The sequence below is a fragment of the Myxocyprinus asiaticus genome, chromosome 9, assembly GCF_019703515.2.
Source record: "Myxocyprinus asiaticus isolate MX2 ecotype Aquarium Trade chromosome 9, UBuf_Myxa_2, whole genome shotgun sequence".
Taxonomy (NCBI): domain Eukaryota; kingdom Metazoa; phylum Chordata; class Actinopteri; order Cypriniformes; family Catostomidae; genus Myxocyprinus; species Myxocyprinus asiaticus.
This window is the reverse complement of record NC_059352.1, coordinates 38,776,567-38,910,717: the sequence shown is the minus strand read 5'-3', so window position 1 is coordinate 38,910,717 and position 134,151 is coordinate 38,776,567. Positions and strand designations below refer to the sequence as shown.

Genomic DNA, 134,151 nt, shown 5'->3' with positions numbered 1-134,151 from the left:
TACACATCTGCTCAATAAGATATTCCTCTATTATCATCATTCTTTTGTCTTTATTCTGCACATTAACACTTTTATACACTGATCTTTGCAGCAGTATCAGTGTCATCATAAATAACAATAACAGAGTGTAACTGGCACATGTTATGGCCACGTATAGCCACGTATAGCGTGTTTGCGCATTAGCGCCATGAATTCAAAATATAAATAACACAAATTAAACATTTTCTACTGAATGATACTGATGATTACTTTAAATCATCATCGAGTGGTTAAAAAAGCTTCCTTTACTGATCTAGTTTGAATTCTACTCATAGAATGAGGCATTAATAATTGATAACACATTTTATTGTCACATTAGTTAAGATTTTAAATATTAGCATCCTCATATTAAATGTACTTCTAAATGCCTCCCACAGCAGTGTGGCAAGTGTCTGAATGTTTGGGAACAGTAGACCATTGCTCAGCTGTTTAGAACTTCTTTTTACCTCTGAACGAAGAACAAATATACAACAGTTAGTTCTGGTCCTCGAATCTGATTGGACGAGATACGTTCCCTGAGTACTGATGGTCTCACACCATCAGCACTCAGACGCTTCACTGTGTGTATCACTCCGCTTGTGTTCGTGCCATTCTAAACTAAAGTGTAAGAGCAGTGCAGATGTGTTAAGAGCCATCTGTCTCTTTACATTTAATTTTGTGACATTACATATTTTAGCCAGCAGGTGGAGACAAAAGACCATTTTTATGTGTAATATGAGCCAGATGGTGACGTGAAGCAAGTCAGCATCACTCAGTATTTATATTCAACAGCGCTCTGTGATCGCTCATATTACTACTACACTACTAAAGCTAGGAAATAGCTATAAACGGCTTTAAACTAAAAACTTCAGCATTAAGGCTCATCACAGCTGAGAGACACAACAGAATGATTAATTACACAAACTCAAGGCGTTTACCTCTTACCGGACTTTCCACATAGGAGAAGACAAAATGGTGGAGGAGATTGCAGTTTCTATAGTGAAAGACTCTTGCATCGGCTACCGCGAAATGGGGGGAATGTTCGGGGGGAGGGGTTTAATGTGAATAATTGATTCTGTATTTTATGTTGTGTTTGTGTGTTTTATGATTGGAATCAATAAAAATTGTTAATAACAAAATAAGAACTTCTCTGGAAGTATATTGAGGCCTTTAAACTAGTGTTGGGTTCGAGTCCACCTTAGTCAAGTCTGAGTCAAGTCTGAGTCTTTAAACAATACTCAAGACTGAGTCAATAACAGGCCGAGTCTGAGTCGAGATATAATGCACTGATGTCTATTCAGTCTTTGTTAGTTGTTGTGTTTTTTCCAGTTTTTGTACCGTTTGCTTCTTGGATCATGTTTGTTTTGTTTTCCCAGTTCCTAGTCTTGCCTTGTTTCCAGTGTTTACCCTGTTTTTGTATTCTGTTAAATTTTAAGCTGCATCTAGATCCTGCTCTCATGACTTCATTCAAACGTTACAGTTACGGCCATGTCGTCACGGACATGATTTTCTAGTTAATTGCTGCTCATGTACCTAAATCCCTGTTGCATCCATGTGCGTCTCGCAGCAGCAGAAGATAAAAAAAATAAAATAATATTAATTGATATTTGCTTGAGCGGAAGCCGTGTTGGTCTGCAATCAGTCTGAAATCTTTAAATACCAGCAACAACTTCACTGAGCTCTTCTTTAACCACAAAAACATGGAGAATAATAATTTTGAGTCATATATTTAACAGAATTGTCCTTCAAAAGTGTCAGAGATGTAGGCTAAAAAAAGACGTGCATAAGTTACCCCGTGGTTTACAATAAAAAATAAAATAAACATTTAAAATAAAAACGTCATAACCAACTAAATTCATCTCGTAACATTAAGTTTGCTTCATACACAAACTCTGTCATCGAATATTAAATTTATTTTATAGTCTATAATTGAATTATAAACAATACATTTCACTGCCCAAATATCCTAATATTTTACTGTGCATGGTTGAATGTTGTGAATGGTGGACAAATGCTGTAAAAGAATGTATTTTAAGTAGCTCGTCAATGCTTTGAAAATAGTCAATAATAAATAGGTGCTGTTTAAGCACAGTTAATTCATCAAGCTATTATGGACCAGTTCAAGCTGACAACACTGCGTGGACCACAAGAGACCACAGAAGCCTACATGTGTAGATACATTATGCCTAAAAAGACTTAATATCCAATATTAATACTATTTTTATGTATTTTTATTTCGATATGTTATTTTAACTGTGAGAGACATGATGTGGGTGACTTAACTCAATGAAGTTCTTGATTTTAAGTTTTTAACCACAATGAAACCGTGATGTGAGCACCATCTTGGCCGTGTCATGTGAAACTGCCTTGTTTAGTTTCTATTACATTGGATATATACCTGTCTTTATGTTTTTGTTGTGCCAGCCACCTCGGTAGTTGATGTTATACAGTAGTCTCTGTAGTAACATTCAAGCATATTGGTTGACTGATGAGTGTGCCTGTTCATGTGTGTGAAACAATTCTGGCTAGGTCTATGACTTCAGGGGCTAATACAGCTGCATGCAGACAGAGATGTGTTCATTAATTTCTGTTTTGTTTTTTATTTTTTTATTTTTTTCATTGCATCACAAATTTTTGGGCTCGGCTGGACTTTGAAAAAAATCCTGAGTCCCAAAGGCTCGAGTCTGAGTCAAAACTCGAGTACCAAAGCTCTACTTTAAACACCCACTGGATGAGAAATATGTCACACCAGTTTTACAGTCAGTGATACAAAACACTACACTCCCATCAACTGTGTGACACACAAAGCTCTAATAATAACCCCTCTGGTCACCAAACACAGGTGGCTATCTAAACTGCAGTGGTTACAGGCAAAGCTTTTATCACAATAAAAAATAGACAATTAACAATAAAAGAAAAAAAAAGAAAAAGAAAAAGAAAACACAACACAAATACTGCAAAACATTTCGGTTACTCACGTAACCTTGGTTCCCTAAAAGGAGGAAATGAGACACTGCATCAGAAGCTGACACTATGGGAGAACCCAGCAGGATGCTGGACTTTGAACCCCTATACCATCACGGCAATTCAGTTGGCTGGTGAAGTTTAGCGCTCTGCCTATGCTGATGTCATAGTAAGCATATAAGCCAGAGCCCAGCTTCACACATCAGGATTTTCTGACTTAAAGGATGAAGAGCATATTTCTTGTCCCATGACAGTGAAAAATCAGTAGCTGTGGCATAGCTATGCAGCATCTTGTTCCCTCCTTTCAGGGAACCAAGGTTATGTGAGTAACTGAGATGTTTCCTGTCAAGAAGGTAACTTCGACACTGCATCAGAAGCTGATGCTATGGGTGCCATTTACCATATCGCTGTTGCACTTATGTGCAATACCTACGAGCCCTAAAGGGATAGTCAGAAGCATTGCTGTACCCACCCTTCATATTTAAGAAATAGGAAGGAAGTGGGAACAATTAAACCAAATGTTCGATGTCAAGATAGTGACACTAGCCATTCTGGGTAGTAGAGCAATGTCTCATCAAACATTCCAGGTGAAACTAGCATCTTAGCGGGAAGGAGGGAACATTGTGATCGCTTGGCCAAGGGCTTTGGCATAATGACACTAACCAACAGGGTAGTGAAACATTGGCTTTGGCACAATGACACAAGCAAACAGGTTAGTGAAAACATTGCACATATGCATTCCTTCACCCCAGTGCAAATAGAGAGACCATAGTTTTTATCTTACATCAACACCAATCAACTGGTCAGTGATCAACCTTCTTCCTTGGTAAAGATCTGGGAAGAAAGGGAAGATAGATGCAGGTTATAAAACCTGGTAAAGGTGTTAGGGGAAGCCCAACCTGCAGCCACACATATGTCTTCTAGAGACATGCCCTTTGCCCATGGCCAGGAGGAGGCCATACTCCTGGTAGAATGGGCTTTTATGGCCATGGGATATTGTATGCCTTGCGAGTCATATATGAGCAGCCTCTAAAGCATACAATGAGTTGTTCTGATACCCTGAATTGATTCGGTCAGTGTACATGCGTAATGCCTTCACTGGGCAGATCATGTTTAGTCTCTTAGCCTCATCTGACTCAAAGGGATTAGGAGAGAATGCTTGTAGGGGTAACAACCTGAGCATTAAAGGGGGTTGCCAGCATTTTGGGCATATAATCTTCCCTGGATTTAAGAATGGCCTATGGCAGGCCTGGGCCAAACTCTAAACAGGAGTTACTGACCAAAAAGGGCCTGAAGGTCCCCAGAACGTTTTACAGATGCCAAAACGAGTAGCAGCACAGCCTTTGGTGAGAGTATATGTAAGCTTACCACCTCTAGTGGCTCAAAATGGGGACCCGTATGCATATCTAATACCAGTGCTAAGTCCCAGACCGGGACAGTAGCGGGTGAGAAGGTCTCAGACGCCTCGCACCACGCAAGAATCTACTGACCAGAGGGTGTTTTCCTAGCCCTCAAATAGGTCATGGATACATACGGCAATGACATATACCTTGAGCATAGATGGAGTGTGTCCTGCATCCAAATGCTCTTGTACAAAAGAGAGTATCGTCTGCACAGGGCAATGCTTTGGGTCCTCACTCTGGGAGGAGCACCAGTTAGCAAAGTGTCTCCACATTAAGGCATACAGTCACCTCACTGAGGGGGCCCTGGTCTGCAGTATGGTGTTTAACACCAGTTGCGACAACCCTATTGTGTCAGATGAGCATCGTTCAGAGACCAGACATGCAGTCTCCATAGCTCTGGCCGAGGATGCCAGATCATGCCCTGAGCTTGTGAGAGAAGATCTGTCCTCAAAGGAATTTCCAATGGAGGAGCATCTAGCAGCTCTACCATCTCTAGGAACCAGTGGATGTTAGTCCATTTTAAAGCAACAAGGAACATTGCTTCCTTGTCTTACCATATCTTGCACAATATTTGATGTAGCAAGAGCAAGGGTATCTAAGCATTGCACATACAGACAGGATATATAACTAGTTGCAGAGGAGAATTCGGTTCAACCAGTTCAACACTGGGCATGACCTCCCTCCTCCTTGGCAATTTATGTATGCCATGACAGCTTTGTTGTCCGATCAGTATGTGGAACCCTAACACAACCTACTGCTCCTTTTGGCGATCAGAAAATAATGGGTGTCGAAGCCTTTCTGCTCTTCGCCTGTCGGAACGCTCTCCATCGCATCTTTGGTGAGGAGAATCTTTAACTCTGAGCGTTGAACTGGCATGTCCCGCACCAATATGGTAGAGGAGCGATCGCCGTTGAAGTGTTGTAGCCAGTTTTTTAACTGAAGCATGTATCCAGTCTGGATTGTGCTCAGTACCCTGCTAGAAATTTCCGGAAGATTCCGCCATCCATCCAAGTCAGGGGACACAGAGGTTGGTCTGTGACCAACTGTACATCCCTGTGTCCGATGGGCACGAGCGCTACTTTTTATGCTGGGGCTGAGCTAACGCTAAAGCAGCACTCATGGGGTCTGATTGTGTTCTGATTGTGTTCATTGTGAATGCATGAAGCTCAGGACGCTGTGCTCATGGCTTGCTTTAACTGAGAAAGTGGGAGCCGATCCCTCTCCCTCCCGCTTCGCTCCTTCTGTGTCTCCTGAGGGACAACACAGAGGGGCACAAGGAAGGGATTCAGAGTATGGAGGTTTTGTTGAGGATTTGTCGCCGGCTCAAGCCTTGTGCACCTCTAATGCTCAGTATATAGCGTCTTCTCCCATACAGCTCGCCCGTGATGACCTATGCCCTGAGATTGATGCACATGGTTCAATCTCGTTTGGTGGCGTTGACAAAGAGGGTGAGGCTATAACACTGGAGGCCTCAATGCTGAGACCTGGTCACGCTCAGTGAATGAGCAGGGTACCTGATTTTCCCCTCGAGCAGTGGAAAACAGACCTATGTTTTCTTCTGAAACTGAGTTGAATTATGTTCTTGGCTGGGCAGTTAGGAGGCTTCAGCTCAAATAGTCCAACCCTGTTGCGGCTAAGTGCTCTCGACTGGCAAAAGATTTGTACAGAGTCTGTGTGATCAGGCATTACATTGCCCAGGACCATTCTTTCCTGAGCTGTACAAACAGCTGGTCAAGACGTGGCGCTCGCCATACTCTGCGAGACCCTATGTTTCAGGTGCAGTGGCACATCCTTGGACCGCGCCAAGCTTAGGGGACATTCACATTTCCCCCAGTCAAACAGGCAGTGGTGGCACACTTATGCCCCTCCTTTTAAGCCGGTGCATCCATCTAAACCACGTAGACTCACATCCATGTTGTGTAAGGACTACACTTAGGCAGGTCAGGCTTGTGCAGCTCTGCACACCATGGCGGTGTTGCAGGCCTATCAGGCAGATCTGCTGAAAGACTTGGTTGAGAGTGGTCCAGACCCGAGTCCCTCCAAGAGCCGTGTCGTGCCACAGATTTACCGCTCCAGGCCACGAAGACCACTGTCCAGGCTATTGTCAGATCATTTGGTAGCCTGGTGTAGCCTGCTTGTCCACTGAGCAGGACCAGGTCTCAGCAACAATGGCCTCCAGCGATATACACTACCGGTCAAAAGTTTTGAAACAAATGACTGAAATGTTTCTCATGATCTTAAAAATCTTTTGATCTGAAGGTGTATGCTTAAATGTTTGAAATTATTTTTGTAGACAAAAATATAATTGTGCCACCATATTAATTTATTTCATTATAAAACTAAAATGTAATTAAAAAAGAAAAGTTTTTGAAATTGATGACATGGACCAAATAATAAAGAAAAGCTGCCAATAAGTGCCCAACATAGATGCGAACTCCTTCAATACTGTTTAAAAAGCATCCCAGGGTGATACCTCAAGAAGTTGGTTGAGAAAATGTCAAGAGTACATGTCTGCAAATTCTAGGCAAAGGGTGACTACTTTGAAGATGCTAAAATATTACACAGTTTTTATTTATTTTGGATTTTGTTTAGTCACAACATAATTCCCATAGTTCCATTTATGTTATTCCATAGTTTTGATGACTATTCTATTATTCTAAAATGTGGAAAAAAAAAAAAAAAAAAAAAGAAAAAAAAATTATAATAAAGAATGAGTGTTTCAAAACTTTTGACCGGTAGTGTAGCATTACCCTCTTCATTTGCACTGCCAAACTTGATCGAACCATGCGCATTAATCTCAGGGCGCAGGTCATCACAGGCGAGCTGTACAGGAGAAGGTGCTATATTCAGAGCATTGGAGGTGCGCAAGGCTTGAGTTGGCAACAAAGCTTCATGCGTTCACAATGAACATAATCAGACCCCACGAGCGCTGCTTGAGCATGAGCTCAGCCCAAGCATAAAAGACAGTGCTCGTGTCCATCGCGCATGGAGATGTAATGCTCACAAGGTGGAAAACACCTGTGAATATCAATAAAATGCAAAAAAAAAAAAAAAAAAATTCACAAATTTTAGTAATTTTTTTTCCGGTTACTTCATAAATGTATAATTTAACTTTTCTCTTCTCTTCTTTTCTGTAATTTTACTTTTGCTAAATTGTGATTTTGTTTGAATAAATTACTTAGCACAGGGCTAAGGGTTGGTGAACGGTCTGCTTACTGCATGGATGTTGAGGAGAAGTTTAAAAGGCTAGCCCAGGGGTTGGCAAACTAAGAGATACTCATGCATGTAAGGAGATAGAAACCAATTGTTTGTACTATATGATAGTTCTATTATAGTATTGTATAAAGTTATTATTTATTTTTTTATTAGGGTCTCTTATTATGGTTTGCAGGTCTTTGGAGGCATAGCGTAGGAGCTGAGGAGGGGCCCGGGAGAGATAACTAGGCTGGCACACGTTCAAGTACTGTATGTCTATCTATATTGATTTAGCATTTGTCATCCCACCATGGTCCTCTCAGCCAGAGGTGCCCCGAGTCCCCAGGTAGTCAGAGGCCCTGTGGCACTTGCCCCATTGGCCGGGTTCATAATCTATTGTTGACTGATAGTGTCATAAAAAGCAAAAGTGAGATGAAAAACAGATTATGTTTTTAAAATTAATGCTCTACCGAGTTTTAAATCAACAAAACCTACCTCCCTACCCTAACCTTTAAAGCCCTGAACCTAACCAATGATAGTGTCATAAAAAGCAAATGTGATGTAAAAAACGCAATTGCTAAAGCAGCCACATACTTTTGTGGCATTTCTGACACTTTAAACTCACATGTTGACTCAGGACTTGTACCCAAGCCCTTTGCATCACAAGTACACCACTCTATCAGTTGAACTACCACACAATTTAATTGCACTCGAAGAAGCTTGTAAATGTAGTTATGTAATGCAAACATTACAATGTATCGCCTAACTAGTCATGCACAGTAGTAAAAGTGTTTGGATGTCATAAGATAGCATTTTGTGAGAAACAGGATAAAAAAAAAAAAGATCTGCCCTTTTACTCATGATTTGTTTTAAACTGAATAAATGTTGCTGTTTTAGTGTCTCTAGTGTTTATTTCATCAAGAAACTGACACAATATGTAAAACCAGCCACGTAAAAATAATTTTGCAAAAATGTAAGTATAGTAACATTGTTCTATGAGACCAGGAGGTATGCATGCACGAACACATGCACGCACACGAGTATTATAGATATCTAAGTGAAGACATATCATAGACTTATAATTACTATAGGCTTATCCCTAACCTTAGCCCTAAAAAAACATTACAAGCTTTATTTTAATCCTGCAGATGTGAGTTTACTTGCCTTGTGTGCACGGCAGCTTCATCATTGAGTATTCAATCACTGTGATGGCTTGCATGGAAGGTCAGTAATCCTATCACCTACTGTCATTAGAGATAAAGAAAATGATTGGCTGGCAGTGTACTCAAATACAAACAATATTTATGGTCAATGACTTTGGTATTCAGAGGTGTATGAGTGTGTCTGTTTTATGCGCTCCATTATTTGAACTGTAATATGATTGAAATTTTATCACACAATGGTTCCTCTACCTTGTCTGCCTGCTTCAATAGAGAGAGAGAGAGAGAGAGAGAGAGAGAGAGAGAGAGAGAGAGAGAGAGAGAGAGAGAGAGAGAGGAACTGGACATGTGGTAACAGGCTTAGTTTTTTCACACTCATGAAGAGGTGACTGGACTCATCATGAAACCTAAATGTGTGACCATCTGTGCATTTGTTGCTGTACTGCAATCTCTCTATTGGTGTCTGAATTTCCATTCATAACAGGCAAAATATTGTAAAATAGCATTAAAATATAACTTTGCTTTGCACCATTCACCCCTCCCCCCAAAGTGATCATTGTATTTAAAATGCTGCTGTTGGTCTCTCATGTTTGACTTCATTTTGGAGACCTCTGTGCTACTTTAGATTCAGGCGGAGCATGTTCCAGTCTGCAGCCCAGTATAGTTTTTTTTTGGATGAGCATTCCCTCGGGCCAGTAGTAGTGAGAGAAGGCAACACAGCTTATATAATGTTTATGCTGCTTTTGCCAACAAAGATGATTTAGCAGGTCTACTGTATGTAAGCACTCCTCCATGTACTGCACTTCATGTGCCTGATCTAAGGTGCTCAAAAACATCTAATATACATCACATGTGCTGTAAAGAATACAAGCTGACTTTCTGTTTTTAAATATATTCTTGTTTGTTTGTTTTTGTTGAATGGATCAAGTGAAAAACATATTAAATTTTATGGTGTTATACTACTAAAAATGTGTCATGGAAGCTGATCTTGTAGAATTGTTTTTTTGTGATACAGCAGTATCCTTGTGGCCCTTTCTAATATGAGCACTTACCGTCTCATTCAATGAAGAGAGAAAATTGAATGTTGCCTGGCAACCAGAAAGACCCCATTCACTGCATGATTCTTAAAAAGTGGGTGCTGATGTAATCATCAAAGCTAAAAGCACTTATTTTTAAAGTGCTGTGCATAAAACAGCAGATTAGCTTTGCAGTTTAACAGGGATATTCAGCGATCTATTGTAGTTGTTTTATAACTGATTTGACAATGATGGGTAAAAAAAATCATGTTACAGACAACAGAAGTGCTGTAAAAACAAGACAGCAGGATTGCCCTGTTTCCTCACATTAGAAACCATGTGAAGGAATATCTGGAGGTTACGGATCAGTATGTAATCTGCTCTTTAGCCAGATAACTTCTTCAACAGGACATCCATAAATGCTCCCTACAATGGAGGGAGCAGGCAAATCTGTATTGTACTGAAAAGCAACCCTGGATGAGTAGAGCAGGTTAGAGTACTGAAATGCTGCAATGTTTTTGTTGCAAACTATTTTTATTTGTGTGTTGTTTTTTATTTTATTTTAAATACAATACGCCTGTGTCCTAATCATCACATGTCCTAGTGCTTACCCAGCCACTGAGGGAACATTCTGTCCTACAGCATCTTTAAACGATCCTAAACTACAAAGTGCCTTTAATCTAGATTTAAGAGAAAAGGGGAGGGAGATAGGTGAGGGAAGGAGGAAATGTTTCTAATGGTGTGATCTGGGCAGCAAGAGGGTCATCAGTGGGATTCGAAACAATACTGCCCCCTACTGTTTGAATCAAGCATTGGTTTAGATAGAAGTTTCCAAAGTATGAATGATTTGCGTTGTCAGAAATCCACAGCGATATATCCCTTACTGATAAGGCCCTGTTCAGTTTGTTATTCCTGCACTAGCAGACACAGAAAATATTTTTGAGGATTTCATCAGTACTTTTATAACTGATCCTATGCACCATTATGCTGTAAAGGTACCATTTGAAAAAGAGAACAAGTGTTTTTCTATGTAAACCACAGATTTACAGCTGCAGTTTTGGATGGATGCACAGCTGAGGTTAGAATGGAATTCGTTAAAAAAATATGCAACTAACAAAATCCCATTCAGACCCTGGAACGAAGACACTTCCAGAGTGACATCCAGTGGTGGATTTGTATTATAGTAAATAGGTACTCGGTCTTACTGTGCCTACAATATCTGGGTCATTTTACAAAACGGATGCCTCTTATGCCCCTAATTAATTTGTAAATATATATATTTATTTATATATATATATATATATATATATATATATATATATACATATATATACATATATATATATATATATATATATATACAATTATTATTATTATTATTTAAAAAAAAAATTTTTTAACAGTTGATGCCAGCCTTAAAGGATTAGTTCACCCAAAAATTAAAATTCATTCATTGTTTACTCACACCGTGTGTTGTTATAACCCTATATGACTTTCTTTCTTTTTCTTAACACAAAGGGAGAAATTATGAAAAAATGTTGTGTTCAGTGATGTCACAATGGCAGTTAATGGTGACTACCTCTTCAAGCTTCAAAAGAATGCAAAAAGTATTATTCAGAAGTCTAATAAAGTATTCCAGACTCTGATGATTTAGGGACAGATTTGTCAGATCTGTGGGACTCTTGCTTATGTCTATTCTTCATCTATGTGCCAGACACTGGCTAACTCAATGTAAAAATGTTCAAAGTGTATACTGGATGAAGTCCAGCGTGACAGATGTCGACAGTACCAGGGTACAATATTTCATATGTTTTTTGGTCAGGTCCTTCTCTCACATATTTGTCATCTATTTATTCTATGATTTCAGAAGTGTTAGAAACTAACTTTGACCCGTGCCCTCTAAAAGCCTTATGACGAGTTTTGCCCCACACAGTGACCTTTTTGACCTTCCCTAGCCTTTTAGCATGACATCTTATTTTAATTAATTTGAAGTAATCACAACCTCCCACTTAACAGTGGTTAAGATCCGTGAGAGTATTTTCGAAACTTGTGAGTACAAATGTTTTAAATTTGATTATAGACCCCACCCCCTTTTGTTTTTGTTAGAACTGTTGTCTTCTTAACTGATTGTTTTCTAATCCTGTGTGCTTATTCTTTTTCTCCCCCCTATTACTATTACTGTCTAGTGTAATACATTTGAACACATATGCTGAACATTTTGCAAAATAAACCATGGAGAAAAAAAAGTAAAACAAATGTGACCTACTGAGTGGAAGTGAACTGGAAAATCCCAAGGACAAGGTAATCTCTCTTCTTTTAAAGCAGAAGTGTGTAATTTCTGTTCCACTAGGGTCACCAAACAAAATCGCAAAACTAATGATTGAAAAGTGGCTATCTGTAGTAATATTAGCAATGCATTATTTTTCTTATAAACAACTTGTGGTTGGGTTGCCATATGTTAAATTTCTGTCATAAATGCTGTCAAAAAATGTAATATGAAAAATTGGCAGCAGAAGATCGAATGTTTTGTTCAAATTGGTGCATACTTTCTGAATATCCGAACTGCCCCTCCCAATGGCCGAAAGTTGTGATACATTGCGCAAGCGTAAAAACTTCATTTTTGGAATGGATGTGATGTGAAAGGCACAGCACGTCCGAATTTGGGCATAATTTGATTCGAATTTAGCTACATTAATAGGCCATACAAACCCGAAAACTAACCCTATTTGGGATTTGACATCAAATTCACAGCATGAACCTTCGCCACATGTTTGCGCTGGGTATGGAATTAGGCACATGGGGATAAATATCTGAATATGGGGGGCCGATTTCCGTGTGATCATGTTGCAGTTTTGCCCTCTTGACTCACACTCACTGATTCTATCAAGACATAAAAAGATTAAAATCTTCCGAGGCGAGGACAACTTTGCTGACTCAAAACAAAACTTAAGCTCCTCTGCTGAAAATTTGATACATATAGTTTAGTGACAAGCTATTTAAAATGTATGAATGTTTGTTAATAGATATATTTTGATACAAGATATGGAAGCCTGTGATTTATGCTGCCTGACTAACATAATTTATTAACAGAATGTGAGTGGGGATTGTTGACACATGAGTGTAATATAAGAACAATTACTCATTCAGATCTGAACATTTGCCTCTATCATATATATATATATATATATATATATATATATATATATATATATATATATATATATATATATATATATCACACACACACACACACACACACACACACACACACAATGTTGGTGCAGCTATCATTATGAGGACTCTCCATAGACATAATGATTTTTATACTGTACGAACTATAGATTCTACCCCTTAACCCTACCCCTAAACCTAACCCTCACAAAAAACGGATTCTGCATTTTTACATGTTCAAAAAAACATAATTTAGTATGTTTTTTAAGCGATTTGAATTATGGGGACACTAGAAATGTCCTCATAAACCACATTTATAGCATAATACCCTTGTAATTACCAGTTTGTAACCTAAAAAAAGTCCTGTAAACCACCTAAACCCACCCACACACACACACACACACACACACACTTATAACAGGCCCCCGATCACCACAGACATTGGGTGCTCCAAAATAGCCTATTCATTAATGGTCAACCAATACTGGCTTTTCAATGGCTTTTTCCTAAAATATTACATTGGTCCCCCAAGTCATTAACATACGGATGATGTAAATAAAAAAAATAAAAATGTGAATGAAGGAGCAAAACATAAATATCTTTCTTTTAGACAAAGTCTCCCTACTGATTAAGTAATTCATTAACTGTTCAAACCATTAAGAGATTGTTAAAATGGTTAATCAAATAATATTACAAATAATTATATCAGACACGTGTGGCATTAGTTTGCGACTTCAAACTATAGCCTTCCCAACCAACCCCACAACCTGTGTATATGCTAAAAATATACCAATATATGGGCTTTTCATATATATTACGGTAAGTAGCTTGCGATGACACAATACCATTTATTAAAAATGACATTTATTCTTTGCCTGATGGAAATGCATAAAATCTTGCAGAAATTGATTTAAAAAAAATGGCCTTTTCAAAACCAGTTTTATAGTCACCATCTTGCCGTGGTCATACTGTAGTCTTTCTGTGGAATTACTGCAGACTTTCAGCCATTTCTGCAAACAGATCACTCCAGCTCCAATAAATAAATAAACATGACACAGATTCAAAATGACCATTTATTTTTTTCTTCTTTTCTTTTTTGTAAAAGAACTTAAATACTGCTAGATTTGCCTTTTACTGAATTATTTTCCATAAAACATTTTTTTCTTTCAAACTTTTTATAAATAAAAATGATATGCATGCAATTTTGCATTTCCAACTTTAATTGTCAATTTTCACAAAAAAAGGAAAACAAATGTTCACATTTTAATTTTTTTAGCTGGAGCTCAGTTGAAGCTGCTTTGAAACTGGAGAGAGCAGAATGATGAGAGGATGAACAACGTTCCTGTTTTACAGAGAAGTTCCATTTGATTGTCTCAGGCAGCAAATTCAGAGATGAAGCTTCTGTTTAGTCATGTTCAAATGGGCATCCATTGCCAAATTCCTCATGTTCATTTATCCTCATTATATTATTAACAAATAAGCATGCTCATAGACAAATGCATACAGAATGTACTCGTTTGAACTTCTTGCGGTCCTTAGTTTTTCCGAGTTTCTTTAAAACAATTTTTTTTTTTTTTTTTTAATGCACAAACTAGCATAAATCAATAAGGCGAGAATATGCAGGCGAGGAAATCCACAGTTTGCCAGAGCCTTGGGCCTCTAAGTTTCAGGTCCATGTCTGAACTGCTTCCATATGCTTAGGATCTGCTTGTCCTACGCCAGTTCCTTTCACACTGAAAACATACGAGCAGAAGATTGACTCTTTAAAGGTTTAGTCTGTAGTCACTGTGTACCTGCTAAAATTGACTGGACAGCAGCTGCTTCAGTTGGAAGTGTGGTGCACAGGGTGCCAGTCACTCCTTAAGAATCAGAGCTAATGTGACCTGTTCATTTACATTTAGTGTTGAGAAAATGTTTCTTTAATTTTTTTATAGACTCCAAGCACCCTTGATAAAAAAAAAATGGATCTATCTAAATTACAGTGTATCAAAGTGCCATACTTTTGGCTCAAGGATCGGCTCTAAAATTATGAAAATTAATCATAAAAGGGGAATGCTTGCTAACTCTACTGAGGACTTGTTAACAGCAATAGATTTGTTCAGCATTCCTATTTTATGCATCTCTTTAAGCTGTCTTCCTAACTAGAAAATAATGCCTGATAACAAATGAGCCCATGGACTAGGATGCAGTGCTATCATGGATGTTAGCATCATGCTGAACTGCACAGATGACTGTCTACGCCTTTTGGCTGTGATATTGTGTGGCTGAATCTGGTGTCCTGCTGTTATGTGAAAATGATGTAGAAACTCCATGGTCTAACATCTAGTAGCTTTGGAAAACTCCATGATCATGTTATTTAAGATTCCATCTCTGTAACAAAAGACAGCTGGCAGTAGGTTTGTGTTACATCACTGAAATGTTCCAGTTTGTCAGCCACTGTACTCTTTCAGGAACTGCTTATGGGCAAAGTTCAGGCCATCAACCTATGGTCTCTCTGCTCAAGTTATGCACTAATGACTGAAGAAGCATGCAATAAGGTAACATGCTGGCAATAATGACATAACAAAGACTAACTGAGCTCTTCATTCAGTTTTCAGGGATCCTGTATATTCCTGTAGAAACTTTGCCATTGCTAGCTTCACTGAATTTTTGCTTTTTAGGGCAAACCAATCATTCCATTATATTTCAAAGTAAATGGTTGCTTGGTTTGGCTTAAAACCTGCCCTTTGCAACAGAATAGACAAACCAAAATTCAACAAGCATATTATCATGTGAAAGCATAACAACTGTCATGTTTCTGCTTCATTGCATGTTGAAAGGTCCCATTTTCCCCAGGCAATCACTTTGAGCCTTGTGTAAGCAGATGGCTTTGGTCAGATGACGAAGGTTCAGAAGGGGTTGACAGTTTTTGATGTGGAAGAGACCTTAATGAAAAAAAAAAAACATAATGGAAGATGTCTACATTTCTGGACAGAAGCCATCTTGGTTTGCTGGCTCTGTGGCTCAGGCTTGGAGGACAAAACGGGGCAAGGTTTCTCAAAGCCGGTGTCGTGAGTCTTGGCTGTAGCTGCCTGGGGAACTACGGTTGCGGTGGGGCTTGTAGGTGTCCTGGTAGGGGTCCTGATAGCCCTGCTGCTCTTCCATGTAGTGGTGGTCTCGACCACTGCCAACATGCTGTGAGCCAGAGGAGCCCCGGTTTCGTCCCTTGTGTGCTCGTTCGTTGTGGTAGTTCTCGTCTGATGTCATCAGGTTGCGGCGTTCGTTGGGGGTGGAGTGGTCTCCGGTGTGGTTGTCGTGCCGTGTTTTTTGCCCTTGCTGATTCTGATGTACAAGTACCAAATATAGTAAGAGCCATTTCAATGCTGAACGTTCTACCAATGTACATCAAGGGTAGATTTTCAAAATTTAATCTTAAATTTCTTGAAAAGCTATAACACTTACAAAAGCCAAAAATAAGACAGCACACTTAAGGCTGAAATGATCATCAAAAGGAACTTTGAAGTGAGTCTCTATGGACTGAATTCATTGTAAAAATTTGTGGAGAAGAAGAAAATGAATTAGAAGTTTCAATATAGTGCTTGCCTTTCTATTTGTGACAAGCAAAAACTAATTTCTGAAATAAAGTTCTTCAAAAATACTTTTGAGCTAAGACTTGGCAGAAAGTTACAGAGTGACATTAAATGCTGATAAGAAGGATGAGCTGATGTTTATGTGCATATCTGTGTGTGCTCATTCACCTGCAAACCGGAGATGGCAGACGTAGTGTAAGGGGCCAGGGCAGCAGGGCCAAGGTTTCTGCCCAACAAAGGGTTGAGTGGGGTGCTGCTGGAGGTGTGGGTGGCTTTCCAGTAGGCCTCAAGATACTCAGCCAGGTGCTCACATGCATCTTCCAACTGATTCTCATCCAAGATGATGTCAAACATCTCCTGTTAAAGCAACATACACACACACAGGTATGCCATGCACACACATTCAAAAGTGTTGACAAAGTATTAGACTATGTTAAAAACTGTGTAAAACGCAATAATAAAATCTCATATTAAATCATGGCCCTTGACCCAAATTCTATTATAAGAAATGTTCCAATCATTGAATTATTACTTATATGTAAAGCATGCCTGCCCAGTCCTAGATGCTACTACAGGCAATGTGCCCCTCCAAGCCTCTTAGCGAGAGTGGGTAGCATATAATGAGTAAGGAGCCGTTAAAACAAGACGCCTTTAACTTGACATGGCAGCTTAAAACCACTGCGTTCATGGTGTGAGATCCTGAAAATCAGCGAGATGCAACGCAAGGGACCAAGACGTCCATCTGATCCAACAATTAAAAAATAGTGCAGACAGAATGCAAGAACGCATCCTATGTCAACGGCAACTAAGTTTACTTCGGCTAGGACAGAATAACAAACTTTATTTCAAGAAGGCCTGTGATAGGCTTCAATGATATGGAAATATAACAAACAATATATTGAATTCTAAAGGCACTTTCTAAATGTATATTCAAAGCTTTACTTTTCTGCCACAATAATTTAAGGTCATTGAATTCATCTTCATTTGGGGGCTTTTCTTTATTTTATTAAATTTTTTATTCAATCGACAGTCCTAGTTTTAAAATAATTTATTGTGTATGTAAGAGATGACGCACCGGAGGACACTGTGCTAGTTTATCTGCTGCTACGAGTTGTACATTGAGGTGTTTACTTTGAGACTTTCCTCTGGACTTGATGAGCCTCTGGAGGACCTACAGAACAGATAAGTTGGTTATAGACAAAGAACAATAACAGGAAAGACATTATTTCTGTCAAATTCTCAACTTAACATACCTAACCATACAGTTTAATGGGTCTTTAAACAGTAAAATGATAAGAGAAGAGTGTATACTGGTACCTTTGGCGAGGACACTTTGACATGGACAATGATGGGTGCTAGTGAAGTCTTCAGCAGTTGAGCAGGATGGTTGATGGTGTCTGCATCCAGCACAACCAGCTGGAGTGAGCGAGCAAGTTCAAATATGCGCTCAATCTCGCTCTGTACCTCAGCTGCACATGTATACCACACACACAGAGTTAGAGATATTAGTTTACAGTTGAGATGGACACTAACAGAACATTTAAGAATGTGTTAATGACCCTTAGGAATAAGAATTTAAGAATGGGTTAATGATCTTTACAATAGTTAATGACCAATTGTCCATTTTGTTACATTTGATTGCTGTATGTCACATTATAGGAACATTTCAGGTTAAATATAACTTGCGCTTTATCAACAATCTCTGTGGTGTGCTGTTGAATACCACAGAAAATTAATTTTAAATCGTACCTCAGATTGTAAAAACATCGAAAAAATCTGTGTAATGCATTTAAAAGGGAAGCTTATGAGACGTGTACAGCACCGCCAATAAAAGTTCTATCATCTTTTTCCAATACAATGAAAATTAATGGTGACGGACTAACATTATGCCTAACATCTCCTTATGTGTTCTATGGAAGAAAGAAAGTAATTCAGGTTTGGAAAAACAGGAGAATGAGTAAATGATAACAGAATTTTCATTTTTGGGTGAAAGTTTAAGTTAAATTTTATTTAAAATGTTCCTTTATACTTCATCAGGTGTGGATTCAGCATTCCCTGTGTCTTACCAAGGCTGGATCTGGTATTTGAGCGCTCAATAATGGCTCTCTTGCTGGGATTGTTAAGTACTGATCTCTTTGCCAGAGAGATGTCTGCCGTCACACGTGTGATAGTTATCCTAAGGTGATAAATACATTTATCTATAGTTAGCTGCAGTAAAAATCTGTGATTGTAACATTCCTGCTTATAACATTTGCAATAGAGCCTTACTCCTTTTTGAGAGGTGCATAGGATCATGATGCATTAAAATGACAGTGATCACTTATAACTCCTACTTATTTCACTTACCTGCCATCAAACCGGTGTTTCAAGAAATCAAACAGAGCTTTCTGCATCATATCAGTTACCTGCACAAAAGATAGGAAATGTATTTGTTGTTCAGATTGACTGAAAGTTAATAAATGTGATTAACAGTGCATTTAAATCATTCAATATATTTTAATGTGAATACTTCAGGACATAGGGATTCAATTTTATTTTAGGAAAAAACTCCTGGCTCATCTAGTCATAAACTTACAGAGACACAATAAATCAAACCTCATTGTACTGTAAACACCAAGCAGCTATGTGAAAAATTGATATCCTCACAACAAAGCAAATCTGAATCAAGTTACACCTTATAAATTACTAACTAAATGGGCTTGCTTTCCTTAATCGCTTTCTTTGTCACATTTACATTGTCCTGTGTCGCCTCCTCCTCTTAGTCTTTTGCAAGCCTTCTTTCCCACTCTGATTTCCTCCCTCCATCACTGTTTCTGTTCTTCTCTCCCTTTTCTGTCTCTTTCTAATTTCAAACCATGCTCTACTTTCTAGCACTGACGTCTCCTGGACCCTGTAAGGTTGTTGCCGTGGTAACGGAACGGCTAAGAGAAGGAGTCTGTTTTTGTTTTCTCTGTGTGAAGAAATGAAGAGACTGGAATAGATATTATATTTTGCGTGTTATCAATAACCCAAAATGTGCACACCAAGATATGCAGCATATTATAAACAAAGAAAGCCAGCTTTATGGCCTTGACACAAGAATTTTCTTTTCATCATTATTTTATGATGAACTTGCTAATTCACCTATAAGAACTCTTCAGATTACCCTTTGTCAAAGCATGTTTTCTATTAATAACAGAGAAGGTTTAGGATGATACACCTCTGTGAGACAAGATTTTCACATCATTTGAGACAACTCAGAAGTCAGTATGTTTTCATGCACAATTATAAAGGAGCTTCAGCAGGTTTTTGTGTAGTCGAGCTACAGTCTTCATCTGTCAGTCCTAGTATTCCCGACATATTTGAAGAAAGGACGTCTCAACTCTGTCTTTTGGAGCACACGCACACAATGTGGAGGCCAATTGTGGTCTGATAAGCATATAAACGCTGGAAGAAGCCCAGCTACAATTGCATTTTCTTGGTCTGTCAGTCCAACTTCGCTACATATGGAATGGTACGATTTCAGTCAGACTGAAGTGTTTCAATTACATTAATTGTTTTGTTTTTTTTAATCCCCTTTTCTCCCAATTTGGAATGCCCAATTCCCACTACTTAGTAGGTCCTCATGGTGGCACGGTTACTCACCTCAATCCGGGTGGCGGAGGACAAGTCTCAGTTGCCTCCACTTCTGAGACCATCAATCCACGCATCTTATCACGTGGCTCGTTGTGCATGACACTATGGAGACTCTGCAGGTGGAGGCTCATGCTACACTCCGCGATCCACGCACAACTTACCACGCGCCCCATTGAGAGCGAGAACCACTAATCGTGACCACGAGGAGGTTACCCCATGTGACTCTACCCTCCCTAGCAACCGGGCCAATTTGGTTGCTTAGGAGACCTGGCTGGAGTCACACAGCACACCCTGGATTCAAACTCGCAACTCCAGGGGTGGTAGTCAGCGTCAATACTTGCTGAGCTACCCAGGCCCCAATTATTGTTTTAGTACAACTGAAATCAAACTTTTAAAGTACATGTAAGCATACTGAGTGATGAAAGGGCTGCGAAATGGTCATTTTAATTCCCTTAAAACTAGTGCCCAACCAATTTATTGGTCGGCCAATATTATCAGCCAATATTAGACTTTCACAGAAATATCGGTATCGGCGTATATGTTTTCCAATATGTGCAGAGATGAAAACGTTTTTTTCAGAACATATAATGCAGAAAACAATGCTTGGGGTGATTTAGAATTGGTGTCATAACGTAGTTTGTCCAGCAGAGTGCGCTCCGACTCCATTGTTTACAGAGCTGAGCTGACAGTGGTTCTGCAGACAGTGCGGTGTTAAGCGGTACGGAGTTAAGCAGTGTCTTCACGGTAAGTTGCTAACTAGTTTGTGAAATACATACTGGAAAGTTAATAAACAATGACCCCATCATTTTCCCCTTTCAGTATAACTAATCTAACATTAACCCTGTCCCTGACTACCATGTCACTCATGTTTATCACATCTGTTTGCTATGTAAGCCAGCTATAGTTTGTCAGTGCAGTCAGTAACGTAGCAGATTGAAAGGTATGCATCAGAGCATTTTTTTGCAGCTCAGCAGACAACGGTGCAGTGGTGGATTGTGTCTGCTGAGTGTTGATTTCATGCTACGTTGTTACCTAGTTGGTGAGATGCAATGCTGGAAAGTAAATAAACAACATCCATATTTTACTCTCCGTGACAACGAGCTTATAGCTAACTAGCTAACCACGTAGCTACTTTCATACCTTGTCAGCTGAGTGGAAGCTAATGTGTAAACATGTATTCACCAAACTGTTTTGTTTAGGATTCGCAGTTTGGTACCCCTTCAACCAAACAATTCCAGTCGTTGCATTTACAAAATGTAATATTTAAAAGTCTGGTTTTCCACCGTTGAAAGTTTCTCCTGAACTTGTATAGCAGCATATGGTGTAACACCACTGCTGCTGTTCATCTCTTGACTCAGCAAGTGTAAATGCTTCTTGTTTTTCAACCTGCCCCTAATTGACTGGCAGTATTAAAATAGTCAGCATTTGACTGATACTAAACAGTACTACTGATGCTTATTTAGCTATTTATTTAATTTTTATTTATTCTTTATTTAAATGGTTAGCAATTGACAGATACTAAACAGTACTACTGATGTTTATATAGCTATTTATTTTATTTTTTATTTATTCTTTATTTAAATGGTCAGCAATTGACTGATACTAAACAGTACTTATGTTTATTTAGCTATTTATTTTATTTGAATTTATTCTTTATTTAAATGGTCAGCCATTGTCTGATAATAAACATACAGAACTGATTTTTATTTAGCTATTTATTGTATTTTAGTTTATTCTTTATTTTCTCAGTGTTCATATCTAGAATTTGTTGACAATGTATAATAATAATGTCAAATATTCTTTGATAAAAATATCTGTTTAAGAAAGCAGCCTTCTGAGTAACTTTGCATAGTCATATCGGTGCAAAAACACATAGAATAAGGAGGAGGTGCACAATCCACATAGAAAATGTCTGTTTTCATTCCAGCTCAAAAATTAACTATATCGGCCACCATATCAGTAATCGGTGAATTTTCCCCCTCTAAAATCGGTATCGGTCTCAGAAATCATATATCGGTCGGGCTCTACTCAAAACTCACCTCATATCCTTTTAGGGATGGACCGACCAGCACCACAGGCCTCATGGAAGGCACAACATCATAGGGAGCCACATGTTCAGTCTGCGTATAAGATCATAGGTAAATAATAAAGCAGACACAGTCAGACACAAAGTTTTGAAACACAGTACATTTTTAGTTTTAGGTTTTAAGCATGACTGGTCTTCATATTAAAAGTAATACTTTCGCAGGAAGGTTAGGTGAGGATTCTTCCATCCTATAGACACACTTACCACTTTCTGCTTTTGTTTGCCTGTACAAAGAGAGAAAAAAGAAAGAAAGTCAGAATAAAGTATTAAGTTCTGCAAATGTGTGAAAGTCATTAAATCCATTCATGATTCACTGTCCCATGCTCACAAGAAGCTGCTTGTTCGATCTTTAGCCTTACGCAGGACAGTGTTGAAGTAAAATCATCCACTGATGAAATTCCTACGATTCCATTTTTTATTTACGATTCCGGGAAGATTCCTGTAACCCCGCCCCTCATCTCCTAACGCCCCACCCCCAACAGATCATAGGCTCACCTGATGACATCACATCCCCCAAACTGGAGGAGGAACTTCCACTGGACTTACTAAAGAGATGAGCACACAAACAGAGACAGAAATAGAACAATATTAGTCTTCCTGTCCAAACACGAGTAGACTACTTTCTAAAATCTCTACACTTATTCCCAGGCTCAGACGAAATCTGCGTGACCAGAGCTCCGCAGAAAGCTCAGCAGATTTCCAAAATGTACTACGTTTAATTCCATTCCACATAATTCCATGCAGAAATCAGAAATTTCCTCAAAATAAGTGCAGAATGCAGATCTGGGCCTGCTTATCACTATGTGCTATAATTATTAATTGCTAATGCACAAAACCTAGTCAGACCCACATGACTCTATGGCAATGTCCATGTATTGCGTGACCTAGAACTGCTGCATGTAGAACTTATATCGATAGTCACCTGGATTTGAGGGTCAGTCATCTAATTTCAAACTGTTAGCTGGTGTCATGTTACCTTGGTCTAATACCAAGTTTTCAACAAATCCAAAATAAAGCAATCTCAACACTTTTTTGTGGGTAGATTTCAAGTCTCAAGTATACTACCTTTTGGAGTCAAAGACACAACATGACCACACAGGAAATCGACATGTTGCTTACAAATGTCCATGTACCCTGAAATCAACCCCATTCTGCCTAATTACTGACAAGCGCCATCCCATATCAGATGGTTTGCATAAATTCAAATGCATTCACCTTTTCCTGTGGGACTACTGATAGTGTGTTGCACAGGAAACCTTTGAGACACGAGTTCTGGTCCCAGGAAAACCAAGAATTAATCACGTTCACATTGACAATGGTGAGCGTGATTCGTAGTTAGCATTTTCGCTTTAAAATTACAATTTTAATCCACTGATGGTTAGATTTAGGTTTGGGGTTTGGGTTAGGTCATACTGTATTACATTTTGTACAATTTAAAACAACTCGCTTTACAAATTTCACCCAGAAGCTGCAGCTTACACCTGCCCATATGTTCAAAAAAACTTCCAGCTTCGGCCACTAGGGGAAGTGGTTCAAATTTCGGTAAGCACAGACCAATTTCAGTAGCAGAACTTTCGACCTGCTGTTGCTGAATTCATAGTACGACCAGTCTGAAACAAAATACTAATCCAATACTGGTATTCTTAGTCTCTTATCCTAGATTTGTGAGGTTTATGCCATCAAATTTGAAACATTTTCATTTTGTTTGAAACACTTTGTAATTGTAAATAGCTAGTAAAAAGGATATCCTTGAGCACAATTTTGCTTGTTTTCAGAGTTATGTCCATGAAAAAATCTGTACTTATAACTTTTGGATGGACAGAAATTCTGAGCACAATGTCTACAAACATTTCCCATTTGTTTCTCCGGAGTTGTCTGAAAAACTGTTTACGGAGACTACTGCACCATTATTTGAATGGGCTACCACTTTGTTACACACTGATCTATTATTTTATCATTGATTCCATATTTTCCCAGCCCTAACCATCACCTGAAAAAAAAAGAAACCCTGATTTTTGTTGGTTGATTTAAACGTTTGTCAGATGTCCTTCCAGAGTAAGTCTGTGGTTCTTGGCCAGAATAAGCAGGAATATAGACTAGACTTTACATTGATAATCAAAAGTCTGGCTTATCTGTATTACTGTAACTTAGCCATGATGGTTATGAGCAACAATGAAAGTGAACTGTGACACATGTGTGATCTGGGGTCAAATTCACAGTCATAATCTGTTTGACAAACATAATGCTCATAATAACAAAGTGTCTCCATATACAGTACAGCATAAAAGTTTTAGGCTCTGAAAAATATTGCATAGTGAGGATATCTTCAAAATGATGCCATAAATAGTTTTCTTTTATCAATTAACGTCATACAAATTCCAGTAAACATAAAAAAAGCTAAATCAATATTTGGTGTGACCACCTTTGCCTAGAATTCGTCAAAGTTATTTTATCTATTTAGGGTGTCTCAGTTGCTTCTGTCTCTTCATGTAATCTCAGACTGACTCGATGTTCAATGGGGGGCTCTGTGGGGGCCATACCATCTGTTGCAAGTCTCCCTGTTTTCTATTCTATTTTATTCTATTTGCAAAAGTAATGTTTGTGAGTCTAACATTTACATTTCCAATTTATACATTTAAGTTGAAGATATAAATAATCATAGTAAGACAAATGTTTTTGTGAATCATCTTATGTGCCTAGGACTTTTGCACAGTAACAGAGCAACAGAGGGGAAACATTCAGACCTGATGTGAAATTTAAATGCAGATCCACCACACCCTACTTTCAGAATATGACAAGCAGTGCCATGCTCCCAGAATTAAAGAGGCAGAATACAATTTTCCTTTACATTTTCCAGGCCATTTCTGTTCTTGAAACCCACCATCCTTATTTAATGGTGATGTGTATGGATTGAAACATTTATAGGTAATTCTAAAACCGACTCCTGGAGAATAATAAAAAAATTAGACATGCAGTGATGATAATAGACTTAAAAATAACATACCTGAACTTTTTATAGATTTAACATTCTTAATATTCTCTACATTTTAGGATTTTGTTATTATAACTACAAGGTATTGTGTCTGCTTTACCTATTGTCTAGCAACTATACTGCATTTGGTTTTCTATAGATTTGAAATTGCACCAAATACTTTTTTATTATTCAGTCAAATAGACAGATTGTTTAGTGTCATGATCCTGACTCTTCTGTTTTGCTTTATACTTGTGTTGGCAGGATTGTGACAGTTTCCTCCGCCCATCTCTCAGGTTGTCCCATGTGCTTTTGTTTCTCTCTCTGCCTTGTGTTTCTCACAGGTGCTGCTCAGCAGCGCAATCAGCGTTGCCATGGCAGCGCTGATTCGTGCTGCTCGTGATTATCCTTTATCCTATCTCCCTTTCTTCTATTTATTCTCTGCTTTGTCTCGTCTTCCCTGCCAGATTGTTGTGTTTTGTTCCTGTGTATTCCAGTTACTCCCAGTCGGTTTGTTTCGTGTTGTTCCTGTGTATCCAGTTTCTCCCAGTCAGTTTGTTTTCAGTTTTAGTGTTATCTTGTTTTATTTTGTACTCCCTCCTGAGTGTTTTGTTTGTAGTTGTTTTGTTTATTTTGTAAGTTGTTTTCTTTTCTTTTTTCAATAAATCTCCATCATTGCCATTCCTGCATCTTGGGTACTTCTTCAAAAACCTGTGACAGAACAATCTGGCCAAGTGGGGACCCAGTGGAGGCATGATGGCATTTTATTGAATTTAGCTCCAGCCCTTAAGGAATCGGCCTCTCAGATCCTCGTCCGGTTGCCCGACCCCTGGGTCTGCTTTCAGCATAGTCGCCCTATTTATATTTTTGCTTTGGAGTTGGCCGAAGCGGCGGGCGGAATGTTGATGAGACCGTCCTTAAGTTGATTTTTGTGGCAGGTCTGGACAAGCCCATCCATCCAGAGGAGCTGAGTCTAATTTTTAATTTTTTCTTTTGGGATTTGGTGGACTATGTCTGCTGCAGGGGCGGAGCACCAAATCTCAAAATCCCTCTTGGTCAGAGTCTCGGGAGAGGCCCGCCGAGCCCACTATTGACCACCAGGAGGCGGCCAAGTCCATTGCAGCTTCTTCGGGCGCCTCTCAGGCTTCTCTATGCCGTCACCAGAGGAAGCCTGCTGCCGACCGCTAGGAGGCGGCAGCCGTTCCCGCTGCTGACCGGCAGGAGGAGGCGTCTGTTCTCGCTGCCAGCCGCAAGGAGGCGGCGCCCGTTTCCGCTGCAGTTCTCGTCACTGCTATTGCCAACGACCACGGAGGTCGTTTCTCTGTCACTGCCTGTGATCACGGCCACGGAGGCCGTTCCCTTGTCACTGCCTGTGCTCACGACCATGGAGGTCGTTCCCCTGTCACTGCCTGTGCCCACGGCCACGGAGGCCGTTCCCCTGTCACTGCCTGTGCTCACGACCAAGAAGGTCGTTCCCCTGTCACTGCCAGTGCCCACAGCCACTGAGGTTGTTTCTCTGTCACTGCCTGTGCTCACAGCCACGGTGGCTGTTCCCCTGTCACTGCCAGTGCTCACGGCCATGGAGGCCGTTCCCCTGTCACTGCCTGTGCTCACGATCATGGAGGTCACTCCTTTGTCACCGCCAGTGCCTACGGCCGCAGAGGCCATTTTCCTGTTGCCTCACCTCGCTCCTGTCCTGGAGCCGTCTGTCCTCACTCCTGTCCTGGAGCCGCCAGTCCAGTTCTCTGTGGCTGTTGATGAGTCCGTTCAGTTCCTTGAGCCTGTACAGGTCTCTGAGTCTATCCAGTTCCCTGAGACTGTCAATAAGCCTGTCCAGTTCCCTGTGGCTGTCGACAAGCACGTTCAGTTCCCTGAGCCCGTCCAGTTCCCAGTGGCTGTCAACGAGTCTGTCCAGTTCACTGAGGCAGTCGATAAGTCTGTCCAGTTCCCAGTGGCTGTCAACGAGTCTGTCCAGTTCACTGAGGCTGTCGATAAGCCTGTCCAGTTCCCTGTGTCTGTCGACGAGTCTGTCCAGTTCCCTGAGTCTGTCGATAAGCCTGTCCAGTTCTCTGAGGCAGTTGATGAGTCTGTCCAGTTCCCTGGGACTGTCGATAAGCCTGTCCAGTTCCCTGTGGCTGTCGATGAGTCTGTCCAGTTTGCTGAGACTATCGATAAGCCTGTCCAGTTCCCTGAGGCCACTGACAAACCTGTCCTGTTCCCTGTGGCCATCACTGAACCTGTTCAAGCCTCCGTGTCCAGTCAAGCCATCATGTCCAGTCAAGTCATCCCTTCAAATCAAGCAGCCAAGCCTAGTTAAGCTGCCAAACCAAGTCAAGCAGCCAAGTCTAATCAAATCATCAAGCCAAGTCAAGCCACCAAGCCAAGCCATTACACCAAGCCAAACCATCACACCAAATCAAGCCACCATGCCAAGTCAAACCACCACGCCAAGTCAAGTGATTGCACCAATTCAAACCGTCAAGCCGCCAAGCCAAGCCATTACACCAAGCCCAACCATCACACCAAATCAAGCCACCACGCCAAGTCAAACAGACACATCAAGTCATGCCATCAAGTCAAGTTGTCACTTCAAGTCAAGTTGTCTCTGTCACACCCAGTCAAGTCTTCTCACCAATTCAAACCAGTCAAACCATCACACCAAATAAAGCCAACACGCCAGGTCAAACTGCCATGCCAAGTCAAGTCATCTCACCAATTCAAGCTGTCAAGCCAAGTCAAGCCGCCAAGCCATTACACCAAGCCCAACCATCACACCAAATCAAGCCACCACACCAAGTCAAACAGACACGTCAAATCATGCCATCAAGTCAAGTCGTCATTTCAAGTCAAGTTGTTAAATCTTCTCACCAATTCAAACCATTACACCTAATCAAGCCGGTTCTAGCTTGTATGGCACCCTGTGCGAATGTATAAAAGTTGTTGACCGGGGGTGTGGTTGTATGGTGCCTTGGGTGAAACCTGCTTCAACACGCCCTCAAAGTTGTTGACTGGGGTGGGGGGGGGGGGTCTGTGTAGTTGCCTCGTGCCACCCCCTGCAAAATGCCGCACTGGGCAACTACACATGTCGCCCATGCCTAAATCTGCTACCGCTGCCAAACCCAGTCAAGCTAAGCCATTAAACAAAACAAAACCATCACTGTCATGATCCAGCCTCTTCGGTCTTGTTTTATTCTTGTGTTGGCAGGATTGTGACAGTTTCCTCTGCCCATCTCTCAGGTTGTCCCATGTGCTTCTGTTTCTCTCTCTGCCTCGGGTTTCTCACAGGTGCTGCTCAGCAGCGCAATCAGTGTTGCCATGGCAGCGTGATTAATGGCAGCACCTGTATCCTATCACCCTTTCCTCTATTTATTCTCTCCTTTGTCTCGTCTTCCCTGCTAGATCATTGTGTTTTGTTCCCAGTCAAGTCCTGTTGTTCCTGTGTATTCTAGTTACTCCCAGTCGGTTTGTTTTGTGTTGTTCCTGTGTATCCAGTTTCTCCCAGTCGTTTTGTTTTCAGTTTTATTGTTATCTTCTTTTATTTTGTACTCCCTCATGAGTGTTTTGTTTGTAGTTGTTTTGTTTTTTCAATAAATCTCCATCATTGCCATTCCTGCATCTTGGGTACTTCCTCAAAAACCCACGACAGATTATCACGCAAAAATGACTAAATGCAAAGCAAGAATGCAAAAAATATGATAGTGGTGCACATTTTGGGAATTTTCTCAGAGATGTCATTGCATGATTAATTTTTTTGTGGAAAATCAAATGCTCCATTAATTACATAAGAAGGATCTTTGTCTGCTTACCCTTGCACACGGCTTTTCTTCAGTTCCAGCTGTGCTCTGATGTTCTCCAGCTTCAGGGGGCTGGGGATAAAACCAATCTCACAGCCTTCCTTCACCAGCCTTCCAATCCACCAGTCATTATTAAATTTCTGCATGTGGAGCAGAGAAAGGACAAAAGAAATGAAAGCTTGGAAAAACTTTAGGCACCTTTGCTTTATCCCCTGTTAGGAATTGCCAAACTTGTGGCAAGAGTTTGTGATAGCAGCTTGAATTTTGATTTGAATTTTGGCTTAGGTTTTCTATATTAATCAGTGTAGTCATCAGTGCATCTTTCCACCAGGCCACAGTACCTCTTTGATGTGCAAGAAATCTTTTGCATCGAATGAGATGGCAGTTCCTGGCACAGGTACATCTTCATCCAGTGCACCACAATAACTCACATTTGTCTTCACGGCAAAGGCCACTGCTTTGGCCTAGAAGTCGATGTTTAGAGGAATTACATAGTTAGAAACTGAAGCAAAGTTAGGGAGACAAAGTTTTACACATGAGATTATTTATTTTATATTATTTTGATAATCTGTGACAAGCTTTTGCACAAGAGCCATTAGTTTTGATATGATGATAATAACATTGTTATAACAATGTTAAGTCTGTTTTATGGCTGTATACCCTAAGTCATGCCTTGCATACATGTGACCAGTGTCTATATGAGTATCCAACATGTTTCATAAAGACATTGCAAGTGACTAATGATTCATGCAGATGATTTTCAAATAAAATTTACAATAGCCATGCTATACTGCTATACATGCCCTGACCTTTGCCCTCTCCAGCTGCAGTGTAGCCTGCTGTTCTCGCTCCTGCCGGCCCTGACTGCCTCCCTCCGGCCTCTCCTCCTCCAACGACACATCTGAGTCAGATGGCCTGCTAGTGTAGGAATCAGCTGAACCCTGTGAATGGAAAACAGATACCACATTACTTACAGTACATACATGCAGTACATATTTGACTTTAGAGGGGGCATATCATGGAAAGCATGACATTACAACCAAGAGTACATTAACATATGACTGCCCTGGTTTACATATCAATGCCTATTCAATATTTTGTAAATTAACCCCCACACTAATGAACAAGTCTGTACGTTTACTTGTGCAGTTATTATAAAGCTATAGCGGGTTTTTGCATGGCTACAGTCATCATCTGTCTGTCCAAGTATACATGACACATTTGGAATCATATATTTCAAGGAAGGATGTCTGCTGATGAAGTGTTAAATACACGCCGCACGTCACCTCGGTTTTTCAGAACATGCAAAATGTCAAGGACATTTTGGTCCAATTATCGTATACATGCTGAACATGCTGGGAGGTTACCAAGAGTTTTTTGTTTTTTACACTTTTTAAAGCAAGAAAAAGGACAATAAATATCATAAAACAGTAAAAATAATCAATGCAACTTGTGCACTTTTTTCCCTAGTCTTCTGAAGCGATACAATCACTTTGTGCAACAAACATAACGAAATTTAAGTTGTTATTCACTCTTAAATCAAATCATATTAATAAAGCACTGAAATCAAATATGGTGGCTATATACAGTACTGTGCAAAAGTTTTAGGCACTTGTGAAAAATGTTGCATAGCGAGAATGTCTTCAAAAATAATGCCATAAATAGTTTTCATTTATCAATTAACATCATACAAAGTCCAGTAAACATAAAAAAGCTAAATAAATATTTGGTGTGGCCACCTTTGCCTTTAAAACAGCCACAATTCTCCTAGGTACACCTGGACACAGTTTTTCTTGGTTGTTGGCAGATAGGATGTACCAAGCTTCTTGGAGAATTCACCACAGTTCTTCTATCTATTTAGGCTGTCTCAGTTGCTTCTGTCTCTTCATGTAATCCCAGATTGACTCGATGTTCAGTGGGGGGCTCTGTGGGGGCAATGCCATCTCTTGCAGAGCGCCCTATTCTTCTATTCTAATCTTTTCTATTTGCAAAAGAAATGTTTGGGAGACTAAAATATATTTTTTCTATTGACACACTAAAGCTGAAGATATAAATAACCATCTTAAGACAAATGTTTTTGTGAAACACCTTAAGTGCCTAAAACTTTTGCACAGTACTGTATGTCAAATAACATCAAACCTCATTGATTCTCTTTGCATATCATGACCAAATGTACAACATGATGACAGGATGTTTGGTCGCAAGACGTGATAAGAACCAATGAGGTTTGATCATATCAATTCAGAAGACTTGGAATATAGAGCATGAGTTGTATTGATTACTTTTTCTGTGGTTTCATGGATATTTTAGCTTGACAAACTGGAGTCACTATTCCTTTATGTTATGGCAGATAAACCCTGTAATGATTGTCACAAATAAAATCTCCTTCTGTGCTCCATGAAAAAAAAAAAAAATCATACTGGTTAGGCCATATTAAGGTGAATAAATAATGTCAGAATTTTCATTTTTGTGTAAACTATTCCTTTTAAGTGTCTTTGGTGTGAACTATGCCAATATGTACAGGTTAGCCAATCATAACAGAGGTCACTTACATGTAGAAGTCTTAAAGGTACAACTGCAAAAACAGCCTGCTTAATTTTACGGGTCAAAGAGAGGGTGGTCCATGGTCATGTAAAACTAAATTATGATTATTTTGGATGCAAGAAACATTAATTATCACTATGAGTGGACTTCCCCAATTCTGAAATCAACTGAGAAAGGAGGTTACCATGAAACAGTCTTTCTCCTGCTCATTACAGTTATACAGTTTCTAAATGAAAATTGACCACACTTGCTCATAAAACAAGATCGGACCATTCTCTTGGACCATGTTCCATTTGTAATAGCTATGCACATTGGTCTGGTCAGCTGCATTTTCCTTATGTTTGCGATTCTCATGTTTGCCTATTCAGACCTTAGCAAACAGGTCAGCAAAAAAGACCACCTGTACCTCTATTACTAGATAGAGCTGTCAACCCGTAGAGATACATGCTCCTTAAGCAAACAGAAAAATACAACTGTGATACTTCAAGTAAGCTCCTTTTGGTCACAATCTACATTACAGTGTCCTTGTTAATAGTTTCCTGTGTAATAATGCACACATTAACTACGTAAAACTAGCTGATAAAAACATGTACTTAATCAAAAATTTTTTGTTAATCTTGTAAATCTTGTAATCGTGTTGGCTTCACAAAGCTAACATACTGTTATTCTACAGACTGGGGTTAGGGTTTTTTCAAAATCCCCAAACCTGTCTGTTTGTCTTTAACCTTCAAATTTCAATTTTTTAAAACTAGTTTAAACTTTCTCGACAAACTTTATCAATCTAGTTTCACTATATTTTTGATATTGCTGTAATTAAATTTGGGTAGTTTTTTATTTTTATTTTTTATCAACATCAATATTTTAGGTAAAAATGAAAGTAATAATGTATATTTTAGGTGCTGTGACTGGTCACCATGTCAGTTTTTCCACAAATTGAATCACCTTTTTGCCTTGGCTAGTTAATTTTAAATAGTCCTGCAGTGTGAAAAATCAATTGTGAAAAAATGTTTTGTCAAATAATATGTGCTTCATGTGGCAATTAACTGAATTAACTGGTTTCATTCAAGTCAAAAATGCAATTTTTATAGGTTAGATTAACTAGTTATTTAATCTGACTATATCAACCTGACAAATTAGGTTAGTCCGATGAACATAATTTATATAGGTTAGATTAACTAGAAATAGATGCTTGAACTAACAATTGCAGGTTACCACTTTTTTCAGCATTGTAAAACATCAGTGGTTGCATAGTTGTTCATAGAAACAATTATTTAGAACATTCACAGTTTAAAACAGTGTATCCAACACAGTAGGTATAAAAATTATTTGGACTGCAATTCTCATCTTGAGGCATCTGTCACAGTTTGAGACAAATATAAACACTGAATTTAAAATAGAGTAACAGACTATAAAACTTCACCCAAAAATCTGCTGCTGGACAGAAACCTGTTAAGTTTTAAAAAATAAACTATAAATAAATGTGTTTTGTTATGAGCTTCCAACCATTTTTTCTGCTATATATTCATTTCAAATGCTTGTATTCTCTTCAGTTTCTATTGTCCACAAATTGTGAGGAAAGTTCCTTTTACTTTTAATCTTCCTTTGACAACACACTACTCTGTTCTGTGTAATTTTTCTTATGTGTACAAATGCTGCCCCAAAGTTGCCCTGAACATCTCAGTGGATATTCTCTTAGCACTGCTATACAACCACAGATTCTACATAGCCTGACAGTATATCTAGATAATTGCCTTTAAGCATACATACCTTTACTGCTTTCTTCTCAGGACCATAAAAGACGTCACAATATACAATCTTAACATGTTCACCTGAAATCTCCATAAAGTCCTCAGATGGTTCCATAATTTTTATAAGAGACACACCTGATCCCTATCAGCTTTTAACCAATACCTAAAACCTATAACAGTGGCACTATTGTATTCACACTTTCCACCTCTAAGATAATAAAGAAGATCCCATCAGAAAGTACATAGTCCTCTAATTAATAAGAGATGCTGCCCAAAGCGAAGTGAAGCTAGGAAGCTGTATTCTCTTAATCCAATTTGGAAACAACATTAGCTCAAGTCAGTGAAAAGAATGATCGGGTCAATATCGCATTAAAGAGAGAGAAAAAGAGAAAGAGAGAAAGCGAAAAAGTATTGCAGTCTGCTAAAAAATCTCAGCATGCTGCCTATGGCGAAACACTTTTTTCCCTGAAGGCAGCCGCTCCACACAAGCTTACTTCAGCAGGGACCCAATTGAGGCCGGTGAGTCCAATCACAAAACGCCTGATTCGGGAAACATAAAATGCACAAGTTTGCTTATCTTCCGCTGCTGAATTGATGATTCTGAGCAAAAAACTAAAATTCAAATGAATGGCTTTCATCCTTGATTTTGAAAAGATAACACTCTTTTTGCTGAAGAGTGACTTTGGAGGGCTACATTCATGTATAATGTCATTGATGAGACAACAGTTGAAAATTAAGTTTAACAAAATGGAAAGGTGTTTCTCATCAACTAAATCAAGATGTTATTAAGCTTGCAAGTTTTACATCCACATTTCCACTGGGTTTGCAATACTAATGTAAAAAATAACATCAAGGAGCAAAATGTCTCTTGTTTTAAGAGTACATAGTGGAACTTGAAGAGTTCTTGAAGAGAGCACTCTGCTAAAATGTACTTCATAATGTATCCTTGGCAAACATTAAATGTGTCTCTATTTCAGTAATGAATAAATTATAAACTCTCACTAGTACTATTAAAGGAATAGCTCAACCAAAAATGAGAATTATCTCATAATTTGCTCACCCTTGTGCCATACCAGATATGTAGGACTTTCTTTCTTCTGCAGGACACAAACAAAGATTTTTAGAAAAAATATTTCTGCTCTGTAGGTCCATACAATGCAATTGAATGGGGTCCAAAACTCTGAAGCCCCAAAAAGCACATAAAGGCTTAAGACTCCAGTGGTTTATCCTATGTCTTCTGAAGCGATCCACATGGGTTTTTTGGTGAGAACAGATCAACATTTAACTTAATTTTCACTATAAATCTTGACATCTGCAGTCTCCTAGGCAATCATGATTTGAAGCTCGATTACACTTCCTAGCGCCATCTAGCGCTCTGTGCATGCATCTAGCACTAGGAAGTGTAACCAAGCTTGAAATCATGCGTGTCAAAAAGAATGCAATGGCAAGATTTGCAGAAAAAATGAGTTATGTTTTGGTCTATTCTCACCCAAAATAATTTGGATCACTCCAGACGACATGGATTAAACCACTGGAGTTGTATGGATTACTTTTATACTGCCTTTATGTGCTTTTAGAGCTTGAAAGTGTTGGACCCCATTTACTTGCATTGTATGGACCTCCAGAGCTAAAATATTCTTCTAAAAATCTTTGTTTCTGAAAATCTGGGATGGCATGAGGGTAAGTAATTGATGAGGGAATTTTTATGGACCCCCCCCCAGAAATAAATTTTTTAAGCAGATATTTATGTAGAATATGCATATATATATATATATATATAGAGAGAGAGAGAGAGAGAGAGAGAGAGAGAGAGACACACACACCGATCAACCACAATATTAAAACCACCTGCCTAATATTGTGTAGGTCCCTCTCTTACCACCAAAACAGTGCCAACCCGCATCTCAGAATGCTATTCTTCTCACCACAATTGTACAGAGTGATCATCTGAGTTACCGTAGACTTTGTTAGTTCGAACCAGTCTGGCTACTCTCTGTTGACCTCTCTCATCAACAAGGCATTTCACTGGATGTGTTTTTTGTTTTTGGCACCATTCTGAGTAAATTCTACAGACTGTTGTGTGTGAAAATACCAGGAGATCAGCAGTTACAGAAATACTGAAACCAGCCCATCTGGCACCAACAATCATCCATGCGATTATCTAATCAGCCAATCATGTGGCAGCAGTGCAGTGCATAAAATCATGCAGATAGGGGTCAGGAGCTTCAGTTAATGTTCACATCAACCATCAGAATTGGGAAAAAATGTGATCTCAGTGACCATCACTATTTGAAAAAAAGTCATTTTTGATCAAATCTAGAGAGACCCCATTTCTAGCAGCCATCACTCCAACACCTTATCTTTGAGTAATCATGCTAAATTGCTAATTTGGTACTAGAAAATCACTTGCCATTATATCAAACACTCCTGAAAGCTATTTGGTTTGTTAAATGAAGCTTAACATTGTCTTTGTGTTTGTTTTTGAGTTATCACAGTATGCAATAGACTGGCATGTCTTAAGGTCAATATTAGGTCAAAAATGGCAACAAAAAAAAAAGAAAAAAAAGAAACTGCTTTCTCTAGAAACTCGTCAATCAATCATTGTTTCGAGGAATGAAGGCTATACAATGCTTGAAATTGCCAAAAAACTGAAGGTTTCATAAACGGTGTACACTACCGTCTTCAAACTGCTTCTAACAAGGACAGAAAGAGATGTGGAAGGCCCAGATACAACTAAACAAGAGGATAAGTACACCAGAGTCTCTAGTTTGAGAAACAGACGCCTCACATGTCCTCAGTTTCATATACAACAGTAAAGAGAAGACTCAGGGGTGCATGCCTCATGGGAAGAATTGCAAAGAAAAAGCCACTTTTGAAACAGAAAAACAAAAAGAAAATGTTAGAGTGGGCAAAGAAACACAGACATTGGACAACAGATAATTGGAAAAGAGTGTAATGGATCTTAACCCCATTGAGCTTTTGTGGGACCAGATAGACTATTAGGTGCGTGAGAAGTGCAGGACAAGACAAGTGCTACAGGAAGTGTGGGGTGAAATGTCACCCAAGTATCTGGACAAACTGACAGCTAGAATGCCAAGGATCTGCAAAGCTGTCATTGCTGCACATGGAGGATTTTTTTATGAGAACTTCAAGCTTAGCATTTAGTTTAAGAAGTTCTGAAAAAAAAAATTCAAATTGTAATTTTTCACGTTATTAATGCCCTTACTATACACTGTGATCAGTTGAATGCCACTTTGGTGAATAAAAGTACCAATTTCTTTCCATAAGAGCAAAATCTGTACATTATTCCAAACTTCTTGCCGCCAGTGTGTGTGTACATATATATATATATATATATATATACGCGTCACGTGGAGGAGGAGGCAGGAAGCGCGTCATTGTTTACAAGAGAAACTTGCACGGAGCACAGACCAAGCACTGTTCACAAACCAAAACAGTCCAAAACAATTTCAAAACAATATAAAATAAAATACAATATAATTTCCAAATAATAATAAATAAAAAAAAAAAACAATGTAAACAATGACGCGCTTCCTGACTCCTCCTCCACGTGACGCATGACCTTACCAACGAGCTTACGTCATCCCTCTTATGAGCGCACGTCACAGAGATGTACGGAAGCAAACATTTGTAGTTAAAAAGTATATAAGTACTGTTTTGTTTCTCAAAATAATCAATCGTTTGGGTTCAGAAGAACTTTATTTGTCGACTGGAGTCGTGTGGATTATTTAAAATAATATGCAAAATATGCATTTTGGACCATCAGAAAATAGTACATTCACTTGCATTGTTTAGAGGAGGAGGCCTGAAATGAAATCCTAAAAGCCTTAAATTCTGTTTCGATGAAGAAAGAAACTCAGATACATCTTAGATGGCCTGAGGATGAGTAAATTATCAGCAAATTTTCATTTTTGGGTGAACTATTCCTTAAAGATGTTTATTTATATCTTCAGCTTTAGTGTGTCAATAGGAAAAATACATTTTAGACCTCAAAACATTTCTTTTGCAAATAGAAAACTGAACATCAAGTCATTCTGGGATTTACATGAAGAGACAGAAGCAATTGAGACAGCTTATAAAGATAGAAGAACTGTGGTGAATTCTCCAAGAAGCTTGGTACATCCTGTCTGCCAACAACCAAGAAAAACTGTGTCCAGGTGTACCTAGTAGAATTGGGGCTGTTTTAAAGGCAAAGGTGGCCACACTGAATAGTGATTTATCTTTTTTTTGTTTTACTGGACTTTGTATAATGTTAATTGATAAATGAAAACTATTTATGGCATTATTTTTGAAGACTAAGCAACAGTTTTCACAAGTGCCTAAAACTTTTGCACAGTACTGTATATATATATAGTAAAACTAAACAGAACACTTCTTGAATATAATTTTTTATCCATATTTTCAATTATTTCCCCCCAGTTATTAAAATATCTAGTGTTCTATAATAGCATTCTAGTTATAAAGTTTTGTGTTATTATATGTTCATTCTACATATGAGCACACAATTTCACACTGTTTATCCTGTCTGAATCAAAATAGTACAGATAAATGTCTAAATAGACTCCAAACATACGAAGCAGGAAAATATAAACACAGCTGATGAGAATTAGAGTACTGGTAGGTTATATAGGTCTCTAAAACATACACACACAATCCCTGATGGCTTTTCCAGACTCTTGGCTCAAATTCATTTAAAGCCATTCAAGTGGGGCACCTAAGCCATGTGATTCATTACATTCTACACATCATCGGCAAAAAAACGACTCTGTCCCTTTAAAGCCAGACAGTAAATGAAGCTTTACATTTCTACAGTCTATATTTTACTATATTAAACAATTTTAACCTTAAAGGGATGGCAGATATTCCCCACAGAGAACAGAATGCCACATCATGTTTTTGATTTAGCGTAATCCTTAACAAACTCCCATTGAAGAATGAATGAGGAACATCCTATATTTTCTCCAGTAATGTTCTTGAAATGTGCCGTATGGAATAGAAGTGATTGTTCATTGTCAAAGTGCTATTAAGAATACATACAGAAACAGAAACACACACAACCCTGATGAGCATCTCCCTATACTACACCCACGGAGATCGGTGGGCTGCATCTTAGAAAATCATGGAACACTGAGTCTCACAGGCCCTGTATGTGCAGCACAGCTGAGCCAGTGTTCTGTACACACACACACACACACACACTCACACACACACACATATAGCCAGTGGGAAAACACTATATATAGCCGTAGCCAATTCCAATCAAGAGAAAAATTACTCACCGCCTCCGAGTCTTCAAATCCATGCAGGTACAAATTGTCATACATGGAGGTTTGCTATTCCAAAGAGGTCCTCTTGAAGAATAGAGAGAGAAAAAAGAGAGGAGAAGGAGGTGGTGGAGATGGAGAGAGAGGGGGAGGAGGAGGGAGCCACCACCACCAAAAAATAATCGATGGGGGATGTCGATCCCCTTGCTCCACAGAGGAAGAACAAGTAGGAGAAAAAAGGGCGAGAGATGCCTCACAAAAGAGAGAATGGGGAGAGAGAGAGAGAGAGAGAGAGAGAGAAAGAGGGAAAGCAGGCCTGCAGGATGGAGTAGATCCCTCGTTCAGCCTACAGTTCTCTCACATCCTCAGGCAGAGAGAAGCTTCCCAACGGCTCACTGACGCGGACGTTTCATCATCTCTCAGCACACACACACTCACGGCACTGCTCCCCGCATCAGAGAGAGAGATAGAAAGAGAGAGAAAGAGAGGAAGAGAAAGAAAGAACCCTTCCTCAATCTCAGCCTGATGACACAGTTGACCAGCTACATGCTGGTTGGCCGAGAAGCCTTACAGTCAGAGCTGCTGCTGACGTGTGTTCTCCTTGACTGTGAGTGCTGATGTGAGAGAGACTCTCTCTACTTCTTTCATTCTCTCTCTCCCCCTCTGTTATTTAATTAGAATGTAGTCATTTTTTCTCCAGTATCTTTCCCTTTATTTGTTCTATGATCCTTCTTTCTTAATTTATTTTATAAAATCATTCTCCACACTTTTTCCATGTATGAATTCTATTTTTAATCTATCCAGTTAAAACCATGTGTTTTCTTGAGTACTCATACATTCTTAAATCTTACCTAAATTCTTAACTCTTACCTAAATTTTGTATGTGCATGAATAGGTTAAAAGTTTAAAAACAGTAAGAAATAAATGTATAATAACAAATTACATTTAGGTAATGGAGTAATAATAAATAAAGTAATTCTACCCTATCAAGTTTTATTTCCACGATGATGTATGATGACGTAGATCTGCTCTGTATAAGTGATGTACTTAATTTATTAAGTGATGTACTTAATTTATATATAAACACACGTCTCTGAGATATATGCCTCTGAGAAGTAGGTCTGATCCATTCCAGAAATATGCAATGTCTTTTTACCTGTCTCAGGATAAAACTGGTGGAGGTGGTGCTGCCGTCAGACCTCTTCAGTCGACTGCGCCGTGAATATGTTCCCCTGTTCACCTGTAGAGGGTGCAATGACAAAATATGAATGAATTGTTTCAGATATGTTTGGTCTCCACAACCATTTACAAGGGCCGTTTGAGATTATTAGTACATTTTACAAACAATGTTTAGAGAAAAAAAAGAAAACATATTTTTTGATATGTAATATTAGAAAATCGGTCAGAATAAGAATAAGGATCAGGTTCAGGATTAAGCTTAATGTCCAAGCACTTTTGAATTCCTTTTGAATTTGCTTGCTGAGTTGCTCTCATGGTAATAGAAGGCTAACAGTACATGCTTAATAAACACGATGCACATTTTGGCAGAAAGGAAACATGACATACTGAATACTGACGTGGAATGTTTGGCAAGTGCATGTTATATTTTATACAACAGTTCTGGTCCTTGAATCTGATTGGACGAGAGGCATTCCACGGGTGCTAATAAGTAGTCATATCAGCACTGGGACGCTTCACTGTTTGTATCACTCCGCTTGTGTTCGTGGCGTTCCAAACCAAAGTGTAAGAGCAGTGCAGTTGTGTAAGAAGTTGTGTAAGAGCAGCTAGATGTGGGAACTTCGATTCATCCCTGTGACATTAACGTTTTTAGCCAGCAGGTGGCAGCAAAATACCGTCTTTTTTGTGTTATGAGTGAGTTGAGATAAAGTTAAAGAATCCGCCGTCAGTCGGTAACCGAGTTTTATTGATGTCATCTCATTCCATGATCGCTCGGAGCGGATTACTACACTGAATAAACAACAACAACAATAATAATAATAATGATGATTTGAGAAAAATTTTGAAACTTGAGAATTACAGATCTATGCAATATGCATTTTTAATAGTAAACAATGCAAACTAAAGAGTTCTGCAGTTCGATTCTTACTAGTAAAAAATAAATTAATTAATTAAAAAAATACAGAGCTCTCTCATACATTTTTACTAGTAAATATTCAAATTACAGAGCTCTACAATTGTATTCTTACTAGTAAAAACTTGTATTCATTAGATGCAAAACAGAAGCAATTACACCCATTTCCCTTTCCAAATCCGGCCTGAGGTGGGTTACATATCAAAATAAAAAGCCATGTGTGCCATATTAATTGCATTCACATAGTGTCAAAATTTCGGTAATACTGAGATGACAGATTGGATATGCATTGTTATTGAAGGATAATATTTAATCACTATATTAATTAACCTCTGTATACTCTTGAAAAATATTTAAGAGCAATTAATACACACACAGAAACACTGGCTATAATAAAATGTAAGAAATAAAATATGATAATAAAACATATAATAATATGCTTTAATAAAAGTTATTTTAACATAACTGTTATGTGTTAGAAGTCAATACAGTAACTACAAGTTCAAAGACATTTTTTAACATCAGAAACTCATACGTATGGTTCATAGTAGCTTTGGTTGACTGAAAAAATAAAAATAAAATAAATAATAATAAGAAGCTGAGTTTATGGGACTGGCAAGGATTGATATCAGCCCGTGGAAGTCCCAATCACACCACCTGTGTCTTCATGTATATCTTTATCATTAAAAACAATATATAATTTTTTGCTTATTGCCCAGCTCTATCACATGGATATATATATATATATATATATATATATATATATATATATATATATATATATATATATGAAGCATGATATGCTGTCACGAGTTGCATTGTGGGATATGGAGCTGCCTGAAGCGTACATCAGAGTAGGCTCGCTCCCTCAGTCAAAATCGAAGGGTTGTATGGGGGAAAATAATGTTTATGGCTAAACAATCTAAAAAATAACTATTGTACAAAAAGGGGCTGTACAGGAGCCTTTGCTGTAAAAAAAAAAGAAGCAGCACATGCTTGCCTGTAAAGACTTTGCAATATATCACTTGAAAGATACTGACGTGGCAGAAGGTCTTGTGGTCTGATGAGACTAAAATTGTAAGTGTGGCGCAAAGCCAATGCTTTACAGCAGTCACATAACACCATCCCCACAGTAAAACACACTGGTGGTAGCATCATGTTATGGGGGTGCTTTTCAGCAGCAGGGACTGGCAATCTTTGAAGATTGGTGGTAAATGAATGCTGCAAAATACACAGATATTTTGGATAAGAACCTACTCCCCTCAGCCAGAAAGTGTAAAATTGGGAAGAACTTTGTGTTTCAGGACAACAATAACCCTAAGCACAAAGCCAGAGCAATACTGGAGTGGCTTAAAATGAAGAAAATTGATGTCCTTGAGTGGCCCAGTCAGTGTCCTGACCTCAACCCTATTGAACATCTGTGGAGAGACTTCAAAATTGCTGTCCATCACTGATCTCAAACTAACTTGGTACAGCTTGAGCAAATTTGCAAGGAGGAATGGGCAAATATTGCTCCAACACATTGTGCAAAGTTGATAAAGACTTATCCAAAAAGACTGACAGCTGTAATAGCTACAAAAGGTGGTTCAACCAAGTCTTAAAGTAGGGGGATGAATATTTATTAATTCTTGACATTTCGGTTATTGTTTTATTATTATTATTATTATTATTATTATTATTATTTAATGCTTAAATCTATTTATTTATTTGGGCTGCACTGTTGTTCAGTGATTTACAAATAAAAAAATATGTTGAATTCCTCAATCTCAGGTTGTACAAATAATTTGTGTGAAATAAAGGCTGGGGGCTGAATATTAGTTCAAGGCACTCAGCAGCCCATCAGAACACAGAAGCGCTGAAAGACAAGATGTTACAGACTGCACTCAATCACAGCACTCATTTTAACACAGAAGATGGCAGAAAATGTTTTTTCATTTTCCCTTCATTTAAATGGTACTGTGCCCACATGGAGCATTATTTTCAAAGAGAACTACTAGACATACTGATTTTTGAACTTGAATGGAAATGTAATCTTGCAGTTTTATCAATACATTTGCCTCTGTCAAAACAATGTTATCAGAAAACTAGTGATAACATTTTGGTGGGCTCTTTTGGTATACTTTGTTGTAGCTTTATTATAGCTAAAAATATTGTGGTAATGTATGAGAACTTTGAAAATAATTGTATTTATTTAACTGCAGGTTTTCCATCTTTAGAACTCTATTTAATTACGTGAGTACGTAGAGTACGTAGGAAAATGTGTACTTAGTGAGTCTCTCACACCTGACAGAAACCTTGAACACCAAAGAAATGAAAGACAAAACTTGTGTCCATTTTGTCCATTTTACCATCATCAGACTCAATCTATCTCTCTTCTACCACAATTCACTACAAAATCTGACCACATACAAAGCTGAAATGTGCACAAACATATTTGTTACAGCACTGTAAGATTAAATAATTATAAAAGCTGTATTTTTGAAATTGTAAGATTGTGCTTTGCTGTCAAATGTTATACATTTTGCTGTATGTCTTTTATTACACTTTTATCCCATTACAGGTGGCAGACTTGACAGCACAGAGAATGTCTGCTGCTCTTCGGAGCCTTCAGTATAAGAGAACAGGGCTCTATTTCAAAGACTATTCTGGTAACTTATTTTATTTATGTGTACAGTGATAAAAGCTTAAACCACTGAAACAAATAAGCATTAATAGTGAAAATTAGGAAGTGGGAGAATATACTGTGTGTGTGTGTACAATATATATCATATTTGTAGTGTATTGTACTTTATTGTACTGTTTTACTGAAAACTCAGAAAAATGGGATGGCTTTATTCATTATATAGACTCAGTATTAACATTGCATTTTTATGCATTCTACAGTGTAATGAGGCATGGGAGAACCACACAATTAAGTGGTGAACAACATTTCCACATCAAGATCACTCTCCAGTGTGGTCAATGACAATGTTGCAGTTTTCCTGGAGGAGCAGAAGGTTATGGGTAACTTGGGAGACTTTATCAATTAATTAATTATCCTCTTTGGCCTGCTTTATGCACTCAATATAGAAGATAACTAGGACTTATGTACTACATATTATTTAATTATTTGTTTATTTATTTTTGGTTGCAGTCATTTCTGTTATGATTACACTGTAATTTCTTTGGTAAATATTTGTTAGATACGTGTTTTCAATTAAATGTACTGTATGGAGCAATTTAATGGCCCTAACAGTTATTAAGCTGCTCGTATGAGCCGTCTTGAATATTTGCAACATGTTTGTTTTCCCTGACAAGTGTTTGTCCTATTTCTGTAATCTAAGGCGAATTATTGTCTCTAAAAATTATTCTGTTGTGTGTCAATATAGTGTATGTTAAAGAGAGATTTTGTGTTTCATGGATTGCATTTTTTTCCGTTGGGACAGTGAGAAATAAACAATTTGATATAAATAATACACATTTTATATGCTTAGGTAAAAAAAAAAAAAAAATTTTCTAAATTGAGCCAATGTTAAAAGACTGTTGCCGCAATTGAGAATATTAAATGTACATTGTACAATGTACAAATGTTTCATTGAACCACCTGAAAACGTTTGATTTGGCGAAACAATTTTGAGTTGGAGAGGTCTAAAATTTGTAAAAGTGTACCACATTACAGCTGAGAAATACAGTTAAATTAACAGCTTCAGAAATAGCTTATTATTCTTCAGTGCTTGGGAGTAGACACAGGAAATCACACACTCAGTCACTCACTCTCTCTCTCTCTCACACACACACACACACACTGTAATCACAGCCATGCTGATCAGGGTCGGAGCTAGGGGTTGGCCCACAATCGCCTTTTTTTTCCTTAGGCAAAATAATGTTTCTTAGAGATCTCCTTGGTTAATTCTTAAAAAAAAAAAAAACGTATTTCAACAAGGCCACACAATATTTTTTTTAAAGTTAACGATTTAGTTTTTTTTTTTGGAACACGAAAAGGGTAGTCTGAAATCATTGTAAATAGTAAAATTAAGTCATATTTGAACATTTTTCCACATTTTTGAAGACATTTTCTGGAGCATGTCCACAAAAATTCTCATTACCGCAACACACAAAAAAGTAGCTGATTAGTTTGAAAATAATTACAATTGATTTGAACTATACATGCCAACCTTTATTAGATGCTATAAACAAATAATTATTACTCACCACATTTGAATAATAAAAAAAAAAACTATTTATCTCATTACCGAAACACACCTACCAATTTCACACCTTGTTTTTTGTGTTTTTCAGATGAACCCAAACAGTTTTAAAAAAGGTTTATGTGTAATTATTGGTATAAGGATAAAGGATCATAATTGCCATTTAATAACTGTTAAAGTTTCTTGGCTGTGTAAATCTATAACGTATTGTTATGTGTTTCGGTAATGATAAAAAAGTTGCGGTAATGAGAATTCCATTCACACTTTAGTTAAATTCTGTTAAAAAAAGTATAAGATCCTTCGGTCCACCCTCAAGCACCTAAATCATTATTTATGCACATTAGTGGCTACTAATACACTCCCTGGACAAAAAAGTCACCTTTTGGATTTAAATAAGCAGCTATTTGAGAGCCTATGATTGGATCATTATTGCAGTGATTAATAAGTTTCAGCTGGCAGCAATTCTTTTAACCCTAACTGATGCAGTGTGTAGCTTCTCATTTCTGAAACAACCATGTCGGAACACGTTTCCCATGGTCATGGAAAAGATGTTACTGTGTTTCAGAAGGGGCAAATAATTGGCCTGCATCAAGCAAAGAAACAACTAAGGAGAATGCTGAAATTACTGGAACTGGATTAAGAAATGTCCAATGCATTATTAAAACCTGGAAGGATAGTGGTGAACCGTCAGCTTTGCGGAAGAAATGTAGTTGGAAAAAAATCTTGAATGATCATGATCGGAGATCACTAAAATGCTTGAAGTCACATAGTAAAAAAATAGTAGAACTCACAGCTATATTTAATAGTGAAAGAGCATTTCCACATGCACAATGTGACAAGACTGGGTTGGGACCTTAAAGGATTGGGACTAAACAGCTGTGTGGCCACAAGAAAGCCACTTGTTAGTGAGGCTAATCGGAAAAAATGACATCAATTTGCTAGGGAGCATAAAGATTGGACTGTGGAGCAACAGAAAAAGGTCATGTGGTCTGATGAGTCCAGGTTTACCCTATTCCAAAGCGATCAGCACATAAGAAGGGAAGCGCATGAAGCGATGCACCCGTCATGCATAGTGCCCACTGTACAAGCCTCTGGAGGCAGTGTTATGATCTGGGGTTGCTTCAATTGGTCAGGTCTTGGCTCAGCATTGTTATGCAGCAATAAAATGAAGTCAGCTGACTACCTGAATGTACTGACTGACTAGATTATCCAGTCAATGGATTTTTTGACAGCACGGGCATATTCTAGGACAACAATGCCAAGATTCATTGGGCTCAAATTGTGAAAGAGTGGTTCAGGAAGCATGAAGAGTCATTTTCACACATGAATTGGCCACCACAGAGTCCTGACCTTAACCCCATTGAAAGTCTTTGGGATGTGCTGGAGAAGACTTTACGGAGTGGTTCGACACTCCCATCATCAATACAAGATCTCTGCCCAAAATGAATGCAACTTTGGACAGAAATAAATGTTGTGACGTTGCATAAGGTTGTCGAAACAATGCCAGGATGAATGCATGGCGTAATCAATGCTTAAGGTGGTCCAACAAAATATTAGAATATGAAACTTTTTTTTTGGCCAGGCAGTGTATAAATGAGAGCATTTTGTCTACCTGATTTACACTGTTGATCATGTTCTAGCCTAGATCACTTGGAGCATGGGCGCCTGCAGGATTTCATCTGAGAGTATGCACAGAAATCAAACAATGTTAAATTTTCTCTTAATAGCTTACAGTTTATTGTATTGCAGTTGTTTGTATTGTGATAATACATGTAGTGTAATAACAAAATATATTTTAAAATCATAAGAATTGTCATGATTCATTATTTTCATGTATTTAATACAGGAAGTGTTTGCAAGATATTTTATCACAGATTTTAAAATAGTCCGCTTATATTTACCTGAATTGCTTCAAAATTGTTTAGAATAATTTCCAGAAACTGCTGGTCCACAATTATCAAAGTATATTTGATATTTTATTAGTGTTGCCCTTTTAGTGTTACATGGCATCCACTCAATCTGGATTGGTGTCATATGATTTGTGGCCAATGTGTATTTAAATAATAATATGTATACTTTGTATACACTAGGGGTGTAACAGTATGAGATTTTCACGGTATGATAACCGCCACAAAAAATACCATGATATTAAACTATTATGGTATTAAGGTGTATTACAAATATTATTAATAGTTTAATATCTAGTTATACAATTAGTTAAATTTTGACTTTTAACTTCTTGTAACTACATCTAACTGCTCTACTGCCATTTAATTGTACGCCATGCTGCCAAATATTATTTTTGATTTATTATTTTAAGACTTATGAAATTGAATATAGTAAAAAAATAAAATAATAATAAATAAAAATAAAAAAAACATCTAACAATCTGTATAAATAAAATATAATAAAAATATCAAATGAAATGTCAAAATACTTGAAAATCAAAGTCAGTTCTGATCCAAATTTTAGGTTCAGTGGAAAAGTGCTCAGATGCAGTACCAGAAATGTCCTAAAAACACAAATGAGGAATCAGTAATTAGGCCTGTTGCCATTATTACATTGTCTGATATTTAAATCTGGTACATGGCCTTATACGAACATATAAAATTAGAGTTTATATATTTGAGAATTTACATACACATTTAAATTCCACAAGTGTGTGTTATACTTAAGGGAAAAGGTGTTTTATGCAACAGGGCATTGGGACTTACTTGTTATTCTTATTAAATAATACATTAATACAATAAATCATCGTTCTGTTTAGGCAATAGTGTGAGGTTTCCATGGTTACATGGGCTGGCCTTTCTCAGTTTAGAAAGCAGCATCATCCACGTGATCATTGGTGGGAGCGTAAGATATAAAGATTGGGATCTAAACAAAACTAATGTTAGAAACACCTCTCAAACCACATGTGACACCCTACCCAGCCCGAATGATACTGTCAGATTTTAAGCCCGAACCCGCTTACTAACTCATTTCTTCTCCTAGTATAGCTGTATTTTATGTAAGCATATAGGCAACATTCTTAACAGTACTGAAAAAGTAAACATACACAGTTTTAACAAGGCACGGCAGTCCCTTAATACACTAGAGCAGAAGGGAAAAAAGCATTGCCTTAACGTTTATTTGCTGAAACTTCACTTGGTGCAGAACAATCTAGAATAATATGAAACAATGCAACAGTCCAGTCTTTACAGCCTGAACTTGTTCAGAACGTTGAATCTTTCTGGCAACTGCGCTAAAAACAATCTAGACGCAGTGCAAAGAATGAAACAGAGCGCAGGTGTCTCAACATGCGTTTTTGAAAATGTGAAGTTCTTTTTAACTTGACATGGTGTTTAAAATGTGCTGCTCCTACGCTGTAGAAAAAGCGAGAAGTGGTGCAAATGTCAAATACATTCATCCAGCAAGTGTTAAACAATGGGAAAACAGAACAGACGCGCGCAAAAACTCGTCCGTTCGCGTGCGTCTGTGAGTGAGAGCACGTGAGCAAAACAAGATCAGTAGGCCTGTTTATTTTTCATTAGTTACAAACCTGAACCTGGACTCGAAACCTGTCGGTAGAGAAGCTGCTAATGAAAAGGTTAAATTATAGCAATATCTGATATAAATATATATCACAGATTACATTTTCACAGAAACAGGGCCCATATTCACAAAAAAATCTTAAGGCTAAAATTAGCTCCTAATGCGGAAATTTAGGAGCAACTCTTAAAAATTAGGTGCGTGTCACTCCTAATTTTAGGACTCCTAAAATTGTCATCTAATAGGAATTCATGAAGCATTTTAACGCTAAAAGTAGCTCCTAAACCCAGGACAGCTACTCACAAATGATCCGAAGCATGGCTGCTGTCATCAATCCACCTTAAAAACAATATATTAGAATAATTTTATGACATTTACTGTGTAAAAAGGTATTGCCTGAATAAAAATTGAGTCGATGTATTTTAATAATACAATATTATAATATTATATTATAATGCTGACACTGACCTTTAAAAAAGGTGTCGCCAAAATCGCCAGGATGTTTTCATTATTTTAAACGTAGTTACAGATGCAGGTACAGCTCCACAGGGGCGGAGCCAGTAGTTTTTCACAGAGTTGACCAGGCAGGGGCCAACGATCAGTCTGTGGTGGCACAGAAATCTTCAGGCAGCATTTTCATATCGTCAGACGGGGGGTGGTATGGTGGTTGTTGGTGTAGAAAGCGGAGGCACGTGGGTACAAAAACAGAGGGGAGTGGATACAGTGACACCCGGGATGGAGAGGTGTGGCGACCTTGGTGTGCGCATATGTTAAGTCTCCTGTGGTTGTACAGAGACGGTTCCACATCTAAAAAACTCAATTGTGCCCAAGACAAAAAAATGACCAAAACGGCAATTGCGAGTGGGGTGGTCAATGGGCCACAACCACAAACAGAAACAATTACACCGGAGATAAAGGTTTTGACAAACCTGCGCTCCCTGGCCACATTAAAACAAAACTGTGTAGTGCAGATGAATTGGGAATTTCTGTCATCCATCAACAGAATAATCTATCAAACTATGCCCTCTTCAGACCGTATATCATCTGACAATTCATAGCGTATTTTTTCCTGTGGATATGTGCTCGCTGCAGAAAAAAGAAAAAAGGGGTCATTCATGGGGAATCACGGCAATCTAACCTATCTAATCTAAATCTAATTTAACCACAAAAGCTGCAATTTAATTAGAAAAATATATAGTTTACTTTGCATGTGCAGCGCACTTCAAATGTGAGCAGAGCACTTGTGAATGTGTGGAGACAGTGATGTGCTGACATCAGCTACACCGCACGTACCTTTTAAAGCTCCTCCTTGGCTCATACAGGGAAAACAATGTCATGAGCATCGAGTACCCTGTTTGTTGCAGATGAGAGCAAACAGAGCGCAAATTCACTTTGTAGTGCAAGGCACATACAGAGTATATACTTATTCAATTTAATAGCAGGCTTTTAATAATCACTTTGAGTCATGTACCGCCTGGCTTTTTCAGAGTGAAAAGCTACTGTCATTACACAGAAACACTACAAAATAAAACCTCAATTTAAAAGAAAAAAAGTATGACAGAAATATATAACTATTGTAAAGTTATGTAATATTCACTGTATTACTACTACTTCTACTACTACTTCTAATAATAATAATAATTATTATTATTATAAATAAATGGTAATTGTATTATATTTAAGCAATATCTCACATGTGATGCTCTGTAATACTGCACTTTATTTGACAAAAATAACTCTGAATTGTATCATATGAATCGCAAGGCTGTTTTTATTATTGTAAACTTAGTTAAAGATGCAGTTACCTCTCCCACAAATGAAACAGCCTAATTACACCAGAGATAAAGGTTTTGGCAACTCTGTGCTCCCTGGCCACATCAAAATAAAACTGTGAAGAGCGGATGAATTGCAAATTTCTGCCATCCATCAGCAGAATAATCTATCAATATAATATGTCCTCTCCAGACCAGACATATCATCCAACAATTCATAGTGTGTTTTTTCCCGTGGATGTGCACTCGCTGCAAAGGGGGCATTCACGGGGAATCACGGCCACCCGGTGTTTTGATGCTGTTGATGAAATGCATGCTAGTTTCATTACATCAACACAGGATGAAGAAATGTTGATCAACCGAAAAACATATCTATCTATTTTTCTATCTATAAATCTGTCTGTCTATCTATCAAATAGGTGACAAATAGTAGTTCCCCATCTACAAATTACTGTGGGCGATTTAAAAGAGCATGCTAATAAAATGTGACATCATCCATAGCAACAAGGTCAACTCCACCTTACTCTTATCTTAAGATTTCCTTACTAAAACTTGCTCTTAGCAGTTTTATGAGTAGGTTTTATGCAAAAACTCCTAGCTAGGGACTCTTTGGAGAACTCCTAGTGGTAAGATAAAATTTTTTGTGAATATGGGCCCGGGATTTTTCATTCTATTATCCAGATAGTAATGTTTGAAACGTCAGATAAATTATTTTTATTTATTATTGGGTCTTGGTGCAAAAGTCTTATGCACGTAAGATGTTTCACAAAAGCATTTGTCTTAAGATGGTTATTTATATCTGCTACTTTAGTGTGTCAATAGGAAATATAAATGTTAAACTCCCAAACATTACTTTTGCGAATAGAAAAGATTAGAATAGAAGAACAGGGAGCCCTGCAACAGATGTCATGGCCCCCACACAACCCCCCACTGAACATCGTGTCAGTCTGAGATTACATAAAGAGACAGCTTAAACAGATAGAAGAACTGTGGTGAATTCTCCAAGAAGCTTGGTACATCCTATCTGCCAACAACCAAGAAAAACTGTGTCCAGGTGTACCTAGGAGAACTGGTGCTGTTTTAAAAGCAAAGGTTGCCACACCAAATATTGATTTAGCTTTTTTTTATGTTGAATGGACTTTGTATGACATTAAGTGATAAATTAAAACTAATTATGTAATTATTTTTGAAGACATCCTCACTATGCAACATTTTTCACAAGTGCCTAAAACTTTTGCACAGTAATGTACATAATTGAAATGTATTTTTAAAATTGTTTATTTTGTTTATACTACATTTAATAGTCCTAATTTGGATGCATTGGTGCATTGGTGTAATTAGAATTTAACAAGAAAATTCTTTAAAAATCTAAATTTTACAAAGACATCCTTTGTAATCTTTATGTTCAAGATGGAGCACATTTATATCTATTGTGTTCAATTATCTCAATAGAATTTTATATAGATTTTTATATAGAAATCCTTACTGCCATGGTTCAAGCTCAGTTTTGTGTGAATTACCCCCTTACAACCACAACACATGGAAAACTTTGTTGTGCGCACCTATTAAACATGTTATTTAAGTTACTTAAAAATAGTAATTCACTACAAATTACTAATTATTTCTCTACAATTTTAATCAGATTACTTTACTAATTAATTCATAAGAAAAGTAATCACATTACTAATTACTTTACTTTTAAGTTACTTTCTTAAACACATTTTCGCTCAATAAATATATTTCTTTCTTGTTCGTTGTTACACACAAGTCCTTACACACTCAGAACCTCACATTTCTCCTTCACAATGACTCATTACGAGCCATAATTCATGTATTCTACAGAATAATATATTAGAAATAAGCATAACCCTATAATGTACTTAAAAGTAATTAATTGAAGTCAGTACCTGTAATTTGATTACAAGAATTTTAAATGTAATGTGTTACACTACTTTTTATACTAAAAAAGATATCAGGTTACAGTAACAAATGACTTTGTAATTGGATTACACCCAACACTGCATGTGAGTCCTGCATGCAAACACATCATTACATGTGAGATAGTAAAATCAGATGGAAGATTAATTCTTTTGATTCCAATTCTCCCAAAATGGACAATTTAGCGATGGTTTATCCATATTCCATATATTGCACAAAACAGCAGTTAGGAAACTCCTATACATAAAAATGTATATATTTCTTTCTGCTTCTTTGATAATTTATGATAAACCTACGTAAATGTAACAAACACATTCTAACCTCTCATTAATTTGCTATCGTTAAAACCTGTTGCTGCAGGAAGACTAATAGGCTGTTTTGCTTTTCAGAAAGACAGCAGGTAATGCTTCCTCTTTCATTAAGAGTAGCAAGAAGAAACAAGCTGACTTTTGAGGCACAGGAGAATGACAGGCAGGGTGAGCAAGAGAAGGTAAACCACCAATCAGACATACACTTTACTTAATTTTACTTCACTGTAAGAGTTCTAACTACTTTTACCCACTCTGATAAATTGCAGATGTTCACATGGGCCTTCATAATTAGTTAACAGGACTGATTGAAGAGAACTCCTCTTTAACACATTTAACCAAAGTTAAAGTAATGTGAATTAACACAAGACTTACATTCTCAAGCTGATTGAATGACCTGGATCAAATGTTAGACATAGAATGGGAAAAATATCCAGTTCAATCCAGTTGCTTAACAATAAACACTTTCATTACATCTTTTTCCATACAATGAAAATGAATGGTGACAGAGGCTAACGTTATGCCTATCATCTTATTTTGTATAACATGGAAGAAACTAATTCATCCCTGCTAGAAACTACATGAGGGTTAGAATGAATTATGACTTAATTTTAATTTCTTGGTGAAATGTTCCTTTAATTACAAACAAGTACAATTGTTTATACATTATTGTGTTGTGGGCACCTAAAGCAGCCCAGTATTTAAGGTTGAACAGATTTTTCCATTTGTATAATGATTGCTTCAGTGCCACCCCAGAGTGATTAGTGGCCCCTGCCTGGCCACCCCTGTATACAATTTCTGGCTCCGCAACTGGTGCTGATATACGGCTATAACAGTACTCTTGCTCGTATGATATTGCTTTAATATCAAATAAGCAGAACACAAATACAACAGATAATATGCAACTAGACTACACAGCATCTAGAAATATGAGAGTTAACCAAATGTCTGTGCTGCGATGCAGGGTGCCAGCAGAAAAATTGTGCAGCTAAAGTGCATTAGTGTCCGTTAATGAGGGTAGTTCATTTGGTAATGAGAGCCACTTGCATCAATGTAAATTAATGGTGTGATATAGCAGTATCAGGGTGTCATTCTGCCTATTAGATATATTAACCCTTCCTTACCCCTGGCTCCCTTAAAAAAGAAGAAAACAACAACAACAACAACTGTACAACAGGGCATCTGAAAGAACAAGAAAGAAATAAAGAGAGCAAACGAGAATGATAGAGAGAGGGAGAAAGGAAGAGAGGGATAGAGTGTGTGGAAACTGACAAAAATAGTAACTCAAACTTCAGGGCCACATTAATTAGCCAGGTCTGATATGTTTCTATTTTAGTGGTCTCTAGAGCTCTCTAGCAGTATCTGAGTATTTTTTTTTTTTTTTTTTTTAAGTTTCTTAAATAGGGCCACCCAAAAGTGGGTCAATGTGCTCTTTTCACAACATTAGGTTTGGTCGTTGTGTAGTCAGGTGCTCCAAGTGGATTTCCTTCATTATTATTGCCAAAACACAAGGATTCTCCATACTAAAACTATTTACTTTTACTAATATATTCTGTGATTTGACAGAAGCTGTTTTGATTCATAAAAGTACCTAACACCCACAACCCCCCCCCCCCCCCCCCACCATCCAAAGGAGAGAGAGAGAGAGAGAGAGAGAGAGAGAGAGAGAGAGAGAGAGAGAGAGAGAGAGAGAGAGAGCGAGCGCAAAAATCGTAGAACCCACTAAAAACAAGTGCAACATGTGAAAAGTGTAACATCCCACAGAAGAGTTTTACTGTAAAAAACTCACAACAAAACACTCAACAAAAAGTGTTATATTCATATATTAAATTATACATAAGTATACTCAATTATCCTACATAATTAACATACTACTAAATCTATTGCATCTCAAGTCTTTATGGTGTTCACCTGAAATATGGGCGCTTGAATACCCTCGCCGATCTTGTTCCTAATATAAATGTGTCGCGACATCTCGGCCAGCACATCGGTCCAGATCGGTGGTTGCTGGCGTGCTGGCCCGGCCCAGTGTAAGTTTGCAGGGTTTCGGACGGCTTGATCCAGCTTCGGTGGTGTGTGTGAGTGTGTCCCCGCGCGCGTGAAGATCAGCTTTGCTCTCGTACATCAGATTCGCCAGAAAATCGTCAGTATGACAGGTGTCAAGAGCGCGCGCACAACAGCCCGGCGCGTTCGTGAGCGTCAACAGAGCGTAAGTCATTCTTCTTCTTTTCTTTATTTATTTTTATTTTATTTTATTTTTTTGAATGAAAGGGAGACCCTCTCAAAAAGAAAGAAAGAAAGAAAGAAAGAAAGAAAGAAAGAAAGAAAGAAAAAGTTTGGTACTTTAGAGGTTTAACACACAAATGGTATCCTACAGAATTATCAAAATATTCTGAAACAGCAAAAGGTTTAGGACAGGAGTTTTATGGTGATGTGTTTTGTTACTCTGTCAGTTAAAAGGATAGTTCACCCAAAAATGAAAAATATTTCATCATTTACTCACCCTCATGCCATCCCAGATGAGTATTATAGATTACTTTTATGCTAATTTATGTGATTTTTCGAAATTCAAAGTTCTTGTTACCATTCACTTCAATTGTATGGACCTACAGACCTAAGGTATTCTTCTAAAAATCTTCATTTGTGTTCTTCAATAAAAAGAAAGGTCTGGGATGGCATGAGGGTGAGTAAATGATGAGAGAATTTATATTTTTGGGTGAACTATCCCTTTAATAAAGCCATTAGGTAAATAATGCTATAATTTATGGTATATAAATCATCTTGTGGGTGACTCTACAATTAGGGGTACACTTGAAATTCTGGAAATATATGGTGCTTCAAAGAACTCGGGAGTGCTTCACTTTCCTTCTGTCAATGGATGCTACTTTCAGAAAACTTTTATACACTCCAAACGATCATTGCCAACTCATGAACCTTGTACACAGTTCAATGAATCTCTTTGCTAAACCTAAGGTGATGCAAAGAGCCAATTGTGGTTAGATAGTATATTTTGGTCAACTATTTCAGTTGACTTAGTCCTGTGTTTTGGACCATTATCTTGTTGCATGCTGCTGTACGATGTAATTATATATCACTTAGAATTGAAAGGCCCCAAAGTTATTGCAAACTGGCCAGAACTTCAACACAGCAGCCTCATATTAATGCACCATTCTCCTTGCACAAATGGAAGGATGTTTTGATTTTAATATGCAGTGGTTTTTCTCCATAGACTGCACACCCATTTGATCATAAGAAACTTGACAGCAATGTATTTTTTCCCCTTTTGTGGTATCCTCACATGATCACTACACTTGATGGCTTTATGCATGTGCTTGTTCTCATTAGTTTGATGAATTTATGACTTGAAAGTCCAATTCTGTGGATGAATGGCTAGTTTTTCAGATTTGTTTGTAACAAGGTTTATGAGACCAAAAAGGGGGTCATATTATGGAGAGCAAAAAGAATGAGACAATTATATGATATAATTTAGGCTGGTCGGCACTTTGCCGCTGCTGGTAGATGTCGTAACTACACCAGCCTTGCAGCACCAGTAGTTTCAGGAGCAGCTCCAGGGCAGCAGTCTCAGGGGAGGAATGAGGAAAGAGAGCCATATGCCATTTTCACATCAGAATTTTATTCTATTGTGTTGCCCAGCAACAGAGCGACCACATTATCAATTTGCTGATGAACATGTAAACCTGTAATGAAATACTGTGCTACAAACATAATTCAGTACTTACAAACAGCTTGAAATGAGCATGCATTCATGGAGAACTATTTTAATATGTCCAGTATCTAATCTTTAAGTTTAATTAGATTAAATATTATTACATTTTATAATTTTAAAAATGAAAGGTTAAATTTGCCAAAATTTCCTTTTCTTGGGCTTGGCCCCTACCAATACATTTTAACTTCCACTTTCTTTCATTATAATTATAATTATAATTAAAATTACATCAAAATTAATCCTTAATTTTTACACAGAAACTTACAACTCACTACACCCTTAGGAGAGTGAAGGTTATTTATGACAATGATTTTACCCATGTAGTTAATTTTAGATTGGTTAAACTGATGATGTTACAAAAGACCCAGTTACAACCTCTTCTAAAAAAATAAAATAAAAAAAAGACACAAAATGGATGTCCATGTTCTCATAAATTGTAATGTGTAAATCGCAAATATTTTCATAATTTCTTTAGTAGATGTTTAGTGTCAGTGCCAATTTTTTTTTTTTTTCAGACAACCCAACCCCATTTTATTTTAAACATTTTAATTAAAAATGGCACACATTTAGGAAACATTTTATGTAAAGATAAAATAAAATAAGAAACAAATACAGAAAATATAGGCTAACAATTCTAAAAACAGACAGTGTGTGTGTTCAGTCACTTTTAAAATTGTAGAAAATGTAGGCCTTTACGTTGTCCCATTTTATGCAATGTCTGAGAGTTCATTATCAGTAAAATAAAAAGTAGTGTTACAAACCTCCGTGTCTGTTTAGCCATGATATTTATAGTTTTTTTATTTTTTTTAAGTGTAGATGAAAATCTTGTGTGGGTGTTACATATCAAATTATACAAGAAAACCTGCTGATTCAAATTATACCAGTTCTTTTACTTAACATCCATTAACTTGATTGCAAATCAAATTCTAAGCCAGATGTGAAATTAATACTTTCTTACCTCAATATATATATATATATATATATATATATATATATATTTGTACCATAAGTCTTCTTTATATGCAGAGACAATTGTAACTAAGCCATTCATAGGTTAATTTTCACAAAAACAGTAAACACTGTCTCTGTGGCACTATAAAATCCTGTTTGTTTTGAGTGACCCAACAACATAACTCAACCAATGCCGTGAGTTGGGGGCAGGACTATCTGACAGTTTGAACAATTGATGACAAGGGGCTATTCAGAAAGCTGTTTTGAAAACATTGTTAATTTGTGCAATTCCGTTCCGTGGCACTAGTGTCACAGAAATTATACACTCAGTGTCACAGAAATTATTCACTCACTGAGCACTTAATTAGGAACACCTGTACACCTACTTATTCATGCGATTATCTAATCAGCCAATCGTGCGGCAGCAGTGCAATGCATAAAATCATGCAGATTCAAGTCAGGAGCTTCAGTTAATGTTCACATCAACCATCAGAATGGGGGAAAAAAAAATGTGATCTCAGTGATTTCGACCGTGGCATGATTGTTGGTACAAGATGGGCTGGTTTGAGTATTTCTGTAACTGCTGATCTCCTCGGATTTTAAGTTTACTTAGAATGAGCTTACTCAGAATGGTGCCAAATACAAAAAATAATAATATTGATTTAAAAAAAATCCAGTGAGCAGCAGTTCTGTGGGCGGAAACCCCTGTAGCTAATTTCAAATTGGTTGAACTGGTTTAACAACAGACCTAGTTACAACACCCCTCATACTCATTGTAAAAATGACACATTGGATGTCAGTGGATGTCTTATTCTCTCTTTAATGGCATCAGATATTGTTGACAGCATTTTAATACAGCAAAACTCTGTTCTAGACAGACATGATACATCTAAAAGGGCATCATAAAAGTTACAAGGTCAATACCATAAAAATAAATAAATACAAATCAATATCAATTCAAATATCTGTGAGCATAATTCTCTTAAATAATGTTTTATAAACATAAAATAATGTGTCAAAAAAGTGATATGCACACAATAAAAGAATTACCTGAAACAAATAATAATAATAATAAAAGTCAAAAGAGTGTGCACATACTGTAAGTGTAACAATCATATTTCACAGTCGATCTGACAGGTGCCAGTTGATGTCGATACAGCATACAGGTGCTTGGTATATGTAACTAATGCACTGTCTGTGGCAAAATCTCACTTAATGTGTTGATATTTCATTAATGAATGCACTTATAACAAGTATAGCACAAAACAACATCCATTAGAGCCAGTTTGCTCAAGAATATTGTGTCTAGAACCTCTGTCATACCTATAACTATAAAAGTTCTGGGAGTCGTTGCTGCCAGCAGAACAATGATGATCTCACTTTGCCTTAATCATTTTCTCTATTGGTCCATGACAGAAACTTGTCAGTAGCCTATTTCTTTTGCTTGAAGAGAGGCAATGGGGCATAGTTTTCCTATTAGACAACCTTAGAGTTCAAGATACTGAGAGGATCTAACTGTGCATGATTAGTTTGGATAAATGTAATAGGTTTAAAACTGATTAAAACACACAACCATAACAATGAAATAATGGCATGATTTATTTCCCTGCAGTTCCTCCTCTGGTTTAAGGATGGAACAGGTAATCAGTGAAGTCATGCCACATGTGTTGAGACCCAGCAAAATGGAGGATCAGCAGAAAAATAAAATAAACCTAGACATTGAACAAAACATGAGCATCACACAAAAGGGATATACAGACAGGAACAGTCATGTGAGAACTCTTATGAGGGATTGATAACTGTAATGCTGCAGTAGACCATGCTTACTAAAACCCAACTGAATGCTATGGAAGGCCAAGAGTGTGAAATAGAGCATATATTACTAAGCCGTTCATTATGCACTATAGAGTGCCAAGATTATGACATACAGTTTAAATTACTTAAACCCTCTACTGTGCACTACGGAGGGCCAAGATGATAAATTACAGCATGCCTGCATGTAGTACATATGTTGAGTTAAGAGACATTGAGCTTATGAAAGAGAACTAATCAGATACAGTCTGTCGTAAAGTCTGTGACATTTCATACTACCCACTGACAGTGTAGGATTATTGATTAAGTATTTCACTACTGTTTTATCTGTTTTTTCAGTCAACATTTTCACTTCAAATATAAATGTATAATAACTATCAGAGCAAATTGAAAAGTAGTTTGCATTGAGCAGATTTTACAGTTTTACTATAGCTGAGGTTGAAGAGGATGTGAATAACCGCTTCAGGTTTTTCACTTAGAGGTCTTGAATTTCTACTGTATAGGACTTTTCAGCTATCAAGATTAGTGATCTTACTGCATTACATGTAACAATGGGTCGTTTCATCAAGTCTCCACTTTTCCAAAAGTGCCATTAGGAGGTCGGTAATGTCTAGGAAAGGCCTTCAGCTGCAAACAGTTAAAGGCATACTTGCGACATCCAACGTTCTTCATGGTATTCTCACGGCGGCAACCCTCACTGGAAGGGGAAAGGGGTGTGATTGAGTATGGAAAAGCACATGGGGAAAACAAACAGAAAAAAACAACAACATGAAGCTGCGTTTTGAAACCACAAGCAAAAATTAGCCAAGCCACAAAAAATGGCAGCACATATTTCAGCAGTGTCATGAGCATGAGTAAAAAAAAAACAGCATACACATAACAATACACAAACAAACAAACAAAACACCACAAATACAGTCTACTCAAGCTGAACATGCCAGTGACCTCTCAACTGCAACACCTACCATCTGTGGGAAAACAAACTATCAATTATCAATGTATAAATATATTTATATAATTAATTTACAATGGCCCCAAAAAGTATTTGGACACTTAAGTCACATGAAAAAATGTCAGAATGTCACTCCATTAGATACAAATTTTCAAACCAAATGGTATGTGCAAGTTAGAGCTTTTCTTAGAACTAACATTACTTTTCTGAGCAATTTTTGCCATGACTTTTAAGCAACTAGTCTCAAGGTCATTTTAAGTAGATGTATGAAGTCACACAAGTGTCCTGTTCACACTTTACAATAAGGTTCCATTTGTTAACATTAGTTAACATGAACTAACAATGAACAATACTTTCCCATCATTTATTAATCTTGGTTATTCTTAATTTCAACACATAGTAATACATTTTTTAAATCAAAATTTATAAATGTTAACATTAGCTAATTAACTAACATGAACTAATAATGAACAACTGTATTTTGATTAACATTAACAAAGCAAATAAATGCTGTAAAAAATATATATTGTTCATTATTAGTTCAGGATACCTAATGCATTAACTAATGTTAATGAATAGAACCTTTTTGTAAAGTGTTACCATTGTCCTAGATGAGTAACCACAGTTCATCATATTAACTACAAACATGCTTCACAAACGGAAAGTATCCACATTTTTCATTTGAAAATTATATCTATTGTTTTTTAACCTGAAACCTAACATACTTGTTTTTGTGAAATGTTTATCTTGAAAAGTGTGCTTGTGCTATACATTTTCAAATAAATGCCATTGGTTTGATATTTTGTCATACTGTGCAATGCACAGACATTCACAAATTCTGTGCACATTAAGTGTCCAAATACTTTTTGGAGCTACTTTATATGGTAAACAATTATCCATGGTAAACAATTACATTTGATTATGCCAACTCCAAAGCATTGCACATGTCCCTATCCTATTAAGATTGCCATAAATTAAATTTCATTGTCTTCAAATTTGTATTCATATAAATTGTTGGTAAGTTTTAAAAAATGTGCTTACTCAAACATTTTAATATTCAAATCTGAACAATACATAAACTCATAAACTTGTCATTAACAAGCTTCAATTGAAATCGGTGAGTTGAGAACAGACTATTGGATTGGTAGGGTGTTTCAATTGCTTATCACCTTTTACTAGACTTTCGCGAGAGTAGATGCCACATTTAATTGGCAGGAATGAAAACTCATTTTCACATCCGACAAGACAGGAGCTTTGCGTCATCATGGTGCTGTCACTCTGTGTGATCACTCTTTATGTGTTCAGGAGCAAAATGAGGTAGAGCTAAGAAATCTATTAGAGATCAATGTTATGATCTGAGTAATAGGTTATATTATTCAAATATTGTTGACAAAAATATTTAAAATATTTAAATAATATCTAAAAATTTTGATACGATATAAGTGGAAGCATAAACACAAGACTGCACATTGTAAATAATATCTCGAAAACCAACAAAAGGCCTAAAAAAAACAAAACAAACAGCTGCTTTCATGAACCTTCAAGCAAACCTAGCCAGTCCACAACACATACTCCTTATATCTATGATCCTCATTTTAACACACAGTTCCCAAAACATATTCACCAATGCAGGCCAGACCAATTATCAAACCTTCACAATGTAACAAACTCAGAGCTAACCTTAAATTCTATTCTTTAAACTTACTCAGGACATTCAATGTATATCTTATACACTACCGGTCAAAAGTTTTGAAACACTTGACCGAAATGTTTCCCATGATCTTAAAAATCTTTTGATCTGAAAGTGTATGCTTAAATGTTTGAAATTAGTTTTGTAGACAAAAATATAATTGTGCCACCATATTAATTTATTTCATTATAAATCTAAAATTTAATTTAAAAAAAATAGTTTTTGAAATTGATGACTTGGACCAAATAATAAAGAAAAGCAGCCAATAAGTGCCCAGCATATAGATGGGAACTCCTTCAATACTGTTTAAAAAGCATCCCAGGGTGATACCTCAAGAAGTTGGTTGAGAAAATGTCAAGAGTACATTTCTGAAAATTCTAGGCAAAGGGTGACTACTTTGAAGATGCTAAAATATAACACAGTTTTGATATATTTTGGATTTTGTTTAGTCACAACTAATAATTCCCATAGTTCTATTTATGTTATTCCATAGTTTTGATGACTTTACTATTATTCTAAAATGTGAAAAATAATAATAATAATAATAATAATAATAATAATGAAGAATGAGTAAGTGTTTCAAAACTTTTGACCGGTAGTGTAAGTCTAACCTATACAGTATGACACTTCAATCTCAGAACAGTCACCCATTTTTCAACTCTAAAAGATATATTCAACTTATTCAAAGCACTAAAAACAGCATCCAAAATGACATTTCACAAACAAATAGAAAAAAGTCTGGAAGTAATCTCTGACGCTATTAAGTAAACTGACTTAGCTCCATTATCTGATCTGCGAAGATAAAACAGAATTACAAAGCCACGTCTGCAACATCAATGTAAATAAACCCCTTCAGCTCCACTGAAAAACCAAATATGATTCCCCAAAGGGAGATATTTTGGGATAGTCCATTTCTTTAGTGGGTCAGATGAAATACTTGTCTGTAGCCTGGCAAAAAAAAAAAAAAAAAAAAAAAAAAAAAAACAATAAGTAATTTCCATTTCTGATAGTAAATATTTACATATAAATGTAAAGAAGGTAAGAATTCTGAAGCTTTGCAGCCTGAACATTATGACTAGAAAACAAAATGGTTAATATATATTTGGCAAAAGCAGATACATTCCATTCATCAGTCCTGCATAAGTTACTTGAAGCAACACATTGATGCTCTGGCCTCCTAAACAGATACATCTTAAAGGAATGTTCTATATTCAATACAAGTACAAAATAGACAAAATCTGAGGTGTGCTGTTGATTACCACAGACAACACTTTTGGGACGTTTCTCAATTTGTGTGGACAAACTTGCATTGACAGTAATACACTCACTTTACTGCTTAAACAGCCCAATGATACAAACTACACGCCTTTCCTAGTTTTTTAAAACTTTTTTTTAAAGTATGTGCTTCAATGAGATCCTAAAGGAAATTGCAGACAATAAAGTAACTTGCTTACTTGCAATTGTGGGGATAAGGAAATTACAAACCATTAATAATTGCTCTTTTATATATACAAATTAAATCCAATATTCTTTTCTACCTTCCAGAATGCCTCGCCTCTAAGACTTCCAATGCATTACTATAAATGCAAATTTTAGTTATGAGGGATGAAAATTATTGTCTGTAGTAATCATGTCACAGATGCTATCAACAGAACCCAGAACATTTCTTTAATTACACAAAACACAAAAAAATCTGAATATTTAAATCAATTAAATCTATTGCCATTCATCTCCTGTCAGCTGACAGTCACTGATAATGTTTTTATACAGTGCATCCGGAAAGTATTCACAGCGCTTCACTTTTTCCACATTTTGTTATGTTACAGCCTTATTCCAAAATGGATTAAATTCATTATTTTCCTCAAAATTCTACAAACAATACCCCATAATGACAACGTGAAAGAAGTTTGTTTGAAATCTTTGCAAATTTATTAAAAAAAAAAAATAAACCACATGTACATAAGTATTCACAGCCTTTGCCATGACACTCAAAATTGAGCTCAGGTGCATCCTGTTTCCACTGATCATCCTTGAGATGTTTCTACAACTTGATTGGAGTCCATCTGTGGTAAATTCAGTTGATTGGACATGATTTGGAAAGGCACACACCTGTCTATATAAGGTCCCACAGTTAACAGTGCATGTCAGAGCACAAACCAAGCCAAGTAATTGTCTGTAGACCTCCGAGACAGGATTGTATCGAGGCACAGATCTGGGGAAGGGTACAGAAAAATTTCTGAAGCACTGAAGGTCCCAATGAGCACAGTGGCCTCCATCATCCATAAATGGAAGAAGTTTGGAACCACCAGGACTCTTCCTAGAGCTGGCCGCCCGGCCAAACTGAGCGATCGGGGGAGAAGGGCCTTAGTCAGGGAGGTGACCAAGAACCCGATGGTCACTCTGACAGAGCTCCAGCGTTTCTCTGTGGAGAGAGGAGAACCTTCCAGAAGAACAACCATCTCTGCAGCACATCACCAATCAGGCCTGTATGGTAGTGTGGCCAGACAGAAGCCACTCCTCAGTAAAAGGCACATGACAGCCTGCCTGGAGTTTGCCAAAAGGCACCTGAAGGACTCTCAGACCATGAGAAACAAAATTCTCTGGTCTGATGAAACAAAGATTGAACTCTTTGGCCTGAATGGCAAGCGTCATGTCTGGAGGAAACCAGGCACTGCTCATCACCTGGCCAATACCATCCCTACAGTGAAGCATGGTGGTGGCAGCATCATGCTGTGGGGATGTTTTTCAGCGGCAGGAACTGGGAGACTAGTCAGGATCGAGGGAAAAATGAATGCAGCAATGTACAGAGACATCCTTGATGAAAACCTGTTCCAGAGTGCTCTGGATCTCAGACTGGGGCGAAGGTTCATCTTCCAACAGGACAACGACCCTAAGCACACAGCCAAGTAACAAAGGAGTGGCTACGGAACAACTCTGTGAATGTCCTTGAGTGGCCCAGCCAGAGCCCAGACTTGAACCCGATTGAACATCTCTGTAGAGATCTGAAAATGGCTGTGCACCGACCCTCCCCATCTAACCTGGTGGAGCTTGAGAGGTCCTGCAAAGAAGAATGGGAGAAACGGCCCAAAAATAGGTGTGCCAAGCTTGTAGCATCATACTCAAAAAGACTTGAGGCTGTAATTGGTGCCAAAGGTGCTTCAACAAAGTATTGAGTAAAGGCTGTGAATACTTATGTACATGTGATTTTTTTTTCGTTTTTAATTTTTAATAAATTTGCAAAGATTTCAAACAAACTTCTTTCACGTTGTCATTATGGGGTATTGTTTGCAGAATTTTGAGGAAAATAATGAATTGAATCCATTTTGGAATAAGGCTGTAACATAACAAAATGTGGAAAAAGTGAAGCGCTGTGAATACTTTCCGGATGCACTGTAGCAAACATAATCATGATAAAAAGTAGTTTTAACTCAGCTGCATAATTAAATTTCCCTGACTGAATTTATAATCTTAGATGGCCATATTTAATTGTCTGCAAACTGGTTAGTGCAAACCAATCATGGAAAAAGAGCAGAATCCTTCGTGCTAAACATGGGAAGACATGGACACAATTAACAGCCTAAAGTGCAGTAAACCTTTAAAGCAAGTGCTATGATAGTTAGGCTAGGCCTTAGCTTTGCATTTAGATAGAAACACATGGAAGACGTAAAAGATCAATAACAAAAATGACTGGAATTCCATGATACGGTTACAGAAACAATATCTCGACATACTGCATGGACCACCAGTACATTATATGCATGTGCTTAAAAAATAGTTATTTAACACAAATAAATCAGTTTGATATTATAAGAATATTTAGAATTGAATCAATAAATCAAAGTCTTAAATATATAGGAATATCTATTTTCAGTGTACCCTCTAAATAATTCAAAATATTTGTAATATGTACAATTCCTTGACATTTCTCTTAATGTCAACCATAATTACATAGCAAAGGAGAAAGGTAAGGCAGAAGGCAACTTCAAGACCTTTAGACTGGCTGTTAAGCAAGAAGAGCTAAAGGATGCAGTCTGCTATCAACCAGATAGAAATCAGCATCGTCTACAGTCTGCACACAGCTTATCACCACAGAGGAGTGAGTGGAGAAAGGGACAGAGAAAGTAAGTGCTGAGATAGCCGGAGCGAGGAAAAACGAGATTGGCCCCTTTACACCTGTTACTGGAGCACAATCGAATAGCCAGGTAGAAAAGCACCCAACACGCATTGTGATTGAATTGTGATGGGATCACTGAAACCACATTCAGAAAATATTCAGATATGTGCAAATATATAAGTAGCTTGAGATTGCAGGGTGACTGAATCAATTGCATCATTCAGAGCATGTGTGCAGCGCTCTGCTGTTGCGTCAAGCACGAGGACATGTAATTGAGCTTCAAGGAGATTGCAGATGGCAAGATTTTTAGTGAAAAATTAATTATATTTTAGTCCGTTTTTGGCTCAAAATAGATACTGCTGCAATAATCAATTCCCCTTTGAAAAAAATCTATGGGATTTTTACTTCTGGAAGCAGACTGTTGCGTTCTATTCCATTGGACTACACTTGGACAAATCTCGTATTTTTGCAGGGTGCTTCAAATCTTTATTTCCTCCCCTTTTCTTCACTTCTAATCCCAATTAGCAACCTTTAATGTTTCTACCAGATACCTTATGATTGAAATTACAGGTCTGAATTATCCACTAATGTTTTTTAAATTTTGAAAACAACTGAAAATGTATGGTTAACACAACCTCAGATGTAATATGTTAGTGGTGTTTTCCATTTTGTAATGCCAGGTGTAAAGCGGGCCATAAAGAATGGAAAAAGGGGATCTTGAGCTCAGCTGCAGCGGAGTTTGGCCAGCAGGTAGGCTATGCTGAGGAACACCCAGACGATGAGAAGGTTTGGGCTCAGGGCTAGAAGTGGCAGAGAGTAGAGCAGACTGGGGTCCAGCCTGAAATCACGTACTGGCAATATGCCGCTCAGGTTCTTCTGAGTTACCCCCTCCCTGGTCCCAATGCTGCAGAGAGGGGCAGGGACGAAGGAGAGGAACAGGGACCAAATATAATGGGGCGACATGCACAGGATGGCCATAGAAGTGGTTCCAACATTAATGAGGTTGTTGAATTGATAAAAGTAATTATGGAATGTCAGTTGACAAAATTCAATAAACGTATTAAAGTGGAGATGTGATGGCGTGAGTGCACAAAAAGACATTGAGTCGAATCCATCCATCAGAAATGGTTCCAAAACAAACAGAAGTTCAGCAGACAAAGAAAAAAAAATAAAACCACAATAAACAGGTGTTTAGTAGACAGAAAAGGGGAAAACCAAAAAACATTAAAAAGACAATATGACATTGGGCAAAAAAATACAATAGAGACACAGAGAAAAGAAGGAGAGAGAATAAAGAAAGAGAAAATTAAGAATGATGTTCTACATCTTTGCCATTTAAAGTAAAAGTAGAGAGATGGGTTCTACATGTTGGACAGAAGGGGGCATAGAAGGGCTGCTGCTGCTGCCAGCACCAGACCATGCAATGCAAGCGTGCTGTGTCCTCCCACCATGCAATGAACTAACAGAGCCATATCTAAACAGCCATATCGAACAAGCTGAAAACACAACAACAGTGTCTCCACTCATCCACTGGAAAGAGTTAGAAAGAAAGGCAGCAGGGTCAGGATCCATCTGTTTTACACTCAAACTTGTGGATAAAGTTACAGAAAAAGAAAGGCAAAAAGTGTTTTTGCTGCCAAGGAGTGAGTCCATGAAAGGAACTTATCAGGCACAGACAGACTGCTGGCTTTCATTATATTACAATGTAGTGGCAGATCATGCACAGTGCATGAAGCATATCTTAAGACTTTCTCTCAACAACAGCAACAAAACCATCCAGAGCTCATCTTGCCTCTTTCATCAGCTTCCATCACACAGAGGACATATAAAGTACATGCCTTTCTCTACAAATTTCAGGTCTGTCCTCAGATCAGGAGACAAGAGAGGGTAGGAGGGAGTTTGGGGACAAAACATATAATGTTGCAGAACATCTGGCAAGCATACAGCCAAACAAACACACAAACCATCACAGTCAAGTTTAATTAGTTTGAAGTCCTGTCACACTCTACAGGAGTTATTTATTTGTGTTTGGTTCTCTCATAGAGCGTGGAGACAGAGGGTTAAATATGGAAGGATGGAGATGGAAGGAACAAACACACTGTGCCCCTAAAAATATACAAACAAATTAGGCCAAAAAAGCCACAAAGCAATAAATACAAGCAAATGTTACTGCCAACACCAAAAAGCCACAAGCAATGAAAGAGGGAAGAGGTGCATGGGAAAGAAAGAAAAAAAAAGAAAGAAAAGAAAGAAAGAAAGATAGTACGAGAGAAAGAGAGGTGGACAAACATTCCCAAGGCGTGCAGCGCTTGTGAATTTTAGTTCAGGCAGTTGTTCAGGCGTCTTACCTGCGCATACAGTCAAGGGCCTGTGTGAAGACCTGTGGGGCCATGCCGTGCTCATGCTGCAGGATCAGACACTGCTCCAGAGTCACTGACATGGCAGTACGGTCCTTCGCACTTTTACAGCTGGTGAAACGTACTCCGTTAAGTCGCCGACAAATCTGAGGATAGAGGTGGTACACAATGTGGATAACAACAGCTACACACCACTTTAAATTTTTGGGTAAACTATTCCTTTAATCCAGTAGCAATCTACAGTACATGCACATGCTCTTTGAAATGGATCTAGAAGCACTAATAAAATGTTGTTAGATGGCAACTCTGCTGGCATTGTGCTGCACTACAAGAAATCACACTCATGGATATGTGGACAGACAACTAATCAGTGTAGCTGGCAGCTGTTATACATGCAAGATTTTCGGTGAAGGTAATCTAAAGAAAAACTAACAGTATTCAAACAGTTGAATGCTTGGATGAAAAGTTGGTCTGAAACACTGAGTCTTTAGGTAAATCTGCTTCATTTACAGTAGTTGTAACACCTCCAAAACTTAAGGCACACATGACAGATACTGTATATTAGATAACAAAATATCAAATCAAGTGGTACTTATTTTAAAGAAAGAGAGCACAAACACACTTTTAAAGCAAAATAGTTCACAAAAAGAAGGTTTTGACACTTGTAACACCTAAGATTTGTACTATGGATATGTTTCTATGGAAGTTCATAGTCTTCAACAACATAACTCTGCAATAACACCTACGTATGTGAGGGTAACTAACTTCATACAAATAAAAAAAAGACAAGTTGTAATTGCAAAAATAGCTCAGAAAAGTGAATTTAGTTCTGTTTTCAGATGCCACTTGGTTTGATATTTTGTATCTAATACATTAGATAGTTCACCCAAAAATGTAAATTCTACCATCATTTACTCACCCTCATGCCATCCCAGATGTGTATGACTTTTTTCTTCTGAACACAAAGATTTTTAGAAGATGTAATATGTAAGTGGTCAATGGTGACCAGACATTTCAAGCTCCAAAAATCACATAAAGGCAGCATAAAAGTAACCCATATGACTCCAGTGGTTAAAAGAACCTACAGAGCTGAAATATTCTTCTAAAAATCTTTGTTTGTGTTCATTAGAAGAAAGGCATACACATCTGGGATGCCATGAAAGTGAGTAAATGATAAGAGAATTTTCATTTTTGGGTGAACTATCCCTTTAACTGTCCAAATATTTTGGAGCCACTGAGTCGCATTAGGTAGGAGAACTGTTACCTCTGCAGCCTGCCACAAGATGTCTACATTTTTATTTTTCCTAGCATGAACATTCTGACCAAGGAACCGCAACAGCTCTGGGAGACACGTCTGACTACGCGAGCAAGGAAGACCTGAGAGGAAGAAAGAGAGACACACTAATTAAAATGCACCAGGGTGACTTATAATTCAAACCATGCAATAATTTCATTTTTGCTATATAGATAGAGAAACGTAGAGAGTGACTTACAGTCCTCTGGTAAAACTTCCTTGAATTGCTGGTAGTAAGAACTAAGTCGTGCCAGACTCTCCACGTTGATGAGTTCCTGAAGAGACGTGTCTCCAAACCTTCAACACAAACATTTTAGTTTAACTTTGGATAGCAATACTTTAAATAAACACACAACCATAGACAAAATGTAATCAGACAAAAAATTATAATTTCATAATAAGCAAACTACACAAAGAAAATGGTGTAGAGGGCACATTTAGGACCAATTGTTATAATAATTGGGTCGATATTATACTTTGTTATTACACCAATAGTTATTCCATTTAGGGCCTTTATTACATGTAGGACAACAAGTTATTACATGTAGGGTCTTTATTACATTTACGACCAAAAGTTATTACATGTAGGGTCTTTATTACATTTAGGACCAGAATTTATTAGATTTAGGGCCTTTAATTACATTTAGGACCAAAAGTTATTCCATGTACGGTCTTTAATTACATTTAAGACCAATAGTTATTACATTTAGGACCAATTATTATTAGATTTTTGGCCTTTATTACATTTAGGATTAAAAGTTATTACATGCAAGATCTTTATTACATTTAGGACCAATAGTTATAACATTTAGGGCCTTTATTATATTTAGGAACAAAAGTGATTACATTTAGGGCTTTTTTATATTTAGAACCAATGATTATTACATTTAGGGCCTTTTTTTTACATGTAGGATGAAATTTTATTCCATTTGTGCCCTCTACAAATGGTGAAAAGTGTGTAACACATAATAAATGTTATATACTCTATGAGTGTAAGCCAAAATGGAAGAGGTGTTTATCTGCACATGACATCAGATATGACGTTAAAAAACATATAATGTTTTTTATGTTATGTAATCGTCTGTTTATATAATCAGGACTCACTTCTCAGCAAGTGTTTGCTGCTCATTGATGCCCACGTTAAACAGCACCGGCTGTACTCGCAGCAGCATGCCACTCTGAATCTCCCTTGGCAATGCATCAAACATGCTACCCGGGAGTGGGATGCGAACGTTAAACCCATCGCGATTTCCCGTGATCACCGGCAGCATGTCGGGGGAAGAGGTAGAGATGGCCTGCGTCACTTTGAAAGTCACATTCCGAAGATCCATTATTCCTACACTCATGTCCTCTAACATGGCTAACTCCTCTCCTGTACACACACACACACACACACACACACACACACACACACACACAAACAGAGCAAAACCAATGCAACATGTGATTCAAAATGGAATAGCACATTTCACTCATACGGAGATAATGAATCTGCATCATGTCCTGAACTGGAATTACTTTGAATAACAAAGCTTCAATTTGGTGAACTGGTTGTGTATCTGGGCTCAATGCATGTGCATATGTGCAGTTGTTTGCATGTGTGAGTGAGTGTCTTTTTACCGTAAGTACTTAATAGACACTCAAACTGAGCGAGCAGACCAATGGTGTAAAGCTGTCTTAGGAAGCCATCATCACGGAGGCAGTTTCTTAGTTTGATGATGAAACCACAAATAAGTGCTGTGAGCTTAAGAGAGGAAGAAAGACAAATGTGAAAAAGGAGAAAGAAAGGGCTTAATGGACACGTTAGTATTTTAATAAAGGATTTCTGCATGCTATCTTCAAGGAAAAGTTCACCCAAAAATTACAATTCTGTCATAACTTACTCAGCCTCATGTTGTTCTAAACCCATATGACTTTCGTTCTTATGCGGAACAAAAAAGTAGATGTTTTAAGGTATAAACGTCTTTAGAACACAATGACAGTTAATAGTTACTCACTTTAAAACATAAAAAAGACCCAAAAGAATCATGAAAGTAGTCCATGCAACTCTGCATCATATTCCAAGTCTTCTGAATATGGCAGGTTTTGATGAGAAACAACCTGAAATGCAAGTAATTTTTCAGTAATAAATCTTGATGTCTGTTGTGTGTTCAATAGCTCTATGAGAGAATCTCAATCACAGTGGCTTGCGAGTTCATGTGAGAACTTGCATGGTTTAGCGTTAAAAAAACAATGCAAGTTCTCACGTGAACACGCGTGCCACTGTAAATGAGCTTCTCTAATGCACTTATGAACACACAACCAAAATTGTATGCCTTCAGAAGACTTGGAAATTGACTCATAAGTTACACTGACTACTTTTATGATACTTTTGGGTCCTTTTATAAGCTTTAATGTGAGTCAATATGAACTGCCATTGAATTGGAAAGATGGGCCGGTAAACATCGCCTTTTGTGTTTCACAGAAGAAAGAAAGTCATGCAGGTTTGGAACACCATGTGGTGAGTAAATTATTTACAATTTATTTTTGGATGAATTATTCCTTTAAAAAACTAATCTCAAACAATCTCAAATAAATTAAATGCGAAGGTGTTCACCAAAGCGGTCACATTTACCTTTGCATGGCTAAATTTCACAGGCCAAACTTGAACTCCATGTGAAATCCTTCGCACGTTGAAATTCCATTAGCCAAACACAGTCATCTCAATGGGAATCTGCTCAATCTTTAATTGTGCACGATGAACTTTCGATGGTGAAAGATTTCACATGGAGTTTAAGTTTGGTGAACTTTGACCAATAGGGAAATTCTTCACCACCAGAAGTCCATTGTGCGAAATTAAAGATCGAGCAGATTCCATTGAGACGACTGTATTTTGCCTACGGAATTTCACTGTGCGTAGGTAAATGTGACTTATGTGCTTTAAGGCCAGCGTCCCACTGGCCGATTTTCAGTCATAAGCTTCATTTACATATATTGTCCCTTAGCAAAGTGAACTAATCGCAAAAGCCGATTGTTATCCACGGTGATTTTATAAACAGGCATTTTTCTGCAGTTTATTTAAACTTAAATTATTAATAAAATAAGAAAGCAGAGGCAGAAGTGTCTGTGTTCATTTAATGTAAATCAGTCAGAAACAGTCACATTTAATGTCACCCATGTCCCATTCTTAAAGGGATAGTTCAACCAAAATGAAAATTCTCTCATCATTTACTCACCCTCATGCCATCCCAGATGTGTATTACTTTTTTCTGATAAACACAAATGAAGATTTTTAGAAGAATATTTCAGCTCTGAAGGTCCATTCAATGCAAGTGAATGGTGGCCAGACCTTTAAAGCTCCAGAAATCACATAAAGACAGCATAAAATTAATCCATATGATTCCAGTGGTTAAATGTGTCTTTAAAAGCAATATGGTAAGTGTGGGTGAGAAACAGATCAATATTTAAGTCCTTCTTTACTATAAATCTCCACTTTTACTTTCACTTTCACATTCTGAAAGTAAAGTAGCGGAGTCGTATGGATTACTTTTATGCTGCCTTTTTGTGATTTTTGGAGCTTCAAAGTTCTGGCCACCATTCACTTGCATTGTAAGGACCTACAGAGCTGAAATATTCTTCTAAAAAGCTTCGTTTGTGTCCAGCAGAAAAATAAAGTAATACATATCTGGGATGTCATTAGGGTGAGTAAATGATGTGAGAATTTTAATTTCTGGGTGAACTATTCCTTAAATTGGTGTGTGGCAGACCTCCAACAGAAGAGGATGAGATTTCAGCAAAAACAGTCGGCACCTGTTCACATGCAAAATAGAGTTGTCTTTCGAGTTGGCTAGTGTAACACCACCTTAATGTGTGTGTTTGGGTTTGTCAGAGATAGAACTAACTGTCTGACAGAAGACCACATCTCGCCGGTACTGCAGGTTGAGGTCCATTGCGATGGTGGGTGCACTGTCTTGCATGAGCAAGAAAACCATCGACATCTTGGCTTTGTCACTCATCATGGCCACACACTCCGTTAGAGTCGTTAACAGGGGATACAGGGCCTCACTCCACTCACCTGACACACACACAGAATCAGCTATGTTTCAACATATCAAACACCACGATCACATATCCATATGTTTTTTTATGGGAGGGCTTTTATAAAATCTTATGTGGGCTCAGTAAACAGTAGCAATGACAGAAGGTTTACATGAAGTAAAACCAATAACAAAAGGATGAAAGACAACAGATGTGACATAAGTGAACAGTGAACACTGATTTTGCATAAGCGTTAAAGCTTAAGGGCAGGGGCTCTTACCAGGATAACTCTCCTCTCCACTACTGCTGCTGCCATCTAGAGAGGTGGAGGTGCAACAAGCAACAGTTAACTTAGCGAGTGCAACCAGCACAGCACACGCAGCACACACAAACGCTGGGCCATTTTGACTCAATGCATTATATGCAATATAAAACAAGCAAAACAGCAATGTAAAAACAAGCCAGTTTAACAACTACATCTTTTCTCCTTAAGTGCAAAGTGGTATGTTGCAATGGTCTGCCCAGAAATAGTCTAAAAGTCAAAGTCCTTCACATCTACCTGTCAAACAAATTATTTCATATTCATTATATAATGTTAAAGACTGTAAATTACTGCATGCTGACACTGCCAAGTGACTAACTGGCACAGACAGCCAGCACCAGACAGACAGCCTGTGAGCATGTTAACCAGCCAGCCAATCAAATGTAAGCACTCTGTCACATGTTCACAGTAGGCAAATATGCTGGGTCAAACAACAGAATGTTCCAGAAACAGAGACATGGCACATCAACAGATATCTTACATTAACATGGCATTGAATTAGCTTGGATCTCAATTTTTTCCATACATTTATATTGATTTGCTTTGGCAAAGATAAATACAAACAGATAAACAAACAAACAAACATATTACTAGTGTAATATCAGAGAACATACAGCATGGATTAGAGGCAGAAGAAATTCAAGCCACAACAAGTCATGTAAAAACTAATATAAGACTTGTTGCCATAGCAGCATGAAGCCTGCCTAAGGATGAACAGGTGACAGGGTGTGTGTCAAAGATAGATAGAAAGGGTGATAACAAGAGAAAGAAAGAGAACAGATGAGTATATGCATGTGTTAATGTGTGTGAGCCATTACAGATATAGAAACATAATGGATAAACAGAAGGAAATGTGAAACCAAAGGCAGAAACACATCACATCTGAAACTGCTAAGACTCCACTTTCTAGGGATGTGCAAAACTACTGGTACTAGTAGTTCTGTTGTCTGAACGATTAGTCGACCAGTCGGTTTTAAGGAAGCCCTGAATAATTAGGGTCCACAAGACCCCAATCAGATGTGTTTTTTAAGTGGTGATCACACAAGATGCATTTTTGTGTTCAAAAACAGCTAGACAGAGCACAACAGAGTGGAACAGAATGCAGGAATATTTCGAGACGGATCGGATTTCATTTTTAAAAGTTCAACCATTTTTAATTTGACATGATGTCTTAAAAACACAACACTCATGCTGCAAGGTGCTGAGAAACAAACTGTGATATGACACAACTCTCTAAAACATCTGTCTGCATGTCTACATACAGTACAGTATATTTAGAAATACTTTTTATTAAATTAAGTACTTAATTACATTAAGTACTTTTTAGAAATTCAACCTTTTCTGTTCACACATTTCAAATAGAGAACATACTAAAACTGGATTATTTGAATAAATTATTTTAAGATAATTCTTCTAAAAAAAAAACACTTTGTGCATTGTTAATATCTTGCAGTATTCTTTTTTTCTCATCATATTTTCGACCACAGTATGATTTAATTAAAATCACTGCATTATCGTCATTTTGAGACTTTTATGTTTCGTCCTTGTTAGCGTTGATAAAAAAAACAAAACAAAAAAACAAAAGGGTGCAAACAAGAGAGAAAGGCACCTACATGCGTGTGTTTCTGCACTAGTGTGGCATGCAGGGTTTAGATCAGGTGGTGAGGATGAAGATGGAGATGATGATGATGGCGAGGATGACTGCTGTTCCTGTTCGGAGGCTGAGGAATACTCCTCCATGCAGACAGGGTTGATCCAGAAGGCTTTTTTTCTCACATTACCTTTCTTAATGGCGCCGCCCTGCTGGTCAGTCTGAAACATGTCCTCACTGCTGCTGCTGTGAAATCTGTCCCTCTGCAGCAGTTTGTCCACTCGTTGGATTATACATTCCAGACTTTTGTCAACATTCCCCCACACCTTCTCCTGTAAAACATACAAACAGACACTAAGAAGGCTGAAGACAAATTGCATGTAGTACTGTAAAGAGATCCTCTTAAAGTAAATAAGATTTGCTATGAGAATTCCACCTCCTGATGGATTTCTGGATAAAATTCAATCAGGCCTGTGCTTCCTTACAAGATGGTCCATGACACTCTGGCCTCGATACACCTGATATTAATGTCTCGGGTGATCCGGTCACAACTGGAAAGCTGAGACTGATAGCGGTTTCTACCTGGTAGTAACACACATCTCAAATGCATCTCTTGTGATCACTTATGATTGGATTTTAAATCTCTGATTTCGTCACTACCCAAGTCATACTTTGAGCAGAATGCTCATTGTTATTTTAAAGGAATAGTTCAACAAAACTTGAAAATTCTCTAATCATTTACTTGCCATTCCAGATTTTCCCACTTTCTTTCTTATGCTGAACACAAACAAAGATTTTTAGAAGAATGTCTCAGCTCTTTATGTCCATAAAATGCAGGTCAACAGGATCCAAAAAGTACATGAAGGCAGCATAAAAGTAATCCACAGGACCCAAGTTGTTAAATCCATATCTTCAGAAGCGGTATGATAGATGTGTGTGAGAAACAGATCAACATTCAAGTCCATTTTTACTATAAGTCTACATTCAAACAGCACTCCTATGCGCATTCTTCTGTTTTTTGGCGATTCACCTTCTTTGTGCATATTGTCATCTATTGTCCCTCCCTTTTTTATTTCTCCTTCCTGCTCAGTAGGTGGCGATGTGTATAAAGAATGCAAATCGCCAAAAAACAGAAGAACTCTCATGAATGTGCATAGGAGATCTGTTTGAAATTCGATTTTTCGTAAAAAAGGACTTAAATATTTATCTGTTTCTCACCTACACCTATCATATTGCTTCTAAAGATACAGATTTAACCACTGGAGTCCTATGGATACTTTTATGCTGCCTTTATGTGATTTGTGGAGCTTCAGAGTTTTGGACCCTGTTGACCTGCACTGTATGGACCTACAGAGCTGAGATAGGGCCCTATTTTAAGCGCGCAGGCTCTAAGCGCAGCGCAATGCCTTAACTCATAAGCGCAAAGTCAATGGGCATGGCGATGAAGTATTGGTATTTTCATGTAAGTGTGCACTAAGTCTAGGCGCAAGTGGGTTTGGCGAAATCAGCCACGCAAGGCACTAATCTGTTCAGTGGAGGTTCATCTCCGGCACATGTCCGTCCTATTATACAGTCCATTCCCTGTCAAGCACCAGCAATATATAAACAAAGACAGTACATACATAAGAGGTTGGTAGTGTAAATTGACTGTATGAAATGAATTGGAAGAATACAAATATGGATTTACAATATTTTGGGCGACCATGTTAAATGGAGCACGTTCCTTTTATACGCATGGAAAATGTGGTTCAGGATATGGATGTAGGCTCCATTAAATTATAGAGAATGTAAGTATTATTAATCATTTTCATCTACTGACACACAATCATGGCTAGTTTTAACAGTGATTGTTTTGGCACGCACTTCACTTCTACCGGTCAACAATGATTTCGAAAAATATAATTCATTTAAAATTAAATTAATTCAAAATTAAACCAAAAATATTTCTAAATTCAAATTACACTTCAAACAAAATGAAAATATAATCAAAATAACAAAGTGGTCAAAAAAATCATACCAAATCCAAACATTTTACTCTCTACTTCCACTGGCCCCTTTTGCAGTGACTTAAACATAACAATAAAAATAATAATAATAATTGAAAGAATAAACAATGACCTCTAGAAAATGTAACACAAATCTTATATGTTTTTGTTTCAACAAACGATTTCAACAGTGATCGTCAAGGACATTATTTGATGTTTGGACATTAACTTTATTACCATCTGCTGGTGAAATCTCCAAACTGCAAATGCATGAACTGACACGAACTGACACGTGCTGGCACGAAAATTGCACTTAGATTTAGTGCTCTCACAGAAATTGGATAAGACATTGCGCACGAAAATAGAGCCCATAGTCTTCTAAAACCTTTGTTTGTGTTCAGCAGAAGAAAGAAAGTCATACACATCTGGGGTGGCATGAGGGTGAGTAAATGTTGAGAGAATTTTCATTTTTGGGTAAACTAATCCTTTAAGCTGGGTGCACTGAATGATTTTTATGGTCCTTTACGATTGCTGCTTATCAGACTGAACAATATGATTGCAGTTACAGTACATCTTGGGTAAAAGCAATGGCACATTGTGCAATATTATGCCAGACTTTACAAGACACATCAACACGATAGATCCCAATCAACACGATTAACAGCGCTGACTGGGTGTTTCATCTCATCTCATCTGGGTGTTTCTTCTCATCTTGTCAGAGGCTAAGATTCATCACAAAGTCAATTAATCGGCCGTCAATGAAGATGTCTTCCTAGTGATCAAAGACTGCCTATTCTGAGATTTTTTTTTTACAATCCACTAAGTTTGTCTCAGATGGCAAATTTGTGTCCAAAATCATACAGTGTAAACCTGGTTTTGGCTGAGTAATGTCTCGGTTACCTACGTAACCTCGGTTCCCTGAGATGAAGGGAACGAGACATTGCGTAGCTACGCATATGGGGAGTGGCTTCTTACACGACCTAGTTGAAACCTCTCTACAATAACGCCGATATTCTAATATTGGCTATGGTGTTTGAGCCCAACCTGTTGTGGCACAAAACTGTCCGCTATAAAAACAGGTGCACAGACACCATTTCCTCAGGATTTCTGACTGAGAACAAGGAGCGCATCGCTCGTGCCTCAAGAACTGAGTCTTGTAGTGCAGCTAGCGTTCGCAATGTCTCGTTTCCTTCGTCTCAGGGAACCGAGGTTATGTACATAACCGAGACGTTCCCTTACGACTCAGTACACTTGACATTGCATAGCTACGCATATGGGGAACAGAATCCCATCACGCCGCACTATACAACATAACTTCCCAGAGAGGAAACATGGCAGTGCAGTCTTGTGGGACGTCGACCGACATGAGTATGCCGCAGTGAGTGATCCTCATGTTGGCCAGGAGGAGAGTGCTCATAACGAATATATGAACTATAGTCATATAGTATAAATTAACTCCTTATGAACCCAGTCGGGAAGGGAATTTATTTATAATGAAATTGCTTGTGACTTTATGGTAAATCATAATGGCCTGAATGCAGGTGGTTGTGGAAATGATGGGGAGCCCATACTTAAAGGGAAGGGCACAAGTATATATATATTTGGCCAATGAATAGCAAGTGCTCTAAACAGAGAGGACTTGTGAAGAAAGAGACGTTACGTCTAGGTTGTAAAACCTTGCAAATGTGTTTTGAGAGGACCATCCTGCTGCAAAACATCTTGCTTTGCAAGGACACACAATTCGTCCATGCCCATGACGAGGCCATGCCTCTAGTTGAGTGTGCTTTAACACCAATTGGGCAAGTCTAACCCTGCGACTCATAAGCCAGGGTAATTGCATCGACAATCCAGTGAGAGAGCCTTTGCTTGGAGATGGACATTCCTTTTGTGCATCCTCCATAGCATATAAAGAGCTGATCAGACAGTCTGAACTGGCAAGTACGCTCAACGTATGCATGTAGTGCCTGCACAGGGCATAACAAATGCAATGATTGTTCCACAGCTGAATTAAATGGAGGAGGGAAGAAGGCCTGAAGGTGAAACACCTGCGCTTTGAAGGGCATGGTTAGGACCTTGGGTACATAGCCTTTCCTGGGCTTGACAATGGCTCTTGAAAGCCCGGGGCCAAACTCCAGACATGAATTGTTGACTGATAGTGCATCCAGTTCACCTACCCGTTTTACTGAGACCAGAGCCAGCAGTAGTGCGGCCTTAACGGAGAGCATGCGCAAATCAACAGAGTCAAAAAGTTCAAAGGGGGGTCCTGTGTTGGGCCTCATGTATTCAGATAGAAGACAAAGGCAGGCCTAACACAAGTCGTAAAACCTAACTCAGCCCCCACACATTCCATGTCGTAAATTTTACTGATAAAAATCGCGCCAAAATCAAACAAAGGGAGTCCAAAACAGACTACAAATCCATGAAGCCTTGCTCACTAAAGGATCGAACTCTCAACTCCTATTGGATGAGGCACACAACAGAACGTCCCTCAAACATGACATCATCAGGAGTTGAAATACCTCTGAAATGCTTCCAGAATTCACTTTCAGTGACTTTGTTCACCGAATATAGACGTAGCTCTTTGCTGCTCTCAGGTGCAACCTCGTGGCACAAGGAAGTAATGTCCGACTTGAAACTGTAGCCATACAATCTCCATCTCGCTGGACGAGTTGAGATCAACCGAACACTCTAACGGATCCGAAGAAGACCGCCGAACAATTCGCATCTTCATCTGTTTGCCTACAGAAGTGAAGAGATTAAAGATTTCTCTTCCATCTTCAATCAAGTCGACATTTCTGAGTTCTCCGCCAGCCCGCCGAGAACCAACAGCCGTACCGCCCGCCGACAGAGCGAGGAAACGGCCTCCCGTCATCACATGAGCCTCAAGGAACTGGGTCAGAGTTAAAGGATGGAGGAAAATACATTCTACCTGTGTCCTCATGCGATTCAAGTAAGAGGTTTACTTCTGGGCAGAGATAGAATATTATAGTGTGTTATTCTTGTGTTTCAAGATTTTTGCTTGTACAGTTTACGGACCGCCATGTCCGCTCATTAATACTCAGGGTATTAATTATCACGATTTTGTTTTGCTATATTGTGGTCCAACCAAATTGGATTGTTGTGCAATTTCGCCATCGCGGGTGAGACCGCAACTGAGTTCATCCATTAAAGAGTCAAATAACGCGGGACTGTTTACGAGCCATCCACCGCGTCTCTGAGCAATGAACTAAACAGCTGCTTTCCCTCCCACGATTGCGAAATCAGCTTTAGGGCTGTCACTTCTCTCTCTCTCTCGTACTAACCACACACGCACACATACATGCACGCGACCCCTCACAAACATTCTGGCACACATTTTTGGCTCGTAGATAGCTTAAATGCTAAAGCCCAGCTTTGTCCCTAAGCTATCGTACAAGCGGATACACGCGGTAACTGCAGACGCCATCTCCGCCCCCATTCGCGGTCATATTCCCTGGCCGGAAGTCTCGCGTGACATACTCTCCACGAGAGTCACGTCCGCCATTTTGTGCGCGTCCCTCCTTATACACACTGTCACACATGCACACCTTATGTGTTATAGGATTATTTTATTTCCATATCTAATCATATCACTGTTAGTTTGTAGTTGTAAGTCGGAAGTTTATTGACTGCATTGTATTAATTATTAATTGATATTACTGCATAAATAAACTTTGTTTATATTACAAAGAGAGGTGTTTTGGTTTGTTTTGCATACGCCTGTGTCATGCTGACGGGATGTCAGTGCTCGGATTCAAACCTTCATTTACTGTTTTTTTTCTCCCGAAAATCGATATTCTTCGGATGTCGATTTTCCTAAGAAAACAATCTAATATTGAGACTGTTATACTATCTGGTTATTAGTCCCTGATTCCTGGGTGGTGCCTCGTCAATGTTAATCCTTATTAATATTCTATTGATTTGATAATTGATAATTATCTTTGATGATTGAATTTGAATGATCAATAAGCTAGTGTTAATTTTAATTAATGTTTCATCGATGTTAACAATTGACGATTATCTTTGATAATTGTTGATTTAAAGGATTAAAAAAGCTAACATTGATTCTCATCAATGTTCTATTGATTTTAATAATTATTAATTATCTTTGATAATTATTAATTATTGCTAATAACCAAACTTGCTCCTAAACGTAGCACACTACATTTACTGGAGCCCCATACGAGGTTTTAATGAGTTAGATTCAATTAATTAATTTAAATATTAATTAATAACTAAAGAAATAATGATTAATTATTTCTGATAGTAACACTGATCTAAACAACCAGTAAAGGCCTACACCTGTGAGAGCTTTTAGGACTAAAGTTAAGTCCCAAGTTGGGACTGTAGCCAGCTGATGTGGGTTTAATCGTCTTGCTCCTTTAAGGAACTTTATGATTAAATCATGCTTGCCTATAGAGGCGCCAGCTTCATGTGTATGGTAGTTGCCACATACACATTGAGCACTGACAGGGTGAGTCCTGAGTCTAATCGCTCTTGAAGAAATATTAGAATTTCATGTATGGGGCAGTTTACTGGGTCCTTACCATATAAGAGACACCAATCAGTGAACACCTTCCACTTTAGCGGGTAGAGGCATCTTGTGGATGGTGCTCTGGTCTGTAAAATGGTATTCATGACTGAATGCGTCAGTTCTGGTGCATGCAGTGCCACACATGCATGCAGTGTTCAGGGACCACACATGCAGATTCCACAGCTGGGGCTGGGGATGCCAGATTGTGCCTTGCGCCTGAGAGAGGAGATCCCTCCTCAGTGGTATTTCCCATGGCGAGCTGTTCAGCATCACTATCGTTTCTGGAAACCATGGCTGGTTGGGCCATTTCAGCGCAACTAATAGAACCGATTCCTTGTCCTCTCTGACTTTGCATATGACAGAATGAATCAGGCATACCAGGTAAACGCATATTTGCATTTCGCCAGCCATTTGCGTGCCATTGTGTCCATTCCCAGCAGGGCTTGGGACTTTAAGTACCAGAGGGGACAGTGGGCATTCTCCACTGAGGCATATAGATCAATTTCCGTTTTGCTGAGTATATCCCAAATCCTCAATACAGTTTGAGGATGAAGTCTCCATTCGCCCGGTATCACCCCTTGGCGTGACAGTAGGTCCGCGCCGTAATTCAGGCGGCCTGGGACCTATGTCTCTCTGAGGTAGAGGAGATGATGCTCACCCCAATGGAGGCAGCGACGTGTCAGCCTCAACAGTGGCAGTGAATTAATTCCACCTTGGTGGTTTATATATTGCCACAACTGTCATGTTGTCTGAGCGAACCAGGACATGACAGCTCGCTATTTCTGACTGAAAAGCCTTTAATTACAGCCGATAGCTCTAGGCGGTTGATGTGCCACGTCCTCCTCGCACCTGTCCAGGTGCCGAAAGTCAGGCATCCATCGCACAATGCCCCCCAAACTGTGTTGGAAGCATCCGTGGTCACCACTTTCCACCTGACAACTTGGGACTTCAAGTACCAGAGGGGACAGTGAGTATTCTCCACTGAGGCAAATAGATCAATTTCTGCTTTGCCAAATATTTCCCAAATCCTCAATACAGTTTGAGGATGAAGTCTACTGATTTAGGCACCGTGTGACAACTTGCCCCAGCGAGACACCATGCTGGTAAAATGCAGGAGCTGTCCATGGTTCTAAAGCAGCTATACAGCGGCGGGATATAGTGATGCTCATGTGCCCTTGGCGCCAAGCACATCGTGGCACAGCGCTTCAGCCAGCAATGAAGAGGTCTCATGTGTAAGAGACCTAATGGACGGATGCTGGAAGACAGCGGGCTCTGCTTTCCGCTTCAAAGAGCTGTGCCCATCAGGAGTGCTTTTGTTGCACGTGCTGATACGCAGGTGCCGGTGAGGCTGCAGGTATGGGGCTTTTAGTCGGGTGCTGGCTTGAAACAGAGCGAGGGCGAACAGGCTGTGATGGACTCCATTTGGGCATAAAGTGTCTCATAGCCTGTGACTGCTGCTGAGTCGCAACATAACGCTCAGCAAACTTATTCAGAGAGCCGCCAAAGAGGCCAGCTGGAGACACTGGAGCATCCAACAGAGTGGTTTTTTCCTCATCACTCATTTCTGAGGGTCAGCCATATATGTCGATCCAGAACTGCCAGGTTGCCCATGGACTTGCCGATGGCCTGCGCAGTGACTTTCGTGGCATGCAGTGTTAAGTCTGTATCGGTGCGGAGCTCTTTGAATGTCTCCGGATCGAAGCTGTGCTCGTCCATTTGCTTGAGGAGCTTGGCTTGAAATACCTGGAGCACCGCCATTGCGTGGAGTGTTGATCCAGCTTGTCCTGCTGCGGAGTAAGCTTTTCCTGCCAGTGTGGACGTTTGTCGACACGGTTTGGAAGGATGTATGGGATGTGATTTCCACAGCCTGTTACTCGCTGGGCAGAGGTGTGCTGCTAACGCCTCCTCCTCAGGGGGTAATTGGGCATAACCGTTTTCTTCTCCATGATCAACATTAAAGAGGATGGCATCACTGCGCGAGTGTGCCAAGAAGGGCATACGCCAGGACTTAGATAGTTTGTTATGAACTTCGGGGAAGAATGGGGCGTATTTGCAGGACGCTGCCGTCTGACGGCGTCCGGACTGCAGGAACCATTCATCGAGGCGAGACTGTTCAGGTTCCTCTGGGGGAGACCACTCAAGGTGAAGCTCTTCGACTGCCCATGTAAGGATGTGGAGCATCTCCCTGTCAGTGTCACGTGCACGTTCCTCTCCACTGACCACTCGCCTGATGCAGCGAGAGACATGACTTCATCATGATTGTCCCCAGCATCAGAACCGCTGCACGAGACGAGGCGAAAATTCCGCCCGCTGACTCGTGTATATCGACGGCAAAGGTGGAAGGCTTCTAGACAAGAGATGATCGCTGTCTTGAAGGAAGAAATTCTGAGGAAATGGTGTCTGTGCACCTGTATTTATAGCGGACAGTTTCGCGCCAAAACAGGCAGGGCTCAAACACCATAGCCAATATTAGAATATTGGCATTACTGTAGAGAGGTTTCAACTAGGTTGTGTAAGAAGGCACTCCCCATATGCGTAGCTACGCAATGTCAAGTGTACTGAGTCATAAGGGAACTGTATTTACTGAACATTGGATGTGTGTGTTTGACATGTGATTGGATCACAAAACCTTGTTTACACCTGTATTAAGTGCTGCCCATTTATAATTGGATTGCCCTGAATGGATGTTAATACAAGGTGTAAACAGGGTTTTTTTAAAACAAAACAATACATCTCTACTAACTCATTAAATTTGAGTCTGAAATGTCATGTTACAATGATCCATATTTTTTTTATATTATGAGATAAAGCATAATCCTTCAAATTTATTTATCTTTAAAAATGTAAACCCTAAAATCACAACTTTTTTTCAGACAATGCCAATATTCCAGCATCAAACTCGATGTGAATAGTTTTGTAAAATGTTTGCGAATATTCATACTTCCATGTAATTTAGTCCCAAAGCAGCAGTTGTCAGCTCTGTCTTACCCACTCTTCCTCCTGCCAATCAACTTGAAGAGACGAGCGACTGTTTCTGCCACTCCATTTAGCCAGCAGTGTGTCCTGATCATTTCTAAGCATCACCTGCTCTGAGTCAGCCGAGGGGGAGTTTTTAGAGGCGATGTACTCTGGTCTAGCTGCATTCAGGGCCTGCACTGCAGATGCCAGCAGCTTACAGTCACATACCATTACCAGCTGCCGTGTCTAAAAGTGAGAGAAAGAGAAGGACCAGTTAAAAGACAGTTAAAATATAGCCATCTCTAGACAACACATACAAAGCAAGTCAACACAGTACAGTTTCTCAATAATTTCTTAATCATGATTTACACAGGGTGTCCGATTTAAAAAACAGATGGAATATTTTGAAGTCAGGAAAATTAAATGACATAAATTCTATCAAAACTGATCTCTGCCTTGGTTAAAATCTAAAAGTGCCACTGAATGGGCAGTAGCTATAGAGCGCAACAGTGCTCGCACACATTTTTTAAATCTGATTTTTCCCATTCATTTTTTTCATTAGGCATTTTTTTAAAAGAGTTCTGGGCCATGAATCAAGCCAACCAGCTCCGAGGGGAATCACAAAATTACAAACTTTGATTTTAAGGTATAAGACAGTGTATTTAAAGGTGCACTCAATAATTTTTGTGTTTATGTCATCTTGGACATACACGGACCCCTACTGGCGTGGATGTAGCATCATTCTTTGCAATAGTTTTCAAGTCAAGTCATTTTTATTTGTATAGCGCTTTTCACAACACACATCGTTTCAAAGCAGCTTTAAAGGAAATCATGCATTAACAAAAAAACGAAACTGTAATATCTATAAAGTCTTAGTGATCATTGTGTAGTTTGATTAAATATTATTGTAAATTGTGTATAAAAATTAAATAATTAAATAATAATTGTATTTAGAACCCCTGTGAGCAAGCTGAAGGCGACTGTGGCAAGGAACACAAAAGTCCATAAGATGTTGGTTAATGGAGAATAATAACCTTGGGAGAAACCAGGCTCACTGTGGTGGCCAGTTCCCCTCTGGCTAAACAACATGAATATAATGCCAATACTAGTTATTTGCATGCAGTGCAAGTCATGGTTTAAAATTTGTAAGCACTGAGGTCCAGTGTTTAAAAAAAAAAAAAAAGAAAGATTTTAACTGCAGAAGTTCACATAGATGCATTGTCCTTTGTTAGTTAGCTGATGAAGGCTTTTGTTGGCAATTAAATGATAGTCTATGTATTCCATTTCAAGAGTGCAGTCCATCAATATACAAAGGTGATGCAGGCAGAGATCAATGAGGTGCATCGCAGTTCAACAGGCAGGTCATTTCGGTGAGGTTCGGTGGGGCCCATCCTAAGTCCAAGGTTCAGGCAGTGGCATATTAAGTATCCTAAGTCTTACAGTTGGAGTTGGCATCAGTTCATCCTCTCTGAAGTGATGTCTGGCTAGCACCGGCTGTTGTTTGTCGTCATCACTCAGCGACAAGTAGCAGTGGAGTCCGACACCAAGCAGGAATGGAGCTGGATTTGGCCGGCTCTGGTAACCTTGGGATATGAATCCCGAGGTTGAGACATGGAAACAAATAGAAAAATATTAGCATAGATGCCATTCAATTTTATGCAGAGTTATAGTTCATGATAGATGTTCCTGGTTCCGGCAGACCTAACTAAAGCAGCCAAATTGTGAGTTGATGGATAAATTAGGTGTATGCCTGGCTAAATAGATGAGTCTTTAGTCTAGACTTAAACTGAGTGAGTGTGTCTGCATCCTGAACAGTGTTTGGGAGACTATTCCATAGTTTAGGAGACAAATATGAAAAGGATCTACCTCCTTTTGTTGATTTTGATATTCTTGGATTTATTAACAAGCCAGAATTTTGTGATCATAATGAACATGCCGGAATATAGCGTGTCAGAAGGTCACTTAAGTACTGTGGAGCTAGACCATTCAAAGCTTTGTATGTAGTTAACAGAATTTTAAAATGAATATGAAATTTAACAGGTAGCCAATGTAATGACGATAAAATTTGGCTAATATGATCATATTCCTTGGTTGTAGTCAGCACTCTGGCAGCTGCACTTTGAACCAATTGAAGTGTATTTATTGAACTTGATGGACATCCTCCCAGTAATGCATTACAATAATCTAGTCTTGAGGTCATGAACGCATGAATTAGTTTTTTGGCATTAGAAATAGAGAGCATGTGTCGTAACTTAGAAATATTTCTAAGGTGGAAGAATGTTATTCTACAAACATTGGAAATTTTATTTTCAAAGGACAGATTGGTATCAAATATAACACCCAAGTTCTTCGCTGTAGAAGATGACGTAACAGTACATCCACTGAGAATCAAATTATATTTTAGCGGCTTATTTTTAGAGGTTTTTGGTCCAATAATTAATACCTCTGTTTTGTCAGAATTTAGTAGAAGGAAATTTCTGGCCATCCAATCTTTGATTTCATTGATACACTCTGCTAATTTGGAGAATTGTGAATTTTCATTGGGTTTAGAAGAAATATAAAGTTGGGTATCGTCGGCATAACAGTGGTAACTTATTCCATGATTCCTGATAATATCTTCCAGGGGAAGCATGTATAAGGAGAAAAGCAGAGGCTCTAAAACTGATCCCTGTGCAACTCCATACTTAACTTTTGTTTGATTTGACAATTCCTCGTTTACACATACAAAGTGGTAGTGGTCTGATAAATAGGACCTAAACCATGCTAATGCAAGTCCATTAATGCCAACATAATTCTCCAGCCTATTCAAGAGAATGTTGTGATCTATCGTGTCGAATGCAGCACTAATATCTAAAAGCACTAGAAGTGAAATGCAGCCATGATCAGATGATAAGAGCAAGTCATTTGTAACTCTGATAAGTGCAGTCTCTGTACTGTGATGGGGCTTAAATCCTGACTGAAATTATTCATATATACCATATCTCTGTTGAAATGAACATAGTTGGGAGGACACTACCTTTTCTAGTATTTGAAATTGATCTGTAATTAGCCAATTCTCCAGGATCAAGCTGTGGCTTCTTAATAAGCGGTTTGATAATTATCATTTTAAAGTTTCTTGGGACATGTCCTAAGGATAGCGAGGAGTTAATAATATTAAGAAGAGGTTCTGAGATTACAGGGAATACCTCTTTTAAGAGCTTAGTTGGTATTGGATCTAACATACATGTTGTGGATTTTGATTTTTTGATAAGTTTTGTTAGCTCTTCATGAACTATGACAGCGAAGGATTGAAGTTGCGCGTGAGGAAAATTATGAGACACTGTTTTCTGAGGTACTGTGACATTTGATTGCATAGTTTCAATTTTATTTCTGACTATTTCAATTTTATCAGTAAAGAAATTCATGAAGTCATTACTATTGTGCTGTGACAGAATATCTGGTTCAGTCGATGCTTTATTCCTAACCAATTTAGCCACATTACTGAATAAAGACCTAGGATTGTTGTGGTTATTTTCTATGAGTTTGCTAAAATATGCTGACCTGGCAGCTTTTTGTGCCTGTCTGTAGCTACAGACACTATCTTTCCATGCACTGCAAAATACCTCTAATTTTGTATTCTTCCACTTGCGCTCCATTTTCCAAGCTGCTCTCTTGAGAGCAGAATTGTGATCACTGTACCATGGTGCAGGGCTTTTTAATCTAAGGGGGGTGACACTATCAAGAGTGCTAGAGAAGACTGTATTTATATTTTCTGTTATTACATCAAGTTATTCTAGACTTTTTAGCTTACTGAGTAAGTGAGACAATTCTGGAAGATTATTAGTGAAGCTATCTTTAATGGTCAAAAGAATAGTTCTACCTGAACGATAGTGTGGTGTAGATTGAGTGACATTAGCTGATCGCAGCAAGCAAGCGACGAGGTAATGATCTGAGATGTCATCGCTCTGCGGTAGAATTTCTATAGTATCAATACATCAACATTTCTATACATCAACTCCATATGACAGAATTAAATGTAGCATATGATTATGCCAATGAGTTGGTCCTGTCACATTTTGTCTGACTCAAAGAGAGTTGAAAATATCAATAAATGCTAATCCCAATGTGTCATTTTCATTATCTATGTGAGTGTTGAAGTCACCAACAATTAATGCTCTATCTACATTAACTACTAGATCTGATAGAAAATGTGCAAATTCACCAAGGAAACCAGAGTACGGCCCGGGTGATCTATATACTGTAGCAAGGGCAAAAGACAACAGAGATTTTTGTATTTATATCTGACGGTGTCACATTAAGTATTATTAGTTCAAAAGGCTTACTTATATCCTGTCCTCTGAGTAACACCAAAAACTTCACTGTAAATTGTAGCAACACCTCCTCCTCGACCCTTCAGATGAGGTTCATGTTTATAACAATAACCTGGGGGAGCAGATTCATTTAAATTAATATATTCATCCAGTTTAAGCCAGGTTTCAGTCAAACACAGCACATCCAAACTATGATCTGTAATAATTTCATTTACAATTAGTGCTTTGCTAGAAAGAGATCTAATATTTAGTAGCCCTACCTTTATATGATGTTTATCTTAAATAAATTATTATTATTTTTTTTTTTTTCAAGTTTGACCTTAATAAAAAAAATTCTAAACGATTTAGTGAGAGTTTTGTGTTTGGTAGTTCGGGGAACAGACACAGTCTCTATGTGATATCAAGGTGATACAGTCTCTATGTGTTGTAGTTTATGTGACCTGTGTGACATCTCAAGGCAGCTAGCAGACATTCGGATTAACCAGTTTGTCTGCTTCTTGACCTGGGCCCCAGTTAGTCAAATACTATCACTATTAAGACTTTGAGCCAAATTACTAGAGAGGAGAGTGGCACCTTCTCTGGAGGGATGGAGTCCATCTCTCTTTAGCAGGTCAGGTCTACCCTAAAAACTCTTCCAATTGTCTATAAATCCTATGCTATTCTCTGGACTCAGACATCCAGTCATTCAGTGACACTAATCTACTATAAACCTTGTCACCACAATGAGCAGGGAGGGGGCCAGAGCATAATACAGTGTCTGACATAGTTTTTGCAAGTTCACAAACCACTTTAACATTATCTTTAGTTATCTCTGACTGGCGATGCCGGACATCGTTAGTGCCGACATGAATAACAATTTTAGAAAATCTACGTTTAGCATTAGCCAGCACTTGTAAATTTGATCTGATGTCAGATGCTCGAGCCCTGGAAATGTATTTAACAATGGTGGCTGGAGTCTCTATTTCCATGTTCCTTACAATAGATTCACTAATTATTAAAGAGCACCTATTATGGTTTTTAAACATGCCTAATTTTGTTTTAAAGGTCTCATACAATAGATTTACATGCATCCAAGGTCAAAAAACACTTTAATTTGCTCATAATTTAAATTGCAGCATTACCTTTTTTTCCCAGTGTCAAAAATGACTCGTTCAATGATCCATTCTAAAGGATTCATTCTAAAGTCCTCCTTTCAGAGAGCCTACTCTGCTCTGATTGGTCAGATGTCCCAGTCTGTTGTGATTGGTCTACTGCTTAGTGTAGTGTTTGAGGGCGGGTCAAAGCTGTACACGAGCAGCCAATGAAGACCAGAGGCAGGTTTTTTGTTACCAAATTATGTAGGTTAGTACAGGAAGTAAGTCTGGAATTACTAACGACTCGTTTCGGGTGTTCAGAATCGGTTCTTTCTTTTGGGAGTCAATAACTCCATTTGTCGTGCACTTCGATTTTTGAAACTTTGCAGACTTTTTTACATTCACAAACAGCTATATAACACACTACATGAAAGGTAATATTTGAAAAACCATAATAGGTGCTCTTTAAGGCTCTTTCAAAATGATTCTCAGTGGGTGCATAACTGAGTGGGGAGAATCGATTGGAAACCCTAACAGGAATGGGAGAGTGGTGTTGCTTTGCTGAGTGAGTATGCTATTAAAACATCACTCAAATGCCCTGCTGCGGGGGCTCTACAGCCGGAACCAAAGTGTGTGTTGCTTGCTGTACTACCCACATCCGAAACAGTATCTGTTTTCTGGCTTCTCTCTCACTGACCCCCACTAGCGTTCAGATGCGTGTCTCTAACTCATTAATCTTCTCCGTCAGCCTGAATAATTACTTACATTTATCACATGTGAATCCCTCACTGCTGACGGAAGAAGCTATAATAAACATGTCGCATGCAATGCAGGAAGAAATAACATGAGTGTATGCCATGACTTACCGCAGTTGTTTTTTGTTGTTGTTTTTGTTATGGTTATTCTTGAGTGGTGAGGGTTTGAGATTGATGTGGTTCGATGTGGTTCCTAATCAGCAGATGTTTGAGATTGATGCAATAATCCATGTAAAACACAGTAGAGAAAACAAATGCACGCAGTCGAGACACGAGATGTAGACAAGCAGAAAAAAAAAAGAAAAGAAAAAAGAGAAACGGGTGCGTGCTGTACAATACACGCAGTTGAAACAGTAGAAAAGCGGAAAAACACGAAGCACACGGTAAAATGGCAAAGGATAAAACGATGAATGTGAATAAGCAAGAATAAGCAATGCTATTCAGTTAAAGATGCCATTTTAGAAATTCACTCTTCACAGTCAGCCATGATTCATTTAATCCAAGAGTGAAAGCATCCAATAACAGGGCAGTTACTGAGATTAAGTAGAATTCAGCTGGTCATGTGATCCGAATATGGCAGCCCCTATGAGGGGACCCTCCCTACATAGAATAAAACAGCATTTATAAGGTTACTGGTAAAACTATATAAAACTATTATAAAAACTATTATAAAACTATTGATTTAAAGTTGTTGATTATAAGTATAGAAACAATAGATATAAATTTTATTGCAAAATATTCAGATATATACAAATATATAAGCAGTTTGAGTGTAGGGAGATCAACTCGATTACGTCATTCGCAGTGCGTCATGAGATTGAGCGGTCACTGCAGAGCTTTTTTGCCGCGGTTTCTTTGCCATGACTCTCTGTTTGGTGGATTTTCCCCTCAGGATCATGTATAGTGTAGTTCTTCACCATGAATTCAACAGAAACATATACAATCGATTAACAACCTCAAGCTCATGGTAGGTTTGTCTTTCAAGGTTTAAAAGTTATAGTTAATAAATCAATTCTGTTGAGCTCTATACCTACTGATACCCACCTTATCTGCCAGGATGGCAAGGGTTCTTTCCATGCCGTTAGCGGAACGCTCCTTTGCAAAGCGGGACAGGCGCTCAGCGTAGTAGCTGACCTGAGTCTTTAGTGTGTTGATATGGGAGATGATTTCTTTGGCACGGACAATATCTTGTGGGATATAGACGATGGATTGGGAGCTGGACAGACCACTGCTGCGGAGCCAGAAAGAGCTTGATTACTTCAACACACACCACACAAGCATACACACACCACTACATTAGTGCACAACAACAGACAATGAGAGTGCCCTTCATTCAGACAGTAATGCTCCAAAGACTTTGAGAAGCACCAAACATTTTAGATTATCAATCTTGCTTTTTCAGAGCACAGAGGAAGAGAGGTGCTCAGGGATGAACAAACAACAGGGTCAACTGTGCTCCAGGAGAATGGTGCCATCAGTTCTCTGAATGACAGAGCAAGTGGTCATAGTGGAGTGTGTTCGTCCCTCTACGTTGAACAGACAGCACCATTTCCAGAACCATGTATGGTTGGGTGAATCTCACAAAACTTGAAAAGGACATTTCCAGGCTATATATTACCTTAAAATCAAAAGCGAAAATAAGAAATTATATTTTGCATGAATAAAACAAAGCCTATGTTTAGTATTAATAATTAATTAATTAGTTTTTTGCACATTTGGCATGTGACATTCTCAATAACGTAATTTGAAAAAGTATACATTATTTAAATTGCATCATGGTAGAATTTTTGGTACTGAATTTTACTTATGGCGATTTAAATATATTTATATTTATTATATATATATATATATTTTTTTGTCCAGACAGAATACATTTAATTGCTGTATTATAGTTTTCTTTAAGTAAAATACAATATATTTATTTATTTATTCTGGGGTGAAGCGAGTTTTACCCAGGTATTGTACTAGATACTACTAAAAAAATAACAACTGAACGGAGATTCTGAATTATGTGGAAAGATCCAACAGAAAGCACAAACATATATATATATATATATATATATATATATATATATATATATATATATATATATATATATATATATATAGGTATATGTGTGTTTAGTTAAAGACATTTAAATGATGCAGCTTTATTTATTCCAACACATACCTATTACTCTTTTGTAGAGAGTACAGTGAAGGGATGATGGAATCATGGAGTAATTAACATTTTGTCATGCAGAAAATGTAAATTAATTACCAAAACAAACAAACAAACAAACAAACAAACAAACAAACAAAAAGTAATACCAAACAAACTCACCATTCCTCCTCATAAATGCTGATTAGAAAGCAAAAACGTAATGAAAATTTATGAAAAATGAAGTGCTTATCTTAAAAGAAAATAGCTATTGCTATAACACCAGCAAACCAACAAATAACCAAAAGCAGCAAGAGAGTGAAACACCTAGCGTAAATGAGGGCAATGATGAAAATAAAATAGACCTATACACTGATTCTAAAAAAAGTACAGTATAATTACAACTAACAGTGTATGTGATATGAAATGATTAAGCTCTGGCAGAGTCTTCAGTTACAGCTAGCCAAAACATCAGTGGGCTTTTAAAAATTTAAAGACTGCAAAACATTTTTGTGATTTTTTGTGCAAATGAATGAAATTGCACTTGTTGAAAGATTAACCTCTAAGGAACACAAAGGAAAATCCTGTTTATGTATATAACAACATACATGGAGGATAGAACAGCTAAACTCTACTAAGCCAAGACCATAAGAGGGCCAATTAACAAAATTAATATTTGGTATATCAAAACAGACACCTGTGCATTAATTATTTATGACAAACTCCTTTATACAACAACACAAGCATGTATACATTTACACACACAAGAGTTTGGCATGTATCTACAAAACCAGGCAATGTTAGACTTAACTTACAGTTTCTTTGCCTCCTCGAATTTCTGGAGGAGTTTCCGCAAACCCCCATTTTTGAAGCCCTGGCAGTGAGCTGCAGGGGCCCCGATCGTCACCACATCATAGGTGTGATCTAGATACATAAACACACATCCAGGTCACAACCTTCATGAGCATATTCATGTTAATGTGTAACTTCATAAGTACTAAGTAATTCTGGTTAATATGTAATTATTCACTGCAGTTTGTAAATAAACAGTTATTGATATTGTAATGAATACCTTGTAATATGTAATTGTACATTGTATTTGTATATTGAATATTTGTTAATGTTATTGTACATTGTATTTGTATATTAGTCATTCTAATTTAATTACATGTAACGTGTATCAGGGGACTGTGATGCACAATGTTGTCCATATTTACTTTAAAATGTACCTATGTATACTGTATATAGGGGTGGGTGGTAATCTCACATGAAGATAACATCACGATAAAGTTAATTTAGCTTAAACACTCATGTAAAACTCTACTACTAAAAAGTTATAACATTGCTAAATAGTACAGACTAATTAACGTAAACACAGTTGGTTATGTCTTAAGTGACTATAAACAGGTGAGACAAAAAAAAAAACAACTGTCAAAAGATCACATCTGTGCATTAAGCTTTGCAGTGTAATTGCAGCCTAAAAGAACATGAGACTGCTTTAGTGTGTGTTTGTGTTAGTGTTTGACAACTTCTGAATGAGACACTATTAAAGGGTAGCTCACCCACACCTATCTTATCAATTCAGAAGACATGAATTAAACCACAGTCATATAGATTACTTTTATGCTGCTTTATATGTTTTTGGACCTTCAAAGTTCTTGCCACCATTCACTTGCATTGTGTTCAGCAGAAGAAAGAAAGTCATATACAACTGGGATGGCATGAAGGTGAGTAAATTATGAGAGAATTTTCATTTTTAGGTGAACTATCCCTTTAACATGTGCTAAGTGCTCTGAATAACACCTCTAACTGTCTGCTGGGACTCACTCAGTAAAGAGCACACACACTCCTTAAGAGCCCAGTGGGAATAGAGTGACTTGTACAGTCTGAATTTTCATGGTAAGGCGTATAATGCTAAAATAAGTGGCTGGGCTACCTGCTATAAAAGCATATTTTTTCAATTTTGTGTTTGTTTACTGTACATAAGCATATTATCACTGCATACTTATATACAAGTATATTTTTATGAATGTACTGTCAGTTACTTAAATCTCTTACTTTGCATATACATGTTATCATGGGCGCCTGCAGGATTTCATCTTGATGTACACACAGGAACCTGACCAAGTAAAGAAGTGTACCCTTATTGTCTAGGGGGGTCCAGGGGCATGCATTCCCTTGATAATTTTTTTGTTGTTGAAAAAAAAACAAAAAAACAACAACAACTAAAACAACACCAAAGCGTTCAATTCTGGTGACTTCTGAGAGAAGCATATTTACATACTCTTCAGTATGTGTATAACTATTTGCTACAAAGCATTTCTAAAATACTTGTTCACGTGTCACAGCACTAGTTGAAGTTTCTCAAAGTTAACTCTCAACTGATTGTAGATAAATATCCACTTCATCCAGCACTCCGTTTGTTCTCTGTGTCCCAAAAGTGTTTACTGCATGAGAAACAGTCTCACCTAAATCTCACTGGTGGTTACTTTTCTCAATTCTTACCTCTAGTTTTATTCAGATTAATTATTTTTTAAGTATACAGCCTACATTATGGCCCTTCTCTTCAGTCACTTGTTTCCCAGCAAAACGTAATGCCATTATGTTTTTGTTCTTGGCAGATACCTTTAAAAAAACTTTTTTTAACAGGTAGTTAAATTAAATTTCTGTGCTCATAACCTCTTGTTGTTCCCCACATGAATTTCTCTCTTCTGTGGAACTCAAAAGAAGATGTTAGACAGACTGTTAGTCTAAGTCACCATTCACTTTCACTACAGCTTTTTTATTTACTCCATAAAATTAAAGTGAATACTGAGACTAACATTCTGCCTAACATCTCTTTAAAGTTATGGTTTGCAAAAACTTAAACATGTGAAGATACACTATATTGCCAAAAGTATTCACTCATCTGCCTTTAGATGCATATGAACTTAAGTGACATCCCATTCTTAATCCATAGGGTTTAATATGACGTCGGCCCACCCTTTGCAGCTATAACAGCTTCTACTCTTCAGGGAAGGCTTTCCACAAGGTTTAGGAGTGTGTTTATGGGAATTTTTGACCATTCTTCCAGAAGCGCATTTGTGAGGTCAGACACTGATGTTGGACGAGAAGGCCTGGCTCGCAGTCTTCGCTCTAATTCATCCCAAAGGTGCTCTATCGGGTTGAGGTCAGGACTCTGTGCAGGCCAGTCAAGTTCTTCCACACCAAACTCGCTCATCCATGTCTTTATGGACCTTGCTTTGTGCACTGGTGTGCAGTCATGTTGGAACAGGAAGGGGCCATCCCCAAACTGTTCCCACAAAGTTGGGAGCTTGGAATTGTCCAAAAGCATTCAGAGTTCCTTTCACTGGAACTAAGAGGCCAAGCCCAGCTCCTGAAAAACAACCCCACACCATAATCCCCCCTCCACCAAAATTCACAGTTGGCACAATGCAGTCAGACAAGTACCGTTCTCCTGGCAACCGCCAAACCCAGACTCGTCCATCAGATTGCCAGATGGAGAAGCGTGATTCGTCACTCCAGAGAACGCGTCTCCACTGCTCTAGAGTCCAGCGGCGGCGTGCTTTACACCACTGCATCCAACGCTTTGCATTGCACTATGGCTTGGATGCAGCTGCTCGGCCATGGAAACCCATTCCACGAAGCTCTCTATGCACTGTTCTTGAGCTAATCTGAAGGCCACATGAACTTTGGAGGTCTGTAGCGATTGACTCTGCAGAAAGTTGGCGACCTCTGCACACTATGCGCCTCAGCATCCGCTGACCCCGCTCTGTCATTTTACGTGGCCTACCACTTCGTGGCTGAGTTGCTGTCATTCCCAATCGCTTCCACTTTGTTATAATACCACTGACAGTTGACTGTGGAATATTTAGTAGCGAGGAAATTTCACAACTGGACTTCACAGTACCACGCTGGAATTCACTGAGCTCCTGAGAGCGGCCCATTCTTTCACAAATGTTTGTAGAAGCAGTCTGCATGCCTAGGTGCTTCATTTTATACACCTGTGGCCATGGAAGTGATTGGAACACCTGAATTCAATTATTTGGATGGGTGAGCGAATACTTTTGGCAATATAGTGTATGACAGAATTTCATTTTGGGTGAACTATCCCTTTAACAGTCAATGCTCACAAGTTTAAAGTAGACAAAGTGCACTGAACATGTTAACAGATGAAATCCTAAAAGACGGGACCTTGATGCTAAATGAGTTATGATGTTTACTGAAAGATAATAACATTATAGATAGATTCTAAAATCTTCTGAATACTATGCATGTATTTTCCAAGTATTAATATTATAGTATTTATATTATTATTATGTATACTATTACCAGTGCATATGGCCTTACTTATATTATTAAACTTGACTAATTCAAAGACAAAAGCAAAGAAAATACCTGTATGGCCACTACAGATAATGGAGATGAGGGACGTAACAGGTATTGAATTGTTGAGCAGATTGATGAATTCTGTTTTAAGCTTTTCTCTTCACTCTGAGTAGTTCAGGTAGCATTACAGCATTACATAGCATTTTTTTGCCATTTCTTCCTTTCTTGTGAATTGTGCTATTTTACGTGGGAGCTTCACGATGTGACAAGACAAAACTAGATTGCTCAAATGTCATGCACTTGCACTGTATAAACAGGAGCAATTGTTTTATCACATTGCTTGCTTATTGATATAGGTGTAATCTTTAAGTTCGGCAAATTTGCAACTTCCTTTGCACACTGTGCACTCACACTAAACTCAACAACCATCCAGTGAGCTGCGGGAGAAAGAGAGAGAAAGAGAGGCAGTAGGCGCTGCTTTACCAAAGCTAAAATGCAGGTTATGAATGAAGCTGTAAGAATGGAGAAAAGTAAAGTTGCTGAGCGATACTTAAAATGAAACTAGTATTGTCATGGCAATACTGGTGACGGCGGCTATGACACAGAATAAAATAAATAAAGGGCTAACCAAAGGCACTCTCATCCTGAACCCTCATTCTCTGCACATGAAGGTTGGTGGGCATAAATTCTAACTTCCTTTCTGCTTTCAGATTACTGGCTTTGAATGATGGACCTGGAAGAGAGAGAGAGAGAGAGAGAGAGAGAGAGAGAGAGAGAGAGAGAGAGAGAGAGAGGAGAGAGAATTAGAACATCTCAAATAATATTACCATCAGAATAAAAACTTGCTAACATACAGTATCTAAACATTTGGGCAGATTACATTTCAAACTGTGATTGCCTGCTCTTTATTACTTTCCATTCAAGCCAACAGAGACTGCACAAAAGTTTGCTACTTGGTAACGGGGTGTTCACATAACGCCTCCTTACATTTCATCTATGCTTTTTTAACTGTTGGTCAATCTACACATGCACTAATGTTTTTGTCCATTTCATCTCATCTATCTGTTTTTTCAGCATCTCGCTCCATGTACACTGTTTTCAAACTATTATATCTTGCATTTCTTATGTTTTTGAATTCTGTACTTATTTTAGTTTTTCAGTGCCAGCTTGTGTATGTTGCACTGAAAAAACTTTGACAGTGCCTGAAATTTTTTGAACTTGGGGTCTGCTAAATTGCTGACATGAGTGCTAATAAACAAACAAACAAACAAAAAATAATGGTGTAGAGCTCCATCTTGAAGGTATATTAGCATGTCCAGGTGCTGACTGACCTTTGTAGTCCTGCAAGTGTGTGAGTGAATCCTGATAGGTCAGAAGGATGCTCTGATACTGCGTCACAATCTGCCGCCGAAGATTCTCCCAACACGGAGATAACTCACCCAACTCTTCCAGCTCAGACACCCTAAGAGCACCAACACACATGCATGTAAAAGAGCGCCCTATGATAAACATACTTTAAAAATGGTCACAGTATGGATTGCAAGCCTCTGTGTGTACAAGTGAGATTAAAGTGGACACCTGGCAGAATCCTCTTCCAGTAAGAGTTTGACGAACTGTCGTGGGATGTTGAGTGACAGGATGCTCTCAGCCATCTGCTCCAGGATACGTAAATGATTCCCATCAGTTGTGGGTAAACGGTACATTCGAGACATGGTGCCCCCAAACACTGGGACACAGAGACAAAATAAAACTATAAAGAGTGCTCTCATGTACAAAATATCAAAGTACACCTGTTATGCTAAAACTGAATTTGTCTGTATTTATGTATAAATATTTATTACCAGGCCCGGGATTTCTGTCAATTAAAATGGAACTAAGTGCCCTTGAGATTGGGAGAGGAACTTTAAGTATAAAACAATCATTATTTTTTTTAGTACCAGCAAAGGATATACACACAGATGTTCCTAGACATCTGTTCACATACTCATCCCAGACTGGCCACCTGATAATGCAGCACAAGTACTATATCTCTATATTAATACATTATGCAAACACACTGTTTTAATTTCTACCAGACATACTTCATTAGTATTTTTAATAATTATTTATGTTGTATGTGCTGCATCATCATGGGAAAGGGAAAATACCAAGTATGGAAAGGAGTTGTTTGAAATAATTTTGTATTGTGAAAGAATTTTGAAAAAGTGTATTTGACCATTTAAACGTGTATTACTATGAGCGCTTGCAGAGCACACATGCTTATAAACATGCATAGGAGGAAGCTGCCTATTAACAAAATTGCATGGGTACCAAAATAAGTCTATACTGCCGATACTGTAGAAAGTGTAGCATTGTTAATTTTAGTATCAACTTGGTACATCCTTTCCCCATGGCAGATGCTATTTTCACTGTGGTGTAAATACTGGTAGACACTATTTGCACTCTAGTGTATAGTGTATTGTAAAACAGTATATAATATAATAACACAATTGTAACCACGCTGCCATCAAAAGAATAAGTCAACCAACCCGTGCCCTCAAAACAAATGTGATTAGGAAAAGGTAGATTTGAATTTGAGTTGCTCGCACCATGAGCGACAACGGCTGGGCAACCGGAGCTTAAGCCACAAATGTTTTCTGTAAAGCCCATAATTGTTTTTTTATGTTGTAGTGATGTAAAAAGTACCAGTGTTTTGGTATTTTTTATAAACAAATTATATTTTAATATTTTAACAACATTATTTAATAATATATATAAACTAGATTGAGAAGTTTGTGGACAAACTTTAGGTTGGCTTGAAAAGCCTAGTCTGAAAGCTAGCATGTTTTAGCACTTAGCTATGTATTGCTAGCATGCTTTAGCACTTAGCTAAGCATTGCTAGCACATTTTAACATGTTGCTAGCATGTATTAGCACTTAGCTAGGCATTTCTGACATGTTTTAACATTTTGCTAGCATGTTATTAGCATGTTTTGTCACTTAGCTAGGTATTGCTAGCATGTTTTATCATTTAGCTATTCATTACAAGCATGTTTTAACATGTTGCTAGCATGAGAAAGAAATATATTGGACCACTGCTACACCACTGTTAAGGATGCATATCGCTCTGTCCCATGTGCAGCTTTAGGTCTCTCTAATCACTGTCTGGTTAATCTTCTCCCAACCTACAAGCAGAAACTAAAATCAGCTAAGCCTGTAGTAAGGACTGTAAATAGATGGACCAGTGAAGCAGAGCTGGAACTACAAGCCTGCTTTGACTGCACTGATTGGAGTGTTTTTGAGGCTGCAGCCACAGACCTGGATGAGCTCACAGATACTGTGACATCAAATATCAGTTTCTGTGAGGGTATGTGCATCCCTACTAGGACATTTTTATCATTCAATAACGATAAACCATGGTTTACAGGAAAACTCAGACAGCTTCGTCATGCCAAAGAGGATGCTTACAGAAGTGGGGATAAACTATTGTACAACCAGGACAGGAACAACTTACTAAGGAAATAAGTGGCTAAAAGATGCTACTCTGAAAAGCTGAATACCCAGTTTTCAGCCAACGATCCTGACTCTGTGTGGAAAGGCCTGAAAAGCATCACCATGTACAAGACACCTCCCCCTCACTCTGCAGAGAGTCAACTAATGGCTAATGAACTGAATGTGTTTTACTGCAGGTTTGAAAAGCCAGGTCTCACACCCCTCCCCCGCTCTGATCTTCACTTCACACACACCAACACCTCCTGGAACCCACCTCCTCCCCCCTCCTGCTACTCAATCTGCACTTATGATCTGTGAGGAGGATGTGTGCCAGGTCTTTCGGAAACAAAAGACTAGGAAAGCTTCAGGCCCAGACAGTGTTTCACCTGCCTGTCTGAAAGTTTGTGCTGACCAACTGGCTCCCATCCCCACCTCAATATAGCCTACAAACAGGTGAAAGTCCCGTAAGTCTATCAGGAATTTTTAAGATAGGACTCCATTATTTAATTAAATAATAATAATAATAATATTAATAATAATAATAATAATAATGTTACATTTATATAGCACCTTACCAGAGTTAAGAACACTTAACATTTTCAAATTTAGCACAGTTTAAAGAAGAAGAAGAGAGACAAAAAAGAGAGTTTCAGTTTCTTTGTTTTACATAAGAAGGAATATTCCTAATAGATGAAAACTCTATGGAGCATTTAAACCTTTATGGAGCATTTAAACTTTTTTTGTTTTGTTTTTTGGAATAAAGTCCAAAACCAGTTAATAACCTTAAATCGCTGATGTGGATATAAATGTGGTCAAATTTTAAAGACGGATAGACGAGCTCCGACATTAAATCACTTCAGATCAGGAATTTAAAATCGCACTCAGGTTTAGGCTATAAATGAATACATGGGAATCACATGTGAATCATGTGACACATTAACATAGACATTTCAAGAAGTGGAACGTGTATATGATGTCGTATCTTAATGTTACACATGACAAGCTCCAGAAGCGAACAATTAACAGAGACTGAAAACGGAGTTAAGACCATGCCCATCCAATCTGAAATCACACCGTGCATATTTTCATTCATAAGGTTTACACTTTAGAAATATTGGCTGCACAGATTCATAAATTCTTTGTAATTTTGGATATGTTAATTTAAAATGTCACTTTATCCTTGTGCTTTTTGGATAATCAGTCAAAAATATTTTTTATGTTATTCAGGTGAATCCGTTATTCGTTTAAAAGTCAATATTTCCAACCAAGGTATTCGGCTATGGGCACATCCCTAATTTTCAAATTTTCAAACATTTTCAAAAAGTTTGCACTTGCACTGTTCACTGGCTTGGGATAGAAACAAAAAGATATTGGCATTTACACACTCTCCATCATCCAGTGAATTTCAGTGGACTGCAGGCCCACGCAACTCGTGACAGTATTATAAGGTTTTTGAGAGTCTTTATCACTGCTCCTAGACCAGTCAATAGATCAATATTACCATCACAATCTAATGATACAGTCCAGTAACAGAAAGAGTAATCCCACAGTAAACATTTTTCATGTTGACAGCCATAATTATTCTGAGTTCCGTGTATTGCAATGTCTGGTGGGCAGCTCTAGATGGGATGGACTTGTTCTCTGTATTTTATATTACTGATAGCAATCACATTTCTGGTGGTTCATATTTCCTCCACAACAAATAAAAAAAGAAGCCATTGTTCTACTGACTGCCATTCTTACCAGATCGTAAAAAGGTGTCTTTCCACAGTGAGGCATATTTTGCTCTGACTCCCACAGACTCTGTCAGACTCTCATCTACAGGAAGAACAGTCTACAGAAACAACACGTAAAAGAACAAAAACAAACGTTGGAATAAGTGACACTAGTGAACATGCGGTTAGAGAGCAGCTTTGGGGTGTAGTCAAGCTCACCCTGCCGTTAATGGTGTCTTGTAGTTGTTTAACTGGTGTCTGCTGATCTCTCTTCTCCTCTAGCTGCCAGGCAATGACTGTAATAGTACCCACATGCTCATTTTCTGCCGACCTGAGGAAAATGCACCACAAATGTAATTACTTTGATACTATATATTCTTGTGCTCATTATCAACAGTGGACCAGCATTAAACAGACACTCATCAAGAAGCTCAAACTGACCTTCACACCTTTAAACAAAATAGGTTAGATTAGTGATTCTCAAACTTTCAGACCAAGTACCACCTTTGACTAAATGAGAACATCCAAGTATCACTGTCACAAGGTTCAATGAATGAGGAAGTGGGAGACGGCGATTCCAACTCAGGTATGTCACTCTTTATTCTTATGAACAGAAAACGTTAGCACAAGGCGTAACGGTGAAGCCGTTGGCAATGGCCAACACACAAAGTAGCTTCAGTTTCATTCCCAGTCTCACGCGCGCACACACACCTTTGCGGCATCTGTTTCTCTCTCTCCACTCTATGGACTAGGCACCTTTTATTTCCCCCATCTCTCACTGTGGACAAAGAAATAGAAATTATACCAGCTATTAATCTCAGGTGAAAACCGTTACCACTTCTTCCCTCCCCAGACGAACGCTCGACCACGCCCTCGCCTCCACATACCCCCACTGCCTGGCTCAGGCCAGGAGAACTGTCCGGACTGCCTAACCCCCCCCCCCCTTCTGAAGAGGAAGTCCGTGACAGCCATCTGCACCCCCAGCCTGTGGACCACCTTGAACTTAAATGGCTGGAGAGCCAGATACCAACGGGTGATCTGGGCGTTGGCATCCTTCATGCGGTGGAGCCATTGAAGCGGGGCATGGTCCGAACACAGGGTGAATGCTCGTCCCAACAAATAGTAGTGGAGAGTGAGGACCGCCCACTTGATGGCCAAGCACTCCTTCTCTATGGTGCTGTACTTCGACTCTCTCATACAGAGCTTCCGACCAATGTACAGCACCGTGCGCTCCTCCCCCTCCACCACCTGGGACAGTACAGTACCCAGCCCCCTGTCCGTTGCGTCCGTCTGCAAAACAAAAGGGAGATAGAAGTCATGGGAATGCAGAAGCGGCCCGCAACAAAGTGCAGTTTTTACCTGTGTGAAGGCTTGTTGGCATGGCTTCATCCACTGGACCGGGTCTGGAGCTCCCTTTTTAGTGAGATCAGTCAGCAGGCTGGTGACATCTGAATACTTAGGCAAAAACCTTCAATAATAGCCAGCCAGCCCCAGGAACTGTCTCACCTCCTTTTTGGTCTTGGGTCTCGGGCAGGTCGAAATCACTGCAGTTTTATCAATTTGGGGTCATATCTGACCATGACCCAAGTGGAACCCCAGATACCGTACCTCCACCCACCCAATTGCGCACTTCTTCGGGTTTGCTGTGAGGCCCGCTCGTCGCAGCGACCTCAGAACGGCCCCCAGATGCTGCATGTGCCGCTGCCAATTATTACTATAACTAATGATGTCATCCAAATAGGCAGTGGCATACGCAGCGTGCGGTCTGAGGACCCTGTCCATAATATGCTGAAAAGTAGCTGGGGCCCCAAACAAACCGAATGGAAGAGTCACAAATTGGTGTAAACCAAATGGTGTGGAGAAGGCCATTTTCTCACAGGACATTGGCATTAAGGGGATCTGCCAATATCCCTTTGTCAAATCCAGTGTCAATTAAAAGTGAGCCGTTCCCAACCGATCAAGCAGTTCGTCAATATGAGGCATTGGATAAGCATCAAATTTCGACACCGCGTTAAGTTTCCTATAATCCACACAGAACCGGACCGAGCCATCGCTCTTAGGTACCAGAACCACAGGGCTGGCCTAATCACTGTGGGATTATTCTATTACTCCCATGTTGAGCATGGCCTTTAATTCTTCCCGTACTACCTGTTTCTTGTGATCGGGTAAGCAGTAGGGACGACTACGTACTACTATCCCTCGGATTGCCTCGATGTGGTGTTTTATGAGATCAGTGCGGCCAGGGAGAGGCAAGAACACAGAGAAATGATTTTGCAACCTGGCAACCTCCTGTGATAGATGCCCCAATGTGTGGAGTTTTGCTCTCGGGTCAAGAACGCATAGAATTTAATTTTTACTCTGTGAAGGTACCTCCTCCCAATTTTCTTTCATGACATCTAAACATGCCATGCGGCTTACACCCATACAACAATTAGAATGGGGAAAATCCCATGAAGGCTTGCGGGACCTCTCGTACTGCAAATAACAGGGGTTCAAGCCACTTATCCCAATTCCGAGCACAAACTTACGAATCATATTTTCTAAGGTCTGATTAAATCGTTTGACCAAGCCATCTGTTTGTGGGTGGTACACACTTGTCCGAATAGATTTAATACCAAATAATTCATACAGCTCGCATAGTGTACGTGACATAAAAGTAGTGCCCTGATCAGTGAGGATTTCTTTCGGAATCCCCACTCGGGAGATAATTTTGAAGAGTGCCTCCGCCACACTACATGCTGAGATGTTGTGCAGCGGCACTGCTTCTGGAAATTGCATTGCGTAATCCACCAGGACTAATGCAAAGCGATGCCCGCGTGCTGTCCGTTCTAATGAGGTCCATAGCAATATGTTCAAAATGAACCTCAATCAACGGAAGGGGTGCTTTTGAAGTGGCCGGCAGATTCACCAGCTGACATTTACGGCATGCCCATGAATGCCTGGCCAATAAAAATGGGCCATGAGATGGCTTAGTGTTTTCCCCTGTCCCAAGTTGTTGCACCGCGATCTGGGCTTCCCCGGTCAGCAGCAGCAGAAGTTGCACCGTCCACTGTTCCGGTGGCCACTTCAGAGCTTCGGCGGTGTACACGAAGAGCTCAAGGTACGCCTCTGGATCGTCTTGAGGCCCCATCTTAGCAGGCAACATGTGGGGGCGAGCTGCTACTGGGGAAGTGGCGGCATAATGGTGAAGTTTCAAAGGAAAGTCACTACGGCAATGGCCAACACACAAAGTAGCTTCGGTTTCTTTCCCAATCTCACTCTATGGACTGGGCACCTTTTATTTCCCCCGTCTCTCACTGCGAACATAAAAACAGCAATTACCAGCAATTCATCTCAGGTGAAAACCCTTAACGCTTCCTCCCTCCCCAGACGAACTCTCAACCACGCCCTCGCCTCCATAACCTCCTAGTCACAATAATGTTCCCTCTACTTTTTTATTTTCATTTGCAAGCTTAAGGACTGCAAGCAACATACACATAATGCCATATTTTGATAATATAATGACCCTCAATCAGTCCATTGACTGCATTTTTGCAGATCTGTAAAATGAGAAATCTTGCAGTCCAATTCAAACACATAAATAATACTTATGGCCTATTTGATAAGAGGTAATAGAGTCAATCTGAAAACCTCTGTCTGTCTAGAAGCATTTGGAACACACTGGTAGAATTATCGATAGTGCTAAATCCAGTCACCTCAATCCAGTTTCACCTAAATGTGTAACACTTTGGCTCTGTAGTATTATCAAAACTTTCATCAGTTTGTTTGAACGGCCTACCCTGACTGACAGAGCAGCATTGGCTCAAACAATGATGTGAGTTTGGGGTGGGATTATCTGTTTGTACAACCAATGGAAGATGGGGGGATTTTTCTGGAATCTGTTTGAAAACAGTATTAATTTTTGCAATTCTTCTTGGTAATGCTTGCCAACATAAAATGGACTTATATATTTAGTATTCTGTATATACACTGATCAGCCACAACATTAAAACCACTGACAGGTGAAGTGAATAACATTTATTATCTCGTTACAATGGCACCTGTCAAGGGGTGGGATATATTAGGCAGCAAGTGAACAGTCAGTTCTTGAATTTCATGTGTTGGAAACAGGAAAAATGGGCAAGTGTAAGGATCGGAGCCACTTTGACAAGGGTCAAATTGTGATGGCTAGACAACTGGTTCAGAGCATCTCCAAAATGGCAGGTCTTGTAGGGTGTTCCCAGTATGCAGTGGTTAGTACCGGCGACAGGGTCATGGGCACCCAAGGCTCACTGATGCGCATGGGGAGTGAAGGCTAGCCTGTCTGGTCTGATCCCACAGAAGAGCTACTGTGGCACAAATTACTGAAAAACTTAATAAAAAGGTGTCAGAACACACAGTGCATTTCAGCTTGCTGCGCCTTGGGCTGCGTAGCCGCAGACCGGTCAGATTGCCCATGCTGACCCGAGTCCACCACCAAAAGCACCTACAATGGGCACGTGAGCTCCAGAGCTGGACCATGGAGCAATAGAAGAAGGTAGCCTGGTCTGACGAATCACGTTTTATTTTAGATCATGTGGACGGCCGGGTGTGTCATTTACCTGGGGAAGAGATGGCAGCAGGATGAACCATGGGAAGAAGGCAGGCCGGTGGAGGCAGTGTGATGCTCTAGCAAATGTTTTGCTGGGAAACCTTGGGTCCTGGCATTCATGTGGATGTTACTTTTGACACGTTCCACCTACCTAAAGATTGTTGCAGACCAAGTACACCCCTTCATGGCAACGGTATTCGCTGATGGCAGTGCCCTCTTTCAGCAGGATAATGTGCCCTGCTACACTGCAAAAATTGTTCAGAAATGGTTTGAAGAACATGACAAGGAGTTCAAAATGTTGACTTGGCCTCCAAATTCCCCAGATCTCAATCTGATTGAGCATCTATGGGATGTGCTGGACCAACAAGTCCGATCCATGGAGGCCCCACCTTGCAACTCACAGGACTTAAAGGATCTGCTGCTAACGTCTTGGTGCCAGATACCACAGGACACCTTCAGAGGTCTTGTGGAGTCCTTGCCTCGACAGGTCAGAGCTGTTTTGGTGGCACGAGGGGGATCTACACAATATTAGGCAGGTGGTTTTAATGTTGTAAAACCTTAAACATTAAAAACACCTGCCTAATATCATGTAGGTCCCCCTTGTGCCGCCAAAACAGCACCAACCCGCATCTCAGAATAACATTATGAGATGCTATACTTCTTACCACAAATGTACAGAGCGGTTATATGAGTTAATGTAGACTTTCTCAGTTCGACCATTCTCTGTTGACCACTCTCATCAACAAGGCGTTTCCGTCCGCAGAACTGCCGCTCACTGGATGTTTTGTTTTTGGCACCATTCTGAGTAAATTCTAGAGCCTGTTATGTGTGAAAATCCAAGGAGATCAGCAGTTACAGAAATACTCACACCAGCCCATCTAGCACCAACAATCATCCATGCGATTATCTAATCAACCAATCGTGTGGCAGCAGTGCAGTGCACAAAATCATGCAGATACAGGTCAGGAGTTTCAGTTAATGTTCACATCAACCATAAGAATGGGGGAAAAAATTTGATCTCAGTGATTTGGAGCGTGGCATGATTGTTGGTGCCAGATGGGCTGGTTTGAGTATTACTGTAACCACTGATCTCCTAGATTTTCACCCACAAAAGTCTATAGAATTTACTCCGAATGGTGCCAAAAACAAAAACACATCCAGTGAGCGAGCAGTTCTGTGCTTTGTTGATGAGAGAGGTCAACAGAGAATGGCGAAACTGGTTCGAACTGAGAAAGTCTACATTAACTCAGATAACCACTCTGTACAATTGTGGTGTGAAGAATATAATTTCAGAATGCTATTCTGAGATGTGGGTTGGTGCTGTTTTGGCAGCATGAGGGGGACCTACACAATATTAGGCAGGTGGTTTTAATGTTAAGGCTGATCGGTGTATATATATATATATATATATATATATATATATATATATATATATATATATATATATATATATATATATATATATATATAATAAATATAATTTTCCAGTGTCACAGTTTAAGAATCACTGGGTTAGATAACCTGAGGCAGGTATGGCCTATGGGTTATCTTGCCTTAGAGGCAGGAGTAGATTGTAGGTTAGCTCACCTGAGAGGCAAGTTAAGTTTGTGGTTCTTTTCCTGCAGAAGCTCCTTTACTGGGAACATCGCTGAGCCAAGAAGGTACATCTAGAAAGTGTTAAAAGGAGCAAGAAACAAAAACCATGTATCAAAGTCAGACCTGTTCTTTTTAACAGAACTCAACTGTTGTGTGTGTTTCTCACCGTTCCTTGGGAGCGATCTTTTACATCATATACAGAGAGTTTGACCTGTGTACGCTGGTTAATGTGGGAGTTCTGGAAAAATGCCACACTGCTGAGAAACATGGGATTATTTGTACCCTGCAAAACAGAGGTCAAACCATTCATTTACATCCAGATCAGTCCACACTATCCTGTAAATAATGGAAAGTATTATGGGTTTGTTTACACCTGGAGTGATCTGATCACAAGTGGTCAGTGCTAAATATAGGTGTAAACGGGGTCCAAAATGTTTAGAGATCTGAACACTGAAACCATATTCAGAGGTAGTCAGAAATGCTTGTGACCGCATGTGTAAACACTAATCCATCCTGATGTGTCCCGAACATTATAAGACTGCATAATCACCTATAAATCATACAATCATACATAAACAAAGGTTTAAAATTTTGTTGGTTAAAGTACAGTTTTTAAAGAAAATTACCATGCATAAAAAAATAAAAAATAAAAATTGGAAAAGCACATATATTTGGGCGCTTCTTCAACTTTGGGCACTTTTTTTTTCCAGGGGTTGAAACGGACAGATTATAATTGGTTTATTTTTGTTCTATGAAGGTCACATTAAACATAAAAAATTTTAACATGCCTTCATTAGCTGTCAGCTGAGGACATGTGAGGCGTCTATTTCTCAAACTAGAGACTCTGATGTACTTATCCTCTTGTTTATTTGTAAATATCGCCTTCCACATCTCTTTTTCTAATTAGAGCCATTTTCCTTTGTCTTTGAAGACTGTAGTGTACCCCTTTGTATGAAATCTTCAGTTTTTTGGCAATTTCAAGCATTATTTAACCTTCATTCCTCAAAACAATGATAGACTGACAAGTTTCTAGAGAAAGATGTTTCTTATTTGCCATTTTTGACCTAATTTTGACCTTAAGACATGCCAGTCTGTCATACTGTGGCAACTCAAAAACAAACACAAAAACAACGTAAAGCTTCATTTAACGAACCAAATAGCTTTCAACTGTGTTTGATCTAATGGCAAGTGATTTTCTAATAAAAAAATTAGCAATTTAGAATGATTACTCAAGATTTGATCAAAAATGACTTTTTTCAAATAGTGATGGTGCTGTTTTTATAACATCAGTAATGTCCTGACTATACTTTGTGATCAGTTGAATGCAGTGGCGGGCCGTTCATTTTAAGTCTAGGCCTTCAGTGTGATTCATGCCATTAAAAAAAAAATCACAGTTTCACAATGAATAAGACACCCTATGCCTTTGGGCATCATACATTATGTCGCAGCTAACTAGTAATACCAATTGACATTTAAAAAACACATCCACACACGAAAGCCAGAACTTGAAATGACACTTAATGCTCAAGCAAGCCTAATTTTAACTGCAGCATGACTGTTTTGTGAAATGAACGTCACCCGAACAGACATTCAAAAATCATAATTTTTCAGATGAATTTACCAAGGAAGTCTATAATACCTGGAAAAATCTATCTAATAATATTTGCAATTTAAATTTTTTCTTCGTTTAGTCTGGGTACACGGTTATGCTGCGTTCCATTCAAGTTGGATGTGGGATATTCCTACTTGATATATCCGACCATAAATGCACTGCATTCCATTCCCCGATATTCGGAAGATGATGTTTAAGGAAACAAAACTGCAATGCTCCCGTTAGCTTAGCAGGGGTTTGACTCTCATTAGAGATGTCTCCTAGCTACTAGCTGATAAACAATGCTGCAGCGCTAGCATTTGTGCTACAGATGTACGATTATCAAAAGAAATTATAATGTTTTATACACCTGTTTCTGCAGGCATTTGTTAAACAAGCTTTCATATCATGTAATGTGGAAACAAACTCATTTATCGATATTACTTAATAAAGTGAATGTTTATCACTTACTTTGTATATCTCCCTGAGTGTCGACATGTTTGTGTGACATCATGCACCTGCATCTCGGTGAAATCGGAGTCGAGAATTTCTGCAGGAGCCTACAAATTGTGATTCTGACTTCAAGATGCATTCCACTGCAATTTTCCTAATAGGAAGTTGTAAAATCTGACTTTCCGAGTTAAAAGGAACACAGCAACATACTATTCGGAATATGTACCGTTATGCTAACTAGTTACCAGAAGAAACATCGTACATCATGTGCTGGATCCCCCACACACCCTGCTGCTGTTTAATCCGGCAAAGTTATCAGATGACCCAATTCCTCTGCCACGCTTTCTGTCCAGTGTGTATATGTTACAGTGGTCTTGTTTATTATGACGTTAAACGTTTATCGCCTTTTATTTAGTAGGGCCTATTTGTCCACAGGGAATCTGAGCGTGCGAAAGGGCATGATGAGTTTAAGGGGTGTTGGCAAAGGTTGTTTGAAAACATACTTTATTTTCGTAATTCCATTTGGTGCAACTAGTAGCGCAGAAATTGAACAATGAGCAATCCACTCAAAACATCATGTTTACATTGTCTTTGTGTACATTGTATGTAATACATTACCTTGCTTTATATGACTGCAGTGTGTGGACCATGTTCCAAGTTTTTCAATCATCATTACACTTGTGTATATGGTGATGTGACAAAATAATCTGTCTCAGCTGTGATCAGATCACCTGAGATGGATTTTAATACCAGGGGCCTATATGTACTTCTGAAATACATTGCATTTTGTGATCTTAAATAGAATGCACCCTACACCAGTATCCATTAATCAAAGCTCTATCCTCTGTGGACTGGGTTTGGGTAAGAGCATTGACCCAGGCAGAGAACAGCACAGAGATATTTGTGTCCATCTCACCTCAATGATCTCTGTCTGTGCATGTTTGGTCCAGAAAGCCTGTGGGGGAGTGGTACAGCTCACAGCGACAAAACAGTTAGGTTTCCGGTCCAGGGATGGTGTGGTCAACTCACTGCACACTACACAACCACATACAAACACATTTACACTCAAGGTCACGATGGTGTGAAGATTTTCCACAAGAAGCATTGTATATATGAGGGAGCTACTGTGTACCTCGAGTGTTATTTGCTAAGAACTGTCAGTTCTCTGAGATGTAATCAGACCTCCACAGTTAAACCTCTTTATTTACAAATGATGAGAGATAGAGGCGCTCACTTAATCCAAACGCAGCTGCTTTGGTGGTTAAATTCACATAAGCATGCAGCAAGACACAGAGCTCTCACAGAAATATTTACACTCCTGTTTAATGTCATTTACAGTCTCAAGATCGGACCTGATAACCAACTGAACCTTTATATCCCCAGCAGTCTTGAAATTTGAGAAGACAATGCACTTTTTATTTAGCCATTAAAGATGCACTCCTAACATGGCATCCCCCATGAGGGGACCCTCTCTATTTAGAATAAAACAGCTTTTATTAGATGAGTGGTCATTATTGTATATATCTATATATTTATTCGTTCGCGGTCAGAAAAGGATACTAAGAAAGGCAACGCCGTTGGCCGGGCGTGATCCAATAACGAATAGAACCGGGCCTTATGACTTTACAATTATTCTAAATAATAATGTGATTATAATAAAGAATAAGTAAGTGTTTCAAAACTTTTGACTGGTAGTGTGTGTATATATATATTTAATATTATCAAAAGGGTGACAAGTATTGAGATAAATCACCCAGCCCAAGGCAGAAGTGTAGAAAACCAAAGACTGACCAAGACTGAACTCCAGTACTGGCTCATCAGGGTCTTGGCTGTTTCCTAAACAGAAGGAAAAAAGAGACAAATAGAGAGACATGATGTCATTCAAATGTAAACCACAAAAATATAACCAAAAACATCAAACAGTAGAGAAATACAGTACAAGAGAACAGCATAACATTAGTTTGTGGATACTACTGAATACCTGCTAATGCCAGTCCAAGCATCTCTGAGGCAAGATCCAGTGTGTTTATCATGTACACCGACCATGGCCGTTCTCTTCGTGACATTGTTGCAGGGTGTTTGTGTGTGTTGAGGTTACAGTAAAAGTAGTGGTGGAAACCCACACACAGGCAAGCATACACTCCTGTGGCTGTTCCCACCCCTCTTATCTGAGAGAAAGAGAGAAAGAGAGAGAGAGAGATGTAAAATGTTACCAATACTCATGGATTTTTTTTCAGATATGCACAAACTCATTTATATGTACAGACTTCCCTCTATACCCTTAAAATAAGAGTACTTTCAGAACTAAAAAATGTCATGGTTACTTGTGTAACCTCCATTCCCTGATGGAGGGAACGAGACATTGTGTCGATGTAGTGACACCTCTGGTCTTTGATAAAAGGCCAATGAAAATTGGCGAGTGGTATTTGCATGCCACTCCCCCGGACATACAGGTATAAAAGGAGCTGGTATGTAACCACTCATTCAGGTTTTATGCTGAGGAGCCGAGACAAGGTCCGGCCCTTTCAGCGGGTAGTTCAGCGTTGTGGCAGGAGGGACACAACGTCTTGTTCCCTCCATCAGGGAATGGAGGTTACACAAGTAACCATGACGTTCCCTATCTGTCACTCACTCGACGTTGTGTCAATGTAGTGACGCTAGGGGTCCCTATACGAAATGCCACAACTGGCTGAACTGTGTTACGTGAACTGACGGTGTGTGACGGGTAGACCACTGTGTGCCTCGTAGCCAGCACACCAGGTCGACACATAACCTCCTCCCAACATAGTTATGAGTGTCGAACGGCCCTTTGGGGACAAGTCGACTACCCAAAAGATAGAGACAGGCTAACCCAGTCGTGGCCTCTTATCCCCTTCTTTTTCTCCACTCCCTAAAAAAGAAGGGATTATCCGACTGGGCCGCCAGGTCTAGTCGGGGGGTGTCCCTCCCAAGAGGAGGACACCGCAGAGACCACACCTCGCCCAAAGAGAGGGGGGATATTTAAGTGGAAAAATACGTCACATGGTCTTGCCGACCATGTGGAGAGTCTTCAAGGTAGATCCTACCCAACGGGGGAGGAGTTACTACAAACATGGAGACTGGGGCAGAGGGGCTCTGCCCAAGGAAGACGCAGTTTGCCAACATGGAAACGAATTAGCAGAAGATATACATCGCATGGGGTTAGCCTTACAGGGAACCACCACATGCGGAGCACCTACCCCAGAACAGGACTCTTAGTTAGCACGTGTACTGGGCCGGCAGCGAGTCTCTCCGAAAACTCAACTGCCACAGGGCTCGGAGGAAGTCAACCAGGGAACAAAGTTTGTGAACACTACTGGGAATTAATGGCGCATGTCTTCAGCTCAAAAAGAGGTGGAAGGCGATATGTGCAAGCGATACACCCGGCCGGCTATCCCGGGCTTATCCGCTTGTATTGCGTGCCACTACCTGGGACGAAACTGGTTCCACCCGGAGGTTGTAGAACCTTGCAAAGGTGTTGGGTGTTGCCCAGCCTGCTGCTCTGCAAATGTCTGTTAGAGAGGCACCCCTGGCCAGGGCCCAGGAGGCCACTATACCCCTGGTAGAATGGGCTCGTAGCCCTACAGGGGGCGGCATGTCCCGGGCATGATATGCCATAGCTATGGCATCAATAAGCCAGTGGGCGATCCTCTGCTTGGAGACAGCACTTCCTTTCCGCTGTGCACCAAAGCAGACAAAAAGCTGCTCAGAGATTCTAAAGCTCTGCGTGCGATCCAAATAGATGCATAAAGCGCGCACCAGACACAGAAACGATAGGGCTGGGTCTGCCTCCTCCTGGGGCAGTGCTCGCAGGTTCACCACCTGATCCCTAAAAGGGGTGGTGGGAACCTTGGGCACACAGACCGGTCGGGGTCTCAGGATCACGTAAGAGTAACCCGGACCGAACTCCAGGCACGTTTCGCTGACAGAGAACCCTTGCAGGTCTCCTACCCTCTAGATGGAAGTGAGCGCAGTCAGGAGGGCAGTCTTCAAAGAGAGTGCCTTAAACTCAGCTGACTGCAAAGGCTCAAAGGGGGCTCTCTGTAGACCCTGAAGAACTACAGAGAGGTCCCATGAGGGAACGAGGTGCGGTCTGGAGGGATTCAGCCTCCTGGCGCCTCTCAGGACCCTGATGATCAGGTCGCGCTTCCCTAAGGACTTACCGTCGACTGCATCGTGGTGTGCTGCTGTGGCGGCAATGTACACCTTCAAGGTGGAAGGGGACAGCCACCCTTCCAACCTCTCCTACAGGAAGGAAAGCACTGATCCGACTGTGCATCTCTGGGGGTCTTCCCGTCGGGAAGAACACAACTTAGCGAACAGATGCCACTTAAAGGCATACAGGTGCCTCGTAGAGGGGACCCTAGACTGAGTGATCGTGTCTACCACCGCAGGTCCAGGGGCCGGACATGGAGATTCCAGTGGTCTGGTCGTGGGTGCCAGATGGTGCCCCGTCCCTGAGAAAGAAGGTCCTTCCACAGGGGAATTTGCCGGGGGGGGGCTGTCACGAGGAGCATGAGGTCCGAGAACCACATCTGGATGAGCCAGTAGGGTGCTACCAGGACGACCTGCTCCTCGTCCTCCCTGACCTTGCACAGTGTGCCAGTGCATCTATGCCGAGGGGGGCCTCAGTCAGGGCGTACCAGAGCGGGCAGTGGGAGGATTCTTGAAAGGCGAACAGGTGCACCTGTGCCTGTCCGAATCGACTCCAAATCAGCTGGACCACCTGAGGGTGGAGTCTCCACTTTCCCCTGAGGGTAACCTGCCGTGACAGCGCGTCCGCTGTAGTGTTGAGGTTGCCCGGGATGTGAGTGGCTCGCAGGGACTTGAAGTGCTGCTGACTCCAGAGGAGGAGACGGTGGGCGAGTTGTGACATACAACGAGAGCGCAGACCACCTTGGCGGTTGACATATGCTACCGTTGCCGTGTTGTCTGTCCGAACTAACATGTGCTTGCCCTGAATCAATGGCCGAAACCTCCGCAGGGTGGCAGAATTGCCAACAACTCGAGGCAGTTGATGTGCCAATGCAGTCGCGGGCCCGTCCACAAGCAGGCGGCTGCGTGCCCGTTGCAAACAGTGCCCCAGCCTGTTTTGGAGGCATCCGTCGTGACCTCGACGCACCTGGAGACCAGTTCTAGGGGAACACCTGCCCGTAGAAACGAGAGGTCGGTCCAAGGGCTGAAAAGACGGTGACAGACCTGCGTGATGACCACGCGATGTATCCTGTGGCGCCATGCCCATCTCGGGACTCGAGTCTGAAGCCAGTGCTGAAGCGGTCTCATATGCATCAACCCGAGCAGGTGGCCACCGCTGAGGATGCCATATGCCCCAGGAGCCTCTGAAAGAGTTTCAGTGGAACCGCTGTTTTCTGTTTGAACGTCTTCAAACAGGCCAGCACCGACTGTGCGCGCTCGTTCATGAGGCACGCCGTCAAAGAGTCCAACTCCAAACCGAGAAAAGAGATGCTCTGAACCGGGAGGAGCTTGCTCTTTTCCCAGTTGACCCGAAGTCCCAGTCAGCTGAGGTGTGAGAGCACCAAGTCCCTGCATGCACACAACATGTCCCGAGAGTGAGCTAGGATTAGCCAATCATCGAGATAGTTGAGAACCGAATGCCTACTTCCCTTAACAGGGCAAGAGCTGCCTCTGCGAATTTCGTGAAGACGCGAGGAGACAAGGACAGGCCGAAAGGGAGGACCTTGTACTGATACGCCTGACCCTCGAATGCAAACCGCAGGAAGGGTCTGTGTCGAGGTAGAATCGAGACGTGGAAGTACGCGTCCTTCAGGTCTACCGCCACGAACCAATCTTGATGCCGGACGCTCGCCAGAATGCATTTTTGCGTCAGCATCTTGAACGGGAGTCTGTGTAAAGCCCGGTTCAGTATTCGCAGGTCCAAAGAAGAGGCTGTAAAACCCCTTCTTCATCTCAGCCGGAGGAACATGTTCTATCGCACCCTTCCGTAGGAGGGTAGCGATCTCCGCGCGCAAGGTAGCAGCGTTTTCGTCCTTCACCAAGGTGAAGTGTATACCGCTGAACCTGGGCAGCGCCTGGTGAACTGAATCACGTAGCCGAGTTGGATGGTCCGGACCAGCCATCGAGACTGATTGGAAAGCGCAAGCCACGCGTCCAAGTTCCACGCAAGAGGGACCACAGGGCAACATCTTCGGACGTAACGGCAGGTGGGGCCTCGCGGCAGGGCGGAGCTCGAGGTGCCACACCATGTCGGGGACGGGGTAGGAAGAGGCCTGTCCTCGTGACCCGTGGAGACTGTCACATCAGGGGCAGATTTGTGCCACAGCTGGGCACTCAGGGGTGGGAGACCGCCGCTGGAGCGCCAAACCTGCCAAATAGAGTGGTGGACGGTGGTCATGATGACGGCCGTGCACACTGGATACGTGACCCAGGGAACAAGGAAACCACTCTTGCTGAACTCTTGAGTACTGCAGCCACTTGGTCACCGCAGGGGGACGCCCTTGGCGACGAGCAGACGGGGTGCGGGATCTTGAGCCACGCCGGGGCAGGATATGCCGGATAGCCTCCGTCTGCTGCTCCACCGTCGAGAACTGCTGGGCAAAGTCCTTGATGGTGTCACCGAATAGGCCAGCCTGGGAGATGGGGGCAGCAAGGAACCGTGTCCTGTCGGTCTCACCCATCTCGACCAGGTTGAGACAAAGGTGGCGCTCCTGGACCACTAATGTGGACATCGTCTGCCCAAGAGACCGTGCCGTGACCTCCGTCGCTCGGAGAGCGAGGTCGGTCGCCGAGCGCAGTTCCTGCATCAATCCCGGGGTGGAACTACCCACGTGCAGTTCCTTTAGCGCCTTGGCGGAATTGCAGGAGAGCCATGGCGTGCAGGGCGGAGGCGGCTTGTTCAGCAGCACTGTAGGCCTTGGCCGTCAGAGACTACGTAAACCTACAGGCCTTGGACGGGGGGCTTTGGGCACCCGCGCCAGGTGGCGGCGCTCTGCGGGCATAGGTGCACCGCGAGCACCTTTATCCATTGGGGGATTGCTGAATAGCCCTTGGCTGCCCCACCATCGAGGGTAGTGAGGGCAGGGAAGCTGAAAAGATCAGGACCGGGCAGTAAAAAGTGCCTCCCACAACCATGTCAGCTCTTCATGCACTTCCTGGAAGAAAGGAACGGGGGTGGGGCGTGGCTTTGAGTGGCGCCGTGAGCCCAGGAACCAATCATCGAGCTGCGAGGGTTCATGGAAGAGCAGAGGGTTCCACTCTAGCCGACGCTCGCGGCTGCCCGGAAAGCATGTCGTCATCTCCGCTTCAGCCTGTGACTGGCCAATCATCCCCAAAGGGAGGAGCCCAGCTGAGGCTTCCGCGTCCAACTGGACGAGCCCGCTCTCCGATGCTGCACTCAAGAGCTCATCACTTTCGCTGGCTCCGATTAAGAGGTTGAACTCGCCGTGAGACGAGCCGGCGGACTCATCCGGAAGCCCTATCAGGGCAGACGAGCATGCTGGGGAATGGGATGTCCGCGGGGGGATACCCGGCGGAGGCGGTCCCATTAGGGTCCCGAAATTGCCCCAGTGCTAGGACCGAGGTGGGAAGCCTCTGGGGTGGCTTGCTTTCTTACGAAGGCGAGCCACGACCGCATCGTTGCCATGGACATTTCCTCGCAATGAGTACATGACCATCCACGAACACTGTCTCCACGTGAGCAGTGCCCAAACATGAAAGACAGTGATCATGACCGTCAGAAGGCGAGAGACAACGAGCGCAACCAGGAATAACACACAAAGGAAAGGCATCTTTAAAAAGACGTGTCTTTAAAAAGACGTTCCGTGTGTGCCGCTCTTTTATAGAAATATACTCTTTTAGAGAAATATACTCTTATTTCTGCCAAAGCGCCCAGGGGCATTCTCTGCAGTGCACCAGTGCAGAGCAGGGAGAAGCCGCTGAAATGCGGCGTCAGATCCAGCAGAGGTGAATGAACAGTCGTGGGAATTCAGCTCAGTGAGCAAGTGAAAATCTAAACCTGAATGAGTGGTTGCATACCAGCTCCATATCAGCTCAATTTTCATTGGCCTTTTATCAAAGACCAAAGGTGTCTCGGGCTCCCAAGAGTGACCCCTAGTGTCACTACATCGACACAACGTCGAGTGAGTGACAGATAGGGAACAACTTTTCCAAACATCAAAATGGAGTCTAAAATCTTGAGCAAATATCCTGGCTAAAATATCAAAGGCACCAGTGGTTTGTTGATGCATGTCCTTAGCTCTTTTCTGGGCTTATAACGCAGAAGATTTTAAGGGTGAAACTGTTTGCATAAAAAAACTGAAACATATGGGTAACCGACACACGGTTTAGTTCATGTTTGTATTGCATGTTTGTACATGCCTCAAAAATATAAATATTATATCTATATAAATTGCCAGGCGTCTGTTTTCATTATGGTAATTAACTAGTCTGTATTGTTAAATCGCTGTACAGACAAGACCTGCAAACATTCGTAACAAATTAAACAACAAAGACGCAAACGTACATCGGAGTATACATGATGTAATGTACACTGTAATAAGTTTCCGTAATTTTAACGGTAAAAGACTGTAAAAATGCCGCAGTAATTTTTACAGTAATGCTACAAAAACGTTATGTTTTGTTGTTTTTGATCAACAATTGAATTTAAAGAACAGAAAGGATATTAAAAAAGACATTTTTCAATGACAAATGATTTGTGTGGATCTCTTCTTTGGACACATTACACCGAACGATTCAAATCAAACTTTAACTCTTAAACCCAGTGAAAGTATGATGAACTTCTCAGCCAATATTCTACTTAATTACTGGTGAGTGAAATCTGAACATTTACACGCCAGTGGCTAATCACAGACATTTTTAGTCGCATAGAGCGAAATGTGTCTCATTTGTTAGTGCTTTAATTGCATAGTAAAGAGTTGCACATATAGTAAAAGATTTTAAGAATCAATATCAAGATCTTTCAAATGAAAATTGTGATGCATCGGAAAATATATTTTTACACAGTCTTATTATTATATATACACATATTTGGAACGCAATTCTGGTGTGTGATTCAGAACGCCCATGTTTACTCGTTGCCAATGTGTAACATTTCACAAAATTTTAATTGTTGTCTATACTTTTACAGTGTGGAACATTTTAATGTAGTAATATATCACTTAATGAATGCAAAAGTGTGGTAAAAGAGGCTCTTTGAAAAATAAATTAGCAATTTGATTGGCAGCTGATGATTACAGTGTTGTTAAAATATAGGTATTTGCCTCAATTTAATCGGCGCATTCCTTTGAGCATTAGCACCATAAGAGGTAGGTCTTTTTACCTATCCAAGCTAAAACCATGACCACAGAACTGTGTTACAACCCTAGAAACTATAGAGCCATTCCAATAATTGGAAATAGCACATCAGTGCAGAAACAAACATTTAGAAAGGATGAAACCAGAAGACTCTATGGCTCTACACTGAATAACTACATCCAATAAGACAATTTCCTCTCCTCTGTTTATTTGATTTTCCTTTTCTCTATTCCTTTTCTGTCGATCTGAAAATACAACTTTAAATTCAACAGATTAGAATGCAAAAAGAGGAGACTCACATAGAAATATTTGGTCCAGGGTAGCGTTCCCCAAAAGCATCGTAAGCCTAAGTAGATTGTAGAAACCACCAATGGTCTCTACGATCAACTTAAACTTGCAATGCTTTTGTGAAATGCAGCCCAGGAATGTATACCTCATATGCACGAGATCTGCAACTATATGAGATGAGACAGTAGCTATGTCTGTATGCGAGAAAGAGTTAGTTAAACAGTATAGACTACATATTTATTTATATCTATTTTAAGCATTTAAAAAGCCTTTCGTGAATCATTTGTGCCTCTAGGCATCTAGATAACTTGGCCTCATAATTTTAAAAGACCTGGATGATGAACAGAACCTTGCCTGCCTATATCATCCTCTATGAGTCAGGCCTGAACAAGAAGCTGATTTTAAACATAACAAAGATGCAACAAATCTTTTCTTGCATACATGCATTTGCACATAGTTGTGACCATAGAATGCTAAATAAACATAAGTGATGATGGTATACTATGTGAATGTATGTATGTGTTTGGATGCAGTATGTTGTGGCAGCTTGTTTACTGCATGTGTCTGTGCTGTTTACACGAGAAGAGAGGAGAGAAGAAGAGAGAGAATTATCACTAGTGCTGTTCAACAGTGGCCGATCGATATGGGTTTTTTAATGGCTGATGCTGATATCCAGAGAGCAGGATGGTCGATAGGCTGATATAATGCCGATATATCACACATTTCAATATAGTAAATAACATATACATAAAATTGCTTAAAACATTTACTAACTTTTATTTAGCACTATATTTACTCAATTTCACACAAAACTTTAACTTTGTATAATAATAAAAAAAAAAAATCTTAAAAAAAATAAAATAAGATTGTGTGTTTTAAATGGTAGATAGTAGTTTCTTCTGGTTTCTGTTTAGACATCCAATTTTAGTAATTATTTGCATGGAAAGAAATTGATAATATTTTAGGTAGAAGGAAATAACAACAGTTCATACAGTTGTTCAGCAACCACTGGTAGCATGTGTGCATTAGCAATCGCATTTTCTAACAAAAGACCAAATCAAACTAATCGTACATACAGTGCAGAGTGAATTTGACATTTACTTGTGGCTCACATCACGCGCTTTTATTTTGAAGTTGCTCTCTCGTACTTATGCGGATCTAACGTACAGCAATCTCCTGACAGCTTTCAGTTTACATGGCCCGGATTGCCTGCTTGGAGCATCACGGACTGACCATCATGCAACATTTGTAAGTCAGAGGAACAGAGTTTTTTTCAGGCTGCTAGAATATGTGCTTCAGAGGAAAATATATACAGTATGAGCACTCAGCATTGGTGAGACAGAGGAAGAGTTTTGATTCAGGCTGATGGAATGCGCACTTGGCTGAGATCTTGTATTGATGACGGGAGAGTTGAACCACTCCGTAAAGTCTTCTCCAGCACATCACGAAGACTTTCAATGGGGTTAAGGTCAGGACTCTGTGGTGGCCAGTTCATGTGTGAAAATTATTCCTCATGCTCCCTGAACCACTCTTTCACAATTTGAACCTGATGAATCTTGGCATGGAATATGCCCGTGCTGTCAGGGAAGAAAACATCCATTGATGGGATAACCTGGTCATTCAGTACATTCAGGTAGTCAGCTGACTTCATTTTATTGCAGCACAATGTTGCTGAGCCAAGGCCTGACCAATTGAAGCAAACCCAGATCATAACACTGCCTCCAGAGGCTTGTACAGTGGGCACTATGCATGAAGGGTGCATCGCTTCATGCTCTTCCCTTCTTACCCTGACGTGCCCATCGCTTTGGGATAGGATAAATCTGTACTCATCAGACCACATGACCATCTTCCATTGCTCCACAGTCTAATCTTTATACTCCCTAGCAAACTGAAGTCATTTTTTTCCGATTAGCCTCACTAACAAGTGCCTTTTCTTGTGGCCACACAGCTGTTTAGTCCCAATCCTCTAAGTTCTCGTAGTATTGTGCATGTGGAAATGCTCTTACTTTCACTATTAAACACAGCTGTGAGTTCTGTCGATTTTTTACGATGTGAATTCAAGCATTTAAGTGATCACGATCATTCAAGATTTTTTCCAACCACATTTCTTCCGTGAAGCTGACATTTCACCACTATCCTTCCAGGTTTTAATAATGCACTGGACAGTTCTTAACCCAATTCCAGTAATATCAGCATTCTCCTTAGTTGTTTTCTTTGCTTGATGCTGGCCAATAATTTGCCCCTTCTGAAACACAGTAACATCTTTTCCACGACCACGGGATATGTCTTCCGACATGGTTGTTTAAGAAATGAGAAGCTACACACTGCATCAGTTAGGTTTAAAAGAAATGTTGCCAGCTGAAACATATTAATCACTGCAACAATGATCCAATCATAGGCTCTTAAGTATCTGCTTATTTAAATCCAAAGAAAGGATTTAAAGAAAAAGACTTTCTTTTTGGCCAGGCAGTGTATTATTGTAGTAACAAGATGGCACGTAAGAACAAAATGAACTGTGATTGGTCATTTACATGTTTCAGACAGCTCCTTAACATGTAAGCAGGTGATTTTCTGCAGCCTCATAGCTTGAGAAACGAATTGGCAAAATGTGAAAATTTATCAGCCGATGCTGATAATTTTAAAATTATGAATATCGGACGATTTATCGGCCTCTCCAATATATCAGTCGACCACTATTGTACAACTCAGCCTTTCAACTGCACTTTCTCTCTGCATTGACAATTCTTTCCTTTCTTCTCTCTCTTTTCCAGCATCTTTATTTCAGAAAACCATGATAAGATGGGAGGTAAGAAGAATTCTACTTTATGAATGGTCTTTTAAATGATCTTTTGCCAAAAGTCAAGAATTTCTCCAAGACAACAGTTTACAAAAATATGACAGAATTTCCCATTATTTTGCTCAGATGGCTGTCTCCATGGAGATAGTGTTATTAAAATCTCATGGTATTTTCACTCTCTGTGGGATAGTTATTTGATCGTTTCCGCAATGCAAAACAAGACTTGCCGTGGGAGAAAATAAAAGTGTGCACACTTTCACTTGTTATCCACGTAACCTAAATGACCCATTTCTGCAGCTTCTGCAAATGTTTTAAGAACAATGCTGTAGTATGCCTTGTTAACTTTATTTAAACCACTAACAAACTAAGGTGTGTGAAAAAAAAAGTTCCATTGTGTGATAATGCAATTCTGACCTTTACCGAATGAAACCGGTCCTTAGAAAGGGATGTCTGGAGGGATGTTACTTAAAAACAAAAAAAATGAATAAGTATAATATTAGTATAATTGTTAAAGTTAAAGGGGAAGTGTGCAATTTCTACATGACTAATGACACCAAATGAAATTGGAAAAATTAGTTCTCAAACAGGTTTCCTGAGCACACAGCCGTATGCCACAGGTAGTCCCGTCAAAAACTCACACCACTGGTTGAGCTAATGATTCTTTGTCGGGGTGGTTGGGCAACAAGGAAATCACAGAGGCAATTGGCATGCTAGTTCTGAAATGTTAATGCACTGAAAACCGTCCGCATATTGGGTTGGGTCAAACGTCTGTTAATATAATTAAAACTCAATATGAATTACACAATTTGGGAGGGAATTATATAAACTTCTCTAAATTTTTACATCAATTTTTATTCAGATGGAATGATTTTTAAAGTACATAAGCATTGTCATGTGTTTGTCCTGAGGTCATTTTCAAAACTGGTCATTCACTTAAAATGTAACTTGTCCAGAGAGAAAAAAGGACATTTTCTTCAATTGTGGTGTTAATATGATTTATTTATAAGTAATATTCTCATCAGTATTCTCAATTATCAACTCAATTTCCCAGGAAGACGTGATGCAATTGTTTACCGACTTTATATTGTTGTTCTTGGCAAATAGCTTTAACAAATACTTAAACAGGTAGTTAAAAGAATAGTTCACCTCCGAAATTAAAATTCTCTCATGGTTACCCAACCTCATGTTGTTTCAAGCCCATAGATGAGAGAAATTCAAATGGAACACAAAAGATGATGTTAGAAAGAATGTCCCAGTCACCATTTACTTTCATTCATCTTTTTCCCAATATAATGAAAGTGACTGAGACTTACATTCTCCCAAACATCTCCTTTTTTGGTTCATGGATGAAAAAGTCATACGGGTTTGGAAAACATTAGGTGTGTAAATTATGACAGACTTTTTGAGGCCAGCTATACCTTTAAGAGTTTAAATCAGTTCAAGTTAAAGTTGACAAAATGCACTGAAAATTAATAGATGTGTAGGGAAATACATTTATACCCAGTAATGAGACCATAATGAAGACCAGGAGACTAAGTTGAAGTTTCAATCAATAGAGAAAGAGTTTACTGAAGACAATGTTCTCCAAATTTACTAAAGGCAAAGCCAGAAACAGAAAATGAGTTGAGGATCTAACTTTGAACTAACTTAGATTACACAACAGCCATAATTATAGGCATATGCAAATTAGCTGATGTCATCTTTACAGGTTTACATGATTCTGATAGGTTAACCATACAGATATTTTTGGAAACTATCCAAACATGGTAAACTGCTGATCTACACAAAAGTTGTTATTTAGAAGCATTACACTGATTAGGTAGAACCAAGAAGTCTCAGTTGGTCCACAGATGATGGTCAAAGGTAATCATAACTCCAAAAGGACTATTCTTTTAGACCTGGTGCCAGATAATTTCACTTGATCACCTGGCTCCATCACTCCAACAATTCCTGTAATCGATTTAGATAAAGACTACGGGAGAGAATAGACTACAGGAGAAATTGAGAAATACAAAGAAGGAAAAAGAAAGTACTGCATCTTAAGAGAAAGAAGAGACTGAATCTTCTTAATGCTGAATGTCATCGAGACCAAGGCTGAATGTTTTCTTTTTCTACTAGAATAAAACATTGATAAGACTCACAGCTCACACATACACACTTTTAGGGCACGAATATTTCTGGGTGAAAGGCTACAGAAAGTTTACTCTTTACCAAAAACTTAAATACAATAAAACTCTTCCTTAATTTTGATCAATGATCAGTTGAATTAATTACAACTCACATGTATATCTGTTCTCTGGAATCCAGGCTAAATGAGTAAGCCTTGTTTCCTGCACTCCTGATATAACACAGACCCTCAGTCACACCTCAGAGGACAAATAAACGAATGATCTGTATCATTCATAAAAGATAACATAACCTGAATAAATGCACATGATTAAAAATGCTTTGATGACTTTTTGATTATAACGATTGTTAGTTAATGTATTCAACTTATCAATAGGCAGAAGAGACGGGTGAACCCGCCCCTTCAGATGGAATCCTGAAAGAGGGGACCTTGCTGCTACATCAGTTATGATGTTTATGGAAAATAGATAATAAAAATATGTATAGGCTATTAAAGATAGTGAATAGGATATTTTAAATATATACAGTACTGTGCAAAAGTTTTAGGCACTTGTGAAAAATGTTGCATAATGAGGATTTCTTCAAAAATAGTGCCATAATTAGTTTTCATTTTTCTATTAACATCATCCATAGTCTAGTAAACATAAAAAAAAAAAACTAAATAAATATTTGGTGTGACCAACTTTGCCTTCAAAACAGCACCAATTTTCCTAGGGACACCTGGACACAGTTTTTCTTGGTTGTTGGAGGATGTTCCAAGCTTCTTGGAGAATTCGCCACAGTTCTTCTATATACAGGTGCATCTCAATAAATTAGAATGTCGTGGAAAAGTTCACTTATTTCAGTAGTTCAACTCAAATTGTGAAACTCGTGTATTAAATAAATTCAGTGCACACAGACTGAAGTAGTTTAAGTCTTTGGTTCTTTTAATTGTGATGATTTTGGCTCACATTTAACAAAAACCCACCAACTCACTATCTCAAAAAATTAGAATACATCATAAGACCAATAAAAAAAACATTTTTAGTGAATTGTTGGCCTTCTGGATAGTATGTTCATTTACTGTATATGTACTCAATACTTGGTAGGGGCTCCTTTTGCTTTAATTACTGCCTCAATTCAGCGTGGCATGGAGGTGATCAGTTTGTGGCACTGCTGAGGTGGTATGGAAGCCCAGGTTTCTTTGACAGTGGCCTTCAGCTCATCTGCATTTTTTGGTCTCTTGTTTCTCATTTTCCTCTTGACAATACCCCATAGATTCTCTATGGGGTTCAGGTCTGGTGAGTTTGCTGGCCAGTCAAGCACACCAACACCATGGTCATTTAACCAACTTTTGGTGCTTTTGGCAGTGTGGGCAGGTGCCAAATCCTGCTGGAAAATGAAATCAGCATCTTTGAAAAGCTGGTCAGCAGAAGGAAGCATGAAGTGCTCCAAAATTTCTTGGTAAACAGGTGCAGTGACTTTGGTTTTCAAAAAACACAATGGACCAACACCAGCAGATGACATTGCACCCCAAATCATCACAGACTGTGGAAACTTAACACTGGACTTCCAGCAACTTGGGCTATGAGCTTCTCCACCCTTCCTCCAGACTCTAGGACCTTGGTTTCCAAATGAAATACAAAACTTGCTCTCATCTGAAAAGAGGACTTTGGACCACTGGGCAACAGTCCAGTTCTTCTTCTCCTTAGCCCAGGTAAGACGCCTCTGACGTTGTCTGTGGTTCAGGAGTGGCTTAACAAGAGGAATACGACAACTGTAGCCAAATTCCTTGACACGTCTGTGTGTGGTGGGTCTTGATGCCTTGACCCCAGCCTCAGTCCATTCCTTGTGAAGTTCACCCAAATTCTTGAATCGATTTTGCTTGACAATCATAAGGCTGCGGTTCTCTTGGTTGGTTGTGCATCTTTTTCTTCCACACTTTTTCCTTCCACTCAACTTTCTGTTAACATGCTTGGATACAGCATTCTGTGAATTGTGAACAGCCAGCTTCTTTGGCAATGAATGTTTGTGGCTTACCCTCCTTGTGAAGAGTGTCAGTGATTGTCTTCTGGACAACTGTCAGATCAGCAGTCTTCCCCATGATTGTGTAGCCTAGTGAACCAAACTGAGAGACCATTTTGAAGTGTTTTGAGTTGATTAGCTGATTGGCATGTCACCATATTCAAATTTTTTGAGATAGTGAATTGGTGGGTTTTTGTTAAATGTGAGCCAAAATCAACACAATTAAAAGAACCAAAGACTTAAACTACTTCAGTCTGTGTGCACTGAATTTATTTAATACACGAGTTTCACAATTTGAGTTGAATTACTGAAATAAATGAACTTTTCCACGACATTCTAATTTATTGAGATGCACCTGTATTTAGGCTTTCTCAATTGCTTCTGTCTCTACATGTAATCCCAGACTGACTCAGTGTTCAGTGGGGGTCTCTGTGAGGCCATGCCATCTGTTGCAGGGCTACATGTTCTTCTATTCTATTCTATTCTATTCTATTCTGTTCTATTTTATTTGCAGAAGGAACGTTTGGGAGTCTAAAAGGTATATTACCTATTGACACACTACAGCTAAAGATATAAATAACCATCTTAAAACAAATGTTTTTGTTAAACATCTTATGTGTAAATATTAATCTATTATTTATAAGACATAAATCAGCACATAAGCCTACTTTTATTATTAAAATGGACTGATTCACAAGGCAGAGAGAATACCTGTATATGTCAGATGAAGCATCAGAGAGATGGAGATGAGAGCTGTAACAGGTGTTTATAAGGATGATGAATGTTACGAAAATCAGATGCAAATTAAGTTCTTGCACTTGTGCAGTGCATCACAACAGTAGTTCCAGCCTCGGACACTGGGAGGGGTATTTCGGACATTTGGAAAGCATTTACTGATTTTAGCAGACAAAACTAATTTCGGCACTGTAAGTATAATGAAAGTACACGTACTGTAAAATAAAGTGTACTTACCCAAGATAGTACTGAGTAATATTAGGTAACTACATGTACTTAATATGGGTTAAGGTTAGGGTTAGGTTTAGGGTTAGCACCTAGTAATTACTATAGTTGTTGTAATTATATAGTATATAAATGTAAAACAGTAAAATAAAGTGCTACCCTAATTTCTATATACAGTATATACAAATCTAATTTTAACATTAAAAAGTGGTATGCATTAACATTAGTTAAAAAGAAACGTCCCTTCTTCAGGACAATGTATTTTAAAGATAATTTTGTAAAAATCCAAGTAACTTTACAGATCTTTATTGTAAAGGGTTTAAACAATGTTTTCTATGCTTGTTCAATGAACCATAAACAATTAATGAACATGCACCTGTGGAACGGTCGTTAAGACACTAACAGCTTACAGACGGTAGGCAATTAAGTTAGAAAAACTTAGGACACTAAAGAGACCTTTCTACTGACACCAAAAGAAAGATGCCCAGGTTCCCTGCTCATCTGCGTGAACATGCCTTAGTCATGCTGCATGGAGGCATGAGGACAGCAGATGTGGCCAGGGCAATAAATTGCAATGTCCGTACTGTGAGAAGCCTAAGACAGTGCTACAGGGAGACAGGAAGGACAGCTGATCGTCCTCGCAGTGGCAGACCACGTGTAACAACACCTGCACAGGATCGGTACATCTAAATATCACGCCTGCGGGACAGGTACAGGATGGCAACAACAACTGCCCGAGTTACACCAGGAATGCACAATCCCTCCATCAGTGCTCAGACTGTCCGCAATAGGCTGAGAGAGGCTGGACTGAGGGCTTGTTGGCCTGTTGTAAGGCAGGTCCTTACCAGACATCACCGGCAACAACGTCGCCTATGAACACAAACCCACCTTCGCTAGACCAGACAGGACTGGCAAAAAGTGCTCTTCACTGACGAGTCGCAGTTTTGTCTCACCAGGGGTGATGGTCGGACTCGCGTTTATCATCGAAGGAATGAACGTTACACAGAGGCCTGTACTCTGGAGCGGGATCGATCTGGAGGTGGAGGGTCTGTCATGGTCTGGGGTGGTGTGTCACAGCATCATTGGACTGAGCTTGTTGTTATTGCAGGCAATCTCAACGCTGTGCGTTACAGGGAAGACATCCTCCTCTCTCATGTGGTACCCTTCTTGCAGGCTCATCCTGACATGATCCTCCAGCATGAGGATCCTCATTTGTCCTTTGGACAGGTAAATTGGTCATTCATTTGTCCAAGGAAAAAAGTTACTTGTCCGAAGACAAAAACAAAAGACGTAAAAACGAAAAAAATTAAAGCCTCCATCATCATCATTTACACCTAATAGGGATTAAGAACAAAGAGCAGAAAGACGGTAAATCATTACTCACCCTCAAGCCTGTATGAATTTCTCTCTTCTGAGGAACACAAAATTAGATTTTTGTCAGAATGTTAGTCACAGTCACTATTCATTGTCACTGCATCTTTTTTCTCCATAAAATAAAAGTGAATTGAGACTGAAACTAACATTCTCTTTAGCATCTCCTTTTGAGTTGCACAGAAGATAGAAAGTCAGACATGTTTGGAACAACATAAAGGCGAGTAAATGATGACAGAATTTTTGGTAACACTTTACAATAAGGTTCTATTCATTAACATTAGATAATGCATTAGCTATCATGAACTAACAATGAACAATATTTTACAGCATTTATCAATCTTAGTTAATGTTGTTACTAAAAAAAAAAAAAAATACAATTGTTAATTTTTTGTTCATAGTGCATGAACTAATGTTAACATAACTTTTTATTTTAATGTATGAACATTTATCAATATACTGTATGTTGGAATTAAAATTAACCAAGAGAAATTCACAAGCTGCTGAACGCTGCACCACGAGTGAAGGCGAGAGGGAGTGAGGAAGACGCAATAGAGAGAATTCCCCACATTTTGAAAGTGAAACATGCGGGAATGATTAAAATTATGCTCAATCCCCACAATCCTGCGCTACTGAGCTAACATTCGTGTAGAAGTATCAACAATAAGTAAGAGGGAAGCGGGGTGGCAGTCCAGGTAAATCAAGCTTTAATGGTTTCCCAGTTTAACAAACAGTCTTTGGCTTTTCAGCTTCACAGCAGTGCATTTACTCTTCAGCTTCATAACAAGGCATCTACTCTAGCTTTAGTCATAAGAGGCAACATAAACTCGTAAATAATTTAGGTTAACAGCTTTGCAACATTTAGCTTCACGATCTAGCAGGTCTGTGTGACTGGGACTCTCTCTGTCTCACTGGTGTTCTCAGCGGCCTTTTCAAGCCCATCTCTGTCGTCACTATAACGAGAAACACGTGTTACGCATCATTAAATCACCAGGTGATGGCCCTTACCACTTCCTCTCTCCCCAGTGACAGACAGATGACCACGTCCCGCTCCACAATTTGTTATTGAGATTTTAATCAGGCTACTTGTTCAGTTGGGCAAGTAAAATTCTCTTTAACTTGCCTGTTCAAAATTCCACTTGTCCCAGACAAGCGTTAATGTCGAGCCCTGTAACCCGTTTGTTACTCCCAAGTTAGGAGCTAGACCAACTGTTTGCTTGATCAACGACAGATGAGGGGCATATTCGGAGGTCTGTTTGAAAACAATGTTTATTTTTGTAATTCCGTTTGTTGGTGTTAGTAACACAGAAATTATACACTTCAGCTTTAATGCATTACGAACAAACATGAATTTACAATAAACAAAACTATATTTATAAATCAACATTATCCAAAATTAATAAATGCTGTACAAATAGTTAATTGTTAGTTCATTATTTAATGCATTAACTAATGTTAATGAACAGTATACAACCCTAATTGTAAAGTGTTACCAAAAAGGCCTACTTCATGATACAATTTTTGAAGATGAATAGTTATGATTGCTTTTAATAAGTCACTTGTTTTTAATCTCAGTGGATCAGAAAGAGACTTTAGCACCAATAGTAAGTGCCATATATAGGTCCTGGAGACCCCACTAAATTTATGATTCAGATGAACTGGAACAGGGAAACAGGGAGAGCTTTTTCAGATAATCCCTATAGACTACCTGACACAATTTTACTTCATGTGCACAGCTGAAAACAGCACACACATTCTAAAAGACTCCTCCAGGTCCAATGCCATTTCCAACAGCAAGAAATGCCTCGACCAGCACTGTTTCGAGCAGTTGTCTCCTTTGTGTGTTAGTTCTGTGCAGCAGGCAGGGAGATTTATGAAGTGAAAGCATATTTTACTTCTCTCCTGCTGGTTACTGCATTTCTCAGGCACAACAGAGAGGAACTTAGTATAAGAAAGATGCAATAGGGTGCCCTGAAAGCGCCTTAGATGACCAGAGATATTTTAAACTTTTTTAAAAGATTCACCTTGGGCGACAGCTGCCCTGATGATAACAGGCTTTAATTAACAAAATGCCCCATGTGACATACACTCACTGAGCACTTAATTAGGAACACCTGCACACCTACTTCTTCATGCGATTATCTAATCAGACAATTGTGTGGCAGCAGTGCAATGCATAAAATCATGCAGGTACGGGCCAGGAACTTCAGTTTAATGTTCACATCAACTATAAGAATGGGGAAAAAATTTGATCTCAGTGATTTCGACCATGGCATGATTGTTGGTGCCAGATGGGCTGGTTTGAGTAATTATGTAACTGCTGATCTCCTGGGATTTTCACGCACAACCGTCTCTAAAGTTTTCTCAGAATCTCACCAAAAAACAAAAACATCCAGTGAGCGGCAGTTCTGTGGACGGAAATGCCTTGTTGATGAGAGAGGTCAACGGATAATGGCCAGACTGGTTCGAGCTGACAGAAAGGCTATGGTAATTCAGATAACCACTCTGGACAATTGTAGTGAGCAGAATAGCATTTCAGAATGTACAACACATCAAACCTTGATGCAGATTGACTACAACAGCAGAAGACCACTTTCGGCACTTTATTAGGCTCATATTGTTCCTAATAAAGTGCTCAGTGAGTTTATATGATTTTACCTTGTCTTTGAGACTCCACATCAGTGGGTGAGATCAGGGTATATTGATAAAGATATCTAACACAATGCTAACAGCTACAGAGAAAGACTCAATGATGATTTAAAATATCACTTTAGAGCAGTGGTTCTCAACTGGTGGGTAGTGACCCAGCAAGAAAAAAAAAAAAAAGCTTAATGCTAACAGACTAATAATTGTGCATACATAAGCAAATAAGACAGGCTTATCAACTTTTAAAATACAGGCGAAAACACTTCCCATATCTTCTGTTGTTGATGTCACAGGCTATGAATTTAATCAAACTCAACAGTTTTTACACACAAATTCATGCCATGGTAGAAGCTAGCCAAATCAGGCAAAAGTCAACATTGACAGGTTGTGTGACATCCCCTCATTCTCAAAAACCATTAACAAATCTACACAAGGTAAAAGAAAATACAACCCAGACTACATTCATTACAGGTTGATGTAAATTGCTGATGTAGTTTATGTATCAATAAATTGGCAGTTTTGCTATTCAGCCTGTAATCATGTCATATTAATAATAATTCTGCATATTTTTGGGCCCATCCAATTTATGGTAATAGTAATACATTGATTTTAGTAATGTTTTATATTAAAGGATGATTTTTGTGTACTTTTTTATGATAATTTCGATACTGTGTTGGATCGGTACTTGATGTTCAATGTCAAATCTAGGCCATTAAGCAAAACCAGTTGAAAACCACAGAGACAAATCATCCAAGGTTACCTCATAAGGAAGGTGTCACTGTTGCAACTTTTTTCCTGCATCATGAAAACGCCACCTCAGTTTGGAGGATTCCATCATAGGCTCTGCAATCTTTGGATTTATTGCATGTGTTTAAATGCAGAGTGATTTTATACTAATAAATTAGGCTTGATATTGATGCCTTTTTCACACATCACATCGATAATCAGAAAATGTTCCCGATAATTATCGATATACACTCACTAAGCACTTTTTTAGGAACACCTGTACACCTAATTTATGTGATTATCAGCAAATTGTGTTGCAGCAGTGCAATGCATAAAGTCATGCAGATACAAGTCAAGAGCTTCAGTTAATGCTCACATCAACCATCAGAATGGGGCAAAATGTGATCTCAGTGATTTTGACCATGGCATGATTGTTGGTGCCAGACGGGCTGGTTTGAGTATTTCTGTAACTGCTGATCTCCTAGGATTTTTCTCTAGAGTTTACTCAGTATGGTGCAAAAAACCCATCCAGTGAGCGGTAGTTCTGCAGCTGGAAATGCCTTGTTGATGAGAGAGGTCAACGGAGAATGGCCAGACTGGTTCGAGCTGACAGAAGTGCTATGGTAACTCAGATAACCACTCTGTACAATTGTAGTGAGCAGAATAGCATCTCAGAATGCACAACACATTGAACCTTGAGGCGGATAGGCTACAACAGCAGAAGACCATGTTGGAAACTTTATTAGGACCATAGTGTTCCTAATATATTGCTCAATGAGTTTATTTTGTGTATATATATTTTTCATAAAGCCTCCACAATGTATTTTCAGTTATAATATGTCTTTTTGTGGTTTGACAAAAAAATTTTATTAAACCTATTTAAGGCTATATACAGACAATATTAATAATAAACGTCAGTCACCATTTCATTCAGTTTGCAGTTACATTAGTTTCATACACTTATCTGCAAACTCATCAACGTCACTGTTTATTCTTAAAGTACAAAAACCTTCGTAACTTTTGAGTTGACGGTGACTAAACCCACAACATGGTTTGGACTGCCACCTGCCGCATCGCCACGTCCTGTGTGAAAGTGAGAGCTGTGCCAGTAAATGTTATATCACCCTCTTGTGGTCTCCCAAAGCTATTATGCCAGATTTCATTAAACCGAAGGCCAACTCACAGTGAACTGGAAAACAAAGAAACTGGGCTTCTAATTGATATGTCGGCTTAT

General features: G+C 39.1%; 2 protein-coding genes across 7 annotated transcripts; both read right to left on the bottom strand.

The window, feature by feature from the left end:
• Positions 1 to 13,986: 13,986 nt before the first annotated feature.
• LOC127446618 (voltage-dependent L-type calcium channel subunit beta-4-like) lies at positions 13,987 to 54,502 on the bottom strand. Of its 6 annotated transcripts, XM_051707688.1 has the most exons (15): positions 54,276 to 54,326; positions 39,696 to 39,779; positions 38,555 to 38,981; positions 29,772 to 29,903; positions 29,304 to 29,426; positions 28,975 to 29,102; positions 22,693 to 22,742; positions 22,402 to 22,421; positions 22,151 to 22,231; positions 18,843 to 18,901; positions 18,563 to 18,672; positions 17,814 to 17,965; positions 17,572 to 17,667; positions 16,665 to 16,853; positions 13,987 to 16,248 (listed from the first exon to the last, which is right to left on the bottom strand). In XM_051707688.1, exons 3-15 carry the CDS (start codon positions 38,597 to 38,599, stop codon positions 15,964 to 15,966), a joined length of 1,470 nt encoding a protein of 489 aa, XP_051563648.1. In that variant the 5' UTR covers positions 38,600 to 38,981; positions 39,696 to 39,779; positions 54,276 to 54,326; the 3' UTR covers positions 13,987 to 15,963. The 6 variants fall into 6 exon arrangements, with proteins under 6 accessions (XP_051563648.1, XP_051563644.1, XP_051563650.1 ...); XM_051707684.1 differs by lacking the exon at positions 38,555 to 38,981 and having other exon boundaries at positions 54,276 to 54,502; XM_051707690.1 differs by lacking the exon at positions 38,555 to 38,981 and having other exon boundaries at positions 13,987 to 14,660; positions 54,276 to 54,502.
• Positions 54,503 to 64,860: 10,358 nt separating this feature from the next.
• On the bottom strand, positions 64,861 to 123,516 carry LOC127446613 (inositol polyphosphate-4-phosphatase type I A-like). The gene is made up of 26 exons (XM_051707671.1): positions 123,498 to 123,516; positions 112,671 to 112,857; positions 112,481 to 112,525; positions 111,606 to 111,724; positions 108,812 to 108,928; positions 108,637 to 108,716; positions 102,699 to 102,810; positions 102,508 to 102,598; positions 98,872 to 99,019; positions 98,625 to 98,755; positions 97,922 to 98,026; positions 93,780 to 93,888; positions 93,148 to 93,165; positions 91,869 to 92,052; positions 90,936 to 91,017; positions 86,127 to 86,269; positions 84,717 to 84,932; positions 75,214 to 75,523; positions 73,559 to 73,594; positions 73,143 to 73,315; positions 70,882 to 71,005; positions 70,366 to 70,633; positions 69,461 to 69,558; positions 69,232 to 69,344; positions 67,959 to 68,113; positions 64,861 to 66,514 (listed from the first exon to the last, which is right to left on the bottom strand). Exons 2-26 carry the CDS (start codon positions 112,753 to 112,755, stop codon positions 66,334 to 66,336), a joined length of 3,243 nt encoding a protein of 1,080 aa, XP_051563631.1. The 5' UTR covers positions 112,756 to 112,857; positions 123,498 to 123,516; the 3' UTR covers positions 64,861 to 66,333.
• Positions 123,517 to 134,151: the final 10,635 nt, after the last annotated feature.

What these genes read in the sequence shown, in the direction of transcription:
- LOC127446613 (XM_051707671.1), bottom strand. Translation starts at nt 112,755, where the DNA reads ATGTCACGAAGAGAACGGCCATGGTCGGTGTACATGATAAACACACTG. An exon ending in CAGCAAACACTTGCTGAGAA is followed by an intron (nt 69,559 to 70,365) that starts GTGAGTCCTGAT and finishes TTTGTGTTGAAG; the next exon opens with GTTTGGAGACACGTCTCTTC. An exon ending in GGAAGTTTTACCAGAGGACT is followed by an intron (nt 69,345 to 69,460) that starts GTAAGTCACTCT and finishes TCTTCCTCTCAG; the next exon opens with GTCTTCCTTGCTCGCGTAGT.
- LOC127446618 (XM_051707684.1), bottom strand. Translation starts at nt 54,338, where the DNA reads ATGTCGCGACACATTTATATTAGGAACAAGATCGGCGAGGGTATTCAA. An exon ending in ATTTCTTGCACATCAAAGAG is followed by an intron (nt 29,103 to 29,303) that starts GTACTGTGGCCT and finishes CTCCACATGCAG; the next exon opens with AAATTTAATAATGACTGGTG. An exon ending in GCAAACAAAAGCAGAAAGTG is followed by an intron (nt 22,232 to 22,401) that starts GTAAGTGTGTCT and finishes TCTTATACGCAG; the next exon opens with ACTGAACATGTGGCTCCCTA.